The sequence below is a fragment of the Arachis stenosperma genome, chromosome 6, assembly GCF_014773155.1.
Source record: "Arachis stenosperma cultivar V10309 chromosome 6, arast.V10309.gnm1.PFL2, whole genome shotgun sequence".
NCBI lineage: Eukaryota > Viridiplantae > Streptophyta > Magnoliopsida > Fabales > Fabaceae > Arachis > Arachis stenosperma.
This window is the reverse complement of record NC_080382.1, coordinates 16829888-16971986: the sequence shown is the minus strand read 5'-3', so window position 1 is coordinate 16971986 and position 142099 is coordinate 16829888. Positions and strand designations below refer to the sequence as shown.

Sequence of the window (142099 nt, the reverse complement as noted above, 5' to 3'; positions counted from 1 at the left end):
CTTGAAAGTAATAAAGTGGCTATACATTGAGAATTGTTCTTATGTATAAAAGAGTTTTATGGACATGATAATCCTATTGAAATAATATTGTCCAATAAAATTGGTGATGGAATAGTTAGTACTTGTGAAGTATCTAAAATATTATTTTACTATAATATAGGTTGTTTTGACAACCATGAGTTCTAATTTTAAAAGCATATACCCAATATTTATTATTGAACATCTTGAGAAGATGTATGGTGCCCAAAGTAAGATAGCATGACTATCAAATATTTTATTTAAACTAGTGGGAGTATTGGACAATATATTTTGAATTAAACAACTTTAGAAGTTGGAATGCCATTAGCCAAATGGCTTTAGCAAAAATTATTCTTGCAAGTATTTTAAAAAAAATTATTTTGTTACAAACAATTTATAATTGGCCTTAATATGATTAAGATTTGTGATCGTTTTGGAAAAACTCAATATGAGTATTGAGGATGTGAATCAAAATTGCTCTTATGGGTTGGTTTGACCAATAATAAAGATATTGAGTATTTTTATTATAAGAGCTTAAAGTAAAATCTCTAATTATCTAATTGATATTCTATTGAATAGAGAATGAGATTCTCTCCATGCACAAATACTAGTACTCTATGTACTCCATCATGTTTAAGAAACATAAAATTTGATTTAGTTGAGTATCACTATTTGTTAAATATTTGGACTACATTTTAGAAATGTTGCTAAATTAATAAATTTCTCATTAAATCAATTTTTACCCATATGAGATATGAAAAAGGCATAAGCTGAAACTCAAGAATATTAGAGTTTAGAGATGTCTTATATGTGTTAAGAGATTGCACAACAATAGAATTGATATTAGGTCCAATAAATGAGATTTATTGGTTACCCTAAAGAAATAATGAGATTATTTTTATCGCTCTTCTTATGACAACGTGTCTATGATACGAGATTAAACTCTTTTTTAGAAAAGGGATTCCATCTTAAAGAAAGAGTAGGAGTACAATTACTTTTATTAAGATTGTTTACCACTCAATAGAGGATATATTTTTCTGGGAAGTATAAAAGATTTGATCGTCAAACTAACTTTTCAAAAAATAGCCTATTTGTATCATGATACAATTCTATAAAGATAGATCTAATTGTTACTTAGATTTTTTATAATCATGTTCAATAAGGATTGTTCTTAAAATAAAATTATGCACTATTGTAGTGGGATATTTCATGTTTTGAGAAAACGTGATATTTATTATGCACTAGGTGTATTTTACAAAAGATCAAGCAAACATGCTCAAGAGCAAAGGTGTTTAAGGTCAAAAGAGTTTTAATAAACACAAATGTGCATTAAAAATTATACACATGATTGATTGGCTCTAGTGCAAGTAGAAAATTATTGAGATAATAGTATGCCCAAGATCCAATCTATCATGATTGGCTCTCGTGCAAGTGGGAGATTGTTGGGAATAAGGAGTATGACCACAATCCAATGAATCATGTATCAAATAATTTGTTATTGTTATTATATTAAAATGTTAATATAATAAGATTCTTGATTAAATTTAGAGATTTATCATTGTGATAGTGATCACAATATTAAGAGATGAATCTATTATAATTTAATCTAAATTGTTCTTGGTCATAGGATTATTAAAAAGGACATTAATAATCCGGAAAAATCAATATATATATATATATATATATAATATATATATATATATATATATATATATATATATATATATATATATATATATATATATATAATAGTCTTCATTGGATGAAGATTAATAGATCTCAATTATTAAATTATATATATATATGGTGTATATAGAGATATGACCATTGAACTGACTCACTTTGAGAATTCCTAATGGTTATAATTATCGTATATTTGTCAATAGGATATTCTCAAGATGAACATAGTAATAGAGTTTCCTTTTGACCTGCAACTATCATAGTAATTAACAACGTATTTATTATACTTTGATTCCGGACACCTAATACCCTAGGGTGCTAGTTGAATGGATATTGGGTATGATGTAAATACTTGTAGAATTAATGATCAGTCAATAAGGAATCCGTCAACTCTCGGTAAAGAGTTTGAGCTCTATGATTATAATGAATGAGATGAATAAACCTTGGCCAAGGGGATTGAATGAATGAAGAAATGAGTTTCTTAGGTCATTCACAGTTCATTATAATAATGGTAATAAGTTAGAGTTTGACAATTAAACCATACTCTAAGGGTTAACCAAGAGTTAAAAAGATGGAAGAAATTATACTTTCTTCTTCTAAGGTTCTTAGTAAAAATATATTACGTCATACTATCGAGTCGTTGAGGAGTGTTGCTAGACGCCAACCTTGATTAGTAAATTTAGTACGACTAATTTACTACCCGCTTAGTATTGAACCTATGGGGTCACACACTAACGAGTGTTCTAACATTTGCTATAGAATTATTTAATTATTATTTTGATTTGATCAAATAAATAATTATATTAATTCAAATGGAATATTATTATATTCTTTGCTAGCACCAAGAATATAATAATAGTATGATAATTGAGAATATTAAATGAGATTTGAGAATAATTAGTTATTTTATTTCTAAATTTGGATGAGATCCTAACTGATTCTGTTTTCAAATTGAGTTATGATATGATTCATAAAATTTGAAGGATTCAGATTTAGAATTTCAAGATATGATTTAAATTTGAATTGAGAATCAAATTTAAAATCAGTAACAAATCTCATGCTATATATATGTATGCCAAGAGTAGAGGAAGGTGATGTAGACGAGAATAACAAGGGTTTTTATTTCTTTATCTCTACACACATAAATGTATGTGAGTCTAATTCTTGGAGAAGAATTTTATGGCATGCAAAGAGTTGCAAGAGATTTCTCAATTTAGATCAGATGTCCATTGGTCAAGGAGTTGACAGCAAAGGTTGGTCTCGTTGTGGATACGCATAGCGCCTTCGTACCATCGAAGGAGAAAGTGATTTTTACTAGCGTACACAGGTATTTAGATCTGATCTATATATTATTATTGGAATAAAATTTAAGCACAAAATAGATCTTTATGATTACTTTTATTTTCTTCCGCTGCGTGTTATGAACACATGATAATCCATCACATCCAGGTTGATTTTAACATAAATTTCTTATGGGTGTCGCTTTACTTTTTGGCTAATTTTTGTTTTTACAAAAAATTATATTTGAATAATATTTATGTATATTTTTTGGAATTAATAGCTAAATTAGTCTCTAAAAATAAGACATTCTTTAAATTCGTTTTTGAAAAAAATTTTCAATCAATTTAGTCCTTGAAAGATTACGAATTAATCATATATATCCTTCAATTACTCCGCTCACAATTTTCGTCAACGATTGATGATGTGAGATGTTAATTGATAGCATACATGACACATAACATGTTCAATTAGACGTTGACTAAATATGTTTACGAAAATCTATTAATTCAGTCACTAAATCATATTAGGAATATGATTTTTGTAATTAAGAAAAATGACAAAATTAATAAATTTTCATAAACATATTTAGTTAATATCCAATTAGATATAACAGGTATTATATATGTTATCAATTAACATTTTACAACATCAATCTTCGAAGAAAATTGTTAATGGAGTGACTAGAGGATAAATATGATTAATTCGCAATTTTTGAAGAACCAATTTGATTGAAAAAAATTTTCAGAGATGAATTTAAAAAACGTCTTATCTTTCAAAAACTAATTTGACTATTAACCCATATTTTTTTATATTCTTTTAGAATATAATATATATTTTTTATTTTCTCTTATTTTATATCAATGTTTTTACAGAAAATAAAAATCCAATTCGAGAAATGTATACAAAGATCATTTACTTAATATTTATCAAATAAAAAAGTTAATACTTATATTATAGATCAAAATTTTTTTAAATAAAGATGTCAATAAAATAAAAAGTGACGGTGTCACTTTTGAATTGAGAATTGGAATTTTTCATATATAAAATTACAAATTTAATATTAATAATTTTTTATTTTTTTACTTTATCTATCTTTTTATTTTAGAAAATATCTTTTCATATAATATTATATAAATTAAAAATGTCAATTTTAATATTATTATAATAACATAACTTTTATTAAAAGTTAATTTAGATACATTAATAATATAAAATTTTTTATATGATATGAAATTAGATTTATGTATTTAAATTAAATAATTTTAAGTATTAAATTTAAAAATAGTTATTATGTTTTTAATATAATAAAAGATTAATTTTAAGACACTGATAGAGTAAATTAAAATATTTTACATAATAATATATTTATATATATAATAATATACGTATAAAACTATTATATATAAAAAATGTATCGAAATTAAATGCATATAACAATATACGAATAAATAACTATTTAAAACTCTTTTATACGGTCAATATATAAGAATATTTTTTTAATATTATTGAATATATAGTATAATAATAATTAGATAATGGTAGGTGTTAGAGAATTATTAGAATCAATTTAAATTAGTTAGTATCGTCTATATTTATATAGTATATCTGTATATTAATTATAGAATTCTATGCCTTTATTATTTTGATTCATTTAGCACCTATAAATACTCCTTGTATATTGTACCGTAAATCATACTCAATAATACACTTTTTAAATCACTCTCTCAGTCTCTTGTTTTTAACATGGTATCAAGAGCCTAAGGTATTTTTTTTAATGAATTTTTGTTCATAGCCTTCTTGTTTTACTCATCCGACCGTGCCTCTTTTCTCCCGTTTTTCGATCTGTTTTCGACGCTTTGGTTCGTCATCTTCGGCATCATCGTGTTCTTCTCTTCGTCAGCTTTCCAACACCGCCAATATCACCGCTAGAAGCCACCGGACGCGCCCTCACGCACCACCGGAATCTTGCTGCCCACCTCCATTGTTTCTCCTTCCAGAAGCTTCAGCAGCCGTTAGATCTCGGCGCCGATCGGACGATCCTCGCGCTCCCACGTGTCGCGATGCAAGCCCTCCTCGCCCTCCCGTTTTCAACAGTCGTTGATCATGGTGCAGATTCAATGCTCCTGGTGCTGCCACGTGTCGCAACGAAGCCATCCTTGGTTGACCTGCGCACGACCTGACCTGACCCGCGGTTGACTCGCGCTCCACCTCACTGCTAGCGTGTATCTCTCGCTCCTCTTAGGTGCCGCCATGTGTCATCGTCTAGCTGATGTGGCGCTGACATGACCGCTGATGTGGCACTGACGTGGCGGACAAGCGGGACCCTCCCTAAGGTTTTTTGGTGAGCTCTTTCCGATTCCGCGTCCCCTTTTCTCGTTTTCTGTCCCGAATTTGCAGTTTTCTTCTTCTTTTTTTTCTATTTCTTCTATTACTATAGAAAAACCGGATGCCTTTTAGCTTATCCATGTTATCCTTAATGGCTCCAACTATGCACATTGGGTTGAAGCTATGCGAAAATTTCTTAAAGGGCAAAAATTATGGCGATATGTGACTGGTGATATTGCATGTCCTGTTAAGCCAATCGTGACTGACAAATCCAAAGATGGTGCCTCCAAATCCAAGGAGGATGCTGAGAAGGAGAAGGACTATGCAGAGAAATTGGAAGATTGGGATAGTAAAAATTATCAGATTATCACTTGGTTCTGCAACACTTCTACTCCTGGCATTCATTTACAGTTTGGGTGTTTTGAAACTGTTAAAGAGGTATGGGATCATTTGGCAAAACGTTACACTATTTCTGATCTCTCTCATCAGTACCAACTGCTTAAGGAACTTCATAGCCTTAAGCAAGAACGTGGCCAAGCAGTTTTTGATTTTCTTGCTCAGTTGGAGATTATTTGGGATCAGTTGACCTCTTGTGAACCTGTTCTTAAAGATCCCACTGATGCTAAGGCATATGAGGATTATCGGAATCGGACACGTCTCATCCAATTTCTGATGGCACTTACTGATGACTATGAGCCGGTCAGGGCTTCTCTTCTTCATCAGAATCCCTTGCCTAGTCTTGAAGATGCTCTTCCTCGTCTTAAGTATGAAGAAACGCACTTGGGATTACTTCGTTCTAAAAGTAAAACTGTCTTTGCTACCACCGACAGAAAGGGCAAAATCCGTCGCAACTGTAACTGGACTGGGTATTCCTTCTCTGACTGTCCTTCTATTGAATGTCGTAAGTGCAAACAAAAAGGCCACATTGGCTCCAACTGTCCGAAACTGTTCTGCCATTATTGTAAGCTCTCGGGTCACTTGATTGCTACCTGTCCTACTCGACCACCACATTCAGATCAGAACAAGTATCAACCTCGTCCCAACAACTCTCCGCATGTGCCTGCCTCTACTGCTGCTGCTGCTACTGAGTCCACCTCTTCCACATCTCTCAACACACCTTCTGTCTCTCCATCAGATATTGAAACCCTTCTTAAGCAACTTCTCTCTTTTTCTGGTAATACCCCCGCTACTCTTTCCACCCCCTCCAGGTAATTCTAAATGGTATTTTGATTCTGGTTGTTCAATCATATGTCTCCTTCACATCATCTTTTTTCGTCGTTGTCTCCCACTATAAATGCACCTTCTGTCAACACTGCTAATGGTTTCCTCTTGCATGCAACACATCATGGGATTATTACACAGTCCAATATTCATATTTCTGATGCTTATTTTATTCCAAAATTGAATTTTAATCTTATCTCTGTCGGTCAGCTTGTTGAACTCTGTTTTGATGTCATTTTTTCTATTTCTGGTTGTCGTGTGCAGGATCGTCGGACGGAAAAGATCATCGGGACTAGCTGTAAGGTCGGACGCTTATTTGAACTCGAGAACCTTCATGTTCCATCTACAAATCTCTGTGCTGCTTCCTCTCCATCTACTCTTCACTTGTGGCACCGTCATCTTGCCCATAGCCCCTTAGAAAAATTGCGTCTTTTTATATCTACAGGTGTTTTAGGTCAAGTTCAAAATGAGTCTTTAGATTGCATTTCTTGTCACACTGCAAAACAACCTACCTTATCCTTTAATAATAACTCCTCTATTACATGATCTCCTTTTGACCTTATTCATTCTGATGTTTGGGGCCCTGCTCCCACCACTTCTATGGGAGGGGCTCGATATTTTGTCGTCTTTATTGATGATTATTCACGTTTTATTTGTGTTTATTTGATGACTAATCGTTATGAGTTGCCTCATATTTATATTAACTTTGCCACTATGGTTCGAACTCAATTTTCAAAGGTCATTAAAATTTTCAGACGTGATAATGCTATGGAATATCGTAATGCTATGGAATATCGTGACTCCAAACTTTTAAATTTTCTCGCTGAATAGGGTACTTTGTTCGAGTTTTCTTGTCCTAGTACCTCTCAACAAAATGGCAGGGCTGAGCGTAAACACCGTTATATTCTTGACTCTGTCCGTGCAATGCTTATATCCTCTTCTTGTCCTGAGCGTGCTTAGGGTGAAGCTGTTCTCACTGCTATTCATGCTATCAATATACTTCCTTCTTCTGTTCTTGGTAACACTACTCCCTTTGAGTGTCTTTATCGTACTTCTCCCGATTACAGTTCTCTTCGTGTTTTTGGTTGTGTCTGTTTTGTCCTTCTTCAGCCTCATGAACACAATAAGCTTGAACCTCAGGCTCGGATGTGTTGTTTTCTTGGTTATGCTTATGAACATAAGGGTTATCGTTGTTGGGATCCTATCTCTCGCCGTATTCGTATATCTCATCATGTTGTCTTCTGGGAGCATCACATGTTCTCTAGTTTTTCCTCTTTTGAGTCCATTCCTTCTACTCTGTCACCGTTTTTTACTAACCCAAATGTTGATCTCTTTCCTAGTGATGATACTACAAGGTCTACCCTAAGTCCACCCCCTCGAGGCTCCTGCTCTTCCGCCTTCTCCATCTCCCGATGATTCCAGTATGCACGGTGATCCACTCCTATTGTCATGCCTCCTCCTCCCACTCGTTCTTCTCGGGTAAGGAATCCACCTCTTCATCTTCTTGATTATCATTGCTTTTCTACTATTCTTCATCAACATGAACCTAAGTCATTCAGAGAAGCCTCCACAAATTCAAATTGGCAACAAACAATGCAAGAAGAAATACAAGCACTTGAAAAAGCACACTTGGGATTTGGTTGATCCTCCTTCTAATCAGGAAGTTGTGGGCAGTAGATGGGTATCGCTCTGATGGCTCTATTGACCATTATAAGGCACGCTTGGTTGCTCAAGGTTGTACGCAAGAGTATGGTATTGATTATGAAGAGACTTTTGCTCCTGTCACTCGCCTTACATCTGTTAGAGCTCTCCTTGCCATTGTCGCGGTTAAAAAATGGCCTCTCAGTCAGATGGATGTGAAAAACGTATTTCTTAATGGGGATTTGAAAAAGAAAGTCTATATGAAATCACCTCCAGGATATCCTTGTCCTTCTAGTAAGGTTTGTCTCCTTCGCAAGGCACTTTATGGACTTAAACAAGCTCCTCGTGAATGGTTTGACAAGTTCAGCACTACCATACGCAGTCTTGGTTTTACTTCTAGTCCTCATGAGAATGCCCTTTTCATTCATAAAAGCGAACATGGAGTTGTTCTTCTACTTTTGTATGTTGATGACATGATCATTAGTGGAGATGATGTTGATGGTATCTCTGATCTCAAGGCCTCACTTCACCGTACCTTTGAGATGAAAGATCTTGGCTCTCTCAGCTATTTTCTTGGTCTCGAGGTCATCTCCACAGATGATGGCATCTATCTCTCTCAGGTTAAGTATGCTTCAGATCTTCTTGCTCGCGTTGGGATTACAGATAGTCGCATTGAGTCTACTCCTATTGAGCCTAATGTTCGATTTACCCCTATGGATGGCACTATTTTGGATAATCTGACTCTCTATCGACAGTTAGTTAGAGATCTCGTCTACTTGATTGTCACCCGACCAGACATTGCCTATCCAGTTCATGTCCTCAGCCAGTTCTTGTCAGCTCCTCGTACTACTCACTATGCGGCAGTTTTTCGCATTCTTCGCTACTTCAAAGGCACTTTATTTCATGGCCTTTATTTTTCTGCCCATTCCTCTTTGACCCTTCAGGCATACTCCGATGCTGATTGGGCTGGTGATCCCACTGATCGTCGTTCTACTACTGGTTATTGTTTGTTTCTTGGCGACACTCTCATTTCTTGGTGTGCTAAGAAGCAAACGTTCACTGCTCGCTCAAGTACAGAAGCTGAGTACTGTTCCCTCACTGACACCAATACTGAGGTTATCTCGGTTCGTTGGCTTCTCGAAGATCTGGGTGCTCCTCAGTCGTCCCCTACTGATGTTTTTTGTGATAACTGCAGTGCTATTCAAATTGCCCATAATGATGTGTTTCATGAACGCACCAAACACATTGAGATTGATTGTCACTTTGTTCGCAACGTATCCTTATTGACGCTGTTCATCTCATTGCTGTTGGAACATTGGATCAGACTGCTGATATCTTTACGAAAGCTCATCAACCGACTCGTTTCCAGACTTTGTTATCCAAACTCAAGTTGGTATCCTTAGCTTCCACTTGAGTTTGAGGGGAGATGTTAGAGAATTATTAGAATCAAATTAGATCAGTTATTATTGTCTATATTTATATAGTATATCTGTATATTAATTGTAAAATTCTATAACTTTATTACTTTAATTCATCTAGTACCTATAAATATTCCTTATATATTATACTTTTAATCATACTCAATAATACACTTTTCATATCACTCTCTCAGTCTCTTGTTTCTAACCGTAAAAATTTCTGTTACAAAGTTTTAGTTATACATAAATTATAATATTTATCATGTTTCTAGCTGCCATACAAGAATCTTATTAATTAAAGAGCTTCTTTAAATTATGGATAGAAAAGAATCGAATAAAGATAGCAAGTATTAAGAAAATGAATAACACCCAAATTAAATAGGGATAAATAGAAGTAATGGAAGAAAAGTGGTAATGTCTTTGTCATATGTATTTTTCCATTTTCCGGCAACGCATATAGTTATCACTTCGCATATTATGTAATATCTATATGAAAATTAAATTTTAAATTTATTCCATTTCCCAAGAGCACGGTTCTATTTTATTTATTTATTTTGATCTTCCTTCAAATGTGTAACTTATATATTAATAAAGGATAAAGTTTTTGTCCTAATATATTTGAGTCAAATTTTAGTCTTGTCCTAATAATATTTAAAATGATTTGTTTTTGTTTCTAAAAATTTCAAAGACTCAATGTTGCCTCTCTGTTAAATCCGAAAGAAGAATCTAATATATACTTAACTAGCAACATGGTTGTAACAATATAATTAGTTAAAACAAATATTATTAATTTTAAGATCTTTCAACATGCAATGTGTGTAAACATTATTTTTTTTTCTTTTACGTTTAAAACAACAACAGGACGTTAAAATATTCACAAATACTAAGAGAGAAGATTATTATCTGATCTGCTTAATATATAACATTTCTACTACACACTAATTATATTAAGTATTTTATTCATATTTAATATATAGTAAAACAAAATTGAGACTTAGGTATTGTTTGTTTCGAATGAAAACCAACGGAAAGAAAATAAAAGGAAGGAAGTGGGAGGGAAAATATATATTTTCCCTTGTTTGTTTGGAATGAAATTTTTAATGAAAAACTTAAATAGTTTAGAATTTAGAGTGGGTTCCACTCAAATTTTTTCTCTCCCACTATGGACGGAAAACAGAAAGGAAAAGAAAACCCAAAAGCATTATCTCATATTTGCCCTTTCATCAAAAAAACGGAGAACAAAAAATAGAAGAGTTCTTCTGCAAAAATGGCGAACTTGAGCATCACATAGAAGCGTTCAGGTTCTACTTTCACCACAGAATCAAAGCGTATTTCTTCTTCAATCTTGCTGTTACAATCAACATTGCACTACAATCATTCTCAGTCTAAGTTTACACAAACAGGTTAGGGTTTTACGATCTCTGATGTGAAAAAGTTGTAATTTTTTTTTCGTTTCATATGTGAAACAACTTCTGCATGTATGAAATCTATGGTAGTTCTTGAAATTTTTTCTTCTTTAATTTGTATTGATAGCATTGTTGTCTCTATCTTTTTAGTTTATTCCTTCTTTTCTGCATTGAGCTACCAGCCTTGTGATTTGAGCGCTATATTTTGTTTTGTTCTGTCATAACTAAGAAATCAGAAGTTGTGATACTAAAAAATCCAAAACTTTTTAAATCTGTTGGTTATAAATAAAATGTTAGGGTTTTATCTATTTCAGATATGGGTATTTAATCTTTTGCATATGCCCATTGGGTATTCTGTTGTTGTTAATGTTATATGTTAAGTTTTGGCTTTTGTACCCGAAAAATAGTATTGCAGGATCCAAATCTAAAATTCATTACGAATGTAGAAAAAAAATTGCTTTTCATTCATTGTTTTCTTTAAACATGGTTTGATTATTTTTGTAGTTTGGGCATGTAATATACGTTGGTGATGAAGATTGGAAGTTGTTTTGCTGCATAATATTAATTGTAAGTACGGCATGGAAAATATTTTCTTTGATGATTTTCCATTATTCCAAATATGGAATCCTATTACAGTTGAACATCAAGAGCATAGATTAGTTGTTTCCACAGGTAACCAGGGACTTATATATACTGTTGAGAGTCAAGAATATTTATTAACTGTTCTCAAAGAAAAATGGAAGAGGGATAAGCAACTTTATACAATAACAATGCTGTGTTATACTGTACACATGTTATACTTACTGAAAGTGATGGCCAAGAAAGTTGAGAAACCCATAAGAGATCACATTATTGGGAGAGAACAGATTCGAACCACTCTGTTACAACAGTTGCGCGAAACTAATAGGTGTCGTGATATTTTACGAATGGGCCCACATGCCTTTCTAGAGTTATGCACAAAATTAAGGACAACTGGTCATGTCAAAGATACTATACATGTCACAGTTGAGGAGCAAGTAGCTAGATTCTTATACATTATAGCTCATAATGTTAAAAATAGAACCATTTCATTTTTCTTCCACCGGTCTGGAGAGACAATCAGTCGTAATTTTCATGCTGTTCTAAGAGCTGTAATATCACTTGAAGAAGAGTTTCTTCAGCAACCTTCCGGAACAACCATTCCTTCAGAGATTCTTCATAGCAATAGATTTTATCCATATTTTAAGGTATGATGAGTTGTTCATTGAAGTAGACAATCATAATTAGTATACAGTACAAAATTTTTCTTTTTAATTAAGTTATATATATAGGACTGTATTGGAGCCATTGATGGTACACATGTCAGAGTCAAGGTTCCAATAGCTGATCAACCTAGATTTCGTGGTAGAAAAGAATGGCCAACTCAGAATGTACTTGCTGCGTGTGGCTTTGATATGAAATTTACATATGCTTTAGCAGGATGGGAAGGCACCGCATCTGACTCTAAAGTTCTTAAAAGTGCACTATCAAGGGATGATAGGCTCAAAATTCCAAGAGGTTTATCTATTAAAAAAAACTTTGATATGTTTAAATAAAGTGGTGATATCTAAAGTATAGTATTTCTATATGATTTTTTTTAGGAAAGTTTTATCTTGGGGATGCTGGATTCATGCTTAAACATGCTCTAATAACTCCATATCGAGGTGTAAGATACCATTTAAAGGAGTTTGCTGGACGTGAACCTGAAAATGCATATGAATTATTTAACCTCCGTCATTCTTCGTTACGAAATGTGATCGAACGATCATTTGGAGTTTTGAAAAAAAGATTTGCAATTATAGCAGGTGGTACAGAACCATATTATGACATAGAGGTTATGGTTGACATTGTCCTAGCATGCATTATACTCCACAACTTTTTGATGGGTGTGGATCCTGACCAACACTTAATTTCTCAAGTTGATCGAGAATTACAAAATAATAATCCAGAAGCCACTAATGAGAAAAGAGAAGAAGTAAATGAAGATTACAGGCGAGGTGCAGCGCTTAGAGATAACATGGCGGCTCAAATGTGGGCTGATTATCAAATGGAAAGATGAAATTTATTTGAACATTCATCCTTATGAAGGGGAATGAAATTTTTTGAACCAAATTAAATGTAATGTGTGAATATCATGTGAATGTTATGAGTATTAAGTGTCAAATTAATATTTTGAAAGGTGTAATTCTCATGAGTATCGTGAAAAGCATGACATTACTATGTATGCAGTGTGCAGTTGAAACATTCACTTATGATGATAATTATTTTCTGAAATTAATTAAATTACTTGTATTATAGGAATTACTTCTGAAGGTAATATTCCTGCTTAATTGATGAATTCATTATTAACACTTTCTACATTATTATTCCATTGAATTTATTTTATAGAAGATTGTTTTTATAATTTAGTTCTTAATTTTTCAGGTTAAGACCTAATGGCAAAAAAGATGGCATCTCAAGGTGACACATCAAGCAAAGACAATTTAAGATGGACTGAAGAAATGGATGCAGCTTTTCTTGATGCTTTGATAGAGGAATGTAGCAAAGGAAACAGAGTTGATGGTACTTTTACAACAACTGCATATGACAACGTCCTTGCAACTCTAAAAGCTTCGTTCGGGAACCATCTTCGTAAATATAATCTTAAGAATAGACTGAAGACTTTGAAAGATCACTTTGGAGTTTGTTATGATCTCTTTCATAACTTAAGTGGATTTTCATGGAATCCAGATACCAAACTCTTTACCGCTGAACCTGAAGTTTGGGCGGATTTAATTAAGGTAATTAGTATCATGATAAGTTGCTTCTAAAGTTTATAGATTCCTTTGCGCAGGATAAGTTGCAGTATGAAATTATTTTGCCCTGTGATTCTAAATGATTAGAATTCTTCACAAGAGTCATATTTACACACAATATATGCTTCCTTCATCTAAAAAATGTATACAAATAACTTATATGTGAGGACTAGATTTTCAGGAAACTATTGCTTTTGTATATATTTATTTATGAAACTAGTCACAACTTAAGGAAAGAAAACCGTATATTTGAATTAACTAATATGCATTGGTATTTTATATAGGTAAGACCAGATGCAAAAAAGTGGATGCGAACTCCCATTAAACATTATGATAAACTATATTTTATATACGGTCAAGACAGAGCAACTGGAAATCTTGCTGGAAGTGCCAAAGAAAGAAACAAAAGTATGGCCAAGATGAAGGAGCCAATTAATTTGAATGATGATGAATATCAGGGGTTTGACTGTGAGTGGAATGATTGGCAGCCTACTACTCATTCAACTAGCTTTGTTGCAGAGGAAAGCCCAAATTTAGGTAACTCAAACCAGTCTAACGGAACACAAGAGAATCATAGAGGTGCTAAGCGTAAAGCACCAATGAGTGGTTTATTTGAAGCTGATATGGAACGAATGAGTAAAGGTATCCAAGGATTGACAGATATGTTGAAGGATGGGAATAGTTATTATGATAAATCACTTGATATTGCTACGAAGCAAGCATTAACTGCTGAAAGGCAAGCTGAAACAGCTGAAAAACAAGTTATGCTAGCTGAAAGACAAGTTCTGATAGCTGAAGAACAAATTCAAGTTGCCAAGATGCAAGCTCAAGCTGTTGAGAGAGGAATTACATTCTTAGAACAAAGTAGGACTCGAGTTTACTCTGAAAATGATGTGTACAACGAGTTAAAGAAATTGGGTGTTGTCAAAGAGATCTTTTGGAGTTGCTATCGTTTTCTCTGTAGAGATGAAAGAGCAAAACGAGAATTTTTTGGTGTTCCCTTTGAAGATCGCCACGGTGCATTATACGACTTAATGAAGGAAGCTGGTGCAATTTAAGAGGAACGCAATCAGTAATGGTAATATATATTTTGTGCATGTTTATGATTTTAGGATCTAATGTTGTATAATCTTAGTAAAGCCTCTATATTTTGTAATTAATATACTCATCAAAGTCTTAAAAAGGTTTACGGTTGCTATAGGCTTATGCATTTTGAATATATAGTTATATATCTTGCTTATTGACTGAAATGTATATTTAATCCATCAGAAAGTGCATATTATAATATTGGTATTATTGTAGTGGCTCTTTGATTAATAGACCGTTGAGAAGTACAAGAATTTATGTGATTGATTATACTGAGAGTGCTAAAATTCCAAAGGTGGTATCAAAGTATTTGGTGTTGATTAATTTGTATTGTTGATATAATTTTTCTTGTTGAAGGTAACAAATTTATAAGTTAGCTATGAAATATATAAAATTTCAAATCCTTCAAAATATATATACTATTAAAAGAGCCTTCAAAATATATATACTATTAAAAGAGCAAGCACATGTTTTAGAATTTCTTTTTTATCTTTAATGTGTATGAAGAGAATTCAATAGAATTTCTATTAGCTATCTATCATGCTTTGCATGAATAGGATTGGAGTTGTTATTTTTTTAATCATTTAAACATTGCATTATATTTTGTCTTAAATTGCATGAAGTGATATTTTATATGATGTATAACTTTATTTCGTATGATTCAAACTTATTGTAACATAAAAAAACTATGATTCATAATCTATCTTTAAATTATTATTAGAATTAATATATTTTATTTTATTTTATTTTAATTATTTTAAATTAAATAATAAATTCATATACATAAATTATTCTTTTATAATATAAGGACAAAAATGTCATTTACTAATAATTTATTCTTCTCTCTCCCTAATTTTCTTTCTAACCAAACAAAAGAAATTATTCTTTCTTTTCTTTTCTTTCTCTTCATTTTCTTTTCATCCAAACAACTCAAGAGAAAATAAAAATACATTCAAATTCTTTCCTTTCTTTTCTTTCCTTTCTATTTCCTTCCTTTCTATTTCCATCTTCCCATCCAAACAAAGCCTTAATCTAAATATAAATGTTAGATATTAAAATAATATTTTAATTATTGTTACAGATAATTGACTATTCACAACTATATATATTTGCGTGCCAACTGATGTTAAAAGGTATAAATAAATAAATAAATAAATTTCTTATAAGATTTACATGATTATTATTATTATTATTGAACTATTTCTTTGCACGATTATATTCATTTTCTATATATGGAAATGTCAATTACAGAATACTTTAGTGCGTGGTGGCAAATGGCAATGCAATGAGCATTTTGTATCTTTTGTGCAACTTGAACTGATACCTCATCTGATCTCGGGAATGGTTAATAGCCTATTGTTTGAATAAATAAATATTAATTTAGTATCTTTTAAATTGTAGATGTCTTTCATTATATTATTATTATTATTATTATTATTATTATTATTATGTTGCAAAATATGAATCAAAGTAGTGAATGCTTTTATTTATGTTATTTTGATATCATGATGACAGTTTATGTGACTTCTAAGTCAGCAACGAACATGAATAATAATTAAAATAATCAAATTATTTATTAAAATTCCTTTAGAAATTAAAGAACTAAAATAGACCGTGTGAACCAAATTCCAAATTACATATAAGAAAAGGGGTGTTTTGGTGGACAAATTTGAACATACTTTTTTATTGATATATCCTACAACTGAAATGATGTGAAATGCTAATATGTTATAATTAAGGCGACAAATAAATAAATAAATGTTATGACAGAGCAACAAAAATAAAAATATTAACTTTTGACATGATTTATTTACATTTTATATTTTTAAAATTTCATTAATTAAAACGACTTATAGATACAATTTAGAGAGTTAATAAGGCACCATTCTATGTGTGTGTATATATTATTGTAGCTTGTTTGGTTCCACAAAACACGAACAAGGAACCACCACTATTGCGTACTAACAATAGCAATACCAAAGTCTAAAGATTTAGATCTTTGAAGTTTACATTTTATTTTAGAAAGTGAATAAATTTTTATAGTGGTCTCTGAGATTGATGCCATACACTAAAATTATTCATGAGATTTCAATTGTACCAATTACATCTCTGAGATTAGAAAAACTGCACTATAATAGTCTCTGACTCATTTTCCGTTAACGGCGCGCTGATGTGGATCTTTTATGACACGTATCGTCTCATGATTTGGCCACGTGTAACGGTATGATGACGTGTCGGTCAACGACACGTGGCATGCTGACGTGGATGAGTATGTCATGTGTCACAATGCTATTTTGCCACGTGTCAGATTATGCCACGTGTCGCAATGTTATTTGTCCACGTGTCATCCACTATGTCATCGTTGCATGTGCACCAAATTGGTCCCTTACTTTACATCAAATGACTCATTTTAGTCTCTGAAATTGAATGTTATGCACCAAATTAGTCCCTTCATCAGTTTTTTCTCATTTTTTATAAATTTAAAATTCTCATTATATATTTGAATACACTAATTTTAATATCACTATGGAGACAATTTTAGTGTATGGTGTCAATTTCAGGATCACTATTACGTACTAACAAGAGCAATACCAAAGTCTAAGGATTTGGATATTTAAACTTTGAATTTCACTTTAAAAAGTAAAATATAATTTTTTATTTTTAAATAATTTTTTATATTTATTTTTTATTTTATTTATAAAATAAATAATAAAATATTATATTTTATTTTTTAAAATAAAATTCAAACTTTAAAAGATTCAAATGTAAAATCTAACTTTTTCATTCTCCACCAGAAACAAAAGTAGTTATAAGTTGAATCAAAGCAACCAATTTCTAAATTCCCTTATTTTGAACTTCAACAGCTACTACCATATCTCATTTTTTTAGATAAATTAGTCACATACTATTATATTTCATATTAACACTTAATATACAACTTTTAAATTTTAACATAATTAACAATTATAATATCTACCTAATTAGATATACATTATTCAAATAACACTATTTGACATAAATATTTGGTCTCAAGTCTTTACCGGGGTCGAGGGGTGTGGGACCCTTGGTCAGCTTCGCTCGGCAGCCAGTGATGTGAGAACCAAGAATAGAGGCTCTGAAATGGGGCCCAAAGTCGCCACCCTCACAATGCTCCTTTCTGTTCAGTCGTGGTGCAATTGCATAGACCCCGACCCATTGGGAAAGGGACCCACTTCTCTTCTCGCCCTTTAGCTCTCTTCTTTATGTTTTAAAAAAAACACAGGTGAAGTCGACTTTACATAAAATTGATATTTATAAATTGTTGGATGAAAATTTAGTCAATTCAATTAAATCATTTAACGGTTTTTAGATATCAATTTCACATAAAGTCAACTTTATCTAAATTTTTACATTCTTTTTAAAAAAGAAAAAATTCAAATTTACAACCTCTAATAAATATAAGAAAAATATAATATTTGAACTATAATTTTTTTATTATATTTTTAAAAATATAAATTTCATTCAAAAATATATTTCAAATAAAAAAGATGTATTCTTTTAGTTATTAATTGAATAAAAAGAAAAAGAAAAAGACTTTGTTATTGCCTTATTGGTATTTGGTAATTTTCTGCCTTAAACCTCTTTCATGTTATTTTGCCAGTTTGCCACGAATACCGAACTGTACGGAGTTGGCACTCACACAAAACAACACAACACAACACACTCCCCTTTTTATTGTATTAAAATCCCACACTCTCTCCTACCCTTCCCCTATTCATAAACCCTCTCCTCTAACTTCTGCATGTGAAGCATTACAAAAATCAAAATTAAAAAAAAAAAAGAAAAGTAAAAACCTTAAAACACAAGAACCTCTTTCAGACTTTCACTGTGTCTCTGTTTTTGTCTCTGTTTGTGTTTCTGAAACTCATAAATATTGGGACAAGCTTCTTTTCCTTTCCTTAATTGCTTCGACTCTGATTCCCATGGCGGCTGTAACTGCTGCTGTTCCTCGTACCGATCCGCCAATGGTCGTGTCGGATTCCTTCGCCAAGGACGCCATACTCGCCTGGTTCCGCGGCGAATTCGCTGCTGCAAATGCAATCATCGACGCCCTCTGCTCTCACCTCGCCGCCGCAGCCTCATCCTCCGACGAGTACGACGCCGTGTTCGCTGCCATACACCGCCGCAGGCTCAACTGGATTCCCGTCATCCAGATGCAGAAGTACCACTCCATTGCTGACGTGACTCTCGAGCTCCGCAAGGTCACCGAAAAGAAGACGGCGACGGCGGAGGAGGTGGAGGCGGAGAGTAATGGCGGCGGAGACGGTGAGAAGGGGAAAGTGGAGGAGGAAGTGACGGAGAGTGTTGGAAATGGCGAAGGCGAAGGCGAAGCTCAACAGAGTCATGAGGAGTATGAATCTCCAGAGAGCGAGATTACTGATTCAGGTACTTTAATTAATTACAATTAACAATCTAATTAATTACATATCTTAATTCTTTCTTTTCTTATTCACGATTCATACTTCTAAAGGTTTAATTAGGCTTCACTTTTCATTTCTCTGCAAATTCATTGGCTGTTTTCATAAAGCATGGATTTTTTAAATTTCCTCAATTTAAAAAAAACACCGGTAATTTATTATTATTATTATTATGAGATGAAAATTCAAGTGCAGTCGATAAAAAATTTTTAAATAAAAATTTAATTAAATCAGTTAAATTATTTAACAATTTTTAAATATCAACTTTACGTGAAGTTGAATTGAATGTACCTAAGTTTTCACGAAATTATTATTATTTAAACAATTTTTGTTGGTTTGTGTGATATAATTGTAGGGACGAAATCATGAAACTTTTTGTGTATGTATATCTTTTCAAAGAAGCAAAATTTGTTTTATTTTATGACATCTTATTAAAAATTAGTAGTCTTTTGAATTAAATATATTAATACTCGAAACATATAAAAGTCGTTTTTATTTTATTCATCATTAGAGTTTAACAAAATTTGAACACGAGAGTAAATAGTATTATTTGACATGGAAATGAGATTTGTATAGAAATTGTTTATAGCAATAGAGTCAAATTTAATTTCCGTTGCGCAATGGTAGACCGCAGACATGGTTCAACCTTTTTGATCCTCCATTTTCCAACGGTGGATACTATAATGAAGATGGCAAAAATATCTTCTCATGAAGATGCTTTGGTTAAAAGTGTGGTTTATTTATTTAGCCACATTTTAAATAAAAATAACACTTTTATAAATATCAAAATCTAACCATACAATTCATCATCCAAAGATCAAAAAAAAATATACTCATATGAAGACAATTATACCATCTTCATTGTAGTATCCACTTTTTCCAACACTATTCTTTTCCAATATATAACTTTACGGTCATGCTGAGCTACCCTGACTAGGTGGAACTTTTAGAAATAACCAGAGTTTATTGTTTTTATTTAATCATTAAAATTATGAGTTAAAAATATATAATTAGATTATTAAATTAAAAAATATTATTAATTAGAAGTGATGATAAAAAATAAAAATAATAAATTCTGTTATTTTTTAATTTGCGATATATGCTCTCTTCCTTTTTAAGATAACAGTCCTAATTTTTTAGCATATAAAATATAATTCAAATGGCATAATCTTTTCTTATTCATTTAGAGATCTAAATTTAGGTCTAATTCCTAACTTAAAAAAAAATCTCATTTTTTATTTAAAAAATTTATGTATTTAAATGATTTTTCTATTTAAATGTATTAATATCTTAATATATTTAAAAAGTATATAAATATTTATTTTTTTAAAAAAGTGATTAATTTGACAAAAAATGATTTGCTAATAAATTAATTTTTTTATCTGATAATAAGATAAAAAATAGTGAATTGAGTAAATATTATTAATTTAAAAGAAACTAAAAGTTGTTATTTGATTATTGGATAAAGAAATTAGTTTTTAATCTTTTTCAACTGAAAAATATTGACTTATTTTTTAGAGTAGTTATCAAATATTTTTTTAATTCGTTTTTAGCTGAATCGATTTTTTTAATTGAATTAACTATATTTAAATTTAAATTTTTTCGTGGAAATAATTTTAAATATTTTCATGTAATGTTCCACCAGAAAGTATATTAAAACAAAAACATTTTTTGTGTATCCCTTTTACTTATACTTACCAAACGCATTTTGTACCGTTTGATTTTTGGTGTGTATATAATTTTTAATTGTAGAACAAATAAGTCTATTACTTTGTGATTTTCTTTTTTTTTTTATACCAAGATATATGAATTTGTGACTTTTTATTTGGCGTGGAATTGCGATGATTTTAAAGTAATTTAAAGCTGAGAATGCAGTTCAAAGATTCTGTCCATAATACCACTACATGTGTATTAAAACATTTCTTACTGTAAACAAAGTTGCATGTGAAAATAACGATGTTATTTACGCAACTAAATAATTAGGATATATTTGACTTGTATTTGTATATTTTATTTTTTTTATTTTTGAGAATTTTATGAAGATGAAAAGCCAATATAAAAGTAAAAGAGAAAATGAAATTCTATGATTTTTTTTATTTTTTATTATATTCCAATAACAAAAAGTATTAAAATAAGAGAATCTTATTAACAAATACATTAAGATAATAATTTTTAAGGAAATCATAATTAAAAAATTTGAATAGAAAAATATAAACCTTTTAAATTTTGAAAAAAAATAACATTTTTATTTCGATTTTATTAACCAATGCTCTTAGTCTCTTTGAACACCTTTTAACTAATTTCAAAACAAAAATAAAAAATATTTTCTCAAACCATTGTGCTTTTATTTTTTATTATTTAATCGAAGAGGTGTAAGTCGATATCAATTATAATGTGCAAAATGTTATTTTATATTTAAAAGTCAATTGAAAGTAATATGAGCAATGCTTCGAATCTAAAAAGATTTTTAAAGAGATTGATTAGAAGAATAAATTATTTTAATTTTTAACAATAACCATATTATAATTTAAGAGAGAAAGAGGGTTTGGTTGGGGTTAATTCTCTAAAATAAAAAAAATTAATAAAAACAGGAAATAAAACTTTAACAATTATTAATTAGATAATTTATAACATATACAGTTAGATTTTTTTTACTTTGTCAACCTTAATTTAGAAGAGCTTAATCCTCGTTATTTAGGTGTAGTGATGATTGACGAGGATAACAACGTTAATGAAGGAGAGATATAGAGATACGAACAATGATTTTATTACAGGCGGCGGAAACATCATAGCAGACGGCATAATATGGTTGTTGACGTCACGTGACTGGTTCCATCTAAATGGTATCTTAGCACGTGCGTGCGGCCTTCCCTCTCAATGGGGTTGGGTTGGGTTGGTTGGATTTTGGAATATCTGGTAATGGTACCAATATTCTCCACTCTTAATTTAATCAACCCTCAATAATCCTGCCAGAGGAAAAAAAAAAAAAAACATTGATTTTTCTTGTAAATTAATCATTTAATGAAACCTTGTTAATAAGTAAAATCTGGAAGAATGTTGCATCATATTAGTACTTAATTTTGTGTGCATAAAACTATAAAAGTGAGATGTTTCTTATTACTTTGTAGTTTAATATGATCTTAGTAGTTTATAATTTATATTCGTCACCTCGTATAACTTTGTATCTAATCAACTTAGAATTTGTTGATTTTATTTTTTTCAAACGATTTAATTCCTCATCAAAATCAAGGTGTCAAGTCATGCATCAATGAGCCGTGTTGAATGCGTTTTTCTTCTTCCTTCTACGAATAAGAATATGTTTCTAAAGATACTTATTAAAAAAAATCAAAATCAAAGTAATTATTTTATTAGAAGCTTAAAAGATTCAAGTTTTCAATACATTAAATGTTTGATATGTTAAAAGGTTTTTTCTTAAAAAATTTATTCTAGTAACTTTGATGAATGTTCTTACAACCCTCTTAATAAAATATCTTATGCTAGAAAATTTGTAAAAAGAATGTATACAAAGAATAATACAAATATCATTTCTTATAAAAAAAAAAATACTGATATTATGAAAACATTATATCAATATAACTACTAATTATAACTCTTCACGCGACGTTATATAAAGTTTTTAAACATCCTTTTTTATATCTACAAATATGTAATATTATAAAAACAAATAAATAATATAGTGTTATGTGTAGAGTTCAGGGTAATAGACTAATAGTAACATGAGTCCTATCAATGGAAAGCAAGGGAACAGATGAATAACAACGGTTGAGAAAAGAAATTGGAAAGAAACACATGTTTAGGCAGCCAGATGTATTTATTTCATAGAGGGGACATGTGCTGCTGCCTTCCATAATTTTTTTTTTTTTGGTTTTGAAGGAGCCATCATTCTTTTGTTTGTATTATACCATTATTGCCATGCCTAGACTCTACATCTCTTCTTCAATTCCCTTTATTAATTGCACTACCACCGTGGGGACATTGCTCATGACATGTGTTGCCGCGATCTCTTTCTAATTTGTTTTCTTAATTTTTTTTTAATGGTAAACAAATTGCATTTAATATTTTTTCATTTAAAAGGATATGAGTGTTATATAGTGACAGTTTAGGTTAGTTTTGTCAAACATCTAGTTAAGCTCTCTAAGGTTGTCTAGTTTAACGGCCTAGTAGGATTTGACACCTGCAAGATAATCAGAGGTTCTACCAACTGGAATTCACAATATCTCTAATAACTAAATTTTGATAAGTGAATTTCTTTAGTACATATGGGTGGTGTCTGTCAACTCTTGAATCTATTTAACAATTGATAATTAAAAAGCATGCATTAAATTTTTGCTGGGTATTAATTTTTGAAGATTTTCTTTGGTCTGATGAGCAGGATCTCAAGAAATGCACCCCAGTTTGACAAACATTAGCATATGTTCCAATCACGAAGAATGTGAGGGACGCTCATCACTGATAAAGTTGACAAAAGGTTTCCAAGCAAAGGAGTCAGTGAAGGGCCATATGGCAAGTTCATCAATTCTTCTCACAAACTAAATGCATTCTTTTATAAGTAAAACAGGTGGAAATTGCTAACAGAAAAAAAATTGTTCCAATTATCAGGTTAATGTTGTGAAAGGATTGAAGTTATATGAAGCCATTTTCAATGACTCAGAAATCTGTAAGCTGACTGATTTTGTAAACGAGATCCATGTGGCTGGCCAGAAAGGGGAACTCTCTGGTAAACCGACTAGAAACCGGTCAAACTGGCCGGAAACCAGCTGATTAATTTGATCATAGCTGTCCTGTAGTCACTGTTTTTAGAATACTAATTGCAACATCTCCATGAATAAATGTAGGTGAAACTTTCATACTATTCAACAAGCAGATGAAGGGGAACAAGAGAGAGCTGATTCAGCTAGGTGTTCCGATATTCGGGCAGATAAATGATGCAAAGAGTAAGAAATGATAAGTAGGAAAAACTTGATAACTTTGGTAGAGTGGTGTGATGTGTAATTCTACTCTCCCTTTTGGTTTTCATGGGTTTTTACAGGCAACATAGAACCGATTCCAGCACTTCTTCATGGTGTCATTGATCACCTTATACAATGGAAGTTAATTCCAGAGTATAAAAGGCCAAATGGTTGTATCATTAACTTCTTTGAGGAGGTATTGTTTTCCCTTTACTTCATTTATCCGGTGTCAGTACATTTTAGGAAGGTTGTACAACTGTATAAGCATCTGTTGCTACAATGAAATAACATAGCTATGTCTATAATTTTAGGGGGAATTTTCTCAGCCATTCCTGAAACCACCTCATCTGGACCAGCCTATATCAACCCTTCTTCTCTCTGATTCAACTATGGCTTTTGGACGTATACTAATGAGTGAAAATGATGGGAACTACAAGGGGCCACTCATGCTCTCATTGAAGAAGGGGTACATATCAAACAACTTTACTCTTTGCAGTCCTAGTCTTCCATTTATTATTTTAAGATTCTATTCACAGTGCTGGATATGAAGGAAGAAATAGCTTCATCATGTAAGTGAAAAATGTGAAATGCTATTATACAAGCTTTCCACAGGATGCAACTATACATGTTACAATAATAATATCGCCCATATTATTCGGATCTTGCTTCTCTCCATTTCCTTTATCCTTGGATAACAGAGAATCTTGCAAGCACTTCCAATCAACAAAATTGTATAGTTTTTCTGCCTAGGAAAACTTAATAGCTATTTTGCATTTTCATCATTTACATAAAGGGTGCATTACAGGACCCCATTGTGTCCTTGATAGCTTATTTTTTCATAATATCTCTTCTCATTCATATTCAGTTGCTGCATCAAGAAACACTGATACGGTTGCCCTTAATGACAGAAGTGACGATAATATTCATCTTATTATGCAAACAAATTTGAGGCATCATGTAATGTGTGTATCTTCTTCTAAAAGCAGATAGGTAACAGTGCATATTAGATAACGAAAATCTTACTTTGGCAGGTCTCTTTTAGTGATGAGAGGAAATAGTGCAGACATGGCAAGACACGTAATGTGTCCATCACCGAACAGAAGGATTAGCATCACCTTCTTTAGAGTGAGGCCAGACTCCAATCAATACCAGTCACTAACTCCTACCGTGACAAACGCAATGACTCTTTGGCAACCCGGCATTGCTAGCCCATATGCTGTGCCAAATGGAGCTGTAAGCAGCTATGAGACTGTGGACATGATGCCCAAATGGGGAATACTTCATGCTCCAATGGTCATGCTAACAAATCCTGTACACCCTATGGCAATGAACCCTGGCAAACTTCCTGGTGGTGCTGGGACTGGGGTTTTCTTGCCTTGGAAGGTAGCATCCAGGAAACCTGCAAGGCATCTCCCACCTCGAGCCCAAAAGGGACGCCTGGCATTATCATCGCCAACCAATTCACATATGGGAGAATCAACTTCTGAACCCAGCATTACAGTTGGAGGTTAAGGTAAGATTTTAGTTTAGAAGCAGCACTGGTTTCAAAGGAATGTGAATCAAGAAAGTTACCTTGGAACAGTGGAGGATGTCCATTTGTTGTACAAAGGAGCCCGATTGCTGCTAGAAGAGTGTGTTTTATCCATTTTTCACCCCTCCCCCGTCTTTTTCTTTTTGAACTTATTAGACGGATAGCTTATAAGGTATAAACTATAGAGTTCACAATAGGATAGTATGTGTAATGTGTTCCAATCAGTTTAAGGGATTTAGAAATCTAGCTTTCAAATGTGAAGAGTGTGAATTAAGAGATAGGTTATACTTTTCATATTAAACATCAACATTATTCAAAGTTATGTTTATCTACTTAATAGTTAATACTGTGCTGGTACATTTACATAACAAGACAAGTCAAATATTTTGATTCGTTTCCAAAATTTCTGGACTGCCACATCTGATCTTCATACTGTTTTAACCGAAATAGAAGGTACTGCTTTAAATGCTTCCAGTGAAGATTTTTGTTTTTTAGTTACTTTCTGATCTGTCATCAGTCGTCTTCATACCTTCATTTTTTCACTCGGCAGGCACTACTTGATACGTTTATTAGTTTAGAGAGAACTAGTATATTTATATAGGGTAAATGTGCTTACTTATTATACTTCAAACTTTCAACACACTTCAATCAAATGAACAGGTTGCTGGTTAATTGTTTCCATTGATAAAGCTCTTTAATATAACAAATTAGACTAACTGGAAGAGCTATTTAAAGAAGAGTATTCCAAACGATGCAACTATAACCAATTCTGAATTTAAAAAGGATAATTTGCTGGCACTAATAATTACAACAGATCGATTAAGTTATAAAAGAAATAGTGAGGGGATTGTCATGAAGAGTTATCCAAAATTCTGTTTGAAGTCATCATAATCTCATAAATATTCGAAACAACTGACAAATTTAAAAAGTCAAAGATAATCTATATAGAAACAATTGCTTTTCATACAAGAAGGACAAAACAAATGACACCACTATTTCTAAATCAATTTATACATAAGTACAAACAAAGAAAATGCTAATTTAATTTCACTTATCAAAGAATAATCATAATCACACTTACATAATTATGCCTCACCAGAACTCACATCAGTCAGCATCAAGTGTCTCAAGACTTAACAGCATCATCATCATCATCTTCAATGTCCCAACTCAAGGCGGCTTCTTCCTCTGCAACACAGTCGCTTCCGCACATCAACTTTGCTTGGGCTTCCACTCCGAGACGGACTTGTCTTCTTTTCATCAATACTACTGAGATCCCCAATCTCATTCCAACCGAGATCCTCCTCTTCCTCGTGAGCCAGGCTCTTACTTGCCTCAACCACCGGAGGTTTTCCATCATCAACTTTTGTTTCCACTATCACTTTCTCATCAGAACCAGCTGCATAATCACTATTCTTCCCAGATTCAACCACTTCCTTCACGACTTCCTTGCATGAGTTGCTTCCATCATACGCCTTTTGAGCAATCACTGAACTCTCAACTTTAGTTTCCCCAACAGAATCATTGCCATGTTCCTTACTTTCACTTTGCAATGAACTATTTCCCTTTTCCACCTTAGACTCCTCCTGAGAAGAATTTGCCCCCACTTCCACACTCAATTTCTTTGTTTCGACCGCACCCTTTTCACCAAATTTACCACCTTGCAACTCAGAATTCCCCTCAATTGCCAAAGTTTCACTACTAACCTCCTTAATCAATCACACCCTTTGATTTACCATGACCCACATTCTCTCCTCCTCCTCCTCCTCCTCCCTTGACATTGTCGTCACAAGCCTAGCCCTCACATCCTCAGCTTTCTTCAGCTTATATACCTTATAGAAATACCTTAACCAGAAACTCTCATTATCCACGTTATTCGGAACAAGCCTCTTGTAAATACTCTCCATAGCATCATTCTCACTAAGCAAACCCTCCAATTCCTCATCCTTCCCTTCCAACGAAAATCCTGACTTCCACTTTCCATACTCTTCCAAATCCTCAGGCTCATCATTGTAAGTGCTAGCATCACCCTGAATAGCACGAACCTGAGCTTCAAACCTACTATACCCTTTCAAATTCGAGCTACTACTATCTTTGCTAGGGCTTTTAGTGCTTTTGTTGCTATTGTTATCGGAATCGAGATCGGCGGCTAGGATTGCTTCCTTACCTTGGGAGATGATCTGGGCCGTTCCTTTGACAACAGTAGATCCCAACTGATCGATGGCCTGGCCCACCGTCTCGAGGGAGCCATGGGCGACCTCGATCTCCTTCTTGAGTCCCGTGCCGAATTCTTGGAGGTCCCGGCGGTACGTCTCGATTATCGATTCGGATTTGGAGGTTAGGGTTTTGATCAGGCCACCGAACCGAATCCACCCGCTGCCATCGACGCCGTCACTGTGGTCGGCGGTGGCCTTAGCGGCGTCGGATGTGGAGGGATCAGGATCGGTTGCGTTTTGCGGGTGAGGCGCATTGTCGGATTCATGTTCGGATCCAGGGGAATCTGGATCGTCGGAGAGAATGGATTTAAATTTTAAAGAAATTCATTGGAAAAAGATATTAGAGTAAACGAGAAATGTGAAGTTTCTGTTGATCCTGTTGTGATCCGATGTGTGCGTATCTAACTCTAGTCTCTATAAATATACCTCTTGCGATTGAAGGGGAAGCTACTAAAATGCATGTGCTATAATTTCTGAGTTAATGATGAACTCAGTAAAGCTGAAGCCCAATATAATTTTTTTTTTTTTTTTTAGTTTTGCACGATATTTTAAGTTAAAAGGTCAATGATTGTGCCTCATTAATTTTAGGTGGAGGTGGATTCTATGGTGTAGAAAAGAAATTGTTTCTATATGTGTAGAATGATAGGTGTCAATGTATTAGTAGTTTATGTTGATGGTTCTTGGATGGGAAAGAATTAATTAGAGTATACAATTGTTGATTCATTGGACCCACAAAAAAAAGTGTGTGTGACATTATATCTGTGTCATAGAGACAACTTATTAGGTTTTTTTATTTTAATAAATTAAATAAATATTTTATTTATTAAAATAAATAATTTAAAAAATTATTATCATATAGACGAGATATATGTATTTATAAATATAAAAATATATTTTATAAAAATAATAAAAATATTAATAATTTAAATTAGACCAAACTCTTAAAAATAGAACATTTCAATTAATATGGAAGGTGGACGATCTTAACCGTACTACTTCCATCCACCGGCGTTTTTTATTAGAATTTACACTAAATCAATTCAAATAATAATAAAGCGGAATTCGAATCCCCAACACTTGCTTAAGCAAACTAGTGAGCTAACCACTAGACCAAGTTCATTAATTAGTTAGTTAAAACTGCCTATTTCTTATATTATTTTCAAACTGCTCATCTTTTCTATTATTTGAAATTGCTTATCTTTCTTATTATTTAAAATATTCTATTTTTAAGAGTTTGATTTAATTTAAATTATTAATATTTTTTATTATTTTCAAAAATTATATTTTTATATTTACAAATACACATATCTCGTTTACAGTAAGGAGATATATGAAAATTAAAAAAATACACATATCTCGATATGGATAAAATTATCTCGTTTACAGTATAAACAAGATAAGAGATGCTGATGTATTTTCCTAATAATTTTTAAAATTATTTATTTCAGAAAATAAAACATTTATTTAATTTATTAAAATAAAAATTTTCCACATATTATTTGATTTATTGTTAATAAATATGTGTATCACTAATCAAATTAGAATTAAGTCCATTAGATGAAAAAAAATTTGAAAAAAAAAATATTTTTGAATATTAACCAAAATATTTTTCATGGAATTTAAAAAAGAAAAAGATCTGGAGACTAACTTACTTTCACTCTTAAAATTATTACTATTAAAAACGAAAGAATGTATAATTTAAGTAATAGGTAATTACTATTCATTTACCGTGGTTAACAAATTTAATTTGTTTTTATAATTATATGTCCTAAATATATTACTGATTATTTTTATATTTTTAATATTTTACATGTTTTAATTTATAAATTGAATTGATAATTTACTATAATTAAAGGTATCCCATTTTTTTAGAAGAAAATATTTAACTTTAAACAAAAGGCTAAATTAAAAAGATATAAAATGTTTTAGACAAAAATAAAATATTTTTTCAATTGTAATTGAATGAATCGAAAACATTAAGGACATTAAGGACATTAAGGACAAAAGTATATTTTATCCTATTATTAAATATTTAAAAATAAATAACAATTTACAATTGAAAAAATATTGTTTTGGTCCATAATATTTGAACTAAGTTCTAATTTTATTCTTAATGTTTAAAATATTTTATTTTTGTCTAAAACATTTTATATCGTTCTAATTTAGTCTTTTGTTCAAAGTTAAATATTTTCTTCTAAAAAAATGGAATACCTTTAATAATAGTAAATTATCAATTCAATTTATAAATTAAAACATGTAAAATATTAAAAATATAAAAATAATTAGTAATATATTTAGGACATATAATTATAAAAACAAATTAAATTTGTTAACCACAGTAAATGAATAGTAATTACCTATTAATTACTTAAATTATATATTCTTTCGTTTTTAATAGTAATAATTTTAAGAGTGAAAGTAAGTTAGTCTCCAAATCTTTTTCTTTTTTAAATTCTATGAAAAATATTTTGGTTAATATTAAAAAAGATATTATTTTTTTTTCAAATTTTTTTTCATCTAATGGACTTAATTCTAATTTAATTAGTGATATACATATTTATTAACAATAAATCAAATAATATGTGAGAATTTTTTATTTTAATAAATTAAATAAATATTTATTTTTGAAATAAATAATTTTAAAAATTATTAGGAAAATACATCAGCATCTCTTATCTTGTTTATACTGTAAACGAGATAATTTTATCCGTATCGAGATATGTGTATTTTTTCAATTTTCATATATCTCCTTACTGTAAACGAGATATATGTATTTGTAAATATAAAAATATAATTTTTGAAAATAATAAAAAATATTAATAATTTAAATTAAATCAAACTCTTAAAAATAGAATATTTTAAATAATAAGAAAGATAAGCAATTTCAAATAATAGAAAAGATGAGCAGTTTGAAAATAATATAAGAAATAGGCAGTTTTAACTAACTAATTAATGAACTTGGTCTAGTGGTTAGCTCACTAGTTTGCTTAAGCAAGTGTTGGGGATTCGAATTCCGCTTTATTATTATTTGAATTGATTTAGTGTAAATTCTAATAAAAAACGCCGGTGGATGGAAGTAGTACGGTTAAGATCGTCCACCTTCCATATTAATTGAAATGTTCTATTTTTAAGAGTTTGGTCTAATTTAAATTATTAATATTTTTATTATTTTTATAAAATATATTTTTATATTTATAAATACATATATCTCGTCTACATGGTAATAATTTTTTAAATTATTTATTTTAATAAATAAAATATTTATTTAATTTATTAAAATAAAAAAACCTAATAAGTTGTCTCTATAACACATATAATGTCACACACTCTCTTTTTTTGTGTGGGTCCAATGAATCAATAATTGTGTACTCTAATTAATTCTTCTCCATCCAAGAGCCATCAACATAAACTACTAATGCATTGACACCTATCTTTCTACACATGTAGAAACAATTTCCTTTCTACACCATAGAATCCACCTTAATTTTAATATGATTAAAAGATGTGTGTAACGGTGAGTTATGGAGGTTTCAGAGGGGTTAGTACAGTGTTGTGACGGCGTTAAATTTTTAAAATTAGGGAAAAAAATTCGGACCGTCTCTACGACAGAAAAGAACATACAAATCGGACAATTTGATTTGTGTGTGTTTTTGAATCGTGATGTGTAATAAAATCGGATGGTCCGATTTAATGGCTGCAGCATTTTTAAATTCGTAATAAATAAAATCAGACTGTTCGATTTTAATGCTTTAATAAATTTAAACGGTTGAAACGTGATCGGACCGTCCGGTTTTTTGGTTTATATGTACCCAAAGTTTGTTGAATATGTTCATTTCTTCTTCGTCTCTCAATTCTCTCCTCTGAAACCCCTCTAGTTCTATATTCTTCTTCATTGTTTCAACAGCAATGATACGAAGATTGAGAGCATATGATTTGAATATATCATAATGGATGATAGAGTGATGTTAAAAATTTATCATGATGGATAGATTTTTTACAAACAGTTGAAGGAGTGAAATTTGTGTACGAAAATTCGGTAGATATCATTATTCCATTCACACTGTCGTTTGAAGAATTAAAAAGTGTGATTTATGAGAAAAGTCTGTTCTCAAATATCTAGGAGAGTATCGTACATTCTGTACAGACATCCTATATCTATATTTGGTGGGTTCGTTCAGTTTCAAATCAAATATGTAACTAATGAAGCGGGCATGGACAATATGTTTTTAGTGTATATGGAAACTCGAGCACGGGTATCGTTTATCGAGCTGTATATTGAATTTGAACAATCTGAAGCAGACCGAAATATTGAGTTGGAAGATTATAACAGTGATAGCGAGGAGAAGTTTAAAAGTAACTATGAGGTCGTTGATCCAAGTGGAGACGAAGATTAGGCTGACGGCACTATGAAAACAGATGTGGTGGAGTTGGCAAATGCACTAGTAAACCAACCTACTTTCATGCGCTTGTTAAATTTGGAGGTCATGCATGCACCAAAATTTTTTCAATATATGAATGCAGGTATGTATTTTTGATACAATGTATGATTGATAAATATTGCATATTGATTAGGTAGCATGATTCATTATATTATTAGTTATTTATTCAGTAAGGTTTTTTATTTAGTAAGTAGCATTTGATTGATTATTTATTTTTAATTATTTAATAATTATTTATGCATATTTTATAATTTATTATATACTGGATTAATAATTTATTATTACTTATTTATGTTTATATTTTGAAAAAGGACAAATGTTGATAGATTTTATAATTTATTATATAGTGTGGTTAATAATTTATTATTACTTATTTATATTTATATTTTAAAAAATGACAAATATTGATAGATTTTATTATTTATATATATGTTTATATGTACATTATTAGTTATTTATATTTATTTTATTACTTATTTATATTTATATGTTTAAATTATAATTATCAGAAAATTTCAACTGTTAAGACATATATTTAATAATTATTTATCAAAATACATATTTTGTGGTGTGAATGTAGCGGAGCTTCCTATTGTAGCGGACGGTGAAGTCATCGTGGGAATGGAATTCAGTTCTAGAGAGGCAGTGATTAAGGCGATGAAAGATTATATGATTCGTCGAGGCGTAGATTATCGGGTGTATGAGTTGGAAGCAATAACATTCTTTGCTAAATGTACACAATATAGCGCAGGTTGTGACTGGCTGATCAGGGTTAGTAAAATGTGCAAGAAGTACAGCTGGGAGATAAGGAGGTATAATGGTAGTTACACTTATACTAGAGCAACCATTTCTCAAGATCATTCGAAGTTAGGTTCCAACACAATTGTAGAAGCAATTAAGCCGTTGGTAGAAGCTGACCCATCTATAAAGATGGAATCAGTCATTGCGGAAGTGCAAGTGAAGTTTAACTATACCGTAAGTTATCGCAAAGCATGGTTAGCAAAGCAGAAGGCAGTGGAGTCCATTTTTTGCGGTTGGGAAGCTTCGTATGAAGCTTTGTCCATATGGTTTGAGACCATATGTCACAAAGAGCCATCAGTAGTTATTCACTTTGAAACAATGCCTACATACCAGGGTGATGACTTGGTTCCTAATATCCGTATTTTACTTCGAGTTTTCTAGAGTTATTACCCTTGTATTAGAGCATTCAGACATTGCAAGCCAATAGTGCAGGTAGACGGGACTCATTTGTATAAAAAATATAAGGGTTGCTTGTTGGTTGCAGTTTCATAGGATGACAATAATAATATCGTGCCTATTGCATTTGCCATAGTGGAGGGAGAGACATCTGAGGCGTGGCACTTTTTCCTCAGTAGCTTGCGACAGCATATGTGGTGACACGTGACAGCATCGACCTTATTTCCGATCGACACGAGTCCATCAACTCAGCTATTGCTCAGGATGACGGAGCCTGGTCTCTTCCTAAAGATTTCCACATGTTTTGTATCAGACATATAGAGTCGAACTTCCTGATGAAGTTTAAGGCTCCGTACTTACAGAAGTTTATCGTCAACATAGGTCAATTTGAATACCAAAAAAATTTGTTATTATTTCAGATTCTGTTATGATGCATGTTTCTACAAGGATGCCTTTTTTTATCATAGGATATTCGATGACGGTTAGCGAGTACGAGATATGTTATCAGCGTTTACGCGAACATGGTGAGGCTTACACTAACTAGCTAGACTGCATCCCACGTGAACAGCATGCTTTGGCATTTGATGGTGGTTATCGATGGGGTTATATGCCCACCAATCTAGTAGAATGCATCAATTCGGTCTTGAAGGGAGCACGCAATCTACCAGTCACTGCACTTGTTAAGGCAACGTTTTACAGGCTTAATGAGTTGTTCACAAGAAAAAGACCCGAGGCTGAGGATTGTATCAATGCTGGACATGTATTCTCTGAGATTGTGACTTCTAAATTGCATGCGAACCAGCGGGCATCGGGAAACATCCAGGTTAGTTGCTTTGATAGACAGAATGAGGTATTTGAAGTGCGTGAGATGCCGAGTGAAGTGGAGTATACAGTTGATCTACGTCGAAGAGTATGTGACTGTGGTGAATTCCAAGTGGACTAGATTTCATGTCGACATGTGTTTTCTTATTCTGCAAATCAGCGGCTTGATTGGCAATTGTATGTTTATGACGTATACAAGATAGACCAAGTTCGAAGAGTATACAGAGCTAGGTTTAGGCCACTGGGGAATCCGACAACGTGGCCTGTTTATCTTGGATCTCGATTTGTTGGCAATCCGTTTCTCAGGCGGATCGCCAAAGGTTGGCCAAAGATGACTCGCTTCTTAAATGAGATGGACACTCGGATATTGCGTACACCAAGGCGCCGTAAGCAATGTGGGGCCGAGGGCCACAACTATAGCAGATGTCGTCAACGTGGTGGTGCAAGTGCAGATCCAACCACCCAATAGGGTTGCAGCGTTTGTTGCACTGTCTTTACTCAGGGTCGGTCCTGTAACTGGAAGACCATTTGTCGGTAGACCAAGAATGATCGCTACATCCTCTAATGTGACAGTACATTCACTAACTGGAAAATGAGATGTGTGAGACTCGGGCCGCCATCTCTTAATAAGAGCATTAATCAAGGTCGACTAACATTTGACTACTCCAATCTGAAAAACGTGGTAAAAACCAATCTCCCGCAAATATCCCTCCACAATTGAATTGTAGGGATCCGGTGGCAGATAATGATCACATATTAACATCCGTGAACCTTGCAAAATGTAGCCATATATCACATTAATCAAATATAACCATAATTAATTAATTAATAGTATCTCACATTTTTCCATTCTCATACATAAGCAATATAATATAATTAATAAAACCTAAATAAATCTAAAATTTAACCCTAATTATTATTATTACATCCATTAGACTTATATTTTATAATATCTAATTCTTATTTATACTTCTTAATAATAATTATCATTCGTTATTTTATATTTATATAACTAGAATTTTAAACTTAAATAAATCTAAAATATAAATTTAATTATTATTATTACATCCATTAAAAATATTTATTCTAATATCTAAACTTATTTATTTATTTTATAATAATAATTACTAATCATTATTTTATTATTTATATAACCAAAACTCCTCAATAATATTATTAATATTATTATTATTACCGGACCACAACATTTTTTTAAAATTAGACCTAATTAATTTATTAAGTTCATTTTTATAATTTAGGTAACGTTTGTTTTCGGATATAGGACATAGAGACATGGACAATAAATATTTAAAATATGTTTGGAGGCAGAGATATGGACACAGAACACATTGTCTCCATGACACTATTTTATATTTTTGTGTTCACTCTTTTACGAAGGACAATGATAGACATGAGATTTGAAAACACAGACTTTTTTATCAAAATTTTTTCCCTTTCTATCCATAGATATTTTTTATTATTCTACTATTATCTCTTCTTATTTTTCCTAATTTTAGCTTCTTCTATACATCGTAGTTCTTCTTTTAGATAAGCTTGAGCAGTTGACTCAATGTCAATGGATTTGTAATTTACTTTTGGAATTTGACCATTCAAATTGTAAGTTTGTTTTGGTATGAAAAGAATCGGTGATATGTAACTTGGTAACGTGCTTTATGGGGGAGTATATCTCGATCGAAGATTTGTACATGATTCAGAAGATTCGTGGTGGAGCAGTTTATATTTATCGTGTATGAGATGACTTATAGATCAATTAGGAATGATGAAAATAATAGAAAAATTTGAAAGTAAAAGAGTAAAGATATTTCATTAATGAAAAAATAACACATCACTATATTGTCGTCTTATAAGCTAGGTTGTGATACACCTGTTAGGCTAATCTTTGTATATTGATTTTGGTGTCGAGTAGTAGTTGAAAAGTACAAATTGTCCGAGTTATAATATAATCCGCATGGCGGTACTATTGCTACAGATAGTTTATAGTATACCAGATATGCTTAAAGAAGGTCAATCAACAATATACAGATTGATAATATTGATAATATATAACTAAATATAAAGTGTCCAAGGTTGTTATATGAAATGTTAAGATACATTAAGGTAAAATAGTTCAAGTATATAGGTTAGTGTATATATTATAATAGGCCATGTCGTCTTGAATATTAAAATAAAAGAATATATAAGCGGTTATTTGTCTCTCAATTATCATTCAATTTAATTCATGTTTTGGATTTTTTTTATTGTATTGTAAATTCATATTTTAAATTCGTCAGTTAAAACTATAACTGAATCCCTTTATTACGGGAGCAAAATAATTGAAGAAAATAAAAGAAAAAGACTTAAATAAAATAGCATGGATTAAATACTGAGCAACCAAAGTGTGATTTCAAAAAAAAATAATTATAGCAATGGCAATGTAAACGAGAATGAAAAAAATTTGTTGTAAGTTGACTTAAATTCATATATGATTCAACTCTTGGTTATATATCAGAAATAATAAAATCAATTTATTTGATCAAATACTTGCATAATTGTGCTAATTTAAAATTTCTAAGAAAAATATGGGAACGGAAAGTGTAGATATGAGATATGTAGTTAAATATTGTGGATCGTTAGATAATGTTAATGTTACCAGAGTATTTGACAGAATTTATTTCATCTATTAATGGATTTGGAGTGACTATTACCACAATCATTATTTCCAAGATGTGGTCATCACCGCTGTCTTTGGTCCTTTCTATCACCTTGTTTTTGAGTTGACTTTAAATTTGTCTTTTTATATTAACCTTAGCATTTCATGATATGGTAATATATAAGACAGTTTCAATCTAGAAAAGAAGCTAAATGTGACCATGCGAACACCTATTTTATTGGCTAAAACCGAATAAACAAATAATTGAAATTAACGAAGGAACAACACAAATAAGACCATATGAGTATGAAGCAATCAAAATGCAATTGAAAAATAGAATAGTACTTACTAGCAATAGGAATTTGCGATAGATAACAACAATTGAGAATAAATGTATCTCATTGTATCAATAAAAATAAGTAATTTTGCATTTATGCTACTTGATTAAAAACTAATTAAAAATTGTTATAAGAAGGAAAAGAACAATTAATATAAGAATAAATATTGTGAATAGAATAAAGACTGTAAAGCAATGTGAAATAAAAAATAAGACAGAACTTGTATTCATAAATAATATATGAATTCTAAATGAGTTTGAAAGATACGTCAGTTTCGGCGGTGGTGAACACCTGCACTCCAACGCTCAAATTAATAAGAATAGAATATATATGAAGTTATTCAGAATGAATAACGTATATATGATGACCTAGTGAGTCACTTGTATTTATATAACCAAAATTTCTCAATAATATTATTAACTAAACTAGTTTAAACTAAACTAAACTAACGATCACAGCAATAATATTAATAATACTAACTATAATAATAATAACAGTAACAATAATAACAAGTATAATAAATGCCTCAATTAATTACTTACTTGCTTAACTTCACTAATTATATATAAACAACTTTAACATAGTTTTTAACTAACTTTCAACATTTTAACTAACTTCCAGTACAATACAATAATTACACGTCTATCTAATTAATAAGATAAACTAATTAATAATTAAATATTAAAATAATATATTTAGAATAATAAGTAATTTAATTAATATTCAAAATCTTCAACATTTATTTTATTCTACTATTTTCTTCAATTAATTATAATATAAATATTAACATATACCTACAATCCACTTAATAATAATTTCTACAAAAAACTAATTTTTAATGCTATTATTAATATTATTATGATCAAATTAAATTATTTAGTAAAAAAAAATTTACATAATTTGAATAATCAAAATAATTAACAATGTGTAATTCTAAATCATTAATATTTTTTATTCTTGATCTTCTTGGCATTGTTATTTTTTTTTTCCTTCCACCTTGAAGCAGTAGCTTCTTCAATTTTAAGTTTCCACCATGTATGAAAGAAGAGAAAAGGAAGAATGTGGGGTTGTTGGAGAATGAGGCTTCCAGTGGGGTTGAAAGGGATGGAGGGTGGGGTTTCCTAATTTTGAAACTGGGTCCACTTGGCTGGCCTACTGCATGCGTGACGTATGGTCTTTGGTACGTAAATCGGACGGTTTCCGTCTGATTATTCTCCTTTAAATTGAATCGTTCGATTTTTTTAGGATAGCCATCGTACTTCTGTGAAACACATCAAACTCCAATAATGTAGATATACACCATCCTAATATCAAAATTAAAAAGTGAATGATCGTTGCGGATCTAAATAACTAAATTCTTAAATTGAATTTATCGTTAATGTAAAATTCCTCATGTTTATTTAAACAGAAGTAAATTGACTATTTCAATAATTCAATTTGGTTATTGGCACAAAGACTTTAATATAACGTGGTTATTATAATTATAATAATATATAAAATAAAAGACGAGGATTATGTGAACAAATATTTTTATCTTTAAGAAAAAATATGGATATAAGATTAAACGTACAAAAATACTTCTTAAAAAACTCTTTAAAATAGATATATAAACTCATAAAATTGATAGAATTTGATTTACGTCAAAGGTATATATAAAAAAAATAAATAAAAAGTTAACTACTTAATATGTTTTCTCTTTTTATTAAAAATATAAGAATAAAATTAATAATTATGAGTTAATAGTCAAATTAGTTCTTGAAAGATAAGACATTCTTCAAATTTATTATTGAAAGATTTTTTCAATCAAATTGGTCTTTTAAAAATTACGAATTAATCATATTTGTCCTCCAATCACTCCATTAAAAATTTTTTTCAAAGATTGATATTGTAAAACGTTAATTGATAACATATATAATACCTAATATGTCTAATTAGATATTGACAAAATATATTTATGAAAATTTATTAATTTAGTCATTCTCTCTAATTACAAAAATTATATTCCCTAGTGATTAAATTGATATATTTTTGTAAATATAGTTAGTCAACGTTTAATTAAACATGTTATGTATCATGTATACTATTAGCAGTTAATATTTTACATCATCAATCGTTGATAAAAATTATAAGCTGAATAATTGAAAGACAGATACTATATGATTAATTCGTAACTTTTGAAGGACTAATTTAATTAAAAAAAAATTTTAAGAACAAATTTGAAGAATATCTTATTTTTCAAAGACTAATTTAACTATTAATAGCAAGACGTTTTCTCCCCAATTTTTGGATTGAGAGTTTACAAACAATCTAAAAGAACTTTATTTATAATATATTAAAAGAGAATTTAAAGAAAAGTCTATAATTATTCTTAGATATTTAATTTTATTTTATATTGTCACATAAATTTTTTTTAAGTGGCATAATCTTTTATCTTTGTATTATATTATAAATTTTTTGTTGTATTTTCATTTTTTATAATAATTTATCTTTATATATAATGTTATAGTATTTTTTAAATATTATTTCTCTTTAATAACTATAATTGAGTTATAAAATTTATTTCATTCTCTTTTATTAAATTTATTGGTTCTCATTTTTATTATTTTTTATTGTAAAATTAGTATTTAACCTTAAATTTTTATATTTTCTTACCTTTTATTTTTATGTAAGCTACACTATTACTTTTAATGTTAATGTTAATTTTTTAATAGATATAAATTTAATTAAAATCTAATTTCTTCTCTCATTTTTTATTCATCACTCTTTTATATATTTACTATATAAATCAACATTTATTTTACACATTTTTTTATCTTTTATATAATTTTATATTTCTTTCTTTCTCTCCATTCGTATTAATTTTTTGTATAACTAAAATTTAATTAATGACCATAATTTTTATTTTTATTTTTTAGTTTGCTGAACTTATGTACTAGGTAATTGTATGATTATATTCATTAGATTTTCAATTCTTTGTATAATTGTATTTATTAGTTATATAATGTCTTTGTCGTTTATATATCACTTTTTTTTCTTTCAACAATTTACATTTTTAGTATCATTTAGTTCTAATAATATTGTTGAAAAGACATTTTATCATGATTCAAAAAAAATAAAATTAAAAATTAAATATAATTTTTAATGATCAAAACATTAATAATGTTCATATTTGTATTTTATCTAATAATTTTATCATTTACTATAGTATTTAAATATAACCTAAAAAACATAAACACAATTAAAGAATGTCACATTTTTTCTTTAAGAATAATAACGACCATATGCGGTCATTTTTCAAAATTTAAAAAATACGGACATGATTTGAAAAAGAAGACAAATGAGATAATCAAAATGTGATTAAAAAATAATAAGTAATAAATTATTATACCTTATATATTATGTACTCCTTGTGTACTCCTACTAAAAAATGACAATAAGTAGTATAGCCACTCTAATCTGGACAATATCTTCCTTACAGAGACATGTTTTTAGCATTGTCTAAATTATAGTTAATAACCAAGAATGATTAGCAGACATTTTTCAATAAAAAATCTAAAAAGGAAAGAAGAGATTTAACAAGTAGAAAAAGGGATAACAAGGAGAAGAATAGAAGAATAAAAAATAGTATAAGTAAAAGAATTTCAAATACCTCCTGATATCTATAATATGAGTTCGAGTTCTTGTACGAGTTCGAGTTCTTGGGAAAGAAAGAATGTTTCATTTCCTTTTCAAGTTGAATAGTAACGACCATATGTAGTCATTTTCTAAAATTTAAAAAATATAAATATTGCCTGGAGAAGAAGACGAATGAGATAATCATAATCAAAATGTGATTAAAAAATAGTAGATAATAAATTATTATACTTTATATATTATGTATTTTTTATGTACTCCTACTAAAAAAATAATAAGTAGTATGACTTCTCTAGCTTGAACGAAGTATCCCTAAAAAGATATATTTTTAACATTGCCTGAATTACAGTTAATGACAAAAAATGGTTACAACTTACACTACAAGAAAGTACCGGAATAACGAGGTGCGGCTTTACTAAAAATTTTATTGAAAAAAGATCGTATCAAACCTCAATGGATAGGAGATGTTGTGTGGGATGCTCTCTGCACTAATAAAAATACTGATGCTGGGTTTCTACAAAAGAGCGCGCAAAGCAAGTTAAATCTAACATCTGATTGCAGCGAATTTGGAGCGGCTCTTCATACTGCTGGCTCAATTTCCGTTACCCAACACAAATTTAATATGGTGGTGTTATAAAAAAATTTAGATCTTTTTATGTTATAATTTTATACACTTAATAGTTCAATTGGCAGTTGATACTCATAGGTTTTTTAATTTATATGTTTAGTAGAAAAAATCACTAAAGAGAACTCCAACACAGTTATGTTTTTTAATTTATATGTCTCATTTCTTCTTCAAGAATGATAACGATCATATGCAATCATTTTCCAAAATTTACAAAATACGGATAAACATAAAGAAAACAAATGAGATAATCAAAATGTGATTAAAAAGTAGTAGATAATAAATTATTACACATTACATACTGTGTACTTTTTATGTATTCTCAATAAAAAAATAACAATAAATACATGGCTTCTCTAGCCTGGACATTTACCCTACGGAGACATATTTTTAACTTTACCTGAACTATGGTCAATGACCAAGAATTGTTAGAGGCATTCTCCAAGAAATCTGGAAAAGAAGGAATTCTTTGGGAAAGAAAGAATGTCTCATTTTTTCTCCGACCATAAGACGAATAAAATAATCAAAATGTGATAAAAAAAATAGTAGGTAAAAAATTATTATGCTTTATATATTATGTACTCTTTATATATTTTTATTAAAAAAATACAAAAAATATTAGATATAACCCATTATGTACTCCTTATAACCCATTATCTTACCCCTTTAAATAAATATTTTTTTCATTAAATATATTAACAAAAGAGATATTAGATAATTAAACATGAAAAACTCCCAACTCAAATAAAAATACTCAAAATGCTTATTAAACTGTATGTTGGCTTACTCCCTACATTTTTATTGAGCTACAAGATATTTCAAGAGTGCTACATATACAGTAAAAATTAATTAATTAATATATATATATATATATATATATTAGTTTATATAAATTTTAACTAAATAAACAGTTATGAAAAATTGAGAATAATATCAAATTTATCATAGTAAATAAATTTATAATAAACTAATAATTAAATTTGTTTGTATAGTAGTATAATAAAAATATTTATAAAATATTAAATATATTTTTGTACCTATAATTAATTATTAGTATCTGATTTCTTTGTGTATACATGATAATTTATTATCTATATATTAAAAAGAGATATAAATGTAGTCTTCACATTCATTTTTAATCTTTTTAGTTTTTATCATGATGCCATATAGAATTTGATAGCTCTAAATTTATTCTTAGGCTTCTACTCTTCTTTCTTCAACTACAATAAAAAAAAGAAACAATAAAAATTATCATAAAATCTCTCGTTAAAACTATGAAACGTTACGAGAAATAAAATTTAATATAAATCAATATAATAATTTCACCTTAATTTTTCATTAAATTTATAAAACGTTATACCTTAAAAATTTAATGTATAATTACCATATCCTACATTGATATTAAGGTCACATCACTGTATAAATCAACATTCACTTTACACATTTTCTTTATCTCCTTTTATATAATTTCATACATATTTCTCTTTCTTTCTCTCTATTTTTACTATTTTTTTGTACAACTAGAATTTAGTTGATGATTATATTTTTTTTTAATTTGCTAAACGTATGTATTAGGTAATTATGTGATTGTATTCATTATTTTTTCTATTTTTTTGTGTAATAATTATATTTATAAGTTATATAATGTCTTTATCGTTATATATCACTTCTTTTTTCTTTCAACAATTTATATTTTTTTAATATCATTTAGTTGTAACAATATTGTTAAAAATACACATTGTCACAATTTGTGAAAAATAAAATTAAAAAATTTAATATCAATTTTTATTGTCAAAATATTAAAAATATTTATACTTATATTTTATCTAATAATTTTATTACTGTATCATAATATTTAAATATAACCTAAAAAAATAAACAAAAATAACTATTTAAAATAAAAAATAATGATATGAAATCAAGTGAATAAACTTCAATGAAATATTTTTATTACTTATAGTATATTTATGTATAATTTTTTATAAGTATTAAATTTTGAATTAATTTTTCTATTTTAAACTGTTATTTATCATCAACCACTATAAAATTTAAATTAATAGTTATATATTACTAGACAAAATTTTAAACTTCTTAATCAATTAAATTTAATTCATATTATTATTCAATTAAATTATAAAATAATAATGATTAAGTATAATTGTTATCTATATTAAAACGATATATTTTTTCTTTGTATATTTTTTGAAATAATAATTATAAATTATATAAATTGTCAATTAAATTAAATATTATAAATATTTTTTACACATTAACTTTTAAGTTTAATTATCTATAATTTTTAATCTATATTTTATTTAAATAATTTACATCAGTATTTTTATGGATCCATTTACCCTTATTAATTACTACTTATTAAATTAAACCGTACGTGCCATATACATGTACAATTTATTGTGATGGCTATATCATAAAACGAAGACCACACATTTTAATTTGCACATACTCTTTGGGGTCTAACATATCATCATGGCATTTATGATAATAGTTAAGGAAAGTTTAGGCCATCAAAGGTTAATTCTAAATTAAGTTTCAAATAAAGTGATAGAAGACTACATGAATCATATAGTGCCTTCTACTTCAAAGACATTCCCTTACCCATAATAATCTTCTAATAAAGCTGTCATTATTTTTGATGATTCTAAATTCTAATCAAACAAAATGTACAATGTACATGCACATATAAATGATAGAGACTAGGTGGAGAATCTATAAGCTACACTTTAGCTTAATTAAATAAGAATAACATAAAATTATTTACTGCACTACTAAACCCTAAAAAATCACTTCTTTTAACCTAAATATAGAAATCTTTACAATTTGATAAAATATTCATCTCTACGTTTTAATTTAATTTGTACACGGATTAAGACGCGGCACAAACCAAAATGAGAAGGCCCTATTATGAACCTCTATCTCAAGTGCTCAATAAATTCCTAATTAATTGGATGGGAGCATGAAAGTAGCATTACATTGTGTTTTCTTTCTAACAATGTCAACTTCCACCTTTATTACATGAATAATGAAGTTCTTTCTCGATGTTCAATTTGAGCATGAAAGTAGCATTACATTGTGTTTTCTTTCTAACAATGTCAACTTCCACCTTTATTACATGAATAATGAAGTTCTTTCTCGATGTTAGAATATAATTAGGATCAATTAGCATTATTTAGCATATCTGAATATTTATTATAGGAGATTACGTCTTTATTATTACGATTCTCATAGCATCTATAAATACCCTTTATATTATATCATTTCAAACAATTTGAATACACTGAATCCTTTTTCCAGTTTAGTCTCTTGTTTCTAACATGGTATCAGAGTCATGGTATCCTCCTTGAAGAAGATAAGTTATTTTTTTTGTGGTGAAATCACCGTAGTTTTTGTATTTTTTTCTATGCCATTCTTCTTTCTCTTTTGTCACCCATTTGATGCTTTTTTGACCTCATCACCGACTAGCCAATTTTCTCTGTCTTGTGTTTTTTTTCGAGTAGAATGATCAAACATGGTCATCCGTTGCCTACCTATTCTCATGAAAAAATCATATAGTTTTTGTTCTCTCTCGTGGCAGTTTCGTCTGCGTCCTCTCGTGGCAGTTTCGTCTGCATTCTCTCTCGTGGCAGTTCCGTCTGCGTCCTCTCGTGGCAGTTCCGTCTGCGTCCTCTCGTGGCAGTTTTATCTGCGTCCTCCCGTGGCAGTACCGTCTGCGTTTTCTCGTAGCAGTTTCGTCTGCGTTTTCTCGTGGCAGTTTCGTTTGCGTTTTTTTTGCAGTTCCATCTGCACTTCCTTCAGATAGCGGCAGTTCCGTCTGCGCTTCCTTCAGACAAGCGGCAGTTCCGTCTGCGCTTCCTTCAGACTAGCGGCAGTTTCGTCTGTGCTTCCTTCCAGTAGTTCCGTCTGCACCCGTTTTATCAATTTATGCAGTTTTTTTTCTCTTTATTTCGTTGTTTTAAATAAGTTTCAAACTCAAGTTGTCACTTGAGTTTGAGAGGGGATGTTAGAATATAATTCGGATCAATTAGGATCAATTAGTATTATTTAGCATATCTGAATATTTATTATAGGAGATTACGTCTTTATTATTAGGATTCTTTTAGTACTTATAAATATCCTTTATATTGTATCATTCCAGACAACTTGAATACACTGAATCCTTTTTCCAGTTTAGTCTCTTGTTTCTAACACTCCATATCATATTAAAAGGAAATTAAATTTAAGTAAGTTTTGATTGATTTATATTTTTATTTATAATTTTTTAAAATATTTTTTGTTTTTAAGATTTTATGAAAAAATTAAAAAATATATAATGTTACTGAAAGTAAAAATAGAAAAAAAAAAGAGGCCCTTAATTTTTGATATTTCACATGAATGAGTTAATACAAGCGTAAGGATGTTGAAGATTCTTCTTTTTTATAATTTAATGAGAATGATATAAACTTGAAAGTTTTAATGCTCTCATTTTCTTTTTCACTTTGATGTTTTCATTTTTCAAAATTTAACAATTCACTTCAGAAAAACCTTTTGTACATTATTCAATACCCGCATATGTTGAATAGTTTATAAATTTCAAAATCAAATGTTGTATTATAGTTATCAAAGGTTGTTATTATAAAAGAAAAGAGAATGCAATGATCCTCTAACGTTAATCAAGTTGGGTTGTTTTAGTGATTAGCTCACTAGTTCGTTTAGGCAAATATCGAAAATATAGCAACGGATTAATTCTTAAAGTTTTTAGTAGACGCTCTTGGACACATCTAAACGTGTATCGGCATGTCTCATATAATATCGTGTTCTCTATCCATGTATCATAGAGTCTTTTTGCCTATAGAATAAATGCCAAGAAATATATCATGAGGAGTTCAATTATACCATAAAAAAAATTGTTATTAACTCAATAACAATTCTCTAAGACTAATATCTCTCTTAAAAAAAATATGATTGTTGAAACTATAACAAATTCTAGTTATTATTGTCACTGTTTATTATTTTACTAACAACATAACTATCTCCGAAGTGCTATATCATCGTCAACATGTTAGACATGGAAAATGGCTGCTGTAAGAACGATAACATGCATAATGTATATATATCCTAGAATGGATTAGGAGCCACTTCAATCATTAGGTTAATATATAAGTGGCCAGTTTTAAGTGAGTATATACAAAATCTAGTGTATGTTCTTATCATTATTACTCATTAAATCAATATGATACCGCATAAAAAAATTATTAAAATTTTATTTTGTATCAAAGTATAAGCTTGAATAAAATTCTCGTATATATACAGGTAGATTTTTTAAAGTGTTTCAGTAATCCAATGCAATTAAGTGATTAACTAAACGTTTGTGTGTTACTGTCGTAGTAATAGTTGTAAAGATTTGAATTTTACTATATACCTGTTAAGCACATGCACTTTTTTTTATTTGTCGTGTTTGCAGATAGGGGTGGCAAACGGGCCTAACTCGCTGGTCCGGCCTGCGTACATGTCAAAAAAAACGGGTTGGACTGAAAAATTGGGACCGCCAAATAGCAAAAGTCCGTCTAACCCGCACCGCCTAAATTGCAGGCTTTGGCAGGTTTCCCTGCCGGGCTTAAGCATTTTTTTGGCAAGGGGTATTTTTATAATTTTTTTGTCAAAACCCAACTTTCCCCAACCCAACTTACAAGAGAATGAAGATGAAAATTGAATGTTTTGGATTATGTTTATTTTGTTTTAGAGACAATATTTATAATTATGTTTTGGATTATGTTTATTTGCTTTGGAAACAATATTTATAATTATGTTTTGGATGAAAACTTGGTTTATAATTATATTTATTAGATATTTATAATTACAAAGACTTTAGTGTTTGTGAATATAAAAATTATAATTTGTTTATACTTTTAGAAATTATAATAGTTAAAAATAAAAAATAGAAGAGATTTTTTTATGCCTTTATATATATTATTTAATAGTTAAAAGTAAAAAAAAAAAAAAAGAAGAATATTTGGCGGGCTAGGATTCTGGGACCGCCTCACTAGGCGAGGCGGGACGGGCTTATGGCTGGGCAGGGCAGGCTTCCCCGCTCGCCACCCCTATTTGCAAATATATTTTGGACATGATATTCATTGATATTCGTCTCACACGCGTATCTTTTGGATCTAACTGTATTTTAATAAAAAATAAAAAATAAAAAAAATTTTTGAACACGCTTAAACATATCTAAATTCTATCACATGTCAGCACATGTTTAATTTTATTCTTAATATGTATTTTTGAAATAAATTTAAAAATATCCTATATTATTAATTATTAAAATAAAAAATATTTTAAATACTTTATATAATTAAAAAAGACAGTAAAAATAATTAAAAAATTTATATTTTAATATCAATAAAATAATAAAATATTATTACAATAATTTATTTAAAAAATATTTTATATTTTATAAATATATCGTATCTCTTTATCTTATAAAAATTTTAAATTTGTGTGTCCGTATATCCTACGTTATTTCGTATACGTTTCATATCCATATCAGCTTTCGTATATCCTAGCTAAATATATACTCATGTTTTTTTAATTAATATTGGGGCTGAACTCCGAAAAGGCAAAACACAACTACAAAGAAATTAAATACTGATGTTAAACTTTAGTAGTTTTAATCTTGTCAATTTTATTTGGTATAAAATGATTTTTATACAAATAATTATAATTTTGCATGTTATGGATTAATTAAATGAATTTTGAGATTTTCAAAAATGACAAAATTTTATGGGAAACAAATACTGGTAATTTCATATGCATATTATTACTTGATATATATTTATCTATACTTTCAAATCTTTTATGATTTTGATGATAAAGACATTTTTTATTGAACAATATATATATATATATATATATAATATATATATATATATATAAAAGCGTGTGTGCCTTTTTTTTGTGAAACTATAGTTTATTTATAAAAAATTAATAACTTTTATATTATTAGATGGTCAATATGATTATTACTGCTGTTGATGATGTTGTTATGTTTTCAATTATTTTTTTGAAACATTACTATTTCAATGATTATTTTACTTTTGAGGTGGTGTTGTTTGTTAGAGTTAGTACGTAGTTTTCGATGAAATAAATTAAACTACACACCAAATCTTTGACACGATATAGGGACGATTAAGGTAGTAGTAATCATAGGCACTAACACAAAAGCCGCATGTTAACCTTTTCTCTCTATCTTTTTACCTAATCAAAAAATTTATTATAAATAGAATGTAAAATTTAGATTTAATGTAATTATTCGGTATTATTAAAGAGTTTAATTTTAATGTATTGACAGTATATAAAGTATTTTATATTATCGTATAATTATATCTGTTTTTTTGATTAGATAATTATTTTTATTTATGTGACGTTACATAATTAAATATATATATAAAACTACTTTAAACTCACATTGCATTATTAAATTCTTTATTAAAATAAAAATGTTAAAATTTTCTATTAATAGTAATAATGTTAGCTAAATTCCTTCTTTTAAATATTAAAGTTGGCTCTCTTTCTCTCTCTCTTTAATAAATTACACATTTTTGCTAGTTTCTATCTCCTTAAAATTTTTAAGACAAAATAAAAAAAACTAAACAAATTATAAATCGATGAACTTTGACCAGTATTAATTAAGTAAAAAGTAAAACAGAATATTCTAGAAAGATTTAAGTGCAGACAAAATAAAATAAATCTAAAAATTTAAAACAATAAAAATGTCTAAAAAATTTAAAAAATTAACAAAAATAATAATAAAATTATCTTTTATAAGTGAGAAATAATTTTCGTATTAACAAATAAATTATGTATTTGATCCAAATTTCTTTAAAAATATTTAGATAATTATTTAAAAAATAATTGAAATAATATTTTATTTTCAAACCTCTTCTTTTTCACTTTTTAAAATACTTTTCAGCCTTTGACAAAAAAAAAATTTAATTGGCGTAAAATAAAAAAATTTAACTATGAAAAGGTCCTATATTTTTAATTATGTTCATAAAAAATTATATATCAAAATTCGATTTCTAAAATACTTTTTGAGAATATATCTAATATTTGATGGTTAGTTCTTTTAAAAATAATTATTAATGTATAACTTCTAATAAAATTTGAGAATATTATAATTCAATTTAAAGTTCTTTAAAATAGTTTGTTATTTTTACTTGAAAATTAATAATATAATAATTCATTTTATGAAATTGGTATAATCAATAAGAAGAAAACAATTTTTATGAGGTTAAGATTTATTGTGAGAGGGTTTTGTTTTGGAGAATTTTGTTAAATTTCAACGTGAGAGATTAAAGTTAGTATTCTTCAAAACAGAAGTGATGATAAAAGTATACAAACTAATATTGATATTTAGTATATAGTAGAGACTAGCTGCTGCAAATACAACTATAATAAGAATTAATCTTATGTTCATCTAGCACTAGGCTACTCACTGTTCTCGTGCGAATATTTTATATATCCTATTATGTGCTGTTGTCGGTTGCCGGACGTGTCGGTTGGTCTCGGGTGGTAAGGGACGCCTTGCTCCAGGTGGTTGCACGAGGAGTGGATCAGCTAGGTAGTCGAGCTCTTGTTGAAGGAAAAAGGGGGGTGTCACCTGCAAAGACACTCCGACGCTCTTGTCAGTGAGTGAGCAGGCGAAAAAATAAGAGAGTGGTATGTGACGTACCTCTGGAGAATGGTAGGTCCTTCCCCATTTATACGGTGTCAGAGATGGGCCCTGCGAAGGCAAGCCCGTCCTTTCCGAGACCTCCCTTGCACAACTGTAGTGAAGCTGTCAAGGACGCGTGTCAGGGACGCGTGTCCGGGTCGCCAAAAGGGGCCTAGCTCCCAACCGTTCGGGTCGGGAGGTGCCCGGGTCGATCCGACCCGTATTCAGTTTGGGTTGGGCCGTAACAGTGCCCCCGACGCGCCAGCAACGTCCGTGGGGTTCGTTGGTGGCGTGTTATTTTTCCTTTTGCACGTTGTCGTTTGGTCGGCCTCCCGTGGAGGGGACGTGCCTCTTCCGCGCGTCTCTTCGTTGCTAGAGTGGTTACTTGTCGCCTCGTTCTTCGCGCAAGGCATTAAATGCTCATAATGTGCTGGAAAACCCTGTATGCAAAGACCTTTTTGCCTCCGAGTCTTTCGCGTTTTCTGGGCAGCAGTTTTAAACAGTTTTGCCCATAGTTATCAGAACTGAATCGGTGATCGAACCGGTCAGGCTACTGGGTCACTGGGTCACTGGTTCAACCGGTGGGTCACTGGTTGAACCGGTCAACCCGATATAATTAAATAATTGTATCAAATTTAATTTTTTTTATTATAAGTACTTTTATTTTATTTTTATAAAAATAATTATTATTTTCAAATTTTAATACTTTATTAATTAATTTATATTTATTTTATTATTATGTTATTATAGGTAAAAACTCACGTATAGTTGTTTTCATGTGAAGTTGATATTTAAGAATTATCAGATGATTTGACAAGTTTGACTAAATATCATCTAATAATTTTCAATGATCAACTTTATATAAAAATAACTGCATGTGAGTCTTTATCTATTATTATATAATTTATTAAAAAAGTCACCAAAAAATATAATTTATTAAAAAATGATATTAATAGATATCATATAATCATGAAAAAAAAATAAATTGTGATTAATAAAAATTTTTTATTTATATTTTTAATTTGTATATATTTAATAAAATTTATAGTTAAATAAAATATAATCGATTTAAAAATAAGTGATTTTATAATTAAAATAAATTGAATATAAATAAAATAAAAGATTGCTATATTTATTATAATTTGTATATAAATTAATAGGAGACATTGCATCTGTGTGGTATCATTGTTCTTGTTGCATTCTAAAACTCCAGGTTCGAAACCCATGGTGGTCATTTTGAAAAAAATTTCAAAATTCATAAGCCATGACACTTGGCAAGACATGGAGCATATGGAGCACGGTGGAACGCAAGTGCGCAGATGCGTGGTAAGTTTCCCTTCACCTGCCACCCAGGCGGTTCGATCCGGTCCGAATTTGACCGGTTTCCACCGGTTCATTTCGGGTTTGACCGGTTCGTACCGGTTCTTTGCCTTGAACGGTCCTAAACTCCGACCGGATCGGTGTGAGGTCCGGTTCGACCGGAAACCGATGAACCGGTCGGTCCGGTCAGGTTTTGACAACTATGGTTTTGCCTCGTATTCCTGTTCCTGTGCGTATTTCCTTCTTCCTCCTCAATTTTCCTATCAAATTCAGGTAATCTTTGTTCCTTTCTCCTTTCTGTTTTATTTTGTTGCTTGTATTTGCTCCACGTTCTTGCTGTTTAGTTTGATTTTTGTTGTTGGGTAGTTCTCTAGTGTTAAATAGATGCATTAGGGGAGGGGTATCATTCTAGGGTAGGTTTTTGGATAGCATGCATGATAGATAGCATAGCTTTTAGCCATATTTGGTCTTGATAGTTGAATAGGATGAACATAGTTTTTGGATTTTGTTGGACTCCCGACCTCATAGACTAACGGAGTGGTACCCCACTATAGGTATGCCTCGCATCGTCGCTCGAGCCTCTTCTTCTGCCGCGGCGTACGATCCTTACGCCTGGGTGGTTTCTGGTCTGAGGGACTCCCCAAATTAAATGGGGGAGGAGGAATTAACGGCGTTCTGACGTGACGAGTACCTTTGTGGGGGGACCGATGAGGAATCTAATTATGATGTCTTTGTCCCAGCTCCCCATGAACGGTTGTACGAGATCAACTTCAACTCCTCCCGGGTTGCCGACTGGATTTGGTTTTATAAATCCATGTTTACCCAAGTTGGGGTTCGCATCCCTTTTTCAGCCTTCCAAATGGCGCTTTTAGGTCGGATTTCCGTGGCGCCGTTGCAGCTGCATCCGAACAGTTGGGCTTCGATCCGCTATTTCGAGATGGTTTGTAAGTATCTCGAGCTGCCGGTTTCCGTGGAAGTCTTCCTCTTCTTCTTCAACCTTACCAACCCTTCAAAGGAAGGGAAAGCGAAGAAAGGGTTTATGTCCTTCCGATCTGACCAGGGTCGAAGAATTTTTGGTTTATTTGAAGACTCTTACCATGGGTTTAAAGATAAGTATTTCAAGGTGCGTTCCGTTAGGGGTCGTCACCCGTTTTGGTTGTCGTTAGAAGGGCAACGCCTCATCCCCACGTACTGGAGTTTTGGGGTGGGGTCTAATACTTTTGTTAAAGTAGTTTACAAGAATATGTTCGCCGCGGACAAGAGAATTACCGACGTGTTGTGGGCAGTTTTTGGAAAGAACCATGTGAACCCCCATCTCCTCATGGGTGATCGGGAGGTCGGTCAAAATTATATTCGTGAGTAGTTCTGACTTGAGTTTTGTTGTCCTTCGTTTGCTTTTCTTGTTTGTTCTTGTTCTAATACTTTCTCTCTTTTTTTAGTGAGCATGTCTGCCGAGGTGACGGGACTGGAGAGCTTGTATAAGACCTTCCTGGCTGAGAGTGATGAGGAGGAGGCGGCTGATGAGAGGTCGGAAGTCCCATCTGGGAATAAAGGCCTAGCCACTCCTGCCCAAGAAACCGGTGGCCAAGATGCCGAGGTGGCCGTTGACACTTCAGCTCATGGAGCTGAGATGGCGCATACTTCTCCTTTTCGTGAGGTGGTCGGCATTGGTGGTTCTGTGTCCAACCCTTTGACTGATGAGGACGCAGAAGAGGTGCCTGACCTTAAGAGAAGGAGGCTGTCGAGTAGTCCCGAGGGCGTTCTTACTGTGATGGAGAGGAACTTTGATGCCGCGACTTTCATAGATGCCCAGTTAATTCCTGGTACTGAGGAGAATTTTCATGGGTCCCCTCTTGCCGGGCAGGTGAGGTGGATGTATCAGACTCTCCTCCGCGGCGCTGTTATAGCTCGGAAGGATGAGTTTGAGCTGTCTAGAATGGAGTCTATGCGGAGGAGGCTCAATTCTACTGGGAAGGCTAATAATGATCTCAAGCGTGAAGTTGAGACTCTTCGGGAGCAACTTTTCTTTGCTACCGAGAAGCTACAGTCTGCCGAGGACAAGGCCTTTTTTGCTGAACAGAAACTCCAGGATTCTGATGCCACGGTCTCACGACTCGTCGAGCGGGAGATGACCTTGGAAAGCCAAGTCGCTGCTACTCAGAGTCGGGTGGCCGAGCTAGAGAAAGAGCGCAATGAGGCCGTTTCTTCGTTGGAGGCTACTCGGGCTAAACTTGCGGAGTGGAAGGCAAAGCATAAGGATGTCGTTAAGCAGGGAAATGATGCGATCCTGATGACAGAGGAGGCCCTGAAGGCTCAAGTCAAGATCGTTGCTCCTGATTTTGACACGTCGGCGATTGGGGTCTTCAAGATGATAAAAGACGACAAGATTGTCGACATGCCTAGAAAATGATTTCTTATGTTTTTGTAGACTTTATGGGACTTGTTTTGTAAGTTGCTCTGTTTGAACTTTGCGAACAAAATTTTTCCTTGTGCCGTTTTCTCGGCTTGTTGTAATTAATCCTTTTTTGTTCGTCTGGTATAGTTCCCGTCCCAATTGTGTATTGTTTCGTCGTCATTGGTACGTTTCTCGTATTCGTCTACCGTGTTGGTATTTTGGCTGAGCCAGGTTATGGCCTTTTAGTGTAGCTGTTTGCTATCGTAGTCGTGGCTTTTTAGCGTAGCCGTTTGCTTTTATGGTAGTTTAAGGGCTCCCGGGGTGATCAGTCCCGGGGCCGTATACCATTGTCTCGTTTTGGTGTATTGCGTGGAATCTATTTGCATGGTGGGTTATCCAAGAAAAACAATCAAACAAAAGAAACACATCTTTTGACAAAGTCTATATTAGTCAGTAATTACATGGAGAATCTAAAGATCACAATGAAAAGTACAACGATGAACTAGCTACTTAGCTCGTTTGGTCGTTTGGTCGCTGACTTGTCATGTGGCCTAGGAATAGAACCTTCTCAGGTTGCTCGCGTTCCAGGTCCTTGGGACTTCTTTTCCATCAAGCTTTTCCAATTTGTAGGCACCTTTGCCCATCGCCTCTTTGACCCTGTATGGACCTTCCCAGTTCGCCGCCAACTTGCCTTCTCCAGGGGTCGGTAGGCCAATATCGTTGCGCCTTAGCACGAGGTCGTTTGGTTCAAACTCCCTTTTGAGTACTTTGGTGTTGTAGCGCAGGACCATTCTTTGCTTCAGTGCCATTTCCGTCAAATGAGCGATCTCTCTGGCTTAGTCTATTAAGTCCTTGTCCAATGTTTCCTCTACTCCCTTCAAGAGTAGTCGTGGGCTTGGTTCTCCGATTTCCACGGGTATTACCGCGTCTAGCCCGTATGTTAGTCGGAAAGGGGTCTCCCCAGTGGATGATTGCTCGGTTGTACGGTAGGACCAGAGGACCGAGGCGAGCTCGTCGGCCCAAGCACCTTTTTTATTATCCAGCCGCTTCTTGAGCCCTAGCAAGATGATCTTGTTTGCGGGCTCGACCTGGCCGTTCGTCTGGGGGTGTTCCACTGAGGAGAACTTTTGTCTTATGCCCAGACAGGTGAGGAACTCTGTGAACTTCTTGTCGGTGAATTGAGTCCCATTGTCCGAGATGACGACCTCTGGTATGCCGAACCGCGTTATTACTTGTCTCCACATGAACTTCTTGCAGTTGGATGGGGATATGCTGGCCAAGGGCTCGGCTTCTATCCACTTGGTGAAGTAGTCGATGGCGACTATGAGGTACTTGACCTGTCCCGGGCCAACCGGGAAGGGTCCCAAGAGGTCGACCCCCTACTGTGAAAATGGTCGTGAGGACGTTAGCAGGCTTAGCTCGGAAGCTGGTGCTCTGTGAAAGTTGGTGTTCTCTTGGCACTTGACGCATTTCCTGACAAATTCTTTAGAGTCTGCCATCGTTGATGGCCAATAGTATCCTGCTCGAATCAATTTTCTTGCTAGAGCTTTGCCCCCTATGTGATGGCCGCAACATCCTTCATGGACTTCCTTGAGAACTTAGTCCGTTTGGTCGGGATGTAGGCATTTCAATAGGGGCTGGCTGAGTCCTTTCCTGAACAATTGGCCCTGGATGATCGCGTACTTGGCCGCTTCCCTTCTCAACGTCTTAGCCTCTTTTTCGTCGCTGGGGAGTTTGCCGTTTTCCAAGAAGCCGATGATGGGATCTATCCAGGAGGGGCTTAGTCTCAACAGGTGTAGAGTAACTGCTGGCTCCTTCATCATACCCTGAATGAGAGACCGGTTGTCTTCTCCCGGTTTGGTACTGGCTAGTTTTGATAGGAGGTCTGCCTGGGTGTTCCTTTCCCTAGGAACGTGGTGGATCGTGACCTCCTCGAATGGCTAGCTCAATTCCCTGACTTTCTCCAAGTATTTTTGTAGTAGCGAGTCTCTGGCTTGGTAGCTCCCGTTTACCTGGGAGGTGATGACTTGTGAGTCGCTGCATATCTCTATCTTTGTCGCTCCAACTTCCTTTGCTAGAACCAAACCCCATAGGAGGGCTTCGTATTCTACTTGGTTGTTCGAGACAGGGAACTCGAACTTGATCGACTATTCGTATACAACCCCAGACGGGCTCTCTAAGATGATGCCGGCACCTCCGGACGTCTGGTTGGAGGCCCCGTCAACATGGAGCCTCCACCGTGTGCCCGTTTCTTCGGTAGGATCCCTGGTCACTTTTACTAGAAAGTCTGCCATCGCTTGCGCCTTGATTACATGTCGGGGTTCGCATCGTATGTTGTATTGGGAGAGCTCAATGGACCAAGTCATCATCCTCCCCGCCAGGTCGGGTTTTTGAAGTACTTGACGGATCCCTTGGTCGGTTCTCACGACAATTTGGTGGCTTTGGAAGTATTGTTTTAACCTCCGAGAAGAGGTCAGGAGGGCCAAGGCTAGCTTTTCCAGTTTGTTGTACCTTAGTTCCGCCCCTTGTAGGGCTTTGCTCACGAAATAGACTGGTTGTTGGATCTTCCCTTCTTCTCGCACCAAAATCGTGGCCAGGGCTTCCCCCGTTATGGCGAGATACAGGTATAACAGTTCTCCGGCCTTTGGCTTTCCGAGCACAGGGGGTGTTGCTAGGATTTCCTTGAAGTGTCTGAACGCTTCTTCGCATGCAGGGGTCCACTCGAATGCGATCCCTTTCCTCATGAGGTTGAAGAAGGGCAGGGCCTATGTTGCCGAGGCTCCGAGAAAACGGGATAACGAGGTGAGTCGGCTTGCCAATCTTTGAACGTCCTTGACACAGCCCGGGCTCTTCATTTGCAGTATTGTTTGGCATTTCTCAGGGTTGGCTTCTACCCCCCTTTGGGTTATCATGAACCCTAGGAACTTTCCAGCTTCCATGGCGAAAGCGCATTTGAGGGGGTTGAGCCTTATGCCGTGTTGTTGGAGAGATGTGAAAACTTTTCCTAGGTCGTTTAGGAGGTCTTCAGGCTGTGCCGTCTTCCTGAGGATATCGTCCACGTAGACTTTCACTGTCTTACCTATGAGGTTGCTGAATATCTTGTTCATGAGCCTCTGATACGTTGCCCCACATTTTTTAGGCCGAATGGCATCACCTTGTAGCAGTAGGTCCCACCAGGTGTTATGAACGCTGTCTTGTCCTCGTCGGGACGGTGCATCGGTATCTGATTGTAGTCGGAGTAGGCATCCATGAAGCTCAGGTACCGGTAGCCCATCGCTGCGTCGACGAGTGCATGAATGTTGGGTAGAGGGAAAGAATCTTTAGGGCATGCCTTGTTGAGATCGGAATAGTCTATACACATCCTCCACTTGCCACTGTGCTTTTTTACTAGGTCTACGTTCGAAAGCCAGGTCGAGTAGTCCAGTTCCCGTATAAAACCTGCTTCTAGGAGGCCGGCTGTCTGTCTGGCCACCTCCTCTGCTCTTTCTTGAGACATCTTTCTCCTCCTTTGGGCCACTGGGTGGGCGTCCGGTTTGACGGCCAAGTGGTGTGACATGACCTAGGGGTCTATTCCCGGCATGTCGGCTAGTGTCCAGGCGAATAGGTCCCCATTGACCCTGATCATTTCTACTAGAGGTTCTTTCAATCCACGTGGGAGGTTTTTGTTAACAAACGTGAACTTTTCCTCCGTGTCACCGACCCTGAATTTCTCCAGGTCCCCCTCTGGTTCTGGCCTGGGCTTGTCGTCAACCCTGGCATCTAGATCATCCAGGAACACCCCAGATGCCTCTTTGGACTTCTTCCTTAGGGAGAGGCTGGCGTTGTCGCAAGCGACTGCCGTTTCTAGGTCTCCCCTTATGGATCCTACAGACCCGTCATCAGTGACGAACTTCATGACTAGCAGCTTTGTGTTGATTATTGCTTCAACATCGTTAATTGTCTTCCCCCCCAAGATGATGTTGTAAGCTGTGGAGTCCCGGAGGACCACGACCTTGGCCATTGTTGACCTTCGAGCTTGCCCCTATCCCACGGAGATCGGCAAAGAGATCACCTCGTCTGGTTTGATGAAGTGGTCACCTAACCCTATGACCCCGTGCTGGTGAGTCGATAGGTCGGCGTCCCTCAAACCAAGTGCGTCGAACATGTTGTGGAACATGATGTTCGAGTCCGCTTCGGTATCGATGAGGATTCGTTTGACTAGGCCGGTTCCTACTCTGGCCGTTATGACCATAGGTGGGTTGTCCAGGGGCTCGTCGAACCATTGGTCTCCTGGACCGAAAGAGATGAATGGAGGTTTGTTGGAGCTTCGTGCCGAGGAGGAGGAGACTGCCAGGACCTTGGCATCTTTCTTGTGGGCGGATCTCGATTTCGGCGCCGTATTTTTGGCGCTCACTACGTTTATCACAGTGAGGCCGTGGTCGTTATCTTCTGGCTCCTGTCATCGTTCGGTCGATCGAGTCTTGCCGTCATCATCCTGGTTACGATGTCGTCTCCTCGGCTCCCGGATTAGATGGAAGAACTCGGCCAGTTTACCATCCCTTATTGCTTGTTGTAGGGCGTCCTTTAGGTCAAAACAATCTTGTGTTTGGTGTCCATAACCCTTATGGTAGTCACAGTAAAGACTCTTGTTCCCTCCTGTACGATCTTTAAGAGGTCGGGGCTTTGACAGGATTCCCTTCTCGGCTATTTGTTGATAAACTTCCATGATGGGGAGGTTGAGAGGAGTGTAGTTGGTAAAATTTTCGACCCGGGGAAACGGCCTGGTTGCCTTGCTCGTACTCCTGTCTCTGGCATGTTCCTTTTGCCTTTCTCCATTACCCTGTTGCCTGGTTGGATTGTAGGAGGGCTGCCGTTTATTGGCAGCCACGACTTGGCTGACTTCCTCATCGTTTATGTACTCCTTGGCTACGGTTTGAATCTCATGCATCGTCCAAACCGGCTTTGTGGTGAGGTATTTTCGGTAGTCCTCGTTGAGAAGGCCGTTAGTGAGACAAAGGCTGGCCACCGAGTCGGTTAGGCCGTCGATCTCCAAGCATTCGTCGTTGAATCGGTCCAGGTATTTCCTGGTCGGTTCCCCGTGTCTTTGGGTTATCCCCAGTAGATTGATTGGGTGCTTTGCCTTTGCTATCTGGGTCGTGAATTGGGCCAAGAAGGCGCGGCTGATATCCGAGAATTTGTAGATGGATCCTTGCGGGAGGCCGTTAAACCATCGAATCGCTGGCCCTGCTAGTGTCACCGGGAAGGCGCGACAACGGACCTCTTCCCCTACTCCTTCTAGATTCATCCTGGCCTCAAAGGCCGTTAGATGCTCCAGGGGGTCTTGTGTCCCGTCGTACCTCATGTCCGTCGGCTTGTCAAAATGCTTTGGCAGCCGGACTTCGAGGATGGAACGGTGGAATGGGGTTGCGCCCATTATTACAGGTTGTCGTGTTCTCTCGGATCTGTGCTCGTCCCTTTCCCTTTCTTCATCGTTGTTTCGCGTTCTTCTGTTGCGGGAGTATATGAGGGGATCACGTCGTCTTCTCGGGCGCTCACCTTCTTCCTGACTGCTTCCAGTTTCATATATGGTGGTAGACATACGCCGGGAATGGCTTCTTTGGGTGGCATTTTCCCGGCTCTCCGGGGAGGAGAAATAGCTTGGGTCAGAGGTGTGCTGGCCGTGTTCTCGATCAGCTAGCTGGCGTTCTAGGTTCTGTACCCTGTGACGAAGCTCCTGCATTATTCGAGAGCTGTCATTGCCTGTTCCCCCAAAAGGGCGTTCTTCACGGGCTCGTGTGGTCGTCACGGCTCGCCGTGAGGGAGATCTCAGTCGTCTTCTGGAGGAAGCCACAGAGGCAGCTCCTCCTGGGTTCGCTCTACCTTGGAGCTCTGCCGCACCGGTTGCATCCATCTAGGCGGTCCCCACAAACGGCGCCAGTGTGCTGTTGTCGGTTGCTGGCCAGGTCGGTTGGTCTCGGGTGGTAAGGGACGCCTTGCTCCAGGTGGTTGCACGAGGAGTGGATCAGCCGGGTAGTCGAGCTCTTGTTGAAGGAAAAAGGGGGGGTGTCACCTGCAAAGACACTCCGACGCTCTTGTCAGTGAGTGAGCAGGCGAAAAAGTAAGAGAGTGGTATGTGACGTACCTCTGAGAAAGGGTAGGTCCTTCCCCATTTATACGGTGTCAGAGATGGGCCCTGCGAAGGCAGGCCCGTCTTTTCCGAGACCTCCCTTGCACAGCTGTAGTAAAGCTGTCAAGGACGCGTGTCAGGAACGCGTGTCCGGGTCGCCAAAAGGGGCCTAGCTCCCAACCGTTCGAGTCGGGTGGTGTCCGAGTCGGTCCGACCCGTATTCAGTTTGGGTTGGACCGTAACATCATAGAATTTCTCTTCAGTTTTTGTACTGTCTTTAGGGTAGATATTATATTCGATTGGGATTGGGTAGCAAGACGTTTTCTCCCCAATTTTTGGGTTGAGAATTTATAAATAATCGAAAAAAAAGGAATACTTTATTTATAATATATTAAAAGAGAAGTTAAAGATAGGTTTATAATTATTCTTAGATATTTAATTTTATTTTATATTGTCACATAAATTTTTATTAGGAGACATAATCTTTTATCTTTGTATTATATTATAAAATTTTTATTTTATTTTCATTTTTTTATAATAATTTACCTTTATATATAATGTTATAGGATTTTTTTTAATATTATTTCTCTTTAATAGCTATAATTAAATTATAAAATTTATTTCATTCTCTTATATTAAATTTATTGCTTCTCATTTTTTATTATTTTTTCATTATAAAATTAGTATTTAACCTTAATTTTTCATATTTTATTATCCTTTATTTTTATGTAAATTATACTATTACTTTTAATGTTGATGTTAATTTTTTAATAGATATAAATTTAATTAAAATCTAATTTTTTCTCTCACTTCATAGTCATCACTCTTTTATATATGGTTTAATTTCTCTGTTAGTCTTTATAGTTTTGCAAAATTTTCAATTAAGTTTCTATATATTTTTTCCTTTTAAGTGAGTCTTTGCACCAAACTTTTTTTTTCAATTAGGTCCCTCTTAGCAATAATTGGCTTAATTTTATAGGGACTCAACTAAAAAAGAATTGGTACAGGGACCCAAATAAAAGAAAAAAAAGTGTATAGACTCAATTAAAAAAAAATTTGATGCAAAGACTCAATTAAAAGGAAAAAAAGTATATGGACCTAATTGAAAATTTCGCAAAACTATAGGGACTAATAGAATAATTAAACCTTTATATATTTACTATATAAGTCAACATTTATTTTACACATTTTCTTTATCTCCTCTTACATAATCTCATATCTCTTTCTCCCTCTCCGCTCTAATTAATTTTTTGCATAACTAGAATTTAATTAATGACCATAGTTTTTATTTTTATTTTTTAATTTGCTGAACCTATGTACTAGGTAAATGTGTGATTATATTCATTAGATTTTTAATTCTTTGTATAAGTATAATTATATTTATTAGTTATATAATGTCTTTGCCGCTTATATATCACTTTTTTTCCTTTCAACAACTTACATTTTTAATATCATTTAGTTGTAATAATATTGTTAAAAGGACATTTTGTCATTCACAAAAAATAAAATTAGAAAATTAAATGTCATTTTTGATGATCAAAACATTAATATTAATGTTTTTACTTGTATTTCATCTTACTTTGGCAGGTCTCTTTTAGTGATGAGAGGAAATAGTGCAGACATTGCAAGACACGTAATGTGTCCATCACCGAACGGAAGGATTAGCATCAGCTTCTTCAGAGTGAGGTCAGACTCCAATCAATGCCAGTCACTAACTCCGACCGTGACAAACGCAATGACTCTTTGGCATCCCGGCATTGCTAGCCCATAAGTTGTGCCAAATGGAGCTGTAAGCAGCTATGAGACTATGGACATGATGCCCAAATGGGGAATACTTCATGCTCCAATGGTCATACAAACCCTGTACACCCTATGGCAATGAACCCTGGCAAACTTCCTGGTGGCGCTGGGACTGGGGTTTTCTTGCCTTGGAAGGTAACATCCAGGAAACCTGCAAGGCACCTCCCACCTCGAGCACAAAAGGGACGCCTTATGGCAATATCATCGCCAACCAATTCAAATATGGGAGAGTCAACTTCTGAACCCAGCATTACAGTTGGAGGTTAAGGTAAGATTTTAGTTTAGAAGCAGCACTGGTTTCAAAGGAATGTGAATCAAGAATGTTACCTTGGAACAGTGGAGGATGTCCATTTGTTGTACAAAGGAGCCCGATTGCTGCTAGAAGAGTGTGAATTAAGAGATAGGTTATATTTTTCATATTAAACATCAACATTATTCAAAGTTATGTTTATCTACTTAATACTGTGTTGGTACATTTACATATCAAGACAAGTCAAATGTTTTTATTCCTTTCCAAAATTTCTTGACTGCCACATCTGATCTTCATACTGTTTTAACCGAAATAGAAGGTACTGCTTTAAATGCTTCCAGTGAAGATTTTTGTTTTTTAATTACTTTCTGATCTGTCATCCGTCGTCTTCATACCTTCATTTTTTCACTCGGCAGGCACTACTTGATACGCTTATTAGTTTAGAGAGAACTAATATATTTATATAGGGTAAATGTGCTTACTTCAAACTTTCAACACACTAAAATCAAATGAACAAGTTGCTGGTTAATTGTTTCCATTGATAAAGCTCTTTAAATATAACAAATTAGACTAACTGGAAGAGCTATTTAAAGAAGAGTATTCCAAATGATGCAACTATAAGTCTATAACCAATTCTGAATTTAAAAAGGATAATTTGCTGGCACTAATAATTACAACAGATCGATTAACTTATAAAAGAAATAGTAAGGGGATTGTCATGAAGAGTTATCCAAGATTCTGTTTGAAGTCATCATAATCTCATAAATATTCGAAACAACTGACAAATTTAAAAAGACGAGATAATCTATATAGAAACAATTGCTTTTCATACAAGAAGGACAAAACAAATGACACCACTATTTCTAAATCAATTTATACATAAGTAGAAACAAAGAAAATGCTAATTTAATTTCACTTATCAAAGAATAATCATAATCACACTTACATAATTATGCCTCTCACCAGAACTCAGATCAGTGAGCATCAAGTGTCTCAAGACTTAACAGCATCATCATCATCATCTTCAATGTCCCAACTCAAGTCTTCTTCTTCCTCTGCAACACTCAGTCGCTTCCGCACATCAACTTTGCTTGGGCTTCCACTCCGAGGCGGACTTGTCTTCTTTTCATCAATACTACTGAGATCCTCAATCTCATCCCAACTGAGATCCTCCTCATCCTGGTGTGCCGGGCTCTTACTTGCCTCAACCACCGAAGGTTTTCCATCATCAACTTTTGTTTCCACTATCACTTTCTCATCAGAACCAGCTGCATAATCACTATTCTTCCCAGATTCAATCACTTCCTTCACGACTTCCTTGCATGAGTTGCTTCCATCATCCGCCTTTTGAGCAATCACTGAGCTCTCAACTTTAGTTTCCCCAACAGAAACATTGCCATGTTCCTTACTTTCACTTTGCAATGAACTATTTCCCTCCACTTCCACACTCAATCTCTTTGTTTCGACCACACCCTTTTCACCAAATTTACCACCTTGCAACTCAGAATTCTCCTCAATTGCCAAAGTTTCACCACTAACCTCCTTATCAATCACACCCTTTGATTTACCATGACCCACATTCTCTTCTCCCTCCTCCTCCTCCTCCTCCTCCTCCTCATCATCATCATCATCATCATCATCATCTTCAACATCTGTTACATCCCAACTCAAATCCTCCTCTTCCCTTGACATTGTCGTCACAAGTCTAGCCCTCACATCCTCAGCTTTCTTCAGCTTATATACCTTATAGAAATACCTTAACCAGAAACTCTCGTTATCCACGCTATTCGGAACAAGCCTCTTGTAAACACTCTCCATAGCCTCATTCTCACTAAGCAAACCCTCCAATTCCTTAGCCTTCCCTTCCAACGAAAACCCTGATTTCCATTTTCCATACTCTTCCAAATCCTCAGGCTCATCAGTGTAAGTGCTAGCATCACCCTGAATAGCACGAATCTGAGCTTCAAACCTACTATACCCTTTCAAATTCGAGCTACTACCATCTTTGCTAGGGCTTTTAGTGCTTTTGTTGCTATTGTTATCGGAATCGAGATCGGCGGCCAGAATTGCTTCCTTACCTTGGGAGATGATCTGGGCCGTTCCTTTGACAACAGTAGATCCCAACTGATCGATGGCCTGGCCCACCGTCTCGAGGGAGCCATGGGCGACCTCGATCTCCTTCTTGAGTCCCGTGCCGAATTCTTGGAGGTCCCGGCGGTACGTCTCGATTATCGATTCGGATTTGGAGGTTAGGGTTTTGATCAGGCCACCGAACCGAATCCACCCGCTGCCATCGACGCCGTGACTGTGGTCGGCGGTGGCTGTGGCGGCGTTGGATGAGGAGGGATCAGGATCGGTTGCGTTTTGCGGGTGAGGCGCATTGTCGGATTCAGATTCGGATCCAGGGGGATCTGGATCGTCGGAGAGAATGGATTTAAAGAAATTCATTGAAGAGAGATTAGAGTAAACGAGAAATGGGAAGTTTCTGTTGATCCTGTTGTGATACGATGGGTGCGTATCTGACTCTAGTCTCTATATATACCTCTTGCGTTTGAAGGGGATGCTACTAAAATGCACGTGCTATATAGTTTCTGAGTTAATGATGAAGTCCAGTAAGGCTGAGGCCCAATATAAATGGATTAGCACATACACTGTTTTTTTTTTTAAGTTTTGCACCATATCTTAAGTTAAAAGGTCAATGATTGTCCTGACCAAAAAAACAAAAAGAAGAAAAATGTCAATGATTGTTGGCTTGTTCCGGATCTAAATAACTAAATTCTTAAATAGAATTTATCGATTAATGTAGTGGATTTCCTCATGTTTATTTAAACAGAAGTAAATTGACTATTTCAATAATTCAAATTGGTTATTGACACAAAGACTTTGATATAACGTGATTATTTCTATCTTAAGAAAAAATATGGATAAGATTAAGTGTATGAAAATTTTCCTTTAAAAACTCTTTAAAATGGATATATAAACTCAAAAAATTGATAGAATTTGATTTACATCAAAGGTATATATATATATAAAAAAGTTAACTAATGAATATGTTTTCTCTTTTTATTAAAAATATAAGAATAAAATTATTTGTTATATATTAACTAAAATTTAATGGTACTTAAATTTTTCTCAGCTAAAAAAAAAAAAAAAATTGGAGAGGAATTATTGGGTTATAGTGTTTAGCCCTTTCAAGTTCCTTTTTCCATCTCTGTTCGGACCAAAAAATAAAAAGGTTCCATCTCTCTCACGGAGGTTTAGGGTTTATAGTTTTCAATCTTGTTCCCTCCTTCCATTGAGAAAGAGAAAGAGAGAGATGAGAGGATTACAGTTACCGTTGACCCAAACTCAGAAGGTTCGTCTCCAGAACGCTCTGCAGCAGCTGGAGTCACTCTCCTCCAAGGTCAACTCCGATGCCTCCGTCACCGTCGCCGATTCCATTTCCGTTAACCACGAGGAAGGCGTCCTCAAGGGCCACGGAACCGCAGACATCAACGGCGACCTCGTTGCCACCCTCTGCGGCGTAGTTGAGCGCGTCAATAAGCTCGTCTATGTCCGCGCCCTGCGATCCAGGTAAACCGTAAACCCCGAACACCTTATCTCTCAGCTTCTCTACTCGCCGATCTCCTTTTCTTCTCTTATTCGGTAGTTGAATTGAGCAAATTGCAGGTACAAACCCGAAGTTGGAGACATCGTCATTGGACGTGTTGTCGAGGTAGGGAAGAAACTGCTTCGTAGTTCCTGTTCATAGTTTCATATCTGGTGTGGCTGTGGAAGTATTTCATGCATATTTATCGATTGGATTATTGTCTAGGTTTCTCAAAAGCGTTGGAGGTTGGAGATAAATTACAGTCAAGATGCAGTTTTGATGCTTTCTTCTATGAATATGCCTGATGGTGTCCAGGTATTGCATGAATTTCTGATTCTTTATTGGAAAAGTTTCTGCATAGCTTGCTAACTAGCAGATTAAGCCTTAACTAATTGTAAAAAACTACTTTGATAAGTCGTATATTTATCAATATCTGCAATAGAACTGTTGTTTCCACTTGTTACAATGTTGTCTATGTTATAGGCGGTTCATAATGATTATGGTTATTCAATATTTAATGATTGTTAGTTTTGTACTACACTGATTTCTGCAGTTTTTTTTCCCTTATTATCGAACTGACCTGGGCCTTTGGGATGCGCTTGGGTCCTTCGGGCAGCTTATAACTAATATTAAGCTTGATCATCTGATTTTTGGTGCCGTCTAGCCTCATAATATGTTGGTTGTATTGCAAAAAGATTTGAGATGTAATTTGTGTAAAGAAAAATTAATTGTGGTCAAAGAAATAGTTAAGGTCAGGGGTTCAACTGTCAGTTGCAAAACAGTTATAGTTATCAGATGCAGGTTTTTAGGCTTCAATATTTTGATCCTTAAGATGTTTTTTTCTATTGCCTTTTCTGCCTCACATAAGCTTGAATACCCCTCATTTGAAGTGATTCTTTTCTTCTTCTAGAGACGGCGGACAGCTGTGGATGAACTAAATATGCGTTCAATTTTTGAAGAGAAGGATGTTGTTTGTGTAAGTACGATTTTATTATTTATGTCAAAAATGGCTTGCATTCGGTGAAGGATCAGTTGATTAAAGTTCTAAATTATTTACATGATTACAGGCTGAAGTTCGTGGTTTCCAGCGTGATGGCTTACATCTTCAGGCAAGAAGTCAGAAATATGGGAAGGTTTGTTGTTCGTACTTGGGAAACTTTGTAAATCATTTTGCTTCTTGTTTCCTCTCAAAAAGTATTAGCCGGTTACAGAGTAGGAGATGGTAAAGAAAAGTAAATGTATATGGAGATGGCCAATGTTGACAAATATAAAATTATACTTCCAACTGTCTGTTAATGATTAAAATGTCTTGTAATGCAAATGACTTTGAATGAGGGAGAATAAAATTTTGGTTGCCATGGTACTATCGGTGATTATATAGAATAGATTGTATGTAATATATTCAGGTTGTGTAAAATACATATTGAAATTATATCCTTAAATTTTCTTACATTACTAATGGCTTTATTGTTGTTGCTGATGCTAATTGCTTACATTTGTCTGTCAGCTGAACAGAGGTCAACTGCTAACAGTCCCACCTTACTTAGTTAAGAGGCAAAAGCAACATTATCATCATCTTGAGCAATATGGTGTTGATTTGATACTTGGATGTAATGGATTCATATGGGTTGGAGAACATGTTGAAGCCAAAGATGACATGGTAGAAGATCAAGTGAACCATTCCAATAGAAATTCAGCAAGCCTTGAAGAACAAGAGAAAAATTATACGGCATTGGAGACAAGAAAATACATATGCAGGGCTGCTAATGCTATTAGAGTATTATCTACTTTGGGTTTCAATATGACATTAGAAATCATCAAGGGAGTTATTGATTTAAGCCTTTCGCTAAATCTTGATATACATGATATGCTTGGTTCGGAGTTCTATGTTCTGGTTGCTGAAAAAGAGGCTGAAAGGAGAAGCTCAAGTAAAAAGAAGAGGTAGTTTGTAACATCATGGTTGAACTGTAGGTCTCCTAGTTTCATTATCTATTTTTCCTCTGCATATGGGTAAAAGAGAAAAAATCGTTGCAATGTACACTCTTTACCCAATTTAGTTGACGTTATTGAATGGTTGATTTTAGACAACAATTAAATAGTTGTAAAATATACGGAGTCCCAATAAATTGGGAAGACGAGTTGCATTTTTTTTTTTAAATTTTCTTTTCAATTAACATTAATATTTTGACCTTAATTGTTTCACAGCAATAAACCGAGCTCGTAGTGTTTAAGTTTCCTTACAAGTCAAGAAAATACTTTACAGCCATGGGTACAGCCATCGAAAATCTCGCTGATGCAACAACATATTACATTCATTGACTGACTAATAAAATAAAATCGTGTCATATTACTTCTAGATTGTTGTCGGTAACATTGCAATTTTCTATTTGTAGCCTTGTAGGTTCAAAGTGCAATGAGATGACAAAGTAGCAAAATGTTTGAAAGAGCCTATATCATATACATATTCATTTGATAATGGGAAACAACTATAAGGATGTGTCTAGCTCCTTTTAGTATATCCAGAAGATGTTTTAATACAGAATTTCTTGCAAGAAATGTTGCATGTCTTTTATTGTGTGTAAAAAAAATAATTCCAAGAGAGAAACAAGAGACCAAAAATGCCTTGGTAACAGTTGACTGTCTACTTGGTTTCCTAGTCCGTTTTCTGCAACCACCCAAACTGCAAGTAATGTTCTTTAGATAACTATATATGAGAAACAGAAAGCTAAGATCAAAAATGGATAACAAGAAAGTATAGTTACCTTCCAGGCATACATTCCAAAGAAGGCTATTGTATCTGCCGACCAAACAACAGCAAAGGACTTCCAAAAGAATGGAATTATAACATTGATCAATGGGATGAGGAGAAACAGATAGTTGAGAGCTTCCTTCTCATTCTTTGAGCAGTCCCTAGCTCGTAGAGAAGGAATTGCTGCATAAATGGATTGTTGTGTTTATCAGAGAAGTTTTAGTGCTGATTGGCAATAGCATGTGATTTCAAATCCAAGTTACTAGATTGGTAGGTAAGTATAAACTTACTGAACATCCAAATGGACCACATTCCCATTAATCTCCAAATGTCAGGTTCGTTTGAAGGGAATATCAGATTGAAAGACAAAGCTCCTCCCAACAACATTGATACATAACCTTGAACCTCAAAAACAGTGTACAATGCAGTTCCAGGCACTGCAGGATTCTTTGTAGCCGTGGAAGCCCTTGGTGCAAAGGTAGCTGCTGTCTTCTGAGCTACCTGTAATATAACACACACACAAAAATAAAAAATAAAAAAAATAAAATAAAAAAAGAAAAGAATTTAGCATACAATATTCAAATTATAATTTGGCACTCTAAATTACCCACTACATTATACTTTCAAGTGCATAATCTCAAATCAGAAAATCAACTTGCAACATTAGACACTTGTCCAAATCCAGAATTCAGCAAGGAGGATGGACCTTTTCAATCTCCAAACTCAAAATTAGACACGTACCAATGCCCGCATGCAAAGTTTCAAACTTTGGGAATTCATCACTATTATACGCAAAAATCTTTAAGAAAGAAATATTTTTTACGAAATGGGCATCCTTAAAGAACTGTGTTTAGATATTAAATTAAAGGATGCGGGAAGTAACCTTTTTAAGCTCCTTGTCGATGGGAGCAGAAGAAGAAGTGGAAGTGGTAGTGGTAGTGGTTCCTTCGGTAGCATCGGATTCCAATTTGAGCTGCTCCTCTGAGAGTGGGGATTGGGATTCACCATCCAGTGTTTGTAAGCGTGTGTCTACCTCATCGGAAGTGGCACGTGCAGAGAGCGTGCCGCGGAGCAGAGAGTGCGGCTGCTGCTGAGGGAAGAAGGTGGTTCTGATGGTGGAATGGAACCTAGGAAGATTTGTATTCACATGGGGAAGGCCCGAAATGGTTGAAGGGGGTGAGAAGAGAGTGTTCATCGGAAAAATTTGACAAGATAAGAATTTGGTGGAGGTGGTGGAAGCTTGGCGGTGTTCCTACCCTTTTCTTTTACCCATTTAATTAACTCAATAAATTATTATCTTCGTTTTTATATTATGGATTTATAAGTAATAGTGTAATACTAATGTGATTTTAAACTATTATACTTGAGAAATGTTTTATGTAATCTGATGTTTGAATGACCAGTATGTAATTAAAAGATTAATATTTAATCAATTATGTTATATGTACAAATCTTTTTTTTTTTTTTTTACATAGTACATATTTTTTTGCATATAGTCTAAAAATTAATATAACAATAATCTTTTACATATAATTTAAAAAATTTTGCTATACATATTAGAACCTGCTGTTTTTTTTCCTATACCAAATTTTAATTTTTATCTAATAATTTTTTATTAAATTCTAATAATATTTGATGCTTTGAATGTATTTTGTTAGAGTCAATATTCTAAATTTTTTTTTGTATACTTAAATTTGTATGTTCATTAATTTTACAGAATATATATATAAAAAAAAGAAAAAGATGACAATGATGATAACAACCAGGAACAATCTAAAAAATTTAATATGGAGGAGTCGAATTTTAGATAATTTTTTTATTTCATAAAAATAATTAATATATAGTTATTAGAGTTAGTTTTTTAAAAAATTTATCAATATATATATATATATATAATTATAAATTTTTTTCATAATTTTATTTTTAATATGATAGTTATATAAAAAAATATAACAATATCAATAGTATATTATAAAATTATAAAATACCAATAATTTATAACGTATTTAGTTAAAAAATTACATATTTTATTAATTAAAATTAATTCTTTAAAAAATTTAAAAAAAATTATAAATTATTAATTATTTGAAAGACACAATACCCTTATAAAATATAAGATATAAGATATCTTTATAAAAAATTTTCTTTTAACAACGTAAATTTAAAAGAAAAATGAATATTTTTTACATTAAAAGAATATTTAAAGTACATAATGTGATTACCAAAATATATTATTACATAATGTAATAATATAAATGCTAAATATGTTAATATAAAAAAATAAATAATTTTATAAAAATAAATATAGAGATTATTATATAACAACTAATTTAAAAAAATATAAAGACTTGAGGCTATGATATTAAATTAGTTAAGTGAAAAATATTAGTAAATTAAAAAATTAAGACATAAATTTATTACATAATAAAAAAGAATACATATAAAACTACTAATAAATTATATATTTTTTTTAAACACATATCTCATATATAAATATAGTTTTTTAAAATTTTGGGGTCGAAGCCATTACTCGTCCTCTCTAAGTCCGTCTCTGATAACAAGTTAATAATTATGAAAGAGGAAAAAATAATAACGATGATAATCATAATAAAAAAAAGGAAAAAAATTCAAATCTAAAAAAGAAAAACAAAAGAAAAGAATGTAAAAAAAAAATACACATATATAACATATGATTTGATTGGATTTGGTTAAAAAAATAGTTACTTATTTAATATTTCTAATATTTAATATACCCATATATTAGATTTGAAAAATTTAGTTTGTAAAGATTAAATTACTATTTTTTTCATATGAAAATTTAGTATGTTAACAAATTTTAATATAAATAATGAAATTTAATTTCATACCCAAAAATAATTTACGTGTAATAAAAATACTCCTCAGTCAATATTTTAAACTCTCATGAGTAAGAATATTAATTTTTTATTTTCTATACATATAAAATCAAACATATTTATTCAGATATAAATTTATTGACATTTTGAATTATAACTAAAAATAGTAATTTTTCTATAAGCAAAATACCAAACATTATTCACTGATTTGCATTAAAACAAAACTATGATATAATAAATAGTAGCTAAGGTTTACATATAGTCGATATGTCCGAGTGGTTAAGGAGACAGACTTGAAATCTGTTGGGCTTCGCCCGCGCAGGTTCGAACCCTGTTGTCGACGGTTTTATTTTACCTTTTGATAAATTTCAGAACTATTCTTTAAATTCTAATAGCCCCACATTTGCACAATGTTTTATTTTATGTTTTATATATGATCTCTTAGCTTGGACCCATTATATTCAGATGTCTGCTATGGTGGGATATCAAACACGTTCTCAAATAACTAACACAACAAATACAACTCCATATTTCTCTATCCTTCATATAAAAAAATGGACCCTATTATTGCAACCATTTTTATATTATATTAAATTTATGAGCACAAGGCACACGAGTTATGAAAACCAAGCAGAGTTTTGGGTTCTCTATAGCCTTTGTGTACTTCAATCATGCTTCTTCATTAATCATTAATGGTCCTCTTTACCAATTATGTAGCTTCATTAGCTGTAATTGTAGCCTTAATTCATAGACAAAAGCTCTGTCCATGATTCGGATAAGATAAGATCAATGAGCTAAAGTCATGAATGCTCTGCATAACATGGGTATCCAACTACCTCTCTTTCAAGTTTGAGACTTTCAGCTGGAAAAATAATAAGAGTAGTGCTAGAGAGTCAATGGCCTAAGCTTATAATGTGTACAATGAGCTAAATTTTTGGTTTATGAATAAAATGAACATCACCCATACTATCTAGAATAACGATCCGGATATTAGGGATAATAAACACCTCATGTCATAAAACCACTCATCCCAAAAACTTAAACTGATTTTGGGATTCACCAAGAATTCAATTGAATTCTTGACCTTTCGAATTTAGAACTCTAATACCATATCATGAACCCACTCATCCCAAAAGCAGCATAACCTGACAGGACAATGTAACACTAATGGTCATATATCTAATACTTCCTAAACCTCCATTGTACACATTGTACGCTTAAACCATTGACTCCTTATACTTTCTCAAATAATAATTATAATAATAGTAATAATAAAGGAGTAAATGCCCAAAATAGTCCCTCAAATTCAAATTGGTGTTCAATTCAGTCCTTTAATTTTCTAAATGACCAAATAAATCCCTAAAATTCAGAAACGTGCATCCCCGTTAGTCCCTCCCAGAATTGCCGTCTTAACGTTGCTGATGTGGAACGTTAACTGCCATGTGGGCATTCTATTAAACGACGTCGTTTGAGTTGTGGGTGCCCTAAACCTGTAAAACGACGTCGTTTGAAATAACGTATTCTCCCCCTTTGAATAAACAATTGTTGTTGGTCCCCCCTTCCACTTCAACGTTTCCCACCAAAATTTCAGAAAACCTTTCTCTTCTCCTACGTCCCTTCATTCTCCCATACTTCCCACTCAACATTTCATCGGCGAGGATCATCCTTAGCATCTGTTCTCTCCGGTCAGTGAAGAAGTCATCGACGAAACATCACCTTCGTACACTGCCGACGGTGAGAGGTAACAGTTCGACTTGATCATTCTCTTCCATTTTTTTGGTTTTCATTGAGGGTTGTTGATACTTATGTGTGAATGCGTTGTTGTATATGTAAGGGAGTGGTTTAGAATGTTGTGGTTGTTGATGGCGCAAATGTTAGGGTTTAGGGTTTCTAATATGAAACTTGTAACCACATAAATCATAATCTTGTTTAAGTTATAGTCAGTAGGAAGTAAATATATGCATCCTTATTACAAATATAGTTTGATTTCTAGTTCTTTGCAATATGGCTGTTTTGCGACAAAATGAATAATCCTGTCTGTTTTGTGCATTGTGCTGTAAACTTCAGATGCCTGATCGATTGAGACTTGTTTTCCACCATGGTGGAGCGTTTGAGACAGATCCTAGGGGAAATTTATCTACACTTCTGACTTGTATGATGAATGGGTTGGAGTTGATGAAGACTATCTTGACGTGTTTGCGGTAACAGGTTATTATAAAGAGTTGGGGTATGATAAGGCTGAAGCATGTTGGTATCTGGAGCCTAAACATGTGTTGGAATTTGGTCTTAGGAGATTGAAAGTGGACCAGGACCTTGTTGATATGATCAAGCACTGCCATGAGAATAACAACGTCATCCACATCTATTTTGAGCACGGAACTTCGATTCCTGAGATAATTGATGTAATGAATTTGTCTGAGGAGGATGGTGCTATAGGCCAGAAGGTCGGAATGGAAGGCATGGAAGAAGATATAGTAGAAGGTGTTGAATCTGTGAAGAAAACCAGCACAATATTAAGTCAACTTGAAGAACCAGTTACCTTTATCCCAGTTGAACTGAAATCCACTGCACCAAGTCCACTGTCCACTACCCACTGCCCCATTTCCACTGCCCCCCAAGCCACTGCTTCCCAAGCCACTGCCCCCCAAGCCACTGCCCCCCATCCCACTGTGACACAGCCCGTTGCTCCGAAGCCCATTCCCCCCAACCCACTGCCTCCCAGCCCGGTGTGACACAGCCCGTTGCTCCCCAGCCCACTGCCCCCCAGCCCACTCCCTCGAAGCCCAGTACACGAAGTTCAACTGCCCTGAATTTTAATGGCGACAAATCATGTTCACAAGCGAAGTCTCCTAAATCTCTATCCCAACCAAATCCCATTACATCCAAACCTGTGTCTCAAAAAGTTTAGTCTCAACCCACTCCTTCAACCAAGAATGCACAAATTAAAAAAAACAGCGCATCAAAGAAACAATCCAAGCCTATTAACTTTAAATTCAACACGTCTACCAAAATGCCTAGAAGGTATATCACAAGATCACAAGGCTGGAGAAAACAAGCAAGCAAGGAGCCAGTTCAGTTGAATATTGATAGCTCATCTGATTCTTATGAGTCTGCAGAGGACAGTTTATACAAGCCACACATGCCACTTGACTCTCTCGACTCAAGCAGTGACAACAATGATGATGTTAGTCCTAGCAGTGATAGGAGAAAAAGGAAGACTGCCAGTGACAAAGACAAAGGCAAGAAAAAGGTTGTTAATGATGAAGATACTTCTCGTCCCCCATCAATGGATGCATCTGATTATGAAAAGGAGGTAGATGATGATGAGAACGAAGAAAACTTGCAATGTATGTACCGCATATTATAATTAATGTGCATATGTATTGATTTTATTCTGTTTCTGTTGGTGATGTAATGTATAAATTTGTATGGCAGTGTCTTTCTCTAATGATAGCTGGAAGTCTGATGAACTGAAGACTCCACCAGACTCTGAAGATGAAGCAGACCCAGCTGCGAATCCCATCTTCAATGATGCTGCCAAGTTTGGACATGTGAGATTAGAGCTAGGTATGGAGTTTACCACTAGGGATGCCTTTAAGAAAGGGGTTAGAAATTATACATTGCAAGAGGGTAGGGGTGTAAGGTACAAGAAAAATGATACTACTAGATGTAGGGTGGTATGCAAGAATGAAGATTGTCCCTGGATGGTGTTTTGTTCTTATAGCAAACTGAATGGATGTTGGCAGATTAAGACCTTTAATGATGATCATACATGTGAGAGAACTTTCAAGAATAGATGTGCAACTAGGTCTTGGGTAACTGACATACTTGTTAAGAAGGTTAGGAAGCTCCCAGCTTTTAGACACAGTGAGGTCTTTAATTACTTTAAAGCAAAAACTGGAATACAACTGTCTAGGACTACAATTACAAGAGCTTTGGGTGATGCAAGAAAAATAGTGAGGGGTGATGAAGCTGCTGAGTATGCTAAACTCAGAGATTATGCGGAGGAGCTGTTGAGATCTAATCCGGGCTCAATTGTCAAGTTAGGTGTTAGTCCAATGCCTAACGGAGAAGGTGTCTTCGAAAGGTGTTATGTGTGTTTGCATGGATGCAAGAAAGGTTTTGTGGGTGGCTGCAGACCCTTGATAGGACTTGATGGGGCTTTTTTGAAGACCTATTATGGAGGATGGCTGCTGTGCACCATGGGTCAGGATGCGAACAATCATGTGTATCCAATTGCATGGGCAATTGTTCATATTGAGAACAAAGACAACTGGAAGTGGTTCTTGGAGCTCTTGCAGGAAGACATTGGAGATCAGACAGAGCATGGTTGGTGCTTCATCTCTGATATGCAGAAGGTAACCTAACCTATATGCTTTAATTAGATGCACGATAAATTATTTGAAGGACCATTTTGGATTAATGAACCAAATTTGAAGGACTATTTTGGAGAATTGCAGAATTTAAGAATTTAAGAATTTCAGTATATGGTAACCTATATACTATTGTTATGGCAATTGCAGAATTTAAGAATCCTTAAGCGCATAAGTTCAAAATAGAACCTGTTTTTCAATTTATTATTATATATCTGGTAAAAATTAAGAATCTGTTATTTGCTCAGGTTTTTAGGTGACTACTTTGTTATCTTGTAGGGTTTAATCCCAGCATTGCGTGAAGTTATGCCAGGTGCGCATCACCGCTTCTGTGCGTGGCACCTTTGGCAAAACTTTCAGAAACAATGGAAGGACTCACACTTGAAGAGTTTGCTTTGGAAGTGTGTTAGAGCCATGACTGTCCAGGAATTCAACGGACATATGCAGTCTATAAAGAGGGTGAATGAGAAGGCGTGGGCATATTTAGACAAGTTTCCTAGGCAGGCATGGACCAGGGCTCACTACAAGGACTTTCCAAAGGTTGACAATGTCTGCAACAACATGTGTGAGGTGTTCAACGCTGCCACCAAACCATACAGATGTAAGCCCGTCTTGACTTTACTGGAGGAGGTTAGGAGGTATGCCATGACTAGTATGGCAAGGAACAAACTGAAACTCTCTAGCCATATGGGATACTTACCTCCGATTCAACAAAGTAGACTTGCAAAGGAAAGGCATTACAGCAGGTACTATACACCAATGTGGTCTGGAGATGCGGCTGAAGTGATGTTTGAAGTGCATGGTGAACCACATAATGTGGTGGTTGATTTGGGAAACCAAACATGTAGCTGCAGGTCTTGGCAGTTATCGGGTAAGTACTATTTTGTTTGATTGTTTTTATTTTTTTGTGTAATTGCACCGTAGTATACCTATCAAGACACTTAGTTACTCAAATTTTTTATGTGGTAGGTTACCTTGTCGTCATGCAATAGCTGCGATTTCAGTCATGAATGGTAGACCTGAGAATTATGTCCATGCATGGCTAACAATGGGCTCATACAACAAGACTTATGAGTACCATATCAACCCGGTAAGAGGCCAACAGTTGTGGGAAACATCAGAATACCTCCATTGCTTACCTCCTGTAAGGAGCAAACCCCGTGGCAGGCCATCACATTATGCAAGAAAAAAAGATCAACATGAGGCACCTGTTCGGGGGAGCCAAGAGCGCACAGCAACAAAATTGAAGAGAAAATATGGCAAATTCACATGCGGGACATGTGGGGATGTTGGTCACACAACAAGGAGTTGTAGAATATCAAAGAAACAAAAGGCTGATGAGCTAGCAGCTGCTGCACAGGCTGCTGAAGATGCTGCAGATAAGGGTGACACTGGTTCTAAAGGTAACAAAGGTGAGGTTGTTACTGAAGAATGTGAGGTTGGGCTGAAGGAGGACAATTGATACTCAAACAGAAGTTGCTGCTGAAGGGGGTCTAGATGAACAAGAACCTGCACTAAGGTATTGCTATTGATAAATCTGGAAACAAACAAATCCATATAATGACTCTTGTATTGTTGTTGTTGATATCATAGGCTGTAAAGACTACAAAGACTGCAAAGAAAGGCCATCTGAGAACTAAATGTGAGAGACGCATAGACAAACTCCCTGTCAAGAGGACAACTTCATCCACTGCTGCTACTGCTGCGGCTGCTCCACATCCAACTGAGATTTCAAGAGAGACTATTCAGGGAGCTAGTGCAGCAACCTCTGAAAAACTTGCCTCCTTCTTGAAATTTGTTCCAAATCCAGGATCCAACCCACCAAGGAAAACTGTCTAACCAGCACAAAGTGTGGTGGCTTTTTGAGTTCATGTTGTTGTAGCTGAATGTTATGCTTAAACAATTCTGCCTTTTTTTAATGTAACCTATCAAACTTGTATGTATGGCCTTTGAATGTTGTTATGGCCTATGATGCTTTGGGTTGTGATACTATGTTATGCACAATGTGCTTTAGCACAAACAACACTTGTTTCGGTATTAGTTATCTTAAATTAATGAAGTTTTTGGTTTAGTTCATGTTGTGATTTATCTCTTTCTGGTTTAGTTGAACACAATTTTTAGCAGAATAAGTGCAGCATCAAGAGTTGAACTCATGTCAAATTAGTGTTTCATTTCATTTCATTCCATCTTCATCAAGACATTACATACCACTTAAGAAATTTAAAATTTCATAACATTATCATCATTTGTTGAATATAAACCCAACAAACTAAAACCTAAACACACACCAAAAGTAACAACAAAAGCCAGCAGCATCATTGTCATCATCTTCACGGTCCTAACATCACTCTCCAAGGTTGTCATCCTCCAACTTAACTCATGCAAAACTTCTAGTGGAATGGGTGCTGCAGAAACTTGATCTTCACACCCATCAGCCCAGCGAAAAAAATTACAGTGAATTCCATACTGCAAAGTAAAAAATGCAGGTGAATCCAAACCAAACTCAAACCATAACATTTTCTTCACAGCCATAACCTTACCTCATAGTTCGGACAACCATAAAATGGTCTACCAGGATTTTCTGCCTTCATATTTCGCATTCCTTTGTTGCCATAAGGTCTGCCTGCGGCGTTGTTCCTACTTGAGCTACTTTGGCTTTTCTCGCCACCACCCATCATCACTCACACAGACAAGAAATCAATTTGGGTTTTACGGCGAAGAAGAGATGTCGAACAGAAGAGAAGGAGAGTCGGAGAAGAGATGCAGAATCGAAGAAGACAAGAAAATTAGGGTTTTATAATTGCAATGGACTAATTTGGGTAATATTAGGCAATTCCAGATACTAATTTGAAACAAATTCAACCTTGGCACACATCAGCTCCAGCTGGAACGCCCACATGGCAGTTAACGTTCCACATCAGCAACGTTAAGACGGCAATTCTGGGAGGGACTAACAGGGACGCACGTTTCTGAATTTTAGGGATTTATTTGGTCATTTAAAAAATTAAAGGACTGAATTGAACACCAATTTGAATTTGAGAGACCATTTTGGGTATTTACTCAATAATAAAGTGACAGTTTTATTTGGCAATTGACATGGAAATTATTCCCTTTCAGAACAATCATTGAGTGTAATTCTATTCTAATAATTGTGGATGACAATATTCTATTCTAATAAAGTGCTACTTTCAATCATTTTGAAACTCAAGTTCTTAAGGTTCGAAAATTGTACTGTCCTTGGCTAAAACAATCTAATTAACCTGTTCATTCGTTATTTATTTCATATTTATTTCTTAGCGTTGTTGTGAATTAAAATTAACTTGGCAACTCCCCCCCCCCCCCTTTAAATTCTGTCACTATCATAAGAATATGCAGAATTATTATCTCCCATAACTGGTTATTATTAATAATGGTGTAATGAAACTATATGAAAGGAACACCCAACGACCTGAGTAATTAAAATATGATATCCCAGTATGTGACAATCAAGAAGGAATAAAAAGCTTGTCAATAAGTATATATCTTTCTGGGCTGTTAACACCAAATTTATGCAATTGGCATCTATTTGATACATCAAATCCAAGTAGCCCCACGTATTGATCTACAGCAATAAACATACACTTCTCATCTAGTGTCTCTTTATTTATGGATCATCATTAACTATTCGTGGATAATAGGGACATTATTTCCTTTAAATTAATTAATTAATTACCAATTTCCAATTATGTTATTCAGGCTGACATACATACTCATCAGCCTGTTGGGCTCTGATTCATTGCTCCTTTTTTTTCCACAATTGTTTCTACATAAAGTGACAATTACATTATCAAAATAAATATATTAATAAATAGGTGAAAATATATGTCACATTTTACGTATGACCTGTTCTTGTTATAATAATACTGGCTAGTGGTATTATTTTCACTCGTTTAATTTTAAGGTTTTCGTTACATCACCTACAAGTCAAACAATTGAGTATGACAATAACATGGTTGAATGAAACAATTTCATATAATTATTGGATTAAGTCTCATTATTATTAGATTATTGTATTATACATTTATACTTTTCAATAATATTGCCAATTGTCACGTTCTAGACGGGAAATTGTGAATGTTTATACTGTACTAATAGGTATATCATCATATTCATATATACGGCTATGTATGCCAAGAAAATCATATCAATCAGTACATAAAATGATTAAAAAGGGGGATTAAATATTATATTGCCAAAATAAAAAACAATAAGAGGCATATCTTATCTTATTTATTGTGCATATCTAATAATATGTATTTTAATATATTGAGAGAAAACTAGTAATTATTTTAATAATTATGTAAGGTGTGTATTAACATTAGTTATCAAAATCCATCATCACTATATATACACATTAAAATAAGTTAAAGTATATATATATTTATTTATTTTTGTATTCAAATATGGCAATTATTTAAATGAAAATAGTAAAAATATCTTTTTATAAAAATGTTTTGTTAAAAAATATGACTCATTTACTTAGCAACATTTTAAATAAAAATAATATTTTTATAACATATCAAAATCTAACCATATAATCCATCATCCAAAGATTAAAAAAATATATTTTTATATAAAGATAATTATAAAATTTTCATAATAATATCTAGCTACCTTCTAATATATGGTAATTGATTTTAACATGTATATAATATTTTTGTTATTCTAATTAATAGTGATCTAGACTCATCAGTCATCAATGAACTTCAACTAATTGATGAATGAGTTAAATCTTAACATTCAACTCGCATATAGATATTATCTACATCTACATATGAAAATAATATTGTAATAACATCGAGAGTAATGTAACCTTTCAATGTTAATTATTGAAATAATAATCATAAATTTATGATTGCATTGGCATTATATTTAGGGAAATTCTACATAGGTAGTGCAGATCAGCAGATGGTTTTGTGTTTTGAGAAGATGTAGAATTTGGATGAGGGTTCCTAGGCCACCCACCACATTACAATTTACAAGTCACGTTGAATGGGAATTTTCATTTCATTTCATGTCATGGGAGATGGGTACGCCGGGTTTCAAGTGACGTGGCGTTCCAAACAAGAATCTCACTGGTCAATACTCAATCAAGAGCAAATCAGAGTTGTTGCCCAATTTATTTTATTATAATAATCGTACTAACTACTGCTATTTGCTTCGCTTCATTCACTATTCTACTATCTTAATAAAAAAAAACACTTAATTATAACATTTTTAGTATTAATAAAATTAAAACGAGTTATAATTCAAATAATATAGTTTCTTCTTTCTCACTTTCGAATCTTACTTTTAACTTAAAAAAAAAAACTAGAAGTAATGAAAACAAAAAAAAGAGTATTGGTGCTGAAGTGAAAATGCACTATGAGGAGTTGAATAAGAGCATAAATAATGTCCTTGTAAGTTGTTACCTGAGTTGAAGGGTAAAGGACAGGGGAGCATCCAATAAACAACCATCTTTTCTTTATTTCTTTCTGGATCGGAGCAGTTGGAGTCTGATAGTGGCAACCGCAATAATATGCCATGCCAAATTTATGTTCTTTCATTTTCCTTTTGTTTCTCTTCTTAATAGTGGAATCTCCCAATTGACCCTACCAAATGCTATGGACTAAAAGGGGCAATGTCAATCCCCTTCACCAACTTTTTACTATTACTTAATAATACAACCTAAATTAATATCAAATTCACAAACAAAAAGTATTCAATCAATAATTAAATATCAAATAAATTTAGTTAGAGAATAAAATAATCTGTTCAAATGAATCATGTTTCTAAGATAATTACTCACCTAAAAATCTTTTTATATGAAAATAATAATTAATATATTAATATATATTATGTTAAATAATTTAAACAAATATATCAAATTATCTAAAATATATTTTTTTAAATATTAGATGTACATCAAAATATCAATATAAATAGATATGTATTTTAATTTATTTTTAATATATATTTTATATTAATATATTTGTTTAAATTATTTGTATAGAGTGCCACGTGTCAAAAGCTCATTTTCCAGGAAAGACACCCACCCTTCATGAGTCGACCGGAGCCTAAAGACAACACAACTAGATAGCACCATATCTATATTCTAATCTAATCTAAACTATGACATATATAATATTATAATCCATTATTATTTTCAATTGTGTAGGTATATTTTAAAATTAACTATTAAAATATTAAATATATATTAAAAATAAATTATAATATTTATAAAAAATGTTAGAAATTTATTAATAAAATTTATTGATTTTGATTATTATTTAGATATTAATATTTAAAAATGTAAGATAAAATATATTATTAAATTATTAAACTAAAAAAATTAAATTAATAACTAATTAATAATAAAAAATAATAAATTATGATCGTCTTTAATATTTCTTATATTTATATATAAATATATAACTATTGAGTTTAGATTTTTAGTAAATAATTTTAATGTACAAATAAATTTTCTATTATTTTTCCTTCCATAATTGTACTACTTATCCGATGATGAGAAAAAAATGCCAACACAGAGAAACTTGAAAAGCAGAGGAAGTGGATGTTATTCTCCAAGCAAGCAATCAAAACATGATCAAGCTCCTCTGCCGTCTCTGTTCGCACCTCCGGTGGCCAAAACGGTGTCGTTTCCGCAAATCGAACCGAAACAAAAGCACCCTAACCACCAGCACTTGTTCATCAGCATTGGTTCACCCAAACAAGAAACCGCAGAAACCAATCCGCGTAGCAACCTTCAACGCCGCACTCTTCTCCATGGCACAAGCGGTCCCCACCAACAACGACGAAGAACAAAACGCGCGCTGTGATCTCAAACCCAAAAGCATTCTCAAGCACTCTCCTCTTCACCCAATAACTTCGGTTGTTCCACCACCGGAACGTCAATCGAAGCTGAGAGTTTCCATCAACCTACCAGATAACGAGATTTCGCTTCTGAGAAGCAGACAATCGAGCTTCTCGGAGCACGAGAGAGAAGGAGGAGGGTCTTCTTGGCGATGGAGAAGCGTGGTGATGAGACAGTGCAACAGCTTCTCCGGCGTGGAAGGGAATGATGTGTACGGAATAAAGAGCCGGAAGACGGTGCTGGAGGTTCTGAGGGAGTTGGACGCTGACGTTTTGGCTTTGCAGGATGTGAAGGCGGACGAACAAAACGACATGAAGCCATTGTCGGATTTGGCCAAAGCTTTGGGCATGAACTACGTCTTTGCTGATAGCTGGGCTCCTGAATACGGCAACGCCGTTTTGTCCAGGTGGCCCATCAAACGATCCAACGTCCAGAAGCTCTTCGACCACACCGATTTCAGGTTAGTTCACAAAATCTTACAGCATAATATTTTTAAAAAATGTTATTTACACGTTAAAATTAAATTAGCTAATAATAAATTTATGTATAAATAAATATATAAATTAATTTATTTTTAATATATATTTTATATTAATAATTAATTTTAATGATTAATTTTGACGTGCGTATATTATAATTAAATATTTTTTAAAGTAAAAACAAAAAATTAAATAGAATAATACATATATTTATATATGTACATAATAATTATTTTTTAACGATTTAAATATAAGACAAAAATAAAAAAAATTGTTGGATCACTTAAAATTTCTCATATATATATATATTTGTTGTGCGCCTTTTTACGGTTTCTTAGCTTGAGTGTACTTCGTTGAAGCTTCTTCATGGCCCTGTGCCATATCTAAGCAAAGCGGAGAAGGAGAAAAAAAGTTAGGGTCACTTATCTTTTTTCCCATAAAAGTATCCAATCATAGAATCTATAAAAAGAAAATAATAATAAAAGGCAACTAGAAGTAGATGGTGATTATTTTGTTTTTCTAATTTTCGTAGTAATGTGATGGTTTTCGAATGATCTAACTCGGGAAAGTGTTAACGTGTTCCCAATGATAGCTGTATGCAGCGAGGCATGGATGGATCCCACACCTAACCCTTAAGCAACTGTGTCTTCTTCTTCTCCCTCTCTCTCTCTCTACACTTGTTTCTTTTCCACGCCTTTTAGATATTTTAATTTTGTTTTCCGCTATTCTCAACATTCTTGTGAACACATTTATAGGTACAATAATTTATTACCAACACTTTTTAGACCGATTCAGTGCTTATTTTATTTTTTCCCCTCCGTACCACAATTTTGGGTTGGTTCTGGCTAATGAGCGCTGTCTGATTCCTTCACATTATTGTAACCACTTCTCAATTAATCAACTGCCATCCTGATTGTTGTTAAAAGATTAGTTTGCTAATAAGACAGCCTCAAGAATTAATAATTATCCTATGGCATTAAAAAAATTGGTCCTATTTGATAAACTCACTCAAAGTGAGGATTAACTTATTAGTTACATGCTACTTTGAAGGCTAAAATAATCATAAGTATAATTACAGAGTTAATTTTTTTCAGCTATTATCAACTAATCTTTTTAAAATAATTTTTGTATCTTAAATTCTATTCTGAATTTTATATTTTAAGACCGAAATTCTAATTATAAATCCTCCACTAAAAGTCAATGAACTATAACTCAAATAACATAATCTCTTCATATTCACCTAAAGGTCTCGGATTCGAGTCTAACTCCTATCTTTAGGGAAAAAATAAATCCTCCACTAAATAGTTTAAAGTTAAAAAAATAATTTCATAATTAAAATTTTTTTAATGTTAATTAATAAATTTTTTTTCCTATACTTATTCTCATTTTTCCACAAACAATGCTGCCTCACTACAAGGAGCATAATTTAGTTTGGCAATGAAGGGTGCCATTTGAAGAAGTAGGTAGATATCGACCTTGCCTAATCTTAAAGAAGAGTAAGAATATTACAAACTCTTCTTGCTATAATTGAAGCAAGAAACTTGTCTTACTTCACTCCAAAGCCAGCTTCTTGGCATTGAGCATTGACCATCTACTAGAGAATATGATCATGGGAATATTAGTGGAAATGATTAAACAAAATACAACAACAAAAGACTCTGAATTCTGGTGGGTTAGAAATAGATTAGATTAGAGAATATGATTGAGCAACAAGTGCGAATGTGACTAATTTTGTTGGCAACAGGAATGTTCTGAAGGCCACTATCGATGTACCTGAAGCTGGTGAAATGAACTTTTACTGCACCCATCTTGATCATCTTGATGAGAATTGGAGGATGAAGCAGATTAATGCAATAATCCAGTCTAATAATGATGAGCCTCACATCTTAGCTGGAGGGCTTAACTCACTTGATGAATCAGATTACTCACAAGAAAGATGGACTGATATTGTTAAGGTATATTTTTATACATAAGCTTTAAAGTTTTAACCATAGTCAAATGTAAATATGAGAAATTAAAATGGGGTTAATGTGCAAATTGGCCTCCTAATAAATCACACGATAGTCAAATTAGTCATTAAAACATTCCATAAATCAATTTAGTTTACATCCAAAGGGATTATAATTGGAGATATCATTGTTTCTATTACAGAAGTTATAGAAAATGACCTATTTTAGAATGTGATTTGAAGATTGATTTACGTAATTGGAAGTAACTGAAAAGATTTACAGCGAAACCTAGAAATCGATCACTGATTCAATCCGAATAACTCCAGAGGACATACCTCAACAGAAAACTAAGAGTAATGATACAAACTTAAGTCAAGTTAGTCCTATGTATGAATTGATATTATTTTTTCCCTTTGTTTTGTTTTTCAGTACTATGAAGAGATTGGAAAACCAACACCAAAGGTTGAAGTGATGAAATATCTAAAGAGTAAGCACTACACGGATGCTAAGGACTATTCAGGGGAATGTGAGTCTGTAGTGATGATTGCCAAAGGACAAAGTAAAACAAGAATACCTTAAGCTTTTAATTATGTGACACACATTTCATCAATTTTGAAAACTCTTTAATCCTCAAAATTATAATGCAGGTGTGCAAGGGACATGTAAGTATGGAACAAGGGTAGATTACATATTATCATCATCAGATTCAACATATAAGTTCGTAGCAGGGTCCTATCTTGTGCTTTCTTCCAAAGGGACTTCAGATCATCACATAGTCAAAGTTGATGTGGTTAAAGAAAATAATAGCATTCTAAACAGTAGTCCTCTTCAAGAAGAAAATAATAATGTAACAAAGAAGCAGCAGAGAATGAAAACACAGCCAAGTCCATCAACTTGTATATGGAACAAAAACACATACGGGAGAGATATTGATTGAGTTTCTTATTTATCTTTTTCTTCTCTTTTAATTTGCTTACATTAATTGCTGAATTTAACTATAGTTTCGAAGATGGGGCAGTTCAGTTAGTTTTAATTTGTTCATGCTTCCTAATCCTCTAATCATATGTGTTCTGTATAAATCTGTGTTTCCTAAAAGACAAAAAAGATTTACAAGATTATTGAGAGGCAAAATGTTATGTCTTACACATTTTTCCTTTGTTATTTCTTGTTGGAGTTGTATAGCTTTTGGATTTTGATTTGTGAACTCAAACAACCATTATTTATTTATTTCTTTTGTTAATAAGCGTCGCATTGCTTTCATAACATAATATACAAATGGGGAATAGTAGAAGGCTAATATTTTTAGTGTAAAAAGAAAAAAAGAAAGTTGATTAATGTTAATTCAAATATAAGGTAAAAACTAAAAACAAAAAATATATTGATTAGTAGAATGAAAATATCTAAAGAATCTTTTGATAGAACATAGGTTATAGTCAAAGAAGTCACAAAACTTGGTACTTGCATTACCATGGGTTGCTGCTGTTTTTGTTTTACTCAAAGAAGTCAACACCTTAGTAATTGGTGCTATTGATTTAGAGAAAATTGACATTAACTCCAACATTAATGAGTCAAAGTCAAAGACTATGGACCATGATCAAGGTGCATATAAAGATATACATAGAACAGAGAGAACAACGACTCAAACAAGATGGTTGAAGAGGAATCCATCATAGAGAAGGTGGAAGAGTACACCAAGAACGCAGGGTTTCACCAGTTGGAAACTCTACGCTCAATCCTTCAACACAATTCAAAAGTGCAATATCTCCAACCATTTATCTCTCATCTTGATGTGAATACTTTCAGGACTATGGTGCCTCTGTCTTCCTATGATGACTATGTTGACTACATCAATCAAATGGCAGAACATGGAAAACAACATCATGATCCTCCTCTTCTCTCTGTTGATCCCCTCCTCTGCTTCTTCTACAGGTTCCAATACTGTTCTTTTTCTAGTTGGTAAAAACTAAAAACCTTCAGTGTTTGATGTTGGATTTGACCCTTTTCTTTTTTCTTTTGTCCTTTTAATCAGCTCAGGAACAAGCTCCATGAAGCCCAAATTGATCCCTTATTTTGATTCAACCCTTTCCCAAGCTGCATCCTTTATTGCTCACAGAGGCAGCACTGCAGTTCTTCACAGGTAAACTAATCTAGTTTCCAGAATTCGATGAGACATGAAATTACTTATTACAAAATCTTAAAATGTTAGGAAAAATACATGAATGGTTATATACCTTGCTACAATTCATGATAATAACTCAAGAATAAATTTGATATTCAGATACTATTATTCTGATGCTTCTGTGTGAATGTACAATGAGGAGTACCTATTTATGAGATATAATGACTTTGATACCATGCTAGAATTCATGATAATAACTCAAGAATAAACTCGATATTCAGATACTGTTCTTGGAATGGACAACAAGGAGTACCTATTTATAGAACAAGATACAATCTAACAGAATAACAAAATTACCTTAATGTCAAACTAAATAAACATAAAACCAATAATAGATATATCTAATGCATGCAGGTTCTTTCCTCCAAGGCCAGGGATCAACAAGATCCTTTGGTTTCTCTATGCTGACAATACCACAACTACTAAATGCGGCTTCAAGGTTATGGCTGCATCTTCTTACTCTTTGCATAGTGGTAAGGCCAAACCTCAACAACTTGCTGTCTATTCAAGCCCTCCACAAGTGTTTCTTGGATCTATTGTTGAGCATCAAATGTATTGCCACCTTCTCTGCGGCCTAAGGAATCTCGAAGCAATCGATGCTATTCGAACCCCTTATGCTGTAGGATTGGTTAAGGCTTTTGGCCTTCTAGAGTCCAAATGGGAGCAGCTTTGTGATGATCTTGAATGTGGCTTCCCAAGTATTGAAGTTTCAGATGTGGCAATGAGGGAAGATGTGATTAAAGCACTTGGAGGGCCTCAACCGGAATTGTCAAACAGAATAAGGTTAATTTGTAGAGGTAATAATGATAATTGGGGTGGTATTGCTCATAGATTGTGGCGAAATATTCGTTATATAAGGTGTGTTTGCACTGGAAGCATGATGCAGTATTATCCAAAGCTGAAGTATTATGCAGGAGAGGTACCTATTGTTGGAGGAGATTACTTTGCTTCTGAGTGCTGTGTTGGCATAAATTTAGACATAATGCAACCTCCTGAGACGACACGATTCGTGATACTTCCAACGGCTGCATACTTTGAGTTTCTTCCATTTAACATGAATGAGGAGAGCAATGATGCTGCTGATGAAACAGTGGATCTTAGCAGGGTAGAGGTAGGGAAGATGTATGAAGTGGTTGTTACTACTTATAGAGGATTCTATCGCTATCGGTTAGGCGATGTAGTGAAAGTTGTTGGATTCTATAACAAATCTCCAGAAGTAGAATTTGTGATGAGAGCACCTAAAACTCATGCTGAGATTCTAACAGAGAAGGACTTGGTTTCAGCAATTGAAAACTTTCAACTTGCAGTAAGGGGTGCCATGATGAAAATAGAGATAGTTGAGTTTGCAAGTTTCTTGGACCAGGAATCACAGCCAAAGCAGTTGAAGGTGTTTGCAGAAGTTCAAGAGGAATCTGATTTCATGGAGGACAAACTAGAAGAGTCAACAATGATATTGAAAAGGTGTATTTCCTCACTTGAAAGTGCCTTTGGAGCTTTGTACAAGGTGGAGAAGGATAAGGGTCAAGTAGGGAACTTAATGGTATTCATCCTAAGGCCTGGAGCATTTGATAAGTTATATGAAGTAGCCATTAGAAATGGAACACCAGCTAGTCAATATAAACCACCCAAGATTATAAGAAACCATGAAATTGTCACACTCTTGCAAAAATATAGTTTTGTGACATTGAATGATAATTAGCAGCATTGAATAATTTACTCTTCTGTAGTATAACTTATGATTGTAATCATGTTCATCTTTTTGCCTTTTGATGTTAAGAGAAACTAGATTAGCCACAGAATGCACAGAAAAATAAAATAAATTTATTTAAGATATATCAGAAACAATATCTTAATACTTCTGATATGATTATAACAACAAAAGTATTTTAAGGCCTTAGATAGGCCAATTTTTAGAAAGAATACAGATGATGAGAGCAAACTTGATTGTTTTCATGGATATTAGTTTGTTCCTCAAATCTTCTTAAACATAATGTTGATTACACTCTTGAAAATGTACATCAACTTGTCTCCCAAACAGTTTATCATTCGGTTACATTACACAATTTTATCAGTATGAAATGAAAACAAGTTCCTTTCAGATGGTGAATGAAGATATTAAATTTTTTTTATTACTCTTACATATCATCTAATATCACACAAACTAAACTTTCCAAGAGCCTAATAATTCCTCAGCAACATTGTTATTGGTTTCATCATTCATGTTAAATGGAAGAAACTCAAAGTAAGCAGTATTTGGAAACAACACATATCTTGTAGTCTCAGGGGGTTGCATTATGTCTAAGTTCAAACCAACACTACACTCAGAAGGAAAGTAATCTCCTCCTATAACAGGTACTTCTTCTGCATAATACTTTACCTTTGGATAATATTGCTTCATGATTCCAGTGCTAACACACTTTATATATCAAACGTTTCGCCACAATCTATGTGCAATTCCACTCCAATCATTACCATTATCTTCCCAAATTAGCCTTATTCTGTTTGACAATTCAATTAGTAACAAATCACCTATTTTATTTTACACCTTATTAATGAATCAAAAGAATTGATATAATGAGTTACAATTAATTTATTGATATAAATTATAATAAATGGCATGATATTTAAATATCTAATCAAATTAATTAGTTGATATAATTAATTTACCGTAATAAATTATATTTAATGAGTTAAAAATTAAATCGAACAATATTCTCAAAAATATGTCATGTCAATTTTATGATTGAATGTAAAAACTCGATTATAATAAAATAGATAAAATAGATAAATAGATAGATAGAATAGATAAATAATAGATTAAAAAGAGAAAAAAATAAAATAATAAAAAAAGGATGATTCTTATCATTTCTGCCATTTATGTATAGAAGATAAAAAAAAATTCTAACCAAATTAATTTTTATTTAGTACATTCAATTTGAATAAATAATAATTATCTTATTTTAATTTAGTCTTTAATTCATATGATTTGATTTTGACTTAATACACATAATTTAATATTTTTTTCAACATAAATGATATGATTCTTGTGTAATGTAATAAGAAATACTAATATAATTAAATGTAGATACTACCATAAAAATTTTATAATTGTCTTTATATAAATTTTTTTATTATTGGATGATAAATTGTATAATTAAATTTTGATATATTTTAAAAGTGTTGTCTTTATTTAAAATATAATTAAATAAATAAGTCATATTTTTTAACAAAATATTTTCATAAAAAATATTTTTGTTATCTTCATTTAAATAGTTGTCATAATTAAATACTACCTTTTGTTTTCTTATTCATTGAGTCTCATATATTGGTATATGATAAATAAACTGTATTAATTGTTTTAAAATATATTTTAAATAAATTGTGCCAGCAAAGGATAAAGAAAGAAAGAAAAGGTGCTAAAAGGAAAAATGTAACAGATGTTGCACTCGAGAAAGTGTGATAGGATAGTTTAATATTATTAATTATTAATTATTTTAGAATTATTAATTATTATTGGTATTATATTGTTCATGTTCGAAGCGAATTTACGAAGCGAAGAGGTGGAGATTGAAGAACTCAATTTCATCGTGTGCAAAACCAAATCGAATGGACAATCTAATATTAATGTCAATAATGTATCAGGTGGTGAAAGCTTTTTTTTTCATGTGTGCTTATATGTTGGTTGTCTTTCTCTTTTAACTTTACTATATAAGATTGTCGTTTTTTGGCCAGAAGTGATAGGTAAATAATAATTATTTTGAACATAAATAATTATTAATTAAATATAAATATATTACATTTTAATTTAATGTTATTTATTAAATTTATTTTTTTAATTTTACTAATTCACATTGTTCACACATGATTCAAAAATATTATTAATTACCTATACTTTTCTCTTTTTGGCATTTAGTACTTATTATAGCATATTATTGCCGAAAATCGACCATAAGAGATTTTGATGGCATAACCATTGTGATAATCTTGCCATTATCTCGTGACATCAGTTATTATGGCCTAATTATTTTGTCAGTTACGTTCTTTTTTTGTCCAAAACATATATATTAGTTGAAAATATCTTGTCTATTTTGGTCGCAAATCTATTGTTTTAATATCTAATAAATTAATCAAATAAATTAATTAGTTCAAATATTTAGTATAATTGATTTGGCTTAATTAATTAAAAATAAATTTAAAAAATCTTTAATATAATTACTAAACAATCTCAAAAATATGTCACATCAATGATATTATTAAGTGTAAAATTCGATTTTAATATAATATATAACAAATAAGCGTATTTTACAAAAGAAATATTAAGATTATTTTCAATAAAGAACTCATTTTTGTTTCTATTTATAATCCACCTGTCAACAAATGTAATTCTAAATTAATTTTTGCATCATAAACAGTAAATAAAAACTTAAAATATATATTTTCTATTAAAAGGAACTAACTTTAGTCTATATTATGGTTCCACTTAATTAATTAATTAAAGTAATTAAAATTAAGGCAATTTACCCAAATAAATAAATTGAGTGAATTCTTTACCTAAATACACAAAATGAAAACTTGTTACGTGCATGTGCATTTTTACTATTATGTAAACCGTGGTAGCCAACGACGGTTTCTAATTTTTACGTAAACCGTTGCTACCAAGGACGGATTATGGTTGGAACACATTAGGCATAAACCGTGGTAGCCTCCCACGGTTTATGAAGGCAGCAAAATGTGCATAAAACCTGGTGACCAGCAACGATTTATGAAGGAGTTCGTATGGTCATAAACCTTGGTTAGTTGCAAAGGTTTATGAGGAGTGAAATTCTATATATATGTGTGAGAGATTGAAGTTGCATAAGAAATCATTGTCACAATGGCAAGTGAGGAAGAGAGTTTTCTTACCTTAGTGCATTGCTCTGGGAAAATCCAAAAAAACAAAAGATATGGTGAGAAGTTCACTGATAGAGAACCACTAAGTGTTTTCATCAGTTCATCAAGCACTTTGTCAGATTTGAAGAACAGCATCTTGCATAAGTTTGGGGTGTTTGGTAGCAAGTGGGTGAAGAAGCTATTCTACAAGATTTCCATCGCAGTTGTCTCGACCGGTGTTAAGTATGATACCTTTGTACTAGCGGCTGATGAAGATATTAGGGTTCTGTTCCATTGTGTTAGGAGTTTTCCAGAGGTCAGAATACACGAGTTGTTCGCGAAGTTGGAGGTTGGTGTCGATAGTTCTGGGGCATCAGCTCCAGTTCATAGCTCGACTGCCGCGGGCGGTGCGTCTAGTTCGATGCCTACGGTGAGACCATCCGTTCTGCTGGTAGCATCCCCTTTATTTGCGGCTGATTTAGATCGAACAGAGGTTGTTGGTTCTGTATCTTTGGAGAATGCAGGGGTCTTTGAGCAGGCGTATGAAGTGGGCACCGGTGGTGGCTTGCTACTTGATATGCAAGGCTTTGGAGAACCTGATCGAGTAGAGAATGCAATGTGTGACGATGACTCTGACCAGGAGCATGTAGATATCATTGGGGACAGCGATGATGACACAGGTGCCAATCCACATGCACAGCATGGGCCTTCAAGTTCTGGCACTCAACAGTACCCTCCACATTTCTCCACACTAAACTTAGAGGCTCTAGGTCCACAGGCGGACTGTGGTCCTACAATTGGGGGATCTTCTACAGAATTTCAGATTGGACAATCATTCCGGAATAAAGATGAGGCTATGCTGAGTGTGAAGGACTATAGCATCCGCCGAGGTATTGAGTACAGAGTCATCGAATTAGATCATTTTAAGTATCATGGAAAATGCAAGGAGTTCGGCAAGGGTTGTACTTGGTTGATTCGCGTAGAGCTGTGTGCACGAAAGGGCACTTGGGAGGTTAGGAGGTACAACGGGCCACATACTTGCTTGGCAACCTCTATTTCCAGTGATCACCGTCAGCTGGATTACCACGTTATCTGTGCGAGGATTCTTCTGTTGGTTAGGGCAGATGCTGCGGTGACGGTAAAGGTATTGCAACAAGCTACAGAAGCCGATTACGGTTTCAAGCCTAGTTACAGGAAGGTTTGGATGGCGAAGCAGAAGGCAGTGGCACAAATATATGGAGATTGGGAAGAGTCGTATGCGGAGTTGCCACGTTGGATGCTAGGGGTACAGTCAACCATGCCTGGGACAGTTTCTGTGTTGAAGACCTCTCCTGTTCGGGTTGGGGGTGAGGTTGATGAGTCCACTGTGTACTTTCATCGACTTTTCTGGACATTTCCACCCTGTATCGAGGCATTCCGGCATTGCAAGCCCCCTCTTGAGTATTGAAGGTACCCACTTGTATGGCAAGTATGGAGGGACGCTGCTGCTGGCGATAGCGCAGGATGGGAACTCGAACATCCTCCCGATAGCCTTCGCCCTTTTGGAGGGAGAAAACGCAGAGTCATGGTCATTCTTCTTGTCCAACCTACCAGCGCATGTGACGCTACAGGAGGGTATCCTTGTTATCTCTGACAGGCATAATGGCATAAAGGCAGCACTTGAGGCCCCTGAGACTGGATGACTGCCTCCACGTGCTTTTCGAGCGTACTGTATTCGTCATATGGTTGTGAATTTTGCCCTTACCTTCAAAGGTAAGGATGCAAGGAGGATGTTGGTGAATGCTGCCTACGCAAAAATTGAAGCAGAGTTTTATTACTGGTTTGACATCATGTAGACTGAGCATCTGACAATGTGTGACTGGGCTAACCGGATTGAATACGACAAATGGACCCAACACGAGGATAGTGGTAGACGGTTAGGGCACATGACAACCAACATTAGTCAATGTGTGAACTCCGTGTTAAAGGGAACTCGCAACCTCCCGGTCACATCGTTGGTTAAGTAAACTTACGGGAGGCTTGCTGAGCTATTCGTTGTCCGCGGACAGACAGCAGAGGCACAACTCGGATCTGGGCATGAATTTTGTCAGGCGTTGGTCAAGGCTATTGATCGAAACATAAGAGACTCAAGGTGCTTCACCGTGACCTTATACGACAGGCACCAATCGGAGTACACTGTAGCCGAGACAATACCGACCGGGAACTTCTCGCTGGGTAGCTACAGAGTTTCCCTTAAGGATCACACCTGCGACTGTGGCCACTTTCAGGCACTCCATTATCCTTGTTGCCACGCCATTGCATGTTGCGCCTACTCGCGCCTTAATTGAGCGTCATATGTTCACAAGGTGTATCGTATAAGTGAGGTGTTTAATGTTTACAAGCAGGGTTTTGTTCCGCCTATCCCAGAAGGCCTATGGGCCCCATATGCTGGGCCAACTATCATTCCTGATCCTAACATGAGACGTGCAAAGGAAGGTCGTCCGAAGGCAACCAGGATCCGTGGTAGTATGGATCAATCTGTGGAGAACCAGCCGAAGCGCTGTGGGCTATGCCGTCAGCCTGAGCATACGCGGAGGAACTGTGACCAGCGAAGACATGCTGCTGGAAGGGATGCTTAGATCTCATTACGTTTATTGGATCGTTGTTGTTGTTTAAGTTGTATTAGGCACTCTTAATTTGAGTAATGTAAGGTTGGTTAAGTCAATGAATGTCGACATGTTTGTTTAGTGTACTAAATTCATCTGAGTAAGTCCGTTTATTTTATATGTTTAATTGAATCACTTTTATATGTTTGTTTATGTATTTATACTACCTAACATGTAAACCTTGGGAAGCTAGGGGGATTTACGTTGAAGCCATTCTCTTCATAAACCGTGGGAAGCTAGGAGGATTTATGTTCAACGAATTGTCTCCATAAACCGTAGGAGGCTACCACGGTTTATGCCTAATGTGTTCCAACCATAATCCGTCCCTGGTAGCAACGGTTTACGTAGAAATTAGAAACCGTGGTTGGCTACCACGGTTTACATAATAGTAAAAATGCACATGCACGTAACAAGTTTTTATTTTGTGTATTTAGGTAAAGGATTCACTCAATTTATTTAATTAGGTACATTGCCCTAAAATTAATGTAGTTACTATCTTTTTTACAATAATATTATTTAAATTTATAAATTTAAAAATAATTCACTATTAAAAAATATTAATATTAAAAAATTCAACGATTAATTTTTAACGGCTAATTTTATAATGTGGTTAATATTTTAAATTTTATAAATAAAAATAAACAACCTAACAAAAAATTATTTTATAATCTGTAAAAATTAAATATTTTTTATATAAAATTTTTTATTAATTATAATTTAATATAATAATAAACATAATATGTAATAATGATTTAATACAATTTTTTATATCAATTTTGATTTAAATAATATTAATTATAATTTAATTATTTAAATAATTAAATCATAATTATTATACCGTATTATGATTTGTTTTAACGTATTCAAATTTTAAATTTTATAAATTAAAAATTATTAAAATAAAAAATCTCCGAATAACTAAAAAGGAGGATGGTGTGGGGTGGGGGGAATTGCAAATCCAATTCGAATTCTCTGATTCTCTGATTCCTAACCGTATCATATCCTGTATCCTCATTCGCCGCCGACATGAGCAACGAGTATCGGCAGTTGTGGAACCCGGAAACGGTGCTGTCAATCCCACTGAAGAAGACTGATCCGGTGGAGCTGTACTTGCCGTTACGTAACTTGGTAGCCTCAAAATACTCCGAGAGCGATGCACACAAAGTTGAGAGCGTTCTGCAAACTCTAAACAAATGCCGCAGGGACATGGTGGAGCGCAGAGGGGACCTCTCCCTTCCCATGCAACGTGACTGCCTCCTCCACTACTTCAAATGCCTTTCCATGGTTGAGTCACTCGTCACCTCTCTCTCCTCCGACGCCGATCCCATCATCTTTGTCTGGTACGATGCCTTCAACCCTGAGCATGAGGACGGGGTCTCCTCACAGCGTAACGGCATCCAATTGGAGAGGGCCGCTGTTGTCTTCAACCTTGGAGCCATCTGCAGCCAGATTGCTGCCTCTTGTGACCGTACCACCGCCCTTGGCCGTCACCTTGCAATGGAAGCCTTCAAAGTTGCCGCCAATTTCTTCTTCCAACTCTGGAAGACTTTCGCTCCCAAGAACGTGGTCTACGCCACCCTCGATTTGACTCGCCTCTTCGCGGAGTTTCTGCACCACGTCTTCTCCGCTCAGGCTTCCGAGCTCGAATTACAGCAAGAACTGAACAACAACGACGCCAGTTACGCTCTCCAACAACACCGATGTGCCCTAGCATTTTCATCGGTCAGTCTTCACTCTTGAATTCTTGATTGATTTTACATTTATTTTTTCATTCTAGTGATGATGATGATGATGATGATGATGATGATGATGATGTAGGTTTATAAGCTTTATGACAGAGCATATGCACTGATACCTCCTGATTCGGCTGCACGGAAACATGTCGACTCTTTTGACCAAACCTGGGTAACTCATCTTTACCAGAAGGTGACATTCTTTCAGGAGGAGGCTCGTCAGAGGCAATCATCCATCCTACCCGAATCCGAGCGACCTGCTTTTTACTCACCGGTCCAATCTTGTGCTCTTGATCATGATGCAGAATGTGTCACTGAGATATTAGTTAGAGGAATTTGCAGGCGCTGGATATTAGGTTGCGCGAAATTCAACCTACAACAAAAATACGTTGACCTCATCCTCTCGGAGTACAATCCTTTCAAGCTTATGAAGGATGGAAAGCTGGTGGCTTACCCATGGGACATGCCTCCTCCTTATCCAACAGATTCGGCAATCCTCTCATCTTCAGTGACTTCTTCATCGTTGTCAGATATTCTTGCATTCCTTCCTTTGAAGAAGACTGAGCCCTTGAATCTCTATGAGTCCCTGCGCAGTTACTTTGTCCTCAAATACTCTGAGAACGTGGCAAAGAGAGTAGAAGGCCTCCTCCAAATGCTACACAAATTGCGCAATCAGATGCTGCGTGAAGACCTTTCGCTACCCCTTCGCCGCGACTGTCTCATCCATTATTTCAAATGCCTTTGCATGATTGAGCCTTTCTTCCCTATGAATGCCTCACCCAACCCACCTATCTTTGTTTGGTACAATGCCATCATCCCGCAACATGACTCTTCTCAGCATAACATCCATTTGGAGAAGGCCTCTGTTCTCTTCAACCTAGCATCCCTCTGCACCCACATTGCTCTCTCCTGCGATCTCACCACCATCCAAGGCCATTGCCTTGCCGTGGACGCCTTAAATGATGCTTTAAATTGGTTCTCTGTACTGCGGTTTGAGTCTAAGAAGGCATGTGGCACGATGGACTTGTCAGAACGATACATCCATACGAGAAACAATGAGATTGTCAACTTGAAATTCGAGTTTCCTCGTCCTCAATGTGATGTATCATCATCACCTGGATATCCTGTATGTATAATTATCTACCTTTTTCAGTTCATATTTTCTTAGTACAGTTGATTGATGTCAATCTTAAATTGTTTGATTGAGATGATGCAGGCTGCAGCTTTTGATCCGTTGATATATGGGACTTTAGCTAAGATTCTTGTTCACTCCACGGCACCTCAATATCTTGGGGCGAATATGAAAACCTGCCCGAGTGACGTCACCGGACAATTTCTTTTAGGGTATTGTAAGGCTCACTCCCTGCTTCAAGGGGTATGTGAAGCACCATGCTTGGACCTGCTCTCTGAGGATAGCCCTGTCAAGATTAAGGATGGAAATCTTGTGGCCAATGCAACCTTAGAGGCGGCATTGGAGAACATGAGCTTGCAGGAGACACAACAGTAACATTACCGTAGAGAAAAACTAAACAAGATTTAGGAATGAACTTCTTTACTTTTTTAAATTGGATATTGGAATTTTGTTTGTTGATGCTAGAACTCTTCTTGTGAAATATTATCCTCGTGATTTTGTTTGTTGATATGTGTATATATTTCTTCTTATTCGTCGACAATTTGTATGCCTCTGATATGATCTCGTAGCTATTGCTAGTTATTGTTGCATGTTGGTAAATTGAACTTATTCAGTGTCAACTATCCCCATCAAGGCCTAATAATTTTAAACAATCAAATAATATCGTTTCATTTACAATCATCTAATATCACACAAACTATACTTTTCTAAGACGCTAACAATTTCATGATTCCTTAGAATCTTGGGTGGTTTATATTGACTAGCTGGTGTTCCATTTCTAATGGCTACTTCATATAACTTATCAAATGCTCCAGGCCTTAGGATGAATACCATTAAGTTCCCAAGTTGACCTTTAACCTTCTCCACTTTGTACAAGGCTCCCAAGCTACCTTCAAGTGAGGTAATACAACTTCTCATTGTCCTAATTGATTCCTCTTGTTTATCCTCCATGAAATCAGATTCCTCTTGAACTTCTACGAACACCTTCAACTGCTTCGGCCTTGATTCTTGGTCTAAGAAACTTGCAAACTCAACTATCTGTGTTCTCATCATGGCGCCTCTTAGTGAAAGTTGAAAGTTATCAATTGCTGAAATCAAGTCTCTCTCAGTTAGAATCTCAGAAGCAGCTTTAGGTGCTCTCATCACAAACTCCACTTCTGGAGAAGAATTATAGAAGCCAAGAATTCGCACTACATCACCTAAACGATAGCGATAGAATCCGCCATAAGTAGTAACAACCATTTCATACATCTTCCCAACCTCTACACTGCTAAGATCAAACATTTCGTCAGCAACATTGTTATTGCCTTCATCATTCATGTTAAATGGAAGAAACTCAAAGTAAGTAGTATTTGGAAACAACACATATCTTGTAGTCTCAGGGGGTTGCATTATGTCTAAGTTCAAACCAACACTACACTCAGAAGCAAAGTAATCTCCTCCTATAACAGGTACTTCTCCTGCATAATACTTTACCTTTGGATAATATTGCTTCATGATTCCAGTGCTAACACACTTTATAAATCGAACATTTCGCCACAATCTATGTGCAATTCCACTCCAATCATTGCCATTATCTTCACAAATTTGCCTTATTCTGTTTGACAATTCAGGTTGAGGCCCTCCAAGTGTTTCTGTTACAGCTTCCCTCATTGCAACATCTGAGATTTCATGACTTGGGAAACCACGTTCAAGATCATGACATAGTTGTTCCCACTTGGACTCAAGAAGGGTAAATGCTTTGACCAATCCTAAGGAATAAGGTGCTGCAATTCCATCTATAAGGTCAAGATTCCTCAGGCCACATAGAAGGTGGCAATAGGTTTGTTGGTCAGCATGAGATCCAACAAAGACTTCTGAAGGACTAGCATAAACCATAGGAATCTCTTGAGGAGTAACCTTGCCACATTGCAAAATGTATTGCGAAACAGGCATAACGTTCAAGCCGCATTTCGCGGTAGTGATGTTGCCAACATGGTGGAACCAAAGGATCTTGTTGATTGAAGGCCTTGTAGGAAAGAACCTGCATTGAAAGATCCTTCAAGTTTTTGAATGGCTATAGTTTCATCCTTAAAAGCAAAATTACAATTCTAATTTTACCTCTTACGAATAAGAAAGGTCCATTGGATAGCTAGAAAGGTGGCATCATTGCAAAGACTTGAATCAAAATAAGGAATCAATTTTGGTTTCATGGTGGCAGTTCCAGAGCTGTTATCAAATAAAATTAAGCAACATGCAAAAAAGTATCACATCACATACAAATTAAAGCTCAGAAATTAGGACTTAGGATCATAGTGTATTCCAAATTCACTTGCATACATTTACATGTGTTTCTAAGCCAAAAACAAAGACAATTAATGTGATTGTTGAAGAAAAAGTGGCACCTACCTGTAAAAGAAGCCAAGAAGAGGATCAACAGAGAGAAGAGGAGAATCATGTTGTGTTCCATGTTCTGCCATATGGTTGATGTAGTCAGCATAATCTTCAAAGGAAGACAGAGGAACTAAACTTCTGAAAGTATCAGCATCAAGATCATGATGAAGATTAGAGAGAAATGGTTTGAGATAGAGCACTTTTGCATTATGTTGAAGGATTGAACGTAGAGTCTCAAGTTGGTGATGCCTTGCGTTCTTGGTGTACTCTTCAAGCTTCTCTATGACTTCCTCCTCCTCTGCCATTTTTTTGTTGCTGATTCATTTCACCATTACAAAATCTCACACCTCTTCAGATTAATAGAAAGGGAGAATATTATTCAAGATAATGAATCTGACATTAGTTTATAAAGTCAATTTTTTTATATCAATATTATCTTTCTAGGTGTGCAGAAAACATTACAATACTAACCATGTATATAATATATTTGAATATTTGCGCACACAGTATTGGATGGAATCTAAGAAGTAAATAAATGGATCTTAGAAAACACACTTTGATAGAAAAAAATCTTTTGTGGGTCAGCAGCACAATATAAAATATCCTTTGGTTGCGGTGGGTCTATGTTCGTTATTTGAATACGACAATAAATGGGTTGTTCAATAATTCAATTATGTTCTAAATTGGTTGAGGGATGATCTTATTCATAGATTGAAATGAATATTAAATTTTAAATTTTCGTCTCATGTATATAGTAATTTATTAGCCAACTCACATTGAAGAGATAATTAGTCTTCAAATTATCAAATATATAGACATAGTTCTTGATATATTAAATATATTTTAAAATTTTAAATTATTCAATTCACAAAGAAAATAAAAAGAAAAGATAACCCACATGTCATCATTTATTTTTATAAATAACTAAAACAGAAGAGATGGTGGTGAATTTTTTCATCATTGGATTTTATCTCCTATGAACAACGTGGTATTAATTATATTATATTATTCTTTGATTTCTTATGTTCTATAATTTATTCTCCGGATGTAGAATTTGTGTTGTGGGCAAAGTTCCATTAATTAAGGAGACATGTTAATGAAGAAACTAATTATTTTAATATTTTGTGGAACATTTTGCAATTCCATTTTGATGCCTTTGCATGAATACAATTGTAACACTTGATAATGAATTCATCAATTCAGCAACCAAACAATGATTATGGCTAGCAACTAGTTTATTCAATCATCAACTTGCATGTTTTTTCACTATTCCTACGCATTAATGGCAGCTTGTAATTCTTCAAGGCTTTTCCCCTTAGTTTCTGGCACCACTACAATTATAAACACTATGGCCACTGCATTGATTGCAGCATAAACAATAAAGGTACCTGAAAATATCACACACAACAGGTTTCTTGAAATTCAACCTCCAATGATCAATTTCTATGTTGCAAATGAGAGAGATTAGTATTTAGTATTTACCATAGGAGCTCCAGCTCATGAGAAAGTTGAAGGTATAAGAGCATAACCAAGCACCAAACCAGTTTACTAATGTAGCTACACTCCCTGCCAGCCCTTTTATGTTGATAGGAAATATCTGCAACAAAAAGGTTATGTTTGTTTACTGTCTCAAAACAATGAAGACATGCATATACACAGATATAGACGCATATGAATACATGTAGTTTGTGTGTTTAGAGGTTTTTCAGTCATGTATTTGTTTCTGCTGCTGAACCTAATTTTATGTTTCCTCTACAGTGAGCATGAGAAATTGTTTTTTGTTATGTAAATATTTAATATGACATGAAGAAGATTCTTAACATTAGTAATTAGCATGTAAGGGATGAAAGTGAAATTTCAAAGGGATAAAATTGTAATTAAAAATATGCATCTCATATGTGATATTTATATATAAACATGTCACTATAACCATGTCTCTAATAGAGACAGTAAGTGAACACAGACACATCCAAAGTTACATTATATAAGATCAAAACACAAAAAAGAGAGTGTAACATAAGCAAGATTCATGTCTTTAACAAAGTTTTGCTGATTCTGATAACAGAAGACAAGTCAATTAAGTTGTCAAGTACCTCAGACATGACAACCCAAGGCACTGCTCCCATTCCAAGTGAAAATGATCCTATATAGACCTAGTATCACCATAAGAGTTGAGTTAGGTAGAAAATGAGTTAATATTTATTTATTTCAAAGACCAATGCAAGAAAGTAGCATCAAGAAACAAACATCAATGTTCATACCAGTATACCAATCAAAGCAAGTGCAGGGACTGCCCCCAATCCCACTTCATGAACCTTCACAAAATAATTATTGTCACCTTTTACATAAAATATATTATCAAATTTCAAATTCAGGATATACCTTAAGGTAGAATGCAGCTGCTGTAAATATACAACCAGCTACTAATCCAGTTCCAGAGATCTAAAAGAAAACAAGAAAAGAGTTTTGATAAGGAAACCAACAAAGTTTGAAGGTGAATTGTTCTCTGCTTTGAATTAACCAGTAATAGGGGCTTCCTGCCAGCTTTATCTATCAGAGCTGCACCAAGGCCAGTGATCACAATCTCCAAAAAACAAAATCAATTGATGAGTTAGTTTATTGAGGGAAAAAAATTATTTTCCAAGAATTGGTGAATAAGTTAAAAGTAGGAACCTGAAGGCAAGCATATATTACTGTTCCAGCAAATGCAGAAAATCCTATGACATCATGAAATTCAGACATTATTCAAAACAAAACAAAAGTCTTAGTGCTTCTTTGCTTCAAGAAGCTTATTCAACATTCCAATCATGCTTTCAATTATGCAAAAAAATATTAAGGTATCAGAGACTCAGAGTGAACTACCTGCTAGCTCAAAAATACTGCTGAGATAGAAACAAATTCCATTGATTCCACCAAATTGCTGGCATACCATAAGCCCTATTCCAATCTGTTCATCAACAAATTAAATAAAACATTAGTAAAAATCACTTGGGAATTTTTTTTTTTTTTGGTAGCATTACAATAGGGAAAGAAAGAATTTGAATTATAAGTATAGTTTACTGTGACAGAGCGCAAATATCTTGTCTGAAACAATTCCAGCAGCTTTGGTTTTGGGAGCTGTTCTAAACTTGTTATGTAATCCTGTGTAGTAATGATACATAGTTACATACACCCTATCAAAAAGTTAGTTACATACACCCTATCAAAAAGTTGCATGATCCTTAATTTTGTGCATATAATCAAAGTCAAAGAATTGTGCTTATAAAATAGGAACCTGGATTTCATCTGCCTCTTGAGATATATCAGCATCTTTTCCTCGAAGCGTCTGCAATGCTGCCTCGAATTCTTTTCCTCGCCCTCTCTTCGCCTGCAGTCGATTTTCGGTCAATATTCTTTGGTGTTTCCACTTTAGAATAACAATGCAAATGTGAATTAATTTCTTACCAGCCATCTAGGAGATTCTGGAATGATAAAAAGACCCAAAAGCAACACACCAGTGGGTATGAGGCCTGCAAAAAAGTGCAAACACTAAACTATTGAGTCTTCCATCATAGTATCTTGAGTTTCAAGTTCTAGTCTTCTTGGAATTACATTCAAATTGGAAAGTGAACTAACCAATTAAAGCTAAAGTCCTCCATGAGAGTACATTTCCAATTACAAATGAAACAGATACTGCACCACAAATCATGAACTACAATGTGGAGAAAAAAGATTAGACATTATTACTAACTTTGCTAAAGACCTAAAGTATTACTACATGTAAATTCTTCAAAATGTACCTGGTTTAGTGCAGTGAGAGCACCTCGGAGTTCTTTTGGTGCAATCTCTGCTATGAAGACAGGAACCTTACATAATATAATCCATCAAATATATATCATCAAAATAGAGTTTAATAATTTGAACATACATGCAATTGTCTCAAATGACATTGCAATCTTCTTTATCTGTCACTTCACATTTTCGTACATCCTTGGGTCGAATATCTAAATACAAATTTACATTGATCCAAGAATGTACCAAAAAGTGACAATGACAAGTAAAAGAGAATGAATGTGAGTGAAACCAACCACATATGAAAAAGATCCCATTCCATATCCAGTTGCTAGCCTCCCTATGTCTAAAGGTATTGGACCCTGCATGGAAGTTCAAAAAAAAGTGTCAAATTAGTTGAAAAAAGTTGTGTTAGAAAAGTGTGCAAGAGTTTTGTAAGAAGAAAAAAGAACCTCAGAAAAGAAAATGACAAGCCAGCCTGCAACACAGAAGGCACTTGACACCCTCATTGCCTGAAAACATTCCACACATAAAAAACTTGAACACCTTGAATGCCAAAAATCACAATCTCCCTTAACTTACCCCTTTTCGACCAATCAAATCAGCAATCGGTCCGGCAGTTATGGCGCCAATCATGGCGCCGAAAGTCAAGATGGAGCCAAACAAAGAATACTGTAGTCATACCCAAAATTGAAGCAGAATTAGATCAAATCCATGGTTAGTTTAATTTGCTAGCACCAATAATCATGATGAATTACCTCTGCCAAAGACAGACCAAGATCAGTTCTAATAGCATCTTGAGTAGGAGAAGAATATCCAGCCTGCAATTTCAAACACTCATATCTATCAAACTCTTCAAACAATATATCATGCTATGCTTCTCTTATGTTAAAACATTATTTATTTGTTTGTGAAGTAACCACATACACAAGTTCCAAATTCATAGGAACCACAGACAGCAACCAATGTTGTGAAGTAAACCATCCATGGATGTCCTTTGTTGCTTGCATGGTCAGAAATTAATGGCTCTCTGATTCCGTTCTTCTCTACACCATCCTCCACGTCCTCTTTGATCCCCATCTTCACCTTTGAATGCAACTAGTCACTCTTTTCCTAACTATATACTATGTAATAATCAACTATACATAATAACTATGATGTAGTATTATACAACCTTAGGGACAAGAGTGAAAATATTTATACAACAAAATAATTACTAGGTGACAAGCACTCTTCCACATGAAGCTTGAATTCATTGTAATAAATTTTTTTGGATTTGGATACTCTAAAGTTTGAATTTTATTTTAGAGAATAAAGTGTGATCTTCTACCTTTGAATAGTTTTTCTTTGATATTTATTCTTGGTCTCACCTATGAAATAAATGGTGAGAGATCACATTTTACTCTCTAAAGTAAAATTCAAACTTTAGAGTATCCAAATCCAAATTTTTCAACTAGCACACAAGTGGATCTGGATACATGCCTTTTGAAGATAGATTAACATTGTTAACCATGAGATAGGGACATTGGTGTTTTTGAATTTCGACAAAGATATTTTGTTGCTTACTAGGACTAATATTGCGTCTTTAACTTTGTATCATCATCTTAATTCTTAAATGTTTGGTGGCTAGTGAAGTATGTATTTATGTCCCTTTATTTTTTCTTTATATATTAAGGTCCACCACGTGATAATATGGATTTCGATCCAATCTAAGGGCTGGAGATTATTGGGTTATATTTAATAAACTTATTTTCGCTGCAAACATCCAAAAAACCAAATTAAAATAAATGTGAAAAAAATATATAGTAAGAAAAAACAAATGTGGAAAACTGGAAATTGAGTATAAACAGAAACAGCATTATTGGTAGATATTTAATTTTCACGATTTTATCATAGATTATCTGCGGATCATGTGCATTTTGTCTTGAAACCTGAAAGACCATAGAAAGTTAAAACTAAAAAACCAAGATGGTATAGAATCAAGTTATATGTATACTAAAATCAGTTATTAGTATGAAATATATGTTAAAATATAAATATATTAAAAATAAATTAAATCACATATATATTTATATACAAATATATTGATAATTAATTTTAGTGATTGATTTTAGTATATAAATAACATTTTGGATAACCACCAAATAAAATTCTCTATCTTTGACAAAAATAAATAAATAAATAACCTAATAAAACCTGAGGCCTTTATCTATGTTTTTCAACTACAAATTTCTTTGTATTATCCTAAATAAATATTTGGTGGCCAGTGGCCACTTGAGTATATTTGTGTTTGTCCATTTATTTATTTATTTATTTGTTTTTTTCTTATAAATAATAGTAACTAATAAATGATCATGTGTCCACCATGTGGGAATTTCATAAAATTTGGATTTAGATCCAATCTAACGGCACCTGAGTTAAATTTAATTTTACTAGCTTGTCTCTTTGAAACTTGAAAGACCATAAAAAGTTATGAGATAAAGACAAGATGCTTTATTAGCCTAGGTTACTTGAGAAAAGAACTTCAACCCTTTTATCATTATTGTGGATCCCTCATGTTTCATTTAATTAAAATTAGGATTATTAAATAGTATTTGAAAATTTATATTGCTAACAAAAATAAATTTTTTTATTTACTGAATTTTAAGAATGAAAAAGTATTATTTTTCTAATTATGTTTATAAAATACTATATTAAAATCTGTTCTTTAATTTTTTTAAAAAAAAATATAAATATATAGTTATTTTGTCACATTTTTAAATTTGTTGAAGACTTATTTGCAAGTTACTTTTGTCAACAATATGAGTTTTTTGTTGCTATTTTGATAAATTATACTTAAAATGATTAAATGTTAACCATAGTTAATTCAATAATATATATATATATATATATATATATATATAGAGAGAGAGAGAGAGAGAGAGAGTATTTTTTGCCTTTAAAACCAATGAAGGATACCCATAAGTTTCAAAAGCTTTACTAACCGCAGTTTCATATTATTCAATCCTCATCCATTTGTTGGCAGCAATCATAACTAAATCCCCTTCAAGTTCAAGATCTGTTCAACACTAATTTTGGCATAAAATTCGCAGGGAAATAGAATATAGAATGAGGTTAGAGATTACTGATTCATTTGATTATTCATGGCAGCCTCTTTTTTTTTAATTATTATTAAATGCACCTGGAGTCAAATATGCTATATTACACACCACTTAAATGTTCCAAAATGTCACCACCTCTACCTAATTTATTATCATCAGTCTGGTAAGTAAGTAGTAGTTATATTGTCTAACAAGTAACAACCAAGGCATTAATTTATAGTTGTGTTAACGACATGATCAATTATAATCCTATTATTAAATAAGCAAGGGAATCAGCATATTTTTCTGATAATGGAATTGCTAACTAATATCCCTGCCAGCACTTCTTTTATGGCCTAATAATGGAATTCTTTTGTACGAATAAAATAAAGGTCACTTACCAAATTATGAACAACAAGAATAATCCAACCAAGCATCATAATAGCACTTATTTAGTTGCACCCTATCTGATTATTAACTTTCCTATTTCCTCTGATATCTTTTCTGCTGGAGTAAGTTCATTACTTTGTAACATACAATAAAAAGACTTCTTGAACCATATGCTATCCTTTAAGGAACTACTAAGGTGATCCACAGTTACAGTAAAAATTAATATACTAGCTTTAACTTAGCTTTGAGCTAAATTTAGAACATGCTTGCTCAAATTGTACAATTGTAAGTTTAAGATTTTTCTAGTGTGTATTATTAGTTCTAAAGGATCAATTTGAGTAACTGACAGCAAAATCAGCAGCAAAAGTTGATCATACTCAATTGCCATCACTCCCAACTCTAAGAAAGAATCAAAATTTTGTACAACCTCAATATTTTACTTTACAAACAGAAAAAGTGCTTAAATAATCATAAAATACAAAATCAAAATGTACAAAGAAATCATGCTGAGACTAAGCTAGTTCAAGATAATCAAATGATTTTTTCTTGTCCAAAGTTCTAAATTACCAGTATAAGTAGATGATTGAACAACTTCCCTGCCCTCAATCCACGCTCATGGTCCCGGACTCAGAGTTTCCCTCTTCTTCTTCCTTAAGCTCTTCTTGCTTATTAGGATCCGAAAGGTGTTTACTCTGCATTGTGAATGCCTGATAACCGGTTGGACTACAAAGCTGCCCTGAGTTGCTTAGAGCAGATTTCTCAATGTCAATCCTCCCAGCAGTAAAAGGTATTGGCCTTTCCATAACCGAAGGCACAGACTCATCGGTCTCCAGCATCTTAACAACCTGGTCCATTGTAGGCCTAGCATACAACTGAGGATGTGAGCACAGCACAGCAACCAACACATACTTCTCAAGAACCTCCGGCGCGCCCTGTTCCGGCATTCCATCTTCAATAACATCCAATGATTTACCTTCCCTAACCAATGACCAGGCCAAGTCAGTCAGTGCATTTGGCTGCCCATCACTGTCCGTCTCCAGAGCCTTCCTCCCACTCAACAATTCAAGAAGCACGACACCATAGCTGAAAACATCACTCCTCTCTGTCAATTGCCCATAGAGCGCATACTCTGGCGCAACATACCCCATGGTACCGGCAACTCTAGTACTCATATGTGTCATTCCCTCCGGATTGAACTTCGCCAACCCGAAATCTGCAACCTTGGCCTCAAATTTCTCATCAAGAAGAATATTGCTAGCCTTAATGTCCCTGTGAATGATCGACGGCTGCGCGCCGTAATGCAGATAAGCCAAACCCCTAGCAGTTCCGAGAGCTATCTTCTGCCGAAGGGGCCAACTCAATTTCTTCCCTCTTGACCCAAACAAGTGATCATAGAGACTCCCATTTTCCATCAAATCAGTCACAATAATCCTCTGATGACCCTCTAAATTAGTTGTGGCCGTACAATAGCCTCTCAAAGCAACAAGATTGACATGCCTAACGCTGGCAATGACCTCAACCTCATGAGTGAAGCTAGCATCACCGGCAACAGAACAATTCTTGAACCTCTTCATAGCAACCTGAGATCCATCGTTCAACAAACCCTTGTAAACGTTGCCATAACCGCCACTCCCAATTATGTTATCCCTTGAGAAATTCCTGGTGGCTCTCTTGATTTCATCGAAGCTGAACCTAATCAAGGTAGTGCTCTGGTTCATGGAGTCCAATCCAGAAGAACTCAAACCAATCTGATCCATGCCAACACCACCTTTCTTCGTAATCTCGTTCCTCTTCTTCTTCCACCTCAAGTAACCCCAGAACCCACCAAACAAAACCAACCCCAAAACACAGAAAACAGCAACAACAACACCAATAAGAACCTTCTTACCGTTGTTGCTTTTCCCGGAGGAAGAGAAATCAAGGCCAAACAAGCACTTAGCGGTGCCGGTATCAGTAGGGTCAGCAAGATAAGCAGCGTAGATAGAAGTGTAGGACCTGCAATCGGAGACGTTGCCGACGGTGGAGCCGTTCAAGTAGGACTGCAAGTTGGACAAGCTGGTGGTGCAGCTGGCGCAGGGTGCGTTGTTATCCAAAGACTGGTTGCAGCTACTTTTAACGCTTTGGATGGTTGCGGCGGGGACGACGGACTCGAATTGTTGGAGGGTGGTGATGTTCATGCAGCCATAGGAGATCCAGGAGGTTTGGAGGCCGCAGCGCGAGCGAACGTCGAAATTGGGTTCGTATTTGGTGATGTAGGATTGAAAGGTGGACCAGCATGAGGCGGAGGAGTTTAACGGCGGAACGAAGCGGGATTGGCGGCGGAGGTAGTCGGCTTGGAGGAGGTGGAGGGTTTGGAGGACGTTGTGACACGTTGAGGATGAGTCGAAGGATGGTTCGGAGCCGCCGCCTAGGGTGGTGAGGAGGGTGGTGTTGAGTGGGCAGGTTACGTTGTCGTTTTGGGAGAGCGATGACGGCGGGAGGAGGAAGAGAAAGAAGAGGAAGATGAAGAGCGACATTGGAGGTGCCTGGTAGGTGTTCGATAATTTGCCAAGAAGAAGAAAAGAAAGAGAATAAGTGGGTCTGTGATTTGAGTAATATATCATCGTCATTCATCACATCATTCTTCTTTCTTTCTCTCTGTAAGACTCTCAACGGTCAACACTCAACAGCCAGCCACCGTTTACCTTTCCTTTCATTCTTACTAATGACGATTATATAATAATAACAAGTTCGTTACTAGCTCAGCAAATTTAAGATTCTTTAGTGACATTTTTCTTGCATTAGTAATATATATACTGCAGTTTAATTTTGACTTGAAAAAGTTTACTAGATATATACATCGTGTGAATGTATACTTTTATTATTATATTTAAAAAGAAAAGATGAGTTCTTCTAAATTTTTATGATTATTAACGCGATGTAAGACTGAAGGGGATGAATATTTGATTTTGCTAAGGAACGAGAACAAACTGTGAGGTTAGTTTGTTTATACCGATAAAAATATAAAAATATTATTTATACATTAAAATTAACTATTAAAATTAGTTATTAATATATTTTTATATAAATATAAATATAATTTAATTTATTTTTAATATATATTTTATATTAATAATTAATTTTAGTATATACCATAATATAGTCAATAAAAATAATGATTTATAGAAATAGTGACAAAAACTGCTGACGTGCTTTTGACCAATTACCACGAGAAACTGTTTCCATTTTAACAACCCCTCTCAACTCTACTTTATTTAACACATGCTCTTTTATGTACACTTATAATATTAAAGAGATAATATTTAAAATTATTTTATATATAATATTTATAAATTATATATTTATTATATTTTAAATTATACAAATATTTTAATAATAATTAATAAATATTAAATAAAATTATTTAAATTGATTTTTTATTACTTTTTAAATATTTCAGTTACGGAACATTATTGAATATTGAGTACTGCTAGTTGGTAGTTCTATCCTTAAATTATTTTTATAATCATAATGACCACTCCACTGGTAATTAGTTATGCATAGATTTCCTTATTACTGTTAATTGTGTGATAATTAGTTCCTTGTCTTGTCGTGACGTGACAACAGATTCAAAGATGCGAGACCTTTAGGCCTTTGGGGTCAGAAAAATTAGTACTATAATAATTTTTCGGTGAAGACTATAATAAATTACTAGTCAAAGATCGCACACTAGGACTTATTGGGCCCAATGAAGATTTCATCCCAATGCCCCGCAAGGCCCAACTACCTTAGCTTCCAGCCACTTCCAAAATTGACAATGGAACAAGACAATCTATTAGGATTAAAAAAATAATACCTCCAACATTAATGATTAGGATTATATTTTTTATTTTTAAAATTTATTAAAAATTTTAAAATTATTTTTAAATTTTATTTTATTTTAATTTTGTTCTAGAAAACTTTTATTTATATATAATAGTTAAATTTTTTAAAAATTTATGATTATTTCAATAATAATACATAACAACTAAAAACTGATAATAGAATTATATATCTTATTTGTTTGTGTTGAAAATTGTTTTTGTGAATTTGTTATTGAATTTGCCGAATTTGGAGATCATGTACACAACGGCTTAGGGGGAACGAATGAATGATAAAAAAAAATGTAATAAAATTCTCATCATAAAAACTAAATTGAAAAGAATAAACCTCAAAACAGGTGTTTCAACTTCCAAGTCTCACCCATAACAATAATCACATGGTGTGCTGAGCACACACGTAACAATAGACGAATGATAGATATAAGATCTAGTGAAATTAAAGATAGAATCTCAAAAGAAATATGAAATATGCATGAGTATGACGTAACTTAAAAGAAAATATACACGCAAATCTTGAAATAAATATACTGCGTACTTGCGTAGCTTGTTGGTTTGTTTGTGGTGGCTCCAACTTTTGACACGGCATTTGATATTCATAAGACAGAGTTGTGAATAACAATGGTTAGAAAATAATTAGAATTAATTTAGATGAATTAATATCATTTATATTTATATAAAATATCTGTATATTAATGATAAGATTGTATGTTTTTATTACTTTGATTCTTTTAACATCTATATATACCTATATATTGTATCTTTGGTGATACACTCAATAATATGTCATTTTTTTTTTAATTTAGTCTTTTAAATTCTAATATTAATTAATCCCAAAAAAACGAAATTTTTTTTACAAAATATAATATTCATTTTTCTTAGTTTACTACGGTATTTTTCAATCTTACAGGTAAAAGACCAATCTTATAAATTTATATTTATTTTATTTTATTATTTTTGAGCCATCTATGAATATTGTTTTGTATAAGTACAGGGTATAGTGATTTTTAATTAAATGTAATCCGTCCCGGATGTAGTGATTTAGGTGGGATTTTATGTTGGCCAAAAACCGTTACAAGATGTAGTTGACAAAATTCTGCTGACCAAAAACTTTGAATGGCTATAGCGGTTTCTGAAAGTTATTTATCCATAAATCGCTACTGTGTACCACCGTTTATGCAAAAGCCAGTATTCCTTCTCATTCGTGGTTTTTGCTCAGCAAATTTTTTTTAGAGGGTGTAACGGTTTTTGCCCAACACAAAATTTCACGTAAAAAATTAAGGTTAGATTGAAAATCTCTACACCATGTAGCGGTTTCTATAGATATAGAAAAGTTGCAATTTTGTCTGTGATATTAAAAAATTATAATTTGATAAATTTAATCTCCAAATAATTTATATATGTAACTTGCCCTGAATAATAGATAAATCATGAATATAATAGTATTAGTGTGTAAGCTTGCGGTTTTCTTGTTTTGTACGTCTAGCGATGATTAATGTATAATCCACAATTATGGGTATACAATAACAAGATAGCAATCTTATACATGTGACATTATATTATTGGCATATCACCAAACTCTTCCCTTTTGCAATCATATTTTGCAAACTTGAAAGCAACATATGGTAAAAAGGGCAGTGATGGCTACTTGTTTGTTTGTTGAAGTGCGTCTCTGTTCACTGTTTCTTGGTCTCATTGTCCCTCTCTGTTACATGTCCCCAATACATACAAAAAGATACAACCATATAATGTTTTAACTTTGAAATGTTATTTAATCTTCTCTGCCATTATAGCTACCTAACTTCTTTTATTCTCAACTTTGTATCATTGAATAGCACCTGTTTTGAAAGATAATGAAGGACTTGTTAGTGGATTCCCCAGTTTGTGTTCTTGAGGATTTCCTAAGGACCTCAGAATCAGAATCAAGCACTTATTCTTCCAAAGAGCACACTTTGGATTCTGAGTCTCATCAAGATAAGCCTAAACATGTTTCTAAGTGGCACACTTTTGTGCAATTGCTCAGAACCAAGTCAAAGAAGCCTTTGGCCACATTGCATCCTCTTAGTGTTCTCAAGCTCTCAAGAAGAATGAGTGGTAGCATGAGGGAGACTTCACATGCTACCATGGATTCTCATTCCTCATTATTGCATACTTCACCTTGGAAGATCTTCACTCACCATGACTTACAAATTGCTACTAAATATTTCACCCAAGGTATGCATTATGCAACTTGCTTTGCATTTAAACTTCTGCTTATACCAATGTTTAGTAATTGTTTCAGAATAGAAATATATCTCTTTTTCTTAGAATTTATAGTAATTGTACATTGTTTTTGTGCAGAGAATTTGATTGGGAAGGGTGGTTATGCTGAGGTTTACAAAGGGTGTTTGCCAAATCATCAGTTAGTAGCAGTTAAAAGACTAACAAGAGGAACAGCTGATGAAACTATAGGTGATTTCTTATCAGAACTTGGAATCATGGCGCATGTAAACCACACCAACACTGCTAAATTGGTTGGTTATGGTGTGGAAGGTGGAATGCATCTGGTTCTTGAATTGTCTGAAAAAGGAAGCCTAGCTTCAGTTCTTTATGGTAATGCAGGATTACTTGTTTAACCTTTTCAAAATTTTCTTGTGTTCTAATTTCTTGTGATTGTTATTAGGGTCCAAGGAGAAGCTTCCCTGGTCTATTAGGCAGAGAATTGCATTAGGAACAGCAGAGGGAATATTATATCTTCATGAAGGTTGTCAAAGAAGAATTATCCATAGAGATATAAAAGCTGCAAATATCTTACTCACTGATGACTTTGAGCCTCAGGTATATACACTATACAGCTATATCTTACTTTGGATTCTGTGATTCTAAAGACACTAAAGACAAATATTCTTTTTGGAAGATTCCTGGTTTTTTATTAGCTATGAAATTATGAAACTTGTCTCTTCATGTATTTGAATTTTATGTTTTTGTTTCACAGATTTGTGATTTTGGGCTGGCAAAATGGCTACCAGAGAATTGGACTCACCACAGTGTTACAAGATTTGAAGGAACATTTGGGTTTGTAACATTAAGAAATAAATAAATTAATCCTCTATAATCTATATTTAATCAATTTTGGTAACCTCATAGTAACTTAGGAAGCACATGACACAGATATCTTGCTCCAGAATACTTACTCCATGGCATAGTGGACGAGAAAACAGATGTATTTGCCTTTGGTGTTGTGCTATTAGAATTAGTAACTGGCCGGAGAGCGCTTGATTACTCGCAACAAAGTCTTGTCCTATGGGTATGTATGCGACTTTTCACGTGAAGATGACAGTCGAGAATCATTGAATAGTCTGATATCTCTAGCTAAACTGCTTAACATAACACATGTTTACATCTTAACTATTATCTTCGCATAAAAAGTATCTTTACTTGAGTAACGACCTATAATAATGGATGGTTTTTTATAGGCAAAACCTTTGCTGAAGAAGAATAAAATTAGGGAGCTGATTGATCCTTCACTAGGAGGTGATGACTTTGATTATAGACAGATTAATGTTATGCTCTTGGCAGCTTCTTTATGCATACAACAATCTTCAATTCGTCGTCCCTCTATGAGACAGGCACGTTGGTTCATTCTCTACTTTTTTAATTTCATCTTCAGATTTATTTGAAGTTTTGAACTCTATATATATTGATATGTTGGGTGCAGATTGTGCAGCTTCTGAAAGGGAATCTTAGCTGCATCAAGTTTGCAAAGAAATCTCGAGTTCCATTCTTCACAAGAGTCTTTCAAGACGAGTTTCTTGACTCTGATTAGTTCAAATCAGAGGAAGCACTGAGAAGGAATTGTGATTATTGTGCATTAACAGTTAACACCATATATACATGCTAGATTTTTGTTACTAGATAATCAAATACTTCATTTTTTTTTTTATATCTGTTTAGAACTCTAGATATATCAAGCTGCTCCTATTTATTTATTTTAGTATTGTCTGGTTGTAAAATTTAAAAATGTAATATTGACAAGGTCTAGGAAAAAATAATCTTTTGTTTCAGGTTATTTCTTAAATCGTTTTTTATTGAAGAGTGTTGTCTTTTTTATTAATTAAAAAATATTTACTCTTTATTTATTGTATTTTATATCAACAGTTTTAATTTAGAATTTAAAATTTAACGTGTAAAATTTATGATATAGAATTTAGATTCAGAGTTTAAATTTAAAATTTATAATTTATAGCTTAAAATCTGAGATTTAAGTTTTAAAATTTAGAGGGCTGTATTTATTATTATTATTATTTTTTAAAGTGCATTAGCATTTGTTTATTTTATGTGAGAAAATACAGCTTAATGTTAAAAGTCTTTTTTTGGTAAATTAAAGGGGCTTAAGCCCAAAAAAACAAAAGACCAAAAGACCAAAACAGGAAAGAAAGTCTTATTAAAAGTCTTATTAAATATAAATTTGTTCAGTCCAAAATAAATTCAGTTTTTCTCATGGGTTTCAATTTTTCTTTATGGACCAACTTTGGTCTCATTTGACAAGTTCTTTTTTACCCTGTCCAAGAAACAAATAAAAAACAAGTTTTTTTTTATATCTTTTTTTTGTCAGGAAGTTCTTTTTTTATAACGAGTTTCGGTCTGTAATGAGCAAGTGGGAAGTGGAAGATAATAATAGTGTTGGGTGTCATGGTTGTATCGAATTGAAGCACCCATGAATGCCTTAAGTTTTGTTTGGTCGCCACCACATATCCATATTTCTTAAATGAACTGATGGAATTGTGGGCCTAAGACATGCAAAATATGTATTATGGTTGGAGAAATGGAATGTCTTCGTCAAATATATTTAATTTCTTTAGAAAATAAATTTTGTTGAAGTGAAAAAGATGAATATGATTCAGACAATGGGTGAAATGGTTAAAGAAAAAGGCTTAAAAATGTTGTAGAAAAGACATTATAAATCATGGTAGGAGTAGTAGAAGAAGATACATGCTATATACATAGAGACAATAGAGTAGTTGATGAAATAGACAGCACAAAAGAAATCATTAAATAACAGCGCCATCAATCATAACAGGAACATAAAATAATCTTCCACCTTAAAGTCGTGGTATGGAAGTTCATAGGACGAATTTAAAAAGGTGGGTGTTTTGAGTTAGTAATTAGTCTTCACACATGCCCCTTTAGCTGGGGGCCATTTGTTTAATGTTTAGACTTGTTACTGCTTCTGAATTGATGAGAGGTGTTGTTTTCAAAGGAAAGATAATATGAATATATACTCTGCTACGGTTGTTCTGCATGTATATACACAACCAAACCAAACAACCGTGTATAAATCAATAAATAAATAATATGCCTATTGTTATATAACTCTATAAGGACATGTCCTTTTCTATGCTCTGATTCTTCATATATCCCATATGCAGCAATAATGGAAGAATTATCATAACAAATAATCAGTGACCTTATTGAAAATTAAGTAATACAATTTTGAAAATGTTTTGGGTTTTGTAAAAAGAGAGGTTAACAAACTAACTTCTTGTTGACGTAATAGGCTGCTGTTGAAAAAATGATTTTCACTGTGCAGAGTATAGAGTATAAGAGTGGCAATAAGCTAATAATAACAATCATTTAGGCTTCTTTTGCATCATTCATATATATATATATATATATATATATATATATATATATATATTGACAGAGAATTAATTTTTAATTAATTTTTTATTATAAAATTATTTTTTTAATTATCATTAATTTTTGAAGAATTTAGGATTAAAATTTAGAATTGTTGAGTTAAGAAATTAACTAAATTAATTAGTGATGACAAACATTATTTTTGGGTAAAATAAATAATTAGTGTTGAGTGTTAATAATGATATGTTACTAATTATTTATTAAACAATGCAGGCCAAGACTTTGTCTAGCAGCCCAAAATGGAATAAAAATAAAACATCAAGGCTAATGGGCTGGTTAGTCAAGTGGAGCCCAAAAGAAACAAAGCCAAAGAAACCAACGGGCTGAATATGAAGAAAGCAAACCCAAGCCCGAAATGCTTACCCAAGTTGATCCCACCAAGCTTCTCATACAAGATTGAAGTCTTCACTCTCTCTTATTGCTTTGGTCAGCAACAAAATATTAGAAAGAGAGCTATGTTCCTCCTGCTACTTTTATCAGAGAAGAAAGAAAGAGAAAGCTTAATCATAAAACAAAGATCTAATCACCCATCAAGTTGAGTTAGAAATTAAAAGGTGATTTATTTCCATTTGCATGCAACTTACTTTCTTCACTTCATCTCAAATCTTCTGGCTTACCATTTTTGGATAAATGGAAAAAGTGTTCTCTGATCTTCACTGCTGTGCATCTACGGTCATATATGTGTCTTGGGGACCAAGTTGTTTTTCAATGGCCAAGATCTGGGATTACCATTGAAAATGGTTGTTTATACTGCTCAAATGTCTTCGGTCAAGCAAAAAGGAGACAGCTTGAAAATCCCTAATTTGGGACAAATGAAGAAAGCAATCTCTGTTCACCACTACTGTACATCAATGGTCAAGATTGTTTCTTGGGGACCAAGAAGTATTTCAAGGGTTCAGATTAGGCTTCACTATTGAAAATAATTTTCTTTGCTTCCCTGAGGCTTTCGGTCATGAAAGAAGGTCAGACTCAAACTTCTAATTTGGGAATTAACTGGAAAAAAAGGTGATGTGGTGTGTGAGAAAAGCACACAGATCAAGGTGTTAACCTTGGAAGAAGAACCAAGCAACATGCAAGGAGATAAAAAGAAGCTTGCTGTTCATTCAGGGGTAAGGAGAGAAAACCAGAGTTTGAAAGTTTATTCTGAGAGAGCTCTTTGAAGAAGTTCAACTAACTGGACAGTGTAACCTATTCAAAGGTGCATTCCGCCAGTATGAAGAACTGAATCAGAGGCTTGCTAATCTGATTTTTCGCATAGCACAGAGGCTGTTGATGAAGTCAATCTCCTTCATGTTTCTTTGATTGTAATGTACTTTTCTAAGCTTATCTTTCTGTAATTTCTTGAGAGAAAAGGCAAAGTGAGAAAGCTTAAGAAAAAGCCATGAGTGAAAAAGGCTGAGAGATACACTTGAGAGAAAAGCCTAGAGTCATTTTCAGATTTATTTAGGTTGGTTAAGTGTCTTGCATCTCATACCTGTTTGGTATCCCTTTCTTAGTTGGGTTAGCACTAAGAGTAAATAGTTAGGTGTTAGCATAGCCAATGTCAAGTTAGGTTAGAACTTGAGTGTGAAATTGGTGTATGTAATACTGTTAACTATAGTGAAATTCTTCCATATTTGTGGAGGAGACTGGATGTAGGTTGCATAGCACAAAGCAACCGAACCAGGATATATGCTGGTGTTAGCTTTTTCTTCTCTGTCATGTTCTATTTTCTGATATTCATGAGACAAAAATAAATTGTCTCATAAATTTTCGCTGCTGAGTTCAAACAGAATCAGATTTGTAACTTTGCTTAAAAAGGGTCAAAACAGCAACTTAAAAGGAAGGTATAGATTCAACCCCCCATTCTCTAAGCCTACCACAATCTTCAAAAATAAAAGAATAATTTTGATAAAACTGATTGACATTGGCTAAAATAAATTAATTATCTAATTAGACTCTATAATCCAAACTTTGTTAATTAGGTATTGTTACCTTTAGTTTAGTCCTTAATTAAGCAGGGCATTATTGTTGCGTTTGTTTATAGGGACAAGACACGAGACATAAAATTGTATTTGACAGATGATATATGAATAGAAACATTGTGTCAAGAAATTTTGAATTAATGTATTTTGTATCTATTTTAACAAAAAAAACGCAAAGATATTAATAAATAGAGACAATTTATTTTTTATTTTTTTATTATTTTATTAATTTTTTATTATTATATTTTTTTAAAAAATTTTTTGAATAAAAAAAATAAAATAAATTTTATTTTCATAATTTATTTTAATTTATCACAAAACAAAATATAAAAACATTAATTTTTATATCTCTTTTCTTTATATTTGTTCTCAATATCTTATCTTGTTCTATTCTTATATCAAGCGCACCCTGTAAGAAACGAAATGATGAAAGAATACCTTATCCAAGGTGATTGTATCGTATTGCAGTCCTATTATCGTTCCTTTTACTGCAAGCCTTTTGAGTTTTGACCCTGGCCATACGCAAGAAAAAGAAATTGACCCCCCACGAAAAGAAAGATAATTTCATTTTCCTATATATTATATATGTTGACTTGTAATCTTCGTCTACTCCTTAATTAATCCACATATTAAATTTAAGTAATTGGTGAAACATAATTTGAATTGCTAAAGAAGCCATGTGGATATGGCTATGCATAATCTACCCCTGACATACACATAGCTTGTGTCCCAAACCACTTTCCTCCTTTGTAATTTTCTGGTGTCTCATTCAAAAGCTTCTATGTTTGTTCCTTTCCCAAGAAGGAATAAAAAGTGTATAGTGTAATTGATGGTCCTATAGGATTATCTTATTTTAATTTGTTTCTATTTTGACACGGTATGTGGTACATGCATATGATAGGCAATCAAAAATATATGCAGTTGTAGTGTGTTCCAAGTTAGACATAATGGAGGCCTAAAGTGAAAGCTATGTATCCCTAGCCAGTAGCCAGGTATAGTAATAATAGAAATCATGCAATGCTAGCACCCCAATTCATTCACTGACAACTCTTCAATTTATTAACTCAAAAGAAAAAAAATTCTTTAGAGCAGCAAAATTCTTATATATAATTATATTTGAGATGTTATTATTTGACATTCAAATAAAGTCATTAAAGTAAGTCTGTCTTACTGAAATTATATTAAAATGCTGTTTTGGAAATGACATTAAGTTTAATTGTAGGTATTGATAGATAAAGTCATTTAGTTGAAGAATACCAAAGTAAATAGATACTGAGAGTCAAGATCTGGAAAATTGTAGGTATTAGTAAAGTTTAATTGTGAAAATATAAGAAATGAGTGAAATAAAAGTAAAGACAAAAAAAAAGACAGCTAAGAGGAAGAGTGCAGAACACAAGAAGCATGTGAAGATGGCTAAGTTGACCACCTTCAAGCATGGAAGTGGAACCCAACACCCAGGTGGCTTAAACTGAATCCCCGTGCAGTCCACCTCTTTTTTCTTTGACCAATTACATCAACAATGGTTCAACCACAACAACATATACATGGTGTCACATGCATACAAAAATACTTAAGCCTTATAACGGGCTTCATGTTTGCGCATCTTGCTATAACAGCAAATAATAATAGTACTTTTGTACACGTAAAACGTACAGTAGAGCTAGGTGGAGGTGTGAGGTGTCAGGTGTCAGGTACGGAAGCCACGTAGGCTCGGACAACCGTTTGTTACGATCCTGAATACGATTAAAATAAGAATAAACAAGTAAATTAGTAATATACGAATATTACTGCTTCCCATACTGCATTTGTATTGTAGCTAATACAAGTGAGTGAAAGGAGATATTCTTGTGTGAGATTGAAAAAAATAAAGAGGTGATTAACATTGTGGATTGAGCAAGGAGATATTCTTGCTTCTCCTCCAAGCCTACACATTCTCCGCCATATTTAAGACCTTCACACCCCAAAAACCGATCCTCTTCTTTCTCTCATTCACGGAATACCCAACTTTTTCCAGCTCAAAAGAATTCATTACTCTATCTCTCTTCTCTCTATAAAACCCAACACCTTCACATTTTCACTATACACAATGGCATCGCCCTTCATCTTCCTAATTTTCTTCTTCATATTCAGAGTGCATCATGCTATATTGGATCCCAATGATTTCTTGGCTCTTCAATCTATTCGTAAATCGCTTCACGATGTTCCCGGCTCTAACTTCTTTTCTTCTTGGGACTTCACCTCTGATCCATGCACATTCTCCGGCGTCTTCTGCCATGCCGATAGAGTCGTTGCTCTAAACCTTGGCGATCCCCGCGCCGGCTCCCCCGGCCTCACCGGAAAACTTGACCCCGCACTCTCAAAGCTCTCCGCTCTCGCCGAATTAACAGTCGTCCCCGGCCGAATCTACGGCCATCTCCCGCCCTCTCTCTCTGCACTTACCAATCTCCGATTCCTTGGCATTAGTCGTAATTTCGTCTCCGGCGACATTCCGGCAGGTTTAGGCAACCTTCGCAGCCTCAGAACTCTCGATCTCAGCTACAACCAGCTCTCCGGAACAATCCCCCCGGCGATTGGAAACCTCCCGGAGCTCGTCAACGTCGTCCTCTGCCATAACCGTCTCACCGGTTCGGTTCCCAAATTCTCATCTCAAACGCTAACCCGGCTCGATCTGAAACATAACACTCTCTCCGGTTCGATCGAACCGGATTCCCTCCCTCCCTCACTCCACTACCTCTCCCTCTCATGGAATTGGTTCACTGGACCGGTAGACCAGTTACTAAGCAGGCTCAACCAGCTAAACTACCTCGACCTAAGCCTGAACCGGTTCACCGGTTCAATTCCAGCTCAACTCTTTACGTACCCCCTCACAAACCTCCAGCTCGAGAGGAACCAGTTCTCGGGTCCGGTCCAACCGGTCAACGACGTTTCGATCCAGACCGTTGATCTTAGCTATAACAGATTCTCCGGTGAGATATCGCCCATGCTGGCGAACGTGCAGTATCTTTACCTGAACAACAACGGGTTTTCCGGGCAGGTCCCTGCCAGCTTCGTTGACCGGTTGCTGGCGGCGAGTATAGAGATTCTTTATCTGCAGCATAATTACCTGACCGGAATAGCGATAAGTCCCACGGCGGAGATCCCGGTGAGCAGCTCGCTTTGCGTTCAGTATAACTGTATGGTGCCGCCGGTGCAGACGGGGTGTCCGGTGAGGTCCGGGACGCAGAAGATTCGGCCTGCTGAGGAGTGCAATCAATGGAGGGGATGATGATTTTTTGAGTAAAAAGAATCATATAATATAATAATAATATTAATATGATATAGAATTTATTATATGATATATATTATTATCGTTCATAATACATTCAACTAATAGGGAATGTTGAAGCTTTTGAAATGAAAATTGATCGTATAGGCTCTCAGTTTTTGTTTAATCTCTCCCCTTTTTTCTTTTTTTTTTTCAAATTAGCATTTTTTATTCGTTATTGATGAGGATGAATAAGGTGAGCAGTGTGAAACTGTGAATAGTCGAGGTTCTATATTACAACAATGTTCTATATATTACTCATATTGTAATATGAATAAGAAAGGACCAAAATTTGATTATTGGCATTGTGTCACTGTTACGTGTTTTTTCCTGTGTGTTTGTCTCTATACTATAGTATGTGGAATTCACAAACTCGACTATGATTTGTGAGATGCCTATCATAAAGTTAGCAATGCAAATCATACTATTTGATAATTAACTAATCTTCATGTTAACTAAACTAAACTGTGAAAGAAAAGATAGGTGTTGACTTGTAAGTATATAAGAAACTGAGGTTTGTGTCTGTAACGAGTAGGCTTAAGCAGTTGAGAAGCACATGACCATAAACGGCAGTTCAACAACTATGCTCTAACTTGTCCCTCAAATGGCGGCTTTCCCCATTTTTGTCGTTTCTCATATCCGTTTGTTAATTAGTTGTTACCTCGTTAATCCCAGGGTAACATATTTCTTTTATTTTACACGTTTATAATCACTTCAATGCTCTTTACTCCATAGATATGTTTGTTATTGTAACCCAAATTTATAGCAATGTAGTAAAACTTTATACTGATCATAAACAAAATTAAATTCTTAATAGCATTATATATGTGGTTATATATTATATTACCGTTATATGGAATCACAGTATATGAAAGGCATGTTCATCCTTCCATGTCTTGTTTCTATCTTCTGTACTGAGTGTAAATAATTTAGTCGACATTTTAATCATTTTGCACACATAATCGTTACGTTACATAATCCAATAATTTAACTTGGGTCCTTCGGGGAACATCTCTGCCTCTCTGGTCCATTGTCAACTGTAACACTGGAGGCCCCAAACTTCTTTGTCAACTACAACTACTTCTTTTTAAATAAAAATTATTTTATCTACTCATTTTTCTTACTTCATTAAAAAATTGATAACTGATAGTTGTTAGATGACAATTTAGTCAAACCTGTCAAATTACTTAACAACTCTCAGCTATTAATTTCGCATAAAATTAACTATCTACTCCATATAAAGTTAACAACACATAAATTTTCACCTATTATTAGATAAGGATCGATCACAAAACCCAAAATAATTTCCACGCAATGCAATATTGGAACTAGAAATTTGCAGACATGCTATTCTTTTTGCTTCTTTTCTTTATTTTCTTTTATTCTTTCACTAGTATACAAACATGCTATTTGATTGCTTCTTTTTTAAGCTTTGGGTTGTGGTAGGACGCAAACCCTTTGTAGAAGCTAGAACCATTTTGGCTTTATTCTTGGAACTTCCATAAATGTGCATACACAATAATTGGGGTGTACCATGGCATTCTGCTTTAAGGAAAAACACAAAAGCAACGACTAGATTCACTACAAAAGTAACGAGACAACAATTATTATAATTACACATAAAATTTATTACATGCACAGACAGCTTATCAAAGAATCAACCTCCATGTCATACCAGTGGCTATTTATGTACAAGATCTTGTGCTACTTACATGTTGCACCTTATTATGCTAACAAAATATCTTCATCAACATAGATCTCTCAGATTATTTGATAGTTCATTTGATGGACATCATAGTTAATCTTCTTAGAAGTATCTCCGGGATGATGAGATTTTTCGATACTCATGAAGCACCGCGTGAATTTGGTTACAACCAATAAACATGGCACGCGATGCATCTCGGAAGCACCTAAGAATTTCTCCTTCTGGAGGCCCTCCTTTTCGCGGAGACGGGAGGTACTTCAGCACTGCCATCAAATCCCCATTTGACAACATCACCGTCCCAAGAAGAGCTAACAAGTGTAGTTTGGAATGGATGCCAACTACAATCTCTTACAGGTGATTTATGATGCTTTAGTGTTGCAACTTGAGCTCCGCTAACCTGAATATTACCACAGATTCAGTGTGTGATAAAGGAGAATTCTGATTTGATGCATGTTGATTAATTGACATGACTGCGACATAATATGCAGTTACAGTTCATCTATTTGAACCAGGGAAAAATTGTAGTTACTATAGGAATATACAAAGATAAAGCAGCAGTAACCGATATACATACCAAATCATATATGTAAACACATGCATTGTGTGATCCAGTATAGATGTACTTTTGGCCAGTGCTGCAAATGGGAAGGGGGAAAAAAGTTAACTGAAATATTCGAAGACGATGAGTTGGCTGATTTAGAAAACAGCACTTATTGTTGACCAATACTTCCAGGGGAGAAAATGACAGCTTTTAAGGAAGAAGAATATCAAAAGAGAACACAAGGAAAATGATCAATACAAAAGTAAGGTAAGCATAGTACTTACCTAAATGCTGGGGAGAAATAGCAGCGGATAAGAGTGCGCAAGACTGAATGGCCTCTATATGTAGCCACAGACTGATCACAAGGGTGCTTCAAATTTTTGGCTTGAGGTGGGTAATCCATCCACCTATAATCCCATTCATAACTCCTATAGCCAGGATTGCACGTAACATTGGATGACATTTTGCGTATATCCCAAAGTTTGATGGTCTGATCTTTACCATTTGAAATGAAATAACGCCCATCCCCACGGCTATCGATAAATGTTATCCCCTCGAGGTGGCCCATGAGGACCCCTGCGGGCTTACCTCTAGAATTTAAGCAACGCCGATCCCATACCTACACAAATTTGCAAGTCAGAATGTGTCCTTGACAATAGAACAGGGAGAAAGGGCAAAATTGCTATGGTTGCATTCCAATTTAAGTGCCAAATACAAGAGTTAAGAAACTATGCAGTAAAAACCAATGATGAGTATCGAGTAATAACAAAGACTTCACATGTAAAACAGCAGTTACCGAGATGCAGGAAAATGGGACATAAATCTTAACAGAATCCATGTTGCAGTTATTGTGCAGAACATACCTTGCAAAAAGTATCATCACTACCGGAGTAAATAAGATGGCTAGCTTCATCAGCAAAGCATACGGTGTTCACATCTGACTGAAGAAAAAAATGTTAGATCCACTGATTAATATTCCAGGCCAACTAGAAGCCACATAAGTACATGACCCCTTTATTCTATCAAAGACCAGATTGTACGACTTTTAGTAAATTAATTTTGGAAAGTTCTCATTAAACTAGTAATCAGTATTTAATAATACAAAGCTTCTTATCAAAAGACCACATCTTGTGTATAACAAAGCATAGTAGTCATAGAATAGTGAGTTCAAACAAAGGCTAGGAAGAAAACAGTGTCTCTTGTGGGACAGGAAATTCTAGCAACATCCTTGAAAGATATTCATACACTTTTGACTTCTTTTAACAAATATATGAACGAAGACAAGCTTTCAAATAGAGCTTCACAAGCACTAATGTAAAAGGATGGCCAATATTATAGATGAGCCAACCACCATGCCATTCAACAACATATGTTATAAAACATGGTCCTTCATTTTATGCAAAATGAATTGTACCATACACAACAGACCCAGAGAGGACTAGATTTTGGGATCATAGAACCAGAAATCAGAATACAGGGGAAATGAGGGTAAATAAACATAATGTTGGTGCCATGAAACAATACCGTGTGAGCTAAAATTCGAAGTGAAAGCTTATTTGCTTCAAGATCATAAACATATATAGAATCACCACTGCTTCCTGCAACTAATTCTCTCCCATCTGTTGAGAATTTCACAGTGAATATCCCAACAGAGTAACCTCCATCATCACTTGAAGAAAGATCCAAACCATCATGGATTTCCTGCATATTTTCAGAAATGAATTACAAATAGAAAATAATGGCACTAAAACATAATATTTGCATAAAACATCCATGTTGAAAGATCCAATTTTCGAATAGCTAATCCACAGTAATCTTCTAGAGTTTTCAAGATAATAGGAGATTTCATGGAATTAGGAGAACCATTTAAATTCAAATAGTGGCAATATTCATCATCAATACCGTAACATTTGCTAGAGACTCTGTTTCAGAAGATCCAATATTTACAATGTGTACGATAGGTGACATGCTGGCATAAACCTGAAATCAAAGAGTACAGATGTCATAAGAAAAAGACCAACAGTAGTAGCAATGTACAATAGCACCCCTGCCTCCATGTAGCAGATGTTTTCGTCTTCTAAAGGGAAGGGAAAGTGCTAGAGGAAGGGACTTTGTCCCTAGTTTGAAGGGAAAGGATTTAGAGTAATGCTACTTAGATGGGACCAACTATTTTCGCATCCTCTTCCTCTTGGATGGTAATATTGACCAAAGAAAGCAAAGCCTCCCTTCTTTTACATTTGCAAGGGAGGGATAACTCCTCCACCACTTCACCGTTCATTTATTTCCTTATATTTTCTTCTGTTTCAAATCATGTTCCTTTCTTTTCCTTTTCCTCCATGATATCAAATAACCATAGAGGAAAGCAACAGATAAGAACGATTTAGATAAATTTTATCCATGCAATAAGATAGACAAAAAAAATTGAAAACTCACAAGATAGCGTTGATCAGGAGAAAGAGATGTATCAGTTATTGTCCATCTCAAACTTTTGGCTAGAATATTCTTCTTAACTTTCCAACCTTCATCCACATTGTATATTCTTATGTGGCTTCCCTGCAAAGTAAATATCCCTGGTTTAATTAAAGTTGAAACAATGGCATCCTTATGTTTGTTTAAAGAGATCAACAAAGAACTATGCCTCATATGACCATAAAGCAAGCCTTCCTCTGTAGTTTCCACAACATACTAAGAACCAGATCATAAACTAGGAAAATATTGGAGCATTGAAAGAGTTAAATAAGGTGTGAAGGAGAATTTAGTTTACCTGAAACCCAGCGACAAAGAGAGAACCATCGGCTGAAAACTGCGAGACATATGCTCGACTTGCCATTTGGTCAATAAGTGAGGGACCATTTACCGGCAAATATCTGCTTAAAAGATGACAACAGTCGGCCGACGAAAACCTTCCTCGCCCTGAATAATTGGATTCCCGACCTGCAAGCAACTTTACAGGTGAAACTGGCAACTCAGGCCTTCCAGGTCCAACTTGGCCTAGCAATTGATGAGGCGTTGACTTCAACTTTGTGAGCTGAGAAATCTCATTGTCTAAATAGTTCAAGGGTTTCTTGGTCGGTTGACTAGTACAATCTTCAAAAATGGCACTCCCATCGTCCGAGACGTCAGAATCAATCTCCAGTCTACTCATAGCATAACCCATCTCTTCAGCGTGAATCGCAGGGGATATAGCATACATAACTCACAGCAACTGACAATATTTTGCAATGCCCAAGCATCTTATCAACTACAAAATATTCATAACGTATCCTTGTATTACAACCCTACAAAAAAAATATATAATAAATGTGTGAAGCATTAAGTAGCATAATGGCAAAGTAGAAAGCTTTCAACAGTATGCAATCAAACAGATATTATATTTTAAGTGAATGCATTGCCAATAAAGCTAAACCCTTTGTTTGTCAAAAGAATCTACTTAGTAGTGTTGTTGTCTTTTATGTTGATGATGTATGGAATATTTAAAAAAAAAAGAAAATACCAGAATCTTCCTTTGACCTATATAAAGGTTATGCAAAATTCGGCAAAGCATCAAATTCCTTGAATCTGAAGAATATGAATCATCATGTTTGTAATTTTTCTCTTCAGTGTTTAATACAAGAGGGTAACAGAACAACCCCACTTGATAAACCAAAAAACATTCCTCAGTTTCAGAGAAAAAGTCAGTATAAAAAAAAATCAGATAAAACCAAGCAGGACGAAAAATTAAACGAACAATAATCAACAAGACGCATACCCTTCACCCAGCTAGTGATTCATCTTCAGATTAAACTATTAATCAGAACTAAAAGGAATCATACCCAATTATTCAAAACCCTCAATCGCCTTCTGAATCACCTCAAGATTAAAACTTTTCACAGCAAAACCCACTTCATTATGTGAAACGGTGAGTGAAGGATGAACCATTCATGATCAAATCAAACCAAAGCCATGAACAAAGTAAAAGTGAGCTGAACAATTAAACCCAGTACATGCTAGATAGATGGAATCGTTGTTCAAAGAGTGGGTTGAAGTTTATAAGAATCAAAATACGAATGAAAAATGTAACAACTTTGATGCGTAATTGTCTGTGACACACACAGTTTACTAGCTTGATGGTCATGTCATACCTCTTGGCGCTGAAGGAACAAAGAATCTTTCGAGCTTGTTTTTTCTTTTGTCTTGAGCAGAAGATTCTGCTGTGTTACATGGGGAACGAAAGCAGTGAAATTGAACGGATTTTTCGGCTTTTTTGGGATGAAGATATGCATAAAGTGAAGGACGGTGAAGGAGATTTGTCTGCACCAAGATATGTACTCCCAACCAACACATTTTAATCACTTTTTTCTTTCTTTTATGGCAAATTATTTTTAATTTATCATTTTTTTATATTCTCATATTATAATACACCAAATATTTTTTACATTCATCTAAAAATATAATAATTATTATAATTAATTTATATTTAAATTAATAAAATAAAAATATATATTTACTTATTTAAAATTATAATGTATTAAAATTAATTTTTAATATATATTTTATATTTTAGTACATATCTAATTAATTTTAGTAACTAATTTTAATATATTAATAATATTTTTAATTAAAGATAGTGATGTGAAGACGATATTTTATTATAAAAGGGATGGGCTAAGTGAGATTAGAAAAATGCTATGATCTATGTATCTAATGTTAGAGAAGGCATTTGTATTGTTGACTTGTGCATTTAGTGGGGTTGTGCTTTGTGGCGGAGGTTGAAACAAGTTATATGTGGATGTGATGAACTGTGATCTCTAGTGAGTTAATGTTTGGTTTGGTAACAAAATTTAAGAAAAAGTGTTTGTTTTTCATAAATTAAAAAATTATATATTTGTGCTTATAATTTTAAAAAGTTAGAAGTATTTTGTAAAAGTTTATACTTATTGAAACTAAAAAATTTATATAATCTTATATATTAATAATATTTTGATTTATTATTAATTAAATAATTGATATCAATTTTATTTGAGATTAAAAATAACAAAATTAAATAAAATTAAAAGTTAGAAGTAATTTTAAAAAAATCATAAATATTAAATAAAAAACATATTTTATCCTAAATTTTAAAAATTATTTCGCCAAACATGACTATTATTATTTATACTTATTGGTAGTCACTTCTAATTTACTCAATAAGGTATTTACAATTTTTAAATAACATCAATGAGAATTTTATAATTTTAACTTGTTTTAAACAGTATTTTGCTTGCGAGTACCATAATGCAAGGAAACACAACTTGAAATATAATATGTAAATTTCAACCAAAACAAAACAAAAGAATTAATTAATTTCTGTTTTTAACTTTTCAAATTTTATTTACCAATATATAACCCTTTTTTTTTGTCAGAACTCAAAACCAATATAATGATATATGTGGAGTCTGGAGAGGTCAGTCAACTATCAAGTAAGTATCCGATTCCGTGGTCTCAGAACGTTTGGACCATTAAATGGTCCCATAACAAAACATATTTTTAAAGGTTTTTTAAAAATTGTTAAATAGTCCTTTTTTAATTTTAATTATAAATTAATCCTATATATTTTATTTAATTATAAAAACGATTTTTTATTTTATAAATAATTATTTTATCATAAATTTATCATGTTTATTAACCATTAAGAACAAAAACAATAACGAATTAGATCTTTCATTGATCTTAATAAATTTTTTTGCCATTCTGATCTGTCACGTTCGTGATGAATCACAAAATCGTGTTTCGTTAAAAACCAATTGATTGGACTATCAAACCAATCGATTGAATTATAACTTTCCATAACTCAATCGATTGGACTATAGCTTGTTATCACAAAACAATCGATTGTTTATAATTCAATCGATTGTTTATAATTTCCAATCGATTGAAAGCTTCAAAACAACATGAAGTCTCACTATTCAATCGATTGGTTGTGATACCTAATCGATTGAATTCATGAAAACAATATGAATATGCTAAATTCAATCGATTGAAATGTGTATTAGCAACCTGAGGTCTTACTATTCAATCGATTGGTTATGTTACCCAATCGATTGAACTTTGCACGTGACTTCCAATTTAATCAATTGGTTTGAGAATTCAATCGATTGGGAAGTGATGTAAATGTGTTTTTTTTTATTTTGAACTTAATTTTGAACTTAAATTTGAACGCTAATTGATATTATATATTGTGTAGGTACTATATTAGAAAAGTACGTTAATAATTTGAAGAGAAAACTTATTAGTGTAAAAATTTTTTTTTTTAATTATCCTTATTGAACTATTTTACTTTTATTCCTTTAAAACGTATCTTAATAAAAATATTTGTAACAATAATTTACATTCAATAAGAATATTTTAACGAGGTTACTGTGAAAAAATGGGTAGAAATTTTTTTATTTAACGAAATTGACAAAATAATTTTTTTAATAATAAACTTCTCTTTAAGAGTAATATTGGAATTTAAATTTAGACACTAATTATTATTATATATTGCATATAAGCATCAAGAGTATATTATTAAAATAGTATGATAATAATTTAAAGAGAAAAATGATTCTTTGTACATTTAACTAAAAAAAATTACCTTGTTTAAACTATAGTGTAAGTGGAGCCATTTTTATAATCTTACGATTAAGAGTGAGCAATTTTTTTAAGTGAAGGAGATATATCATTCTGTCATGGGTTAATGTAAAATTTACAGAACGTGATTGAGTATGTAGTTTTAGATTATAAAGATAGGGGTAAAATAGAAAAAAAATATTGGACATCAAACTCTCTTTATTCCCATTATATATTGTTATAGATAAGTATATTTTCTTAAAATTTTGGGTGTCCAGCCACTATTCACCCCCTCTAGGTCCGTCCCTGATTGCTAGCTAATTAATAATAAAAAATAATAACATATATTTACTTTTTAGTATTTCTCAATGCTTGTGAATTAATAAAAGATAAAAAAAATTTTAAATTACACAATCAATTTCACAAATAAAGTATCGAAACGAATAATTGCCAAATTAGAAATTCTATTCACTGACCTCGATTTTGTAATCAAAACGATGGTTTATTTTCTGAACACTACAATAAAAAACTTGATTGGACTTTTGCTGATTGGTGAAATGGTGATTAACGATGAAGAAATAGTGGATATTAAATAGACAGATAAAAAATAAAAAAATGGATATTGAATAGATGGATGTTCCAAAGAAAAACAATGAAAATTTTTATAATAAAAAAAATGATACATGATTTCAATGGTGGGATTGAATAATTGGTGATAGATTATTCACCAATGTTAATATTAGGTGATTGCTACGGTACGATGATAAATTAATACGTACCGATACGTTTAAGATATAGACAAATAACAATAAGCCATGTGGAATTTATTTTCCACGTCAGCATTTAATTTTTTCTTTTTTAAATATATAGTATATCACCACTTTTACTAAAACACCCTTTTAATTAAATAAAAATAAAAAATATTTATTTATTTAATTTTATAAAAAGACTTAAACATCCTTTTCTTTATTTGATGAGACAAAAATATCCTTTTAAATTAATCAAATTTTAAAATTCAATTAATTTTAATTTTATAATTTCAAATAATTGAAATAACAAAACAAAAACATATTAAAAAAACAAGAAATCAAAATTGTTCTTCATCATAAACCTTCTCGTTCATGTCTATGAAGATGTCAGTCTTCTTCATCTTCTTCTCTCCTCTTCCTCGATCTCTCTCATCTGTCTCTGCGTCGCACGCAAACGGCTAAACGCGAACCTATCCCTCCCAGCACCCTTGAACTCATCCTTCCTCTCTCCGTCATCCATCTCACTCCCTCACCTCCGTCCATCGCCCGCCGCCGTCGCCGAAACGAGCTTCGAAGCCACCGTCGTTATCGTGCAGCTCTGTTCCACCATCGTGCAACTACTATTTCAGCTTTGAAAGTACCGTCGCACAGTTCGGTTCCATCATCGCCAGGCTTGCCTCCTTTTTCCGTCGAGCAACTCTGTTCCATCGTCGCCGGCGCTATTTCTGTTCCACCTGTCATCCCTTCGGTTGTGCCCTTGTCCCCCTCTTGCTCAGGATCTGCTCTGCTTTGTTTTAGGGCTTCTAGCTTCTAGGTAATTTTTTTTATAATGATTATTGAATAATTGTTGTTAGTTAATTTGTGAACTTGTTATGGGTTGAATAATTATTGATTAATCTGTGAATCTTACTGTTTTTACTGTGAATTACTCTATTGTTAATGATTCTGATAATTCATCGAAGAAGGCTGTGTTTGATGAGGATGAGGAAGATAAATACAAGGAAAGGAATCCGGGAAATAGTTTGAAGAGAAAAGAGAGTGGCGGTGGAGGAAGAGGTTTGTGATCCCCGTTTCATACTTGAACCAACCTTCAATCCAAGACTTGTTGAGCCAAGCTGAGGAAGAGTTTGGATATGGTTGACAAACCCCATTTTGAGGGTTTATCTTGTGCTGATTTCAGGGGTTTTATCGATGATTCCACACACTTTCTGTATGGAAATACAAGATTTTGCATTCCTTTCCTAGTTTTGCCCCATGAGTGAAAACATGCTTATTTTGCACTAAAATAGACACATTTCTAATCTTCCCTTGATGCCATTCGATGCCGTGACTTGTGTGTTAAGTGGTTTCAGGATATAGAGTAGGAATGGACCGGTAGAGAGAAGGAAGACGGGTGCAAAGAAAGGAAGCATGAGAATTGAGCTTTGGAAATTTCTGCATGGGCGCGTGCGCGCACCGGGCGCGTCCGCGCGGATAGAGCAACGTGAAGCCGAGACTAAGAGCCAAGCCACGAGTCGGCTTGAGTAGCGGCTAAGCCATGATCTTCATGGACGCGCACGCATACATCACGCATCCGCGCACATTACAAGACGCCTCGATGGCGCGTGCGCGTACTTTGCGCGTGCGCGCCGATTCGCAAATATGATTTTTTAGAAGTCACGTGACTTAGGCGTGGAGGTAGTTAAGAATCCCACTTTTGGGGAAATGCCTTGGCGGGAAAAGCTTAAGAAGACCAAAGGAGCAAGGGTTAAGGACACTTAGTTCATTTTCTAGAATTAGATATTTTTGGAGGGGAGTTAGTTACACTTTTGGGAGAAGAAGAGGGAGACTCCAAGCTTTTCACTAGGGTTCATCTTCATCCAATTTCTGAATTTTCAATCACTTTTTGGTGAGATCCATTACAATTCTCACTCCACTTTGTTCATGTCATAGACTTTCTTCTCCAATTTCAAGTAGTAGTTGTAATTGATCAATTCTCATAGATCTAGAATTCAACTTTGTAATTTTGGATTTCATCAATACCTTGAGGATTTAATTTTCATTGTTACTCCTTGAGACTTGTTGTTAGATCCTTGTGTTGCAATACTTTCAATCCTACTTTTCTTCTCATTTTACTATGAATTTCTTTCTTGCTTGTCACATGTTCGATGAAATGTCAACACTAGTTATGGAGTAGAAATTTCTCACTTGGCATAGGGTTTGGTCATTGGAAGAAGTTGAATAGTTGTATCAATGGTTGATTTGGAATTAGGGATTGCTAGTTGGCTTGGAGTGCACTAAAGCTAGATTCCCATGAGGTGAAGCTAGGACTTGTGACTCAAGTTGATTGTTTTCATTTGATCTTCCTCTATACTTAGGGGATAACTAAATGAAGCAAGGCCTAATTGTTGTCAACATTGAATGGACTATAAGGATAGAATTTCTAATGCCAACCCTAAGCCAAGTCTTTTGATAATTGATTGTTTGTTTCTCATTACTTTGCTAAAAAAACCTTCAAAGAATTCCAACAAGGCTTACTAAATCAATAAGATGCACACTTTGGCAATTCCAAGGGAGAACGACTCGGGAGACTAGTACTCTCGGATATAGATTGTAGATTTGTTTGATGATGGATTTTGCGTCGGTTTAGACTATACTACGATTGATCACTTGATAATTTCTACACCGGCAAAAATTCATTCGTCAAAATGGCGCCGTTGCCGGGGAATTTGCTTAGTGTGCCATGTTATTGTTTGGATTAAGCGTGTATATATGTACATAATTGCACTTCATTGTAAACTGCTCAATTGACTAACCCCTCATCGTTACAATGAATTTCATTTCCCCTTCATTGCATGACGCGTTCACAACCGAATCTGAGCTTAGTCCCTTTTGATCCGGAAATAGAACGAACTTTATTTCATATTAGACAAGCTCGGAGGCGGCTAAAGTTTGGAAAAGGTGAAGAGGTTTTCACCACCTCAACCACCTTGCTAGAAGTGAACATTGAACCGTCACTCAAAGAAGGCATTAATCATACTCCCATCAATCTCACTAACAAATCTTCTTTTGTTTTAGGTACTAATACCATGGATGCTCCGAGGAGAGTTACCATCAAGGAAGCGGGTGCACCGGATTATGTCCTTCAACCCCTTCACGTAACTCACCCCAACTTGAATGCGAACTTTGAATTGAAGACCGCTTTGATCAACCTCCTACCCAAGTTTCACGGGCTTCCCGCACAAGACCCTATTCGACATCTCAAGGACTTCCATCGCATATGCTCGACTACTAGACGGGAAGGGTCCGATGAAGTTGCTATATGGTTGTTTGCTTTCCCTTTCTCTCTTGAGGACAAGGCTAAAGAATGGTTCTACACCCTCTCTAGTGAAGTTACCTCCGATTGGGACCTACTTAGAAGGGGATTCTTGGATAAATTCTTGCCCCCGGAAAAGATGGATAGGCTAAGGAAGGAAATGTCTTGTATTGTGCAAGGTGAGACGGAACCACTCTATGAGTATTGGGAACGGTTTCGCAAACTACTAGATGCATGCCCTAATCACATGATCGACACTCAAGTATTGCTTGGATACATATGTCAAGGGATGCGAGAGCAAGATAGAACCCTCTTGGACACTTCTAGCAATGGTTCTTTGTCCAAATATAAAACTGCGGAGGAGGCATGACAACTTATTATTGACTTAGCCGAATCCAATCAACATATGAAGCGAAGAGTCAACCGTCCAAGGACCGTGAACGAGGTATCAACTAGTAGTGAAGCCACCGCTCTAACTCAATCCTTGAATGAGATGACATCCATCTTGAGGCAACTCCAATTGAACCAACAACAACCACAACAACCTCAATCATATCAACAACACCATCCACCACCTCAACAACACAACCAACAATTGGTCCCTCAAAGAGTATGTGGCATTTGCTCTTGCTACTCTCACTACACGGATGAGTGCCCAAGCCTTCAAGAAGACAACACCTTGGCGGCTACCCATAATTTCTATGACCGCCCCAATCAAGGGTACTACCAAGGCGGTAATCCTAACCAAGGGCACCCTTATCAAGGAGGAGGCTACAACCAAGGAAGTGGACACAATAATCAAAATTGGAGAGACAATCATCAACAAGGGAATAAGGACAACAACAACAATGGAGGAGGTCAAAGATGGAGCAACAACTCACAAAATTTCTCACAAAACCGATCATACAACTCACAAAATCAACCATACAACCAACAAAACCCACAAAGAAACTACCAAACATATCAACCACCACATCAAAGACCACCACCCAACCAATCACAAACTCCTCAACTCACATATGCAACCACCCCCTCCAACCAAGACGAAACACTCCGGACCATTATCCAAGGCCAAAAGGAACTACAAACCACACTTGCTTCCGGCTTCACCGGCCTCACCTCTACACTACAAGCTCTTCTTGCACGCATGGATACACCATCAACTCCCACTCCTCAACCCCCAATCCAAAGTGTCATTCTCTCTCAACCTCAACCAAATCCAAAAGGGGGCATCAATGCCATCACCCTTAGATCCGGTACACAACTAAAAGAGAAGGAAGCAAAGGACTCAAATTCTATCACAATCGCCCAAGAGGAGGAAAGAATAGATATAGAAGAGGTAGTGGAAGAGGAGACACCACAAGCCATAGTTGAGGATGAAGCCCAACCAACAAGGGAGACAACCAAGGCCAAAAGAACCTTGGAGGAAGAAATTGCTCAACCACTTCCATTTCCAACACTTGCAAAGAAAGCTAAAAAGCGCATAGAACTCGACCCCAAAATGGTAGAAATGTTCAAGAAAGTTGAGGTAACCATCCATCAAGTTCCTAGATATGTCAAATTCCTCAAAGATTTATGCATAAACAAGGATAGAATTCTTGAATTGGAAACCATCCCCTTGGGGAGTTCTATTTCCGCTTTAATGGGAACATTGCCCGAGAAGTGTGATGATCCGGGCCCTTGTATGGTCACTTGCACCGTCAATGGAGTTCAATTTAGAGATTGTATGTGCGACCTCGGAGCATGTGTTAGCATCATGCCGCTCTCCGTCTACCGGGTATTGAAGTTGCCACCACTAAAAAGGTCGACGGCAAGATTTGTCCTAGCGGATAAAAGCATAATAACCGTAGCGGGTGTTGCGGAAGATGTATTGGTGAATATAAAAGGGTTGGTGTTTCCGATTGACTTCTATGTCCTTGAAATGCCATCAAGCAAAACCGAGAGAGCATCATCTATCCTACTTGGAAGGCCATTCTTGAGAACTTCTAGATTTAATCTTGATGCTTACTCGGGGAACTACTCATTTGAAATAGATGGGAGAATTGTAAGCTTTAGCCTAGAAGAAGCAATGAAGCATCCACCGGAGAATCACTCTCTATTTCGGTGTGACCCAATTGATAACATCGTGGCCGAAGTGCATCTTGCAAGGTTAGATGAGAAGTACATGGTTGAAGAAGCAAATGAAAAGTCAAGCGAACTAAATACCACACATCATACAAACCATTCGGAAACTCAAACTTCAAAGAATGACAAAAAGATGGAATTGAAGCCACTACCACCTCACTTAAGGTATTCATACCTTGATGAAGCCCAAAAGCTACCCGTGATAATTGCACAAGAGTTAACTCCTCAACAAGAAGAAAAATTGCTGAATGTATTGAGGAAAAACAAAAGGGCAATTGGGTGGAGTTTGGCGGATCTAGTGGGAATAAGCCCCCAAGTATGCGAGCACCGCATATTTCTTGAAGAAGGAGCAAGACCGGTCCGACAACCTCAAAGGAGACTTAACCCAACCATTCTTGAGGTAGTAAAGAAAGAAGTCACTAAGCTACTTGAAGCGGACATCATCTATCCTATCTCGGATAGCGAATGGGTAAGCCCGGTCCAATTAGTGCCAAAGAAGTCCGGGGTGACAACAATCAAAAACGAAAGTGGTGAACTTATAGCAACAAGAGTGCAGAATTCTTGGAGAGTATGCATAGACTACCGAAGATTAAATGCGGCCACAAGAAAAGATCACTTTCCACTACCATTTATTGATCAAATGCTTGATCGATTAGCCGGTAAATCATATTATTGTTTTCTTGATGGCTACTCCGGATACTTCCAAATTCATATTGCTCTAGAAGACCAAGAAAAAACCACATTTACTTGCCCCTTTGGAACGTATGCTTACAAGCGTATGCCATTTGGCCTATGCAATGCACCGGCAACATTTCAAAGATGCATGATGAGCCTATTTGCGGACTTTCTAGAGCAATCGATGGAAGTTTTCATGGACGACTTTAGTGTGTACGGTGATTCATTTGAGCATTGCTTAAGTAACCTTGAAAAAGTCTTAGAGAGATGCACCAAAACAAACCTTGTCTTAAATTTTGAAAAATGTCATTTCATGGTCAAACAAGGCATTGTTTTGGGACACATAGTATCAAAGGAAGGCATCTCCATAGATCCGGCGAAAATAAATGTCATATCTAGTTTACCTTACCCCTCCTCCGAGAGGGAAGTCCGCTCTTTTCTTGGACATGCAGGATTCTACCGGAGATTCATCAAGGACTTTAGCAAGGTGGCCTTACCTCTCTCTCGATTACTACAAAAAGACACCGAATTTGAGCTGAGCAAGGAATGTATGGAAGCATACGACAAACTCAAAGTAGCATTGACACAAGCTCCTATAGTACGAGGACCCAATTGGACTCAACCCTTTGAAATCATGTGTGATGCTTCGAATTATGCGATAGGAGCCGCGTTAGCACAACGCGAGGGTAAGATTCCCTATGTCATAGCTTATGCTTCCAAAACATTAGACGGAGCCTAATCCAACTACACTACTACCGAAAAGGAACTCCTAGCTATTGTTTTTGCTTTGGACAAGTTCCGAGCCTATCTTCTTGGTTCCAAGGTTGTAGTGTACTCAGATCACGCGGCACTAAAGTACTTGTTGGCCAAAAAGGAATCAAAACCGAGATTAATTCGTTGGGTGCTTTTGTTACAAGAATTTGACTTGGAGATCAAAGATAGGAGCGGTTCCCAAAACCTAGTGGCGGACCATTTAAGTCACCTCGAACACACAAAAGGTGACACCACTCCTATCAATGATTCCTTTCCTCTAGATGCTTTGCACGCAATCTCGGAAGTGGTTCCTTGGTATGCCCCAATAGCAAACTATTTGGTTTCACGCACTTTCCCTCCCAATCTCGACAAAAACAAAAAGAATAAGCTGAAAAGCGAATCCAAATACTATATTTGGGATGATCCCTATTTGTGGAGGTGTGGAGCGGACCAAATAGTGCGACGGTGCATACCTCAAACCGAATTCCAAGCAATCTTGGACGCTTGCCATGCTTCCGAAGGAGGTGGTCACTACGGGCCCCAAAGAACGGCAAGAAAGGTCCTTGATTGCGGATTTTGGTGGCCAACTCTTCTCAAAGATGCTTCTCTCTATTGCAAATCTTGTCCCCAATGTATTAGGTTTGGAGATATTTCCAAGAAGGACGAAATTCCCCAACAAAATATGCTTTTTTGTGAAATCTTTGACGTATGGGGAATCGACTTCATGGGACCATTTCCAAATTCCAATAGCTTTCTCTACATCTTGTTAGCCGTCGATTATGTGTCAAAATGGGTGGAGGCAATCCCCACCCGAACGGATGACGCTAATGTTGTGTATTCTTTTGTGAGGAACAATATCATTTGTCGCTTTGGCGCCCCAAGAGCAATCATAAGTGACCAATGATCCCACTTTTGCAACAAAAAAATAGACAGCCTCATGAGAAAATATGGCATCATCCACAAAGTCACCACGGCTTACCACCCTCAGACAAACGGCCAAGCCGAAGTCTCTAACCGGGAAATCAAGCATGTGTTAGAAAGGATTGTAAAGCCAAATAGGAAAGATTGGAGCATTAAACTCTCCGATGCACTGTGGGCCTATCGAACGGCTTACAAGACACCCATTGGCATGAGCCCCTTCCGGCTTGTATATGGTAAAGCATGTCACTTACCGGTGGAGATTGAACACAAAGCTTATTGGGCCGTAAAGGAGTGTAATATGAGCTTGGGTGGGGCCGGAGTAGAGAGAAAGCTTCAATTGGCGGAATTGGAATGTTTGAGATTAGAAGCTTACGACAACTCTAGACTTTATAAGGAAAAGTTGAGAGCCATCCATGACAAGAACATTAGGAGAAGAGAATTTCGACCCGGTGAAATAGTCCTTCTCTACAATTCAAGGTTGAGATTACTACCCGGAAAGCTTAGATCAAGGTGGGATGGACCCTACCAAGTGGAGAAAGTAGAACCTTATGGGGTCTACCACTTGCGCCATCCATCAAGCCCGGACATCTTCAAGGTAAACGGGCACCGTCTCAAATTGTATCATGGTGAGCAAAGAAAGAACTCCAAGGAATTTGAAGTGTTCCTCTTGAGGGATGCAACTCTTGAACAAGCACTATGAGCTACTGAAAGTCCAACTTAAGGACGTTAAACAAAAGTGCTAGGTGGGAGACACCCCACCATGGTAAGATCTTCCTTTGAGCTTTGTACATAGACACTTGACTTCATGTTTGTTAGCTAGATTTTAATGTCAATTCTCCTTCATTTGTTGAATTCATTGATAGTTTACCAAGTAAAATGCCCTGCTATAGTGTTTAAGTGGCTGTATGGGGGGGGGTTGAAATGTCAAAAGTGATGTAAACACAAGCAAATTTAGAAGAAGCACCCCTCTGCGCGTGCGCGCACCTGGCGCGTACGCGCCCCTAGGGCACTCGACGGTCATCTACGCGGACGCGCACCGTGCGCGGACGCGTGGATTGCGAATAACAGCTCTCCATACATTTATCCGAGAGTTGCGCCCACACCATGCCAGGACTATGCCTGAAGCACAGGAAGCTCGCGCGCGCGCGCACATAGCGCGTCCGCGCACCTGGGCGAGATCTGCCAATCGACGCGCAAGCGTATTGTGCGCGTCCGCGCCGATCGCCTTGCTGCACCCCTGGTACATCTTCCAGAGAGTTAAGCCACTCTTAGGCCTACACTAAGCCACCGGCCCAGCACCTCTGCCGCGTGCGCGCACCTGGCGCGCACGTGTCCATACAATGCGAGCACGAAATGCGCGCGCGCGCCTAAGCCGCGCACGCGCCCTTTGATTCTGAACTCCTCTCTGAGTCACTTCACAGAGAGTTGAGCCCCCCCAAGGCCCTTCTCATGCCTGGGGCACAACCGCGTTGACGCGTACGCGCACTGTGCGCGCGCGCGCCAAAAGCTCTGAAGCAATCTCTGGTACTGCGTCCAGAGAGTTATGCCACCCCTGTGCCTCTCCTGTGCTGCCAGCCCAAGCGCATGGACGCGCACGCGCAATGTGCGCGCGCGCGCCCCCATTCCACCTCACTTCCCTGCGCTAGCGCGCACCGTGCGCGCACGCGCAGGTGATCGACGCCAACTTTAAAAAGGGCAGACTTACCCCTTCATTCTCATTCCACTTTTCCTCCTCCTTCTCACCCCTTCCACCACCCATTCACCTCCACTTCCTCTTCTCAACCACCTTCTACCACATATCTCCGGTGGCCCCACATTAACTCTTCACTCTCCATCAACCCACACTACACCTTCTTCTTCCATATCCTTCTCCATCTCACAAGGTATTATACTAAGCTACCCTCTTAGTCCAATAATCTCTTGTGATTCTTAATCATTTAGTTGCACCATCTTCTAGGTAGCTTCTTTCTTTTTCTTTTTTTCTTCTTTCTCTAGTTACTTCTTTGGGATGTCTTTGCTCTTTTCTCTCTTTCAATCCAATTCTTCATGGGCATTTGGGTCTCAAACTCACTTACATGAGTAGATGAATGGTGTTGCTTAATTTTCTTGCAATCAATATGCACTGTAATCATTAATAATGGATTGTGGAATGTTACATTGCTCTCATTTTCACATAACCACATACTAATCCAAGGATGCACGCCAAGTGTTCGATGAAAGGCATACTTGAATTTTGGACTCATTGTGACTACCTTGCCTCTCAACCAATCACTTTTGGGTGCATCCCCACTTTCCCCAATCTATTCATTCACATTTTCTTAACTTGCTTTCCATTTGTGGTCCTTAAGGGTGTGTGCTTCTCATGCTTCTTCCTTGCATGCTTAAACTACCCTTGCACCACATGAAAATGCTTTGCCTTGCTCTTCACACATTATCCTAGTTACATGTTGCAGCTGTCATGTAACAAAGATACCCATATTCTATGGCATAACTTTTCATTGCATAAAGCTCATGTACTTCCACTTCTTTGGGTTTGATATTTTCCCTTTCTTGCTTCCACAG

General features: G+C 34.3%; 16 protein-coding genes, 1 non-coding gene and 1 pseudogene across 22 annotated transcripts; 11 read left to right on the top strand and 7 right to left on the bottom strand.

Moving 5' to 3' along the window:
* Positions 1-11568: 11568 nt before the first annotated feature.
* Positions 11569-13067, top strand: LOC130933766 (protein ALP1-like). The gene is made up of 3 exons (XM_057863381.1): positions 11569-12216; positions 12301-12526; positions 12610-13067. Exons 1-3 carry the CDS (start codon positions 11569-11571, stop codon positions 13065-13067), a joined length of 1332 nt encoding a protein of 443 aa, XP_057719364.1.
* Positions 13068-18599: 5532 nt separating this feature from the next.
* LOC130935169 (RNA demethylase ALKBH10B-like) lies at positions 18600-26250 on the top strand. Its single transcript, XM_057864764.1, has 7 exons — positions 18600-19314; positions 23740-23870; positions 23967-24084; positions 24203-24301; positions 24397-24512; positions 24628-24782; positions 25348-26250. The coding sequence occupies exons 1-7, from the start codon at positions 18852-18854 to the stop codon at positions 25826-25828; spliced, it is 1563 nt and encodes a 520-aa protein (XP_057720747.1). The 5' UTR covers positions 18600-18851; the 3' UTR covers positions 25829-26250.
* Positions 26251-26757: 507 nt separating this feature from the next.
* LOC130935170 (uncharacterized) lies at positions 26758-28381 on the bottom strand (annotated as a pseudogene).
* Positions 28382-61809: 33428 nt separating this feature from the next.
* LOC130935740 (uncharacterized) lies at positions 61810-64864 on the bottom strand. 4 transcript variants are annotated; one of them, XR_009067956.1, is made up of 3 exons: positions 63292-64864; positions 62423-62473; positions 61810-62333 (listed from the first exon to the last, which is right to left on the bottom strand). XR_009067956.1 is itself a non-coding variant. In XM_057865624.1 (2 exons), the coding sequence occupies exon 1, from the start codon at positions 64791-64793 to the stop codon at positions 63339-63341; it is 1455 nt and encodes a 484-aa protein (XP_057721607.1). In that variant the 5' UTR covers positions 64794-64864; the 3' UTR covers positions 62377-62473; positions 63292-63338. The 4 variants fall into 4 exon arrangements, 1 of the variants encoding a protein (XP_057721607.1); XR_009067957.1 differs by having other exon boundaries at positions 62423-62470; XR_009067958.1 differs by having other exon boundaries at positions 61810-62330; positions 62423-62470.
* Positions 64865-65550: 686 nt separating this feature from the next.
* On the top strand, positions 65551-68165 carry LOC130936026 (exosome complex component RRP4 homolog). The gene is made up of 6 exons (XM_057865997.1): positions 65551-65918; positions 66015-66060; positions 66160-66249; positions 66845-66910; positions 67002-67067; positions 67442-68165. Exons 1-6 carry the CDS (start codon positions 65662-65664, stop codon positions 67877-67879), a joined length of 963 nt encoding a protein of 320 aa, XP_057721980.1. The 5' UTR covers positions 65551-65661; the 3' UTR covers positions 67880-68165.
* Positions 68166-68361: 196 nt separating this feature from the next.
* LOC130936027 (protein RESISTANCE TO PHYTOPHTHORA 1, chloroplastic) lies at positions 68362-69974 on the bottom strand. Its single transcript, XM_057865998.1, has 4 exons — positions 69567-69974; positions 68974-69184; positions 68697-68866; positions 68362-68614 (listed from the first exon to the last, which is right to left on the bottom strand). Exons 1-4 carry the CDS (start codon positions 69876-69878, stop codon positions 68588-68590), a joined length of 720 nt encoding a protein of 239 aa, XP_057721981.1. The 5' UTR covers positions 69879-69974; the 3' UTR covers positions 68362-68587.
* A 1825-nt stretch (positions 69975-71799) lies between these two features.
* On the top strand, positions 71800-71881 carry TRNAS-UGA (transfer RNA serine (anticodon UGA)). Its single transcript has one exon. It is a non-coding gene; the product is annotated as a tRNA-Ser (tRNA).
* Positions 71882-74548: 2667 nt separating this feature from the next.
* LOC130933765 (uncharacterized) lies at positions 74549-77750 on the top strand. The gene is made up of 5 exons (XM_057863380.1): positions 74549-74885; positions 74974-75896; positions 76191-76782; positions 76904-77349; positions 77505-77750. The coding sequence occupies exons 1-5, from the start codon at positions 74549-74551 to the stop codon at positions 77748-77750; spliced, it is 2544 nt and encodes an 847-aa protein (XP_057719363.1).
* A 4684-nt stretch (positions 77751-82434) lies between these two features.
* On the top strand, positions 82435-86362 carry LOC130932918 (uncharacterized). The gene is made up of 4 exons (XM_057862378.1): positions 82435-83263; positions 85027-85237; positions 85661-85790; positions 85879-86362. Exons 1-4 carry the CDS (start codon positions 82533-82535, stop codon positions 86166-86168), a joined length of 1362 nt encoding a protein of 453 aa, XP_057718361.1. The 5' UTR covers positions 82435-82532; the 3' UTR covers positions 86169-86362.
* Positions 86363-86819: 457 nt separating this feature from the next.
* On the top strand, positions 86820-89402 carry LOC130932766 (probable indole-3-acetic acid-amido synthetase GH3.6). Its single transcript, XM_057862180.1, has 3 exons — positions 86820-87160; positions 87261-87368; positions 87765-89402. The coding sequence occupies exons 1-3, from the start codon at positions 86880-86882 to the stop codon at positions 89107-89109; spliced, it is 1734 nt and encodes a 577-aa protein (XP_057718163.1). The 5' UTR covers positions 86820-86879; the 3' UTR covers positions 89110-89402.
* A 2881-nt stretch (positions 89403-92283) lies between these two features.
* Positions 92284-93961, top strand: LOC130933764 (uncharacterized). The gene is made up of 2 exons (XM_057863379.1): positions 92284-93625; positions 93729-93961. The coding sequence occupies exons 1-2, from the start codon at positions 92284-92286 to the stop codon at positions 93959-93961; spliced, it is 1575 nt and encodes a 524-aa protein (XP_057719362.1).
* Positions 93962-95891: 1930 nt separating this feature from the next.
* LOC130935344 (uncharacterized) lies at positions 95892-98330 on the top strand. Its single transcript, XM_057865047.1, has 3 exons — positions 95892-96646; positions 96743-97783; positions 97874-98330. Exons 1-3 carry the CDS (start codon positions 95951-95953, stop codon positions 98162-98164), a joined length of 2028 nt encoding a protein of 675 aa, XP_057721030.1. The 5' UTR covers positions 95892-95950; the 3' UTR covers positions 98165-98330.
* Positions 98331-98395: 65 nt separating this feature from the next.
* LOC130935345 (probable indole-3-acetic acid-amido synthetase GH3.6) lies at positions 98396-100745 on the bottom strand. The gene is made up of 4 exons (XM_057865048.1): positions 100634-100745; positions 100178-100511; positions 99890-99997; positions 98396-99812 (listed from the first exon to the last, which is right to left on the bottom strand). The coding sequence occupies exons 2-4, from the start codon at positions 100465-100467 to the stop codon at positions 98468-98470; spliced, it is 1743 nt and encodes a 580-aa protein (XP_057721031.1). The 5' UTR covers positions 100468-100511; positions 100634-100745; the 3' UTR covers positions 98396-98467.
* Positions 100746-101259: 514 nt separating this feature from the next.
* LOC130932588 (sugar transporter ERD6-like 7) lies at positions 101260-105377 on the bottom strand. Its single transcript, XM_057861935.1, has 18 exons — positions 104861-105377; positions 104692-104754; positions 104516-104605; positions 104386-104445; positions 104230-104295; positions 103942-104007; positions 103778-103853; positions 103607-103671; positions 103437-103529; positions 103223-103303; positions 103025-103109; positions 102836-102879; positions 102684-102746; positions 102545-102604; positions 102424-102477; positions 102256-102315; positions 101645-101759; positions 101260-101550 (listed from the first exon to the last, which is right to left on the bottom strand). Exons 1-18 carry the CDS (start codon positions 105011-105013, stop codon positions 101435-101437), a joined length of 1410 nt encoding a protein of 469 aa, XP_057717918.1. The 5' UTR covers positions 105014-105377; the 3' UTR covers positions 101260-101434.
* Positions 105378-107465: 2088 nt separating this feature from the next.
* LOC130935809 (probable LRR receptor-like serine/threonine-protein kinase RKF3) lies at positions 107466-110080 on the bottom strand. The gene has a single exon (XM_057865713.1). The coding sequence runs from the start codon at positions 110010-110012 to the stop codon at positions 108006-108008; it is 2007 nt and encodes a 668-aa protein (XP_057721696.1). The 5' UTR covers positions 110013-110080; the 3' UTR covers positions 107466-108005.
* Positions 110081-112898: 2818 nt separating this feature from the next.
* LOC130936376 (receptor-like cytosolic serine/threonine-protein kinase RBK2) lies at positions 112899-115276 on the top strand. The gene is made up of 7 exons (XM_057866440.1): positions 112899-113474; positions 113601-113852; positions 113923-114077; positions 114235-114314; positions 114411-114546; positions 114716-114868; positions 114958-115276. Exons 1-7 carry the CDS (start codon positions 113114-113116, stop codon positions 115063-115065), a joined length of 1245 nt encoding a protein of 414 aa, XP_057722423.1. The 5' UTR covers positions 112899-113113; the 3' UTR covers positions 115066-115276.
* Positions 115277-120825: 5549 nt separating this feature from the next.
* Positions 120826-122487, top strand: LOC130936314 (receptor-like protein 31). Its single transcript, XM_057866364.1, has one exon. The coding sequence runs from the start codon at positions 120990-120992 to the stop codon at positions 122166-122168; it is 1179 nt and encodes a 392-aa protein (XP_057722347.1). The 5' UTR covers positions 120826-120989; the 3' UTR covers positions 122169-122487.
* Positions 122488-123763: 1276 nt separating this feature from the next.
* LOC130935505 (LEC14B protein) lies at positions 123764-128772 on the bottom strand. Of its 3 annotated transcripts, none has more exons than XM_057865273.1 (9): positions 128575-128772; positions 127218-127731; positions 126887-127006; positions 126356-126433; positions 125978-126154; positions 125317-125394; positions 124738-125072; positions 124487-124547; positions 123764-124309 (listed from the first exon to the last, which is right to left on the bottom strand). In XM_057865273.1, exons 2-9 carry the CDS (start codon positions 127644-127646, stop codon positions 124118-124120), a joined length of 1470 nt encoding a protein of 489 aa, XP_057721256.1. In that variant the 5' UTR covers positions 127647-127731; positions 128575-128772; the 3' UTR covers positions 123764-124117. The 3 variants fall into 3 exon arrangements, with proteins under 3 accessions (XP_057721256.1, XP_057721257.1, XP_057721255.1); XM_057865274.1 differs by having other exon boundaries at positions 127218-127694; positions 128575-128758; XM_057865272.1 differs by lacking the exon at positions 128575-128772 and adding an exon at positions 128266-128502.
* Positions 128773-142099: the final 13327 nt, after the last annotated feature.

What these genes read in the sequence shown, in the direction of transcription:
- LOC130933766 (XM_057863381.1), top strand. Translation starts at nt 11,569, where the DNA reads ATGGAAAATATTTTCTTTGATGATTTTCCATTATTCCAAATATGGAAT. An exon ending in GATTTTATCCATATTTTAAG is followed by an intron (nt 12,217 to 12,300) that starts GTATGATGAGTT and finishes TTATATATATAG; the next exon opens with GACTGTATTGGAGCCATTGA. An exon ending in TAGGCTCAAAATTCCAAGAG is followed by an intron (nt 12,527 to 12,609) that starts GTTTATCTATTA and finishes GATTTTTTTTAG; the next exon opens with GAAAGTTTTATCTTGGGGAT.
- LOC130935169 (XM_057864764.1), top strand. Translation starts at nt 18,852, where the DNA reads ATGGCGGCTGTAACTGCTGCTGTTCCTCGTACCGATCCGCCAATGGTC. An exon ending in AGTCAGTGAAGGGCCATATG is followed by an intron (nt 23,871 to 23,966) that starts GCAAGTTCATCA and finishes TCCAATTATCAG; the next exon opens with GTTAATGTTGTGAAAGGATT. An exon ending in TCATTAACTTCTTTGAGGAG is followed by an intron (nt 24,513 to 24,627) that starts GTATTGTTTTCC and finishes CTATAATTTTAG; the next exon opens with GGGGAATTTTCTCAGCCATT.
- LOC130935740 (XM_057865624.1), bottom strand. Translation starts at nt 64,793, where the DNA reads ATGAATTTCTTTAAATCCATTCTCTCCGACGATCCAGATCCCCCTGGA.
- LOC130936026 (XM_057865997.1), top strand. Translation starts at nt 65,662, where the DNA reads ATGAGAGGATTACAGTTACCGTTGACCCAAACTCAGAAGGTTCGTCTC. An exon ending in ATATGCCTGATGGTGTCCAG is followed by an intron (nt 66,250 to 66,844) that starts GTATTGCATGAA and finishes TTCTTCTTCTAG; the next exon opens with AGACGGCGGACAGCTGTGGA. An exon ending in GAAGTCAGAAATATGGGAAG is followed by an intron (nt 67,068 to 67,441) that starts GTTTGTTGTTCG and finishes TTTGTCTGTCAG; the next exon opens with CTGAACAGAGGTCAACTGCT.
- LOC130936027 (XM_057865998.1), bottom strand. Translation starts at nt 69,878, where the DNA reads ATGAACACTCTCTTCTCACCCCCTTCAACCATTTCGGGCCTTCCCCAT. An exon ending in TCGACAAGGAGCTTAAAAAG is followed by an intron (nt 69,185 to 69,566) that starts GTTACTTCCCGC and finishes GTTATATTACAG; the next exon opens with GTAGCTCAGAAGACAGCAGC. An exon ending in TTGGAATGTATGCCTGGAAG is followed by an intron (nt 68,615 to 68,696) that starts GTAACTATACTT and finishes CATTACTTGCAG; the next exon opens with TTTGGGTGGTTGCAGAAAAC.
- LOC130933765 (XM_057863380.1), top strand. Translation starts at nt 74,549, where the DNA reads ATGCCTAGAAGGTATATCACAAGATCACAAGGCTGGAGAAAACAAGCA. An exon ending in TCATCTCTGATATGCAGAAG is followed by an intron (nt 75,897 to 76,190) that starts GTAACCTAACCT and finishes GTTATCTTGTAG; the next exon opens with GGTTTAATCCCAGCATTGCG. An exon ending in TTGTTACTGAAGAATGTGAG is followed by an intron (nt 77,350 to 77,504) that starts GTTGGGCTGAAG and finishes TTGATATCATAG; the next exon opens with GCTGTAAAGACTACAAAGAC.
- LOC130932918 (XM_057862378.1), top strand. Translation starts at nt 82,533, where the DNA reads ATGATCAAGCTCCTCTGCCGTCTCTGTTCGCACCTCCGGTGGCCAAAA. An exon ending in TTCGACCACACCGATTTCAG is followed by an intron (nt 83,264 to 85,026) that starts GTTAGTTCACAA and finishes TGTTGGCAACAG; the next exon opens with GAATGTTCTGAAGGCCACTA. An exon ending in GATGGACTGATATTGTTAAG is followed by an intron (nt 85,238 to 85,660) that starts GTATATTTTTAT and finishes TTTGTTTTTCAG; the next exon opens with TACTATGAAGAGATTGGAAA.
- LOC130932766 (XM_057862180.1), top strand. Translation starts at nt 86,880, where the DNA reads ATGGTTGAAGAGGAATCCATCATAGAGAAGGTGGAAGAGTACACCAAG. An exon ending in CTCCTCTGCTTCTTCTACAG is followed by an intron (nt 87,161 to 87,260) that starts GTTCCAATACTG and finishes CCTTTTAATCAG; the next exon opens with CTCAGGAACAAGCTCCATGA. An exon ending in AGCACTGCAGTTCTTCACAG is followed by an intron (nt 87,369 to 87,764) that starts GTAAACTAATCT and finishes TAATGCATGCAG; the next exon opens with GTTCTTTCCTCCAAGGCCAG.
- LOC130933764 (XM_057863379.1), top strand. Translation starts at nt 92,284, where the DNA reads ATGGCAAGTGAGGAAGAGAGTTTTCTTACCTTAGTGCATTGCTCTGGG. An exon ending in CTCTCCTGTTCGGGTTGGGG is followed by an intron (nt 93,626 to 93,728) that starts GTGAGGTTGATG and finishes TGAGTATTGAAG; the next exon opens with GTACCCACTTGTATGGCAAG.
- LOC130935344 (XM_057865047.1), top strand. Translation starts at nt 95,951, where the DNA reads ATGAGCAACGAGTATCGGCAGTTGTGGAACCCGGAAACGGTGCTGTCA. An exon ending in GTGCCCTAGCATTTTCATCG is followed by an intron (nt 96,647 to 96,742) that starts GTCAGTCTTCAC and finishes ATGATGATGTAG; the next exon opens with GTTTATAAGCTTTATGACAG. An exon ending in CATCATCACCTGGATATCCT is followed by an intron (nt 97,784 to 97,873) that starts GTATGTATAATT and finishes GAGATGATGCAG; the next exon opens with GCTGCAGCTTTTGATCCGTT.
- LOC130935345 (XM_057865048.1), bottom strand. Translation starts at nt 100,467, where the DNA reads ATGGCAGAGGAGGAGGAAGTCATAGAGAAGCTTGAAGAGTACACCAAG. An exon ending in CTTCTTGGCTTCTTTTACAG is followed by an intron (nt 99,998 to 100,177) that starts GTAGGTGCCACT and finishes ATTTGATAACAG; the next exon opens with CTCTGGAACTGCCACCATGA. An exon ending in ACCTTTCTTATTCGTAAGAG is followed by an intron (nt 99,813 to 99,889) that starts GTAAAATTAGAA and finishes CTTTCAATGCAG; the next exon opens with GTTCTTTCCTACAAGGCCTT.
- LOC130932588 (XM_057861935.1), bottom strand. Translation starts at nt 105,013, where the DNA reads ATGGGGATCAAAGAGGACGTGGAGGATGGTGTAGAGAAGAACGGAATC. An exon ending in CTCTCACTGCACTAAACCAG is followed by an intron (nt 103,854 to 103,941) that starts GTACATTTTGAA and finishes TCCACATTGTAG; the next exon opens with TTCATGATTTGTGGTGCAGT. An exon ending in CAGAATCTCCTAGATGGCTG is followed by an intron (nt 103,530 to 103,606) that starts GTAAGAAATTAA and finishes AATCGACTGCAG; the next exon opens with GCGAAGAGAGGGCGAGGAAA.
- LOC130935809 (XM_057865713.1), bottom strand. Translation starts at nt 110,012, where the DNA reads ATGACGATGATATATTACTCAAATCACAGACCCACTTATTCTCTTTCT.
- LOC130936376 (XM_057866440.1), top strand. Translation starts at nt 113,114, where the DNA reads ATGAAGGACTTGTTAGTGGATTCCCCAGTTTGTGTTCTTGAGGATTTC. An exon ending in TACTAAATATTTCACCCAAG is followed by an intron (nt 113,475 to 113,600) that starts GTATGCATTATG and finishes GTTTTTGTGCAG; the next exon opens with AGAATTTGATTGGGAAGGGT. An exon ending in CCTAGCTTCAGTTCTTTATG is followed by an intron (nt 113,853 to 113,922) that starts GTAATGCAGGAT and finishes GATTGTTATTAG; the next exon opens with GGTCCAAGGAGAAGCTTCCC.
- LOC130936314 (XM_057866364.1), top strand. Translation starts at nt 120,990, where the DNA reads ATGGCATCGCCCTTCATCTTCCTAATTTTCTTCTTCATATTCAGAGTG.
- LOC130935505 (XM_057865273.1), bottom strand. Translation starts at nt 127,646, where the DNA reads ATGTATGCTATATCCCCTGCGATTCACGCTGAAGAGATGGGTTATGCT. An exon ending in AGTCTCTAGCAAATGTTACG is followed by an intron (nt 126,155 to 126,355) that starts GTATTGATGATG and finishes GAAAATATGCAG; the next exon opens with GAAATCCATGATGGTTTGGA. An exon ending in GTGATGATACTTTTTGCAAG is followed by an intron (nt 125,073 to 125,316) that starts GTATGTTCTGCA and finishes AAATTTGTGTAG; the next exon opens with GTATGGGATCGGCGTTGCTT.